Source organism: Aulonocara stuartgranti (assembly GCF_965226115.1).
Source record: "Aulonocara stuartgranti genome assembly, chromosome: 15".
Classification (NCBI taxonomy): domain Eukaryota; kingdom Metazoa; phylum Chordata; class Actinopteri; order Cichliformes; family Cichlidae; genus Aulonocara; species Aulonocara stuartgranti.
In genome coordinates, this window is record NC_138951.1 from 10,673,287 (window position 1) to 10,780,849 (window position 107,563).

The following is a 107,563-nucleotide window of genomic DNA, read 5'->3' on the forward strand; positions in this document are numbered from 1 at the left end:
TTGTTTATGTATCTACAATGTAGAAAGTAGCAAAAATAAAAACAAAACATTGAATGAGAAGGTGTGTCCAAACTTTAGACTGGTAGTGTCAGTGATGTTCCATCAGGACAAGCAAAGCAAGTAGCGTGCCTTGTCAAATCTAAAAATAAACGTGAATTATAACATAGCAAAGTGAAGTGATCCCTCATCATAAAGCTCCTCCTGTCAGTTAATCTGTCCTTTACATTACTGCTATTTTGTGACTGCAGTTGGCTATTGTCGCTGAAAGCTGTGCTTATTTTATCTCACAGAAAAATGTAGCTGTTTCCATCTCTGAAGGCGTGTCTGTCTCCTATTAACAATAACTGGAGCTAGGAGGCCAGCAGTTTGTTTCAGGTGATTTGTGCATGTCCTTTTTGGATAAACCACTGGTCTTTCATGGTAAGCTGAGGGGAGCTTTCATTGCTCTGAGATCAGTAATATGCTTCGTATGGAAACACAACTAGTTGTCTTACTGGCCACCTTGGAGAACATTTGTGATGTAGAAAAGATGGGCAACGAACAAATGATTTTTTTTTCATAGATATGCGGTCCTCACAGGACAGCCACGACAAATGTGTGATTTATAGAATTTGATGCTGAAAATTAAACAGAAATACAGTGTTTAAAATGTGATCAACCTTAAACATATGGAGCAGTGATAAAAAATAATATTTAACACTGATTAGTGACATTTTTCTGCAGAATAGTTTTAGTTTTGATACTTTATACACAATTTTTCAATAATACAGTTTTATGTAAAGTAAGGTTTTTTATTGCTTTTTGGTTTGAAAAGTTCCTCCACCACTTGTCATTGTCAGTTAACAATACAAAAAGTGGGGGGAATATGGTAGATATTTATTTAACTAAGTTATTAGAAATATTTTACATCTCTTCAGCCAGGAAGGAGTGTAGAAACGTGAAGATGTGCAGATGGACAGCACAAATGGCATGTTTTAATCTGATCCAGTTTATCTTGTTAAATTGGTGTTTTTGAAGAAGGTGTGTTTGTTTGTGTGTGTAGTGGGTGTGAGGGGTGACGATTGTCTCTGCTTGCCTTTCTGTAAAAGTCACGGCATGCCACTGATGAATGTGTGTTTGTATATAAAGCAGTTGGAGGGCTCAAGTACAGTGGAAAAACAGAATATAAGAAACAGTTAATAGACACCTAGAGTACCTTTGGCATGTGGTGGAGGAGGAGATTCTCATAATTGATCTTCAGCTGAAAAATCAGCAGCAATGTAATGTAATGATATGATAATAATAATGATATCACATCACCAAGAAGAATTAAGGCAGCCCTGAAGGTAACCCAGTGTTAGCAATGTGTAACTGATGAAGTGGCAGTGTATAGGTAATTGATAATTCTCATAACCAACAGAACAACTAATAAAAGAGTAAGTAGTTTAACATCAATCCATCCGTCCATCCATTCCCTTCCGCTTATCATGGTCGCAGGGGAGTAATTCAAAGACAATATATTCACCCTGGGTTAAAACTTTTAAACTTTAGCAAACATTTCCATTCCACCCACTGTGAGTATACTCATGCAACATTTTACTTGTAAAAACAGTTTTATTTGTGTTTTATGTTTTCAGTAGCAGTAAAACTGGGCAAAAGGTGGTAAAGATATACAAATTATCTAGGAGTACAAAAATTGTAAGTTTTACATATAAAAAACAAAATTAAATGCAAACTTGTAGCAATAGTGAGTTCACATTCACAATCAATAATCACATATTGATGACTATCATTATCAACAGGTAACCTCTACTTTTGGCAACCAACAAGTGGAGGCTTGTACTAAACAGTCAGTCAGGCATTTGGAGAAGTGAAAGGTGTGTCTGCACCAGCTAACTACTTTGTGCCCACTCACATGAACTTATAACGTATATTGTTTGTTTCTTTCTCTGTAAGAAGACAATGAGTGAAACTGAATAGGTGGCAATGCGTTTAACATACTGCGTCAAGCACAGTCTTTCCATTGCTTTCCCCCAGTTCATGTTCAGCCACTGAGCTTCAAAGAATAAAAAAAAACTTGGCTAAAAGACAAAAAGAGAGAGAAAGCAATGAAGAGACAAAGCAGACGGAGCTTGGGAGAGAGATACAACAACAACGGGTCACTGGACATAAGCCGATCAGATTATTAAGCACATTCCCCTAACAGATCTAAGGGAAAGTTTGCGACGAAAATAACCACTTCCTCAAATGTTTTTTCATACATCTGTTAAATATAAGCAGATCTTCCATACGTAAATTTTTTTGTATCAGTTGCTGTGGTTTGCATTTGAGTGTCTGTGGGGTGGCAGATATTACACTTGTTGTGGTGACCTAAATTTATTTACACACATACATGCAAATTTTTTTTTGTATGTGGACAAGGGAACAAATCCTCATGATCTAAATCATTCAAATTTATATATTAAAGCTATCTTTTAACATTAGGATAAGTTATGGTCAGAGTTTGGCAGGCAGTAGTTATGGGTAAACTCAGTAAGTCTCCAGGTTGTGTGTGGGTGTGTGTGTCTTCATGTGTGTTGGTGTGATGGAATGTATACCTTTCACCCCGAGAGAAATGGGAGTGCACATTATTGGATTATAAACTTAAAAGGCAGGTTGTACAAATTCTGATTTAGGGATGCTTTCATGTTTGAGGTGGCCTAAAGGTATTCGCAGAGGAGCAGAATTTATGAGCATCAGTGTGAGACTCCTTTTAATGTTCCTGGGAAGAATCAAAAGGCCATGAGCTGTGAGCCTTTTATCTTAAAATAATAGTACCACTCTTTACAAATAGTACATTTTATAAGTGATCGTATAAAATAATTGCATGTTAATGAATAATAAATAAACACACAAATGTTTTGTAGATGAATTATGTAACATTGATGACAACTCATCAAAAAGCTACAGCTAGAATTGCTGCAGCATTGTTAGACGTTGAGTTATCATTAGCAGGAAGTATGTCATGTTGACAAATTTTGTACATTTTCAAAAGCTTTAAATTATAGTCGCATAAAAATACAGTATAGCTTTTATAAACAATGTAAGTCTATATGACTGTGGGCCATTTACTTTAAAAAGGCTCACAACCAAAATCACTGAACTTAAAAGTATTTTATTTTTATGAAAAAAGAAAATAATCCCAAACTAGTTCATACTAGTATGTTTTTGCTTCATATCACAGCACTTCACTGAATTCTTTTGAATTACTGCTTGCCTTCTTGTATGCATGTTTGACCATATTTAATACAGAAATGTTTTTTTTATAGAGTCTGAATAGAACGCAAAAGTATTATATTAAATAAGCCAGTAATCCTAAAAATGTTGAAGCTGAATAATGTAAATACTTTTTGTTTTTGTATCGCTTTTATGACATTGTATTTTATCTGTTTCCAGTGTAACTGAGATCATAGATGGTCCTGTGCAAGTAAAAAAAAATTAGAAAAAAATAAGAAATCACCCAGTCATCATTTGCTCTCAGAAAAGTCATCAGTAAAGGACACACACACACACACACACACACACACACACACACACACACACACACACACACACACACACACACACATGCAGCATACACAATACATATCCTAAGATTTAGGTACAGTTGGAAAAGTAGGGTATCATTCAGTGTTTTCTAAGGCCAAAAACAAGAAACTACTTCCATCTTTGTCCTCAAAATATAACTTTTATGTAACATCACTTGGTAAAAAGAAAAAGCGCAATCAGTGAAGATCTCGTAACTTTTTTCCAGTGTCACTAGCATTTTTACAGCTGTACAGCCACTTGATAATCCGTGCGTTGCGCTCAATAACTGAGGTCTCTTGACGTATCTTCTCGTGCAGCTTTTCCTCCATGAGCGCATCGCTGTCACTACTGTTCCTGGAAAAGCCATCATCTGACGTGGAAACACTGACACTCCGAACCATTATTGCAATTTCATCTGAGCGAGCCGAGAAGTTGTCCTTCCCCAAAGACTCAATGACCTCACCGTCCAGCCCGCAGTACTTGAAAAAAACATCAAAGTCTGCAAAGTTTTTGGAATACCTGGAGCTGATATCAGAGTGAGAACGACTGACTCCTTTGCCAGACCTCCTTTCAACCTCAGGAACTGTCAGGAGACCACTAGATGCATTTACAACTCCAGCCTTAGGTTTTGTACCAGAGTCACTGTTCTTGATTCTGCACTCTTCTGTCACTCCATTGCTCTCCGGTTTAGAGATAACTACATGTGGATTCCATTCCTTTGCTGTTTCCTTAGGCGTGGTGATTTTTCCCCCGTTGCCCTGAGACTCACATTCCTTATCTGTCCCCTCGGATAATGGGGCATTTTTATTCACAGGGTTGAGCAACAACTTACGGGTTATATGGTGTTTCCGTTCATTTGCTGGCCCTCTCAATAACTCACATTTCTGTCTGTAAATTAAAAGAGAGTCTGGTCGTTTTTTGGCGCTGGAGCGATGTGCCTGCACTGGTGAAGAGATTTGCACAGTGAGTGTATTCCCTGTCAAGTGACTCCCTGTAGGAAGATTCCCATCCCGGTGTGAGCTTCGGTTAGAGGACCCAGTGCTACTCACAGAGGCCGATCCAAGGCTAATCACTGGCTCCTGAGTTGAGTTAACCACCTGTTGGCTTTTGACGTATTTTGGTTTACTTGCGGCGAGCCTCTCCACGGCACTCATGCGTCCTTTTGTCTCACTCTCTAAATCCATTTGTTTACGAAGGTATTCAGGACCTTTCCCCAGGATTTTTGTGGTATCATTAGTTGTCTCCATTGTGGTTTTGACGGGCACTGAAGTCTCGTTGTAGATTTTCAGTGTATAGTTTCCCCAGAGCTACAGGTAAAGGATTCCATTCAAGCCCGATCTTTGCCTGAGCACGTATTGTGACGGGGGACCTTACCTTGTCTGTTTAAACACACACCACATTACCCCACCCATCCTGCGCAAGGGTAGTTTTAGCCAGACACAAGCCTGTTCAAAGTACACCTGATACCATCGCAAGTGAGAACGATGAAAGGTGACACTTCTGCAGAGTGTGTTTCCCAGTCCTTCAGGTGAAAATGTGGATCTTTAGCCTTGTTGCACAAGACAGGATGTTTCATACTGTCAACATTCAGGAAAACTGGCTTCTGAATCATTAACAGTTTATAGTTTTTAATGACTTTAAATCTGAGTCATCATATGGGCTTGGTGCTCATTATAGTGAAAAAGTTGTGCAATAAGTGTTTACCCTCAACTAGTCATCCTTAAATTCTGGAGAATGTGTATGAAATATAACAGTTGGATTGTTGGAGGTAGGTATGAAACAGTGATGCTTTTTTAAAGCATGGTGGCACTAATCCATAAACATAAAAAAATAGTTTGTTGAATGTAAGTTTCAATTTAGAACTTTTTATACTTCGGGGGAAAAAAACTCCATTTCTCCACTGTGTTCAGTGTGGTGACTGTGACTGTGCAATTTGACGAGTGTTGACAAAAAAGAAATTGTGAACAAACTGGTTTCTTTCCTCAGGCTTGAAAAGTGTCTGTTTGCATACGAAGAAATGAACTTTAACACAAAATTCAGGTCTATTTGAAACAGAAGTTGATGTTCTTGCTCTCTCTGCAAGTTTGAGGGCTGTGGTGAAACCAGATGCTGTCTACATATCTGAGAAGATGACCTTGCGTGGGAGATCACCTAAATATAAATGAGGTATTTGAATGACTGATTGATTCCCAAAGTTGATAAAATTATAAACATCCTGTCTCAGAGTGGTGATAAAAACTAGTTCGTGCATTTATTACTTGTAGATTGGACTATTTTGATTCTTTATTATGTGACGGTTCTAAAAATTCCCCATAAAGCCTTAAGTTGAACTAAAACACGGCAGTGAAAGTACTGCCTGGGACAAGAAAGAGAGATCATGTTTCTAACATATTATCTTCTCTTCACTGGCTACCTGCTAGACCCAGAATTTACTTTCCAATTCTTCTCCTCACATACAAGGTCTTGAATAATCAGGCCTCATCATATGTCAGAGACCTCATAGTACCATATTATCCAAACAGTGCACCTCACTCTCAGACTGCTGGTTCCCAGTAGTAAGTATAATGGGAGGGAGAGATTTCAGCTGTCAGACCCCTGTGGAACCAGCTTCCAGACAGACGACCTGTCTCCATTGAGGATTTGACTTTAAACTTTACTTCCAGATAAAGCTTATAGTGTGAGCTAGATCTGGTGATCCTCTGCAATAGGCTCAGGTTGCTGGGGGACTTCCCATGATGCACTGGACTTCTCCACTAACCTCTCTTTACTTACCAGGTGTTTATATACAACTACTATATTCAATTTTGCCTTCTCTCCCATCATTTGTGTCTTGTCTTGCTTTATGGTCTTCTTTATCTATTCTTGAAGAAGGTACAATTAGCAGAAAAAATTATAGATTTTTGGGTGTATATTGGTCTTCATGCAGTTTGTTTTTTTATGTTCCCATTCACTTCTCTCCTGTTGTTCCAAACCCACCATTCCCACCTGCCCTGCTTTCCTTTCAGCTTCTTTGCTCACCTGCATCCACTTCACCAACTGGTCCCCTTAGTCATTACGGCACACGTTCACGGCTGATTTCCACCCCCCTCGGTTGTCTTCCTGTATTAGTCTGTTTTTTCTCTGCCTGCTTTTGAACCCTGCCTGAATCTTTGCCTTCTTTGAAGGTAATATTTTGATATTGGTTCAAGTAAACTTTGATCTTATTTTTACACACCTGCTTTATGTCATGATTTTGGGTTTCTGACACTATATATCTCTGTGTTATGTGCCAGAACTTTTCATCCATGCATTAATGTAGCCAAAAATAAATCACGGAATGTCCACTGAAACATAAGTATTTAAGCAATCATCGAGGCCAGTGTAAAATAGCCAAAATAAAATACATATACATAACAAAGTCATTTAAAAATCAGATTTTTCATTTATGGTGAATCTACACAGCAATTTTGGAAACAGACCTCTTTGCAGGAGTGGAGAAATCAGCAAACCTCTGCTCAGCACTGCAGATTCACACACTTTCCACCAAGTGTTATTAGTCAGTGTATGAGTAAGTGACTGTGTTTGGCAACTTACTGACAGGCTTACAGGCAGCAAAATAAGTGGCACCTAGAGGCAATGGTGCTACTGAAACAAAATGTTCTGAACCATAGTTTGAAGAATAATTGATCAAGTGCCAACCATAGAGCGCTTCTCATTCACTTTTTTATTTTAAAATATGCTGGGGCCATGTCTTGCAAAGGACATGAGAAGATTGTGGCTCAGGGGGTTGGGAAGCGTATCTGTAACCGGAAGGTCGCCGGTTCGATCCCTGGGCTCTCTGTCCTGGTCGTTGTGTCCTTGGGCAAGACACTTTACCCTACTTGCCTACTGGTGCTGGCCAGAGGGGCCGATGGCGCGAAATGGCAGCCTCGCTTCTGTCAGTCTGCCCCAGGGCAGCTGTGGCTACAACCGTAGCTTGCCTCCACCAGTGTATGAATGCGAGAGTGAATGAATAGTGGCATTGTAAAGCGCTTTGGGTGCCTTGAAAAGCGCTATATAAATCCAATCCATCCATTCGCTTCCGCTTATCCTTTTCAGGGTCGCGGGGGGCGCTGGAGCCTATCCCAGCCGTCATAGGGCGAAAGGCAGGTTACACCTTGAACAGGTCGCCAGTCTGTCGCAGGGCCAACACACAGGGACAAACAACCATTTGCACTCACATTCATTCGCACATTCACACCTAGTGACAATTTGGATTATCCAATTAACCTACCCCCACAAGCTGCATGTCTTTGGACGGTGGGACCTAAAATTAAACCTAAAACTGCAGAGAGAAACGAGCTTCGCATCAATCCAATCCATTATTATTATTATTATTATTATTATTATTATTATTATTGTAGACTGTATACAAAAGATGGACACAACCGCATGACATTACCTAGTGATTAGTGAAATTTTGAAATGAGTGAGTGGGTCTGACTAATGAACCGAGGGACTGTACATGCTCATAAAATAGCAGATTGTCAATCACAAAATATGGTGTCCCTAAAGCGTACACTTCTTTATAGTCCTTTTTAAACTATAATGAGTACCATGCTTTACAAAATAAACTTTGTGATGTATTTGGTTATACTGAGCCCGTAAACTCACCTCATTAAAAGTGTTTACTGCAGTCAGATATCAAGTGTACCACGTAGTGCTGTATAACAGGCAGGTTGCAGACCCAAATGCAGAACTTAGGATTGTGAAGTGGAATGAATGAATGAATATTGCTGGCTGTTTAACATGTTCAAAGACAAGCCACTGTAAAACACTAGTGAGCACACAGGCATGACGATAGGACGTGACAATGACCAAAGGGTGACACAGACAATAAATACTCATAAGATGACAAGAGGATGGGCAACAGGTAAGGACACAGCTGACAACAATCAAGGGAGACACGACAAAGGAAGCAAAATAAAAAAGGAATTTACTAAACATGGCATCACGGACAGATAAAAACTAGACAACGCATGGCAACACTGGACAAGCATGATAATTGAAACAAGGGATAGAATAAAAACAAACTTAACTGAGAGCAGAAACCAGATAGGTAAAACTAAGGTGGTCTAAACTAGAAACACTGACGTAAAGAAAACTAAGAATAACAAGAACCAAAGGCTAAACACTGAGGAATTACATTCTCCCTAACATAAGGGACTCACCCAATAAAACAAACTGAAATAAAGAAACCAGGAAACACTAAAAGTTAAAGAAAATCAAAACACTGGGTCCTAAATCCCAAACAAAGTGACTTGTAGAGTTATTTTCTCATAGATTTATATATGTCGGACATCTTTTTCCAACAAGATGCCTCCTGTTGGTCATTTGAAAGATTTGCAGGTTTGTGGCCCTTCTGCATTTACTTTACCTCTTAGACCTGGAAACTATTCCCATTCTTTATATGCAGTCTGTGTGGTAGATATACGTGCTCAGACATGAAAATCTATGCAAGCTGGTTTCTCATCTCTCATATCTGATAAAATTAAACACAACAACACTCAGCTGTCCTCTCTAAGCTTATAATAGCTGCAAGATCAAGTTTTGAACGTATACAGAAACATTGCAATTCTTATTACAAAACCTGGAATGATATCCTACTCCCTGTTTTCTCCTTCCTCATGGAAATGAAAACAGTAATTGAAGTAGAAGGTGAAGCATGCGCCTACAAACTGAACCTGAAAGATAACAGTTCTCCAGGATTATTTGTTCAAAAGGCAGAGGGCAGCACTGGAATGGATAGCATGGAAGCCATTAGCCTCAAGTCTACCACGCAGTTAGCTTAGAAGACTGTATCTGATTCATATCCTCACTTCAAGACTTTCTTTCAAGAGCAAAGACCACATGCAGCATCACTTATTGCATCCATTAAACATCAAAAAGAGGAAGATGCTATTTTACTGCATGTTAGATTGACTAAAGGAAACCAAAGCTGTAATTCAGATAATTTAAACTGACATCTCAATGTTTGTACATAATCTTCATACCACATCTGTTTCCATGTTGACATTTACATTTCTTAGCCATGCAATTTTTAGCTTTGTTTACTTGCATTTTATACTTTCTTGACCCCCGTTTCAAATGAATGTCAACTTCAGAGGTATCCAAGACATGTCATTATGATTAATGACACGATTAACTGGGAGTATGAGGCTAACACACATGTTGCAGAAAGGTTTTGTTTGTATATCATTATCACAGACATGCAGGCTGTAATAAATAGTTTTTATATCAACAATGGCTCTGCCAGTTTATGAGGATACACCTCACTTGTTTCTGTTGTCTCTAAAGCAAAGAAGATGGAAAAGTTGCATATTCTATGGCACATATTCAGTTAGGTGGTGAAGACAAAAAATATAATATTGTGGTTTTGAGCCACTCCTCCTTTCTTCATATTTTGCTTCCAAGGAGCCGTAGATTTCTCATTTTTAAAGCAGTCTCATGCAATAGTTCTCCAGGCTTTCTGAAGGTTTTTCAAAGTTTTTCTTTGGACATTGGCTGCTTTTTCACTCATTTCCAGTCTAGTCCTTTTCATTTAATTATTATTTGTATTTTTTGATGAAGCCACTTAACTTATGAATCATTCAAACAAAAAAGGCACCTAACTCAAAGGATGAACTAATGCTGTGTCTACACATAACGGATAACAATAAACCAGTTGCATCTTTAGGTACCCATTGCAACGTATAACAACACATGATTTAGTCCCATCTTATTCTTTAGTCGAACAAAAAACAAACATAAAATTACATTTTGGCACCAACAAATGATTCCCAAAGAGCTGTTACCTGAAAACATGGCATGTCTTGGCATGGTGAGCATCCATCCATCCATCCATTCGCTTCCGCTTATCCTTTTCAGGGTCGTGGGGGGGCGCTGGAGCCTATCCCATATCCCAGCTGTCATAGGGCGAGAGGCGGGGTACACCCTGGACAGGTCGCCAGTCAGTCGCAGGGCCAACACACAGGGACAGACAACCATTCGCACTCACACTCACTCGCACATTCACACCTAGTGACAATTTGGATTATCCAATTAACCTATCCCCACAAGCTGCATGTCTTTGGACGGTGGGAGGAAGCCGGAGTACCCGGAGGGAACCCACGCAAACACGGGGAGAACATGCAAACTCCACACAGAAAGGCCCCGGCCTGATGTTGGAATTGAACTCAGGACCTTCTTGCTGTACGGCAACAGTGCTAACCACCGTGCCGCCGGCATGGTGAGCAGTGCATCCTTAAATAACTAAAGAAACTAGACTGGTGGGTAACAAAAATGGCAAATTACTCAACAGCTCTACTGAAAATCTGTGGCAACAGGTCTTATGGACTGATGAATACAAATTTGAAATTTTTGAGTTTAACTTTCAGCAGCATGAAGCTGCTGAAAGTTAAACTCAAAAATTTCAAAGGAATTCAGGAGAAACACCCAACAATGAATGCCTATGCCAATCAGAAAACAATCAGGGGCTCTGTTATGGTTTTGGGCTCCATTTCAGTGGTGTTGGGGATCTTGTCAAAAATTGATGGAATTAAAGTACCATCAGGTTTTAATCCACCATGCAATACCCATCTGGAAAGCATCTGATTGGTAACAACTTGCCCTGGCCCTCACTGTAATTGAAGCAGTGTGCGATCATCTTGACAGAGAACATAACAAATGGCAGCTAACATCCAAAGAAGGGCTCTGAGTGTCCTCCAAGAATCCTGGAGAACTACTCCTGAAGACTACTTAAAGAAATGACAAGAAAGCTTGCATAACAGAGTTCAGGTTGTGTTGAAGAATAAAGGTAGTCACACCAAATATTGACTTTCAAGGTCATTAAAATGTTACAAACTCTGTTTCTGTATGCTCTGTATGCTTGATATCCATTTATCCATTTTCCAATAAATTACAACACTTATTTCAGGTTTTTGTGCAAAATATAAAGAAATGGTGCTGCTTGAGACTTTTGCACATCACCTCCACACAAAGCTAATTCATCCTCAGTCAGCCCCCCTGGGGGCACCCTCGATGGTTAGGGTTTAAAGTCTTTGTTGTAAGTCGTTTCCCACCTCTTTTTTCCTCCCTCTCATTTCGTGCCATTTCTCCAATAAACACAAAAAAGGAGGAAAATAGAAAAATGCTTAAAAACTAGCCCTCTTTTGAAGGTTCGGCCAAAGTGACTATCGGCCAAAATGAATTACAAAGACAGATGTTCGTCAGCACATCTGTCCTTTGGCTCAGGGTTGCAAGTGGATGACTTCAAACATATCTGTGTCACATCTTTTGATATAAGGATTAGCGCTAAAACTAATTGCAGGCAACAGTGTTTATGATCATTTAACATATCGTCTGAGTGATTGCTGAAATCTGTTTCTCATTCGAAAAACTGAGGGTGGGATGAAAGGAAGCAAAGTAAACATGAGGACTGACACCATTAGTCACTTCTCCCCCGAGTCCTCTCACATTTATTTAATTCTAAACTTATGCCGCTTGTTGAAAAACCCCCCCACACATTTTGCGTTTTAATGTGACACTGTATCGTCTGCTAAATGTGTTTTTATTAAGCCATTCACAATTACCATCCATCCTGAGACGTGAATGAAACTTGTTGACTCAATTAAAAACGACTCGCAAATTGTCAAATATTATTGCCGCAGCCATCTTTTGCTTGCAGTTCTTGTCAGAGGGTTATGTAAAGTAACTGATAATTGCTAATTATGCATACAGCGCTAATTGTCATCAATATAAGGTCACCTCCCTCTCAATTATTCAGTGTCTGTTAATCAAAGGCTCATCTTACAATTCTTCAGAAAACAACCGTTCAGGGGATTAATGATGCAATGTTTTTTTCCTCATTAAATGATTTCCCCCCCCCTTTTTACCTAATATTTTTTCTTTGGGCTAAGATGAATAACAGACTCGCTTTATGTCTAACAAGGGGTGGAAAATACACTCTCTGGACACATTATTATTAGTTAAACCTGTTCAGCTACTTGTTAGCGGAATATCCAATAAGCTGTTTACATGGCAAGAACCTAATGTATTTAGGCTCGTAGACTAGGTCACGATGACCTTCTAAAGTTCAAACTGAGCACCAGAGAGAGCGAGAAAAGCGACTAAAGTGAGTTTGAATGTGGCATGGCTGTTGGTATCAGAGTATTTCAGAAACTGCTAATCTACTGGGATTTTCATGCACAAACATTTTTAGTGTTTACAGTGAAATAAAGAAAATTATTGAGTTTTTTTGTGTAAAAATGCCTTGCTCGTCAAGCTGCTTTGAACTGATAGATTTAAACTCCAATAACCAATGTATGCAGAACAGTATCTCTGAATGCACAACAAAATACTGTGCAATAGATATTTTGGCTGCTACACTGGTTATTCTTACATGTTGTATTTATAGATGCATGTATATATGTTATATTTATGCTTATATATTGATATTCATTTTTCCCCTTTATTTTTTATTTTAATTTTTTATTACTAGGCAAATTTTTGTCTGTGTTTTGCTACTGGAACCTGAATTTCCTGGACCTACCCGATGGATTACAATTTTTCTCCATTGGTTTGGCTCATTTCTTGAAACAGAAATTACATTCTCAAAATAACATGGGCAAACCTCCAAACCTCTTGGCAAATGTTCACAACAGAATGGCATTTCTCATTCATTTTATCAAATGGTAAATGCCTTAGTACATGTCTCAATTGTCTCAGTGCATCTTTGCAAATGATTAAGTACAAGTAGCCTACAGTTATGCAGTTAGCCCACATTTAGCACATTTTCCAAATGAATAGATCTTGTAGATCTAAACTGATTAGTTGATTCTCAGTCGAATGATCATTCCCTCCAAAACATGTCAGCATGATTTCATTGTATAAGTACTCGCATGCACAACTGTCTGTTCAATTGTCAAAATTGGTCAAGAACATAATACCATGAATACCATATATGAATTTCTTTGAATATTTGATAAATTGATGACAGTCATTGACAGTCAGGTGAAACTAGACTAAGAGGGAGTGTCACACACAGGTGTGTTCCATGATTGTGTGCTGCCAAACACAGATATATAGAGCTTGATCAGGACCAGTCCGATCTCTGAACATGGATAGACAAGGCCAAGCAAACGGACAAGGGGAAGTTCTTCCTCGAGGAGGAGGAGGAGGAGGAGGAGGAGGAGGAGGAGAAGAAGAAGAAGAAGAAGAAGAAGGAGGAGGAGGAGACGACGAAGAAGGAGGAGGAGGAGGAGGAGGAGGAGAAGAAGAAGAAGAAGTGAGAATGCGTGGTGGAGGAATAGGGGGAAGAGGCCGAGGTGCGCGAAGACACTGTGCTGTCCCGAATGAAATTCAGGCCACAATTATAGACCATGTCATAAACCATTGCCTCACAATGGCAGAGGCAGGTCGTCGAGTGCAGCCTAATATGTCTCACTCTTCAGTCTCCTCCATCATCCAAACCTTTCGCAGGGAAAACAGGTATGGACTCCATGTAATCTATGATGGAATTATATGTTGTATAGGACAGGGCACTGTGCGTGAGGCAAAAAATGTATAACTTACTGTAGAGATTTTGTGTGCATCTGCCTACAGTTGTAGGTCTATACTAGCAGGTGGAGAGGACTAGTGGAATGTTTTGATACTAAATATGACAAGAAATGTATTGAACATATTACTGTAAACTATGGAATTACATAATTAGAAAATTAAGTTTAGAGTAGTATTCCAGTCACTGTGCAATGTTGCATTAGGATTGTGGTGAAGTTACTGTGAGTAAAACAATAATACAATTACACTGGTAACTTACTGTATTCTGTTCTTTTTGTAGGATTGGACGACAACCTCATGTGGGTGGCAGAGGAAAACTGCTCAATGAACAACAGGAAAGAGAGATTTGTAACATGGTGATGGCATACCTGCTTGATACCATAGAGGACAGGGCTGTGGCTCCCCACACTCTCTAGCAGATCATTACATGGAGAAACCTTTGGAATGCAAGCATGCTGATCCACACAGGTATGCACACAGGTGTACACATGGGTATTCACAGATGCGGACTACAGCTTTCTTGGCTGCTGCCTCAAAGCACACTGTGCGCTGTCTATCTTGCGTGCTGCACAATATCGTTTATTATTTAGTAACTATTGATATCTATGACTAGCTAGTTTATTGTGATGGTGCTTTTTTTTTTTATTATTATGTTGCTCTTTGTTGTTTGCTGTCTCCCCTGTTTTTTTTGTTTTTCTTTCTCTCCATACAGGTGACCCAGGAGTTTTTTTTTTTTTTGTTTTTTTTTCTCTCTCTTCCCCCCCCTTCTCACTGTCTCTTCTCCCCTTTGGTTTTCTTTCTTCCTCTCCCCCTCTTTCTTTCATTCTTTCCCCCTGTCCTATTAAAAAAAAAAAAAAAAAAAAAAAAAAAAGGATGACAAAGGATGAACTGAAGCTCCGCCATCACGTGATGTCACATGCTGCTGTTTCTGATGTCACTTCCAAAAAGAAAAAAAAACAAAAAACAAAAAAAAAAAACATGGTGATGGCAAATAATGCCATCACATTGAGACAGATCCGTGATGCCATCCTTCAGGACAATCATATATTCCAGAATATAAACACAATAAGCATCTCCACAATAGACCGGGTTTTGAAGAAGCATCAGATGACAATGAAACAAATCTACAGGGTACCGTTTGAGAGGAACTCTGACAGAGTGAAGGAGCTGCGCTACCAGTATGTAAATGTAAGTCAGTTACTGGTTGTCTCTTATTATAACCTTACCTGTAATCACAATAAGCAGTAGTTCTCTTATTTGGTTTCAATACCTCCATTATTCCCACTCCCCTTTCTATCAAATACCCCTGCAGTACTTCCTCATAGGCCTATCACTAGTTTAGAACCACTGGAGTAGTGGCCTGTAGTATATTGAACCTGTGGGGGAGAACAGGTAATTGTCTAACTGTAGTATATGACTCTTCTGTATGACTGATTTCATGTTCTTTACTCTATTTTAGAGAATAATGGTATTGGAAGGACATGAGACCCCTCACATCCTGGTGTTCGTGGATGAAGCTGGCTTCAACCTGGCCAAGGGCCGAAGACGTGGCCATAATATTATTGGCCACCGGGCCACAGTGGATGTCCCAGGTCAGCGAGGGGGCAATATAACTATGTGTGCTGCCATTTCTGAAAATGGTGTGGCCACTCACATCCCCAGTCTTGACCCATACAACACACACAAGCTCCTCATCTTCTTGGATCGCCTTTATACCGATTTTATCCCTGAAAATGAGAGAGGTCTCATAGGGCCTCACCTACCTATTTATGTAATTGTGTGGGACAATGTTAATTTCCACCATAGCCCACTCATTAGGGGCTGGTTTGCAACGCATCCAAGGATGGTCATGGGGTTCCTGCCACCTTACTCTCCTTTCCTCAATCCGATAGAGGAGTTTTTCTCTGCTTGGAGGTGGAGAGTGTATGAGCATCATGCTCAGGATCAGCCGTCCCTGCTCCATGCTATGGACGCAGCGTGTGACGACATTACAGGAGATCAATGCAGGGGATGGTTGCGGCATGCACGCCGTTTTTTCCCTCGTTGCATTGCAAGAGAACTTGGCATGAGAACTTTCTTTCCGTGTGAATAAAAAAAATGGTTATAATTTCCTTGGTAGTGTGAGTGCAATCTGTGATATCAAACCTTGGAGGCTACTCTTTTCTGTTGTATATTGTTGGTCCTCACAGTGTCTGAATTGGGAAAAGGAATTTAATTTCTGGGAAAAATCATTTCCTTTTGGTTTGTATTATGCACATAACAGCAGCTTTTTTAAAATTTCTAGAATCATCTGACACGAACATGTAATTTACACAAAGGATGGATGGGCGGCTCGCTTTGTTGCACCTGTAAGAATCGGTGATGTCACAGTTTGCTGGCAAACCTTGGAGTACTCATACCTGCGTTGTGCTTTCAGACGCCGCAGCTTAGCATGAAACTGTAAAAATAAACAAATCAAAAGGCAAAAAACCCTTATGAAGACAAAACAAATGACATTTATTTGAATGTAGTCATACAGTCTGGTTTAGTCAACACTAGCTAATAATTTTCTAGTCAATTCAAGCCCCCAAACATTGTAAATCCTTCTTTTTTACTTTTGCACATGTGGACTTCTCTTTGAAAAAATGTTAGTGCATTTCTTTCTGCCACATTCATACTGAAGTGATTATGAGCATCAACTGTGACACGAAATTGCAGCACACAAGGGATATAAGCTCGTTACATAACTTTGAAAGTAAATAGTGCCACAGATGGTTTTTGTTTTGTTTTAAAATGAAAATTAGATTTTCATAATGTCTTTATTACGAACACCAATAAAATTTAACATCTTAAATCATGTAGTTAACAAGAAATTAAACTGTAATTGGTAACATATCTCTTGGATCCTAGCTCTTTAGATCTCATAACTGCGAAATGGATTCATACAATTTCTAACATATTCAAGTTTTAATGATTGCCTTAAAGAAAAGCAATAATTACATTGCTAATACACCTCCATTCACATGTAAATATGTTATATAACACATTCTCCTGTAGCTAATGACCGAATACGCTGATAAACCTGTAATAACAATACAATGATGTGCATCCTTTAAATCCCCAGTGTGGAGCAGATGAAAAGCAATATGTTGGATGACAAGTTAAAATGTCAGAAGGCCACATTGTTTTCACTGTGAACAAATATTGAATTTCAGTGTGCACACGGATATTGCACAATGTTTTGTGTTGTTGAAAAAGCAAGAAAAAAAGTCTTCTTTCAACATAGTATATGATGTATACTATATATCATGATCCAGCAGGCCTGCCAGATGCTGCAAACCAAATCATAGTATTTCAGTCAGAATCATTTTAGTCAAGGAAAATTATTTCCATCTGCAGTCATTTATATTTGGCTGTATGGCCCTGCCCTTCTCCCTGCTCTTCAGTGTGTATACATAGAAAGGATAAGGCAGGGAGAGCAGCAACCTAAACTCCATAGGGCACAGAACAGTGCTGGCTTCAGTGACAGCTGATTAAGTCAGGCATAGCTTGAAGAGGATGAGCAGGGGTGGAGGTGGGTTGCAAAGCAGTTTGTAGAGGAAGCAGCTTGCAGCTTGGATTGGCAGGCTAAAGCAGCTTTAATAGGATATATTAGATTTGCCAACTGCATGCTTAGAAGGGCATCAGCTGAGCCATCAGCTGATGTGGGCCGGAAAGAAAATCAGCTGATGCACTGGGAATGTGGGCTGAGTTTTACTTTATGGCCTGCCTAGACTAGCACTTTGAAGCAGTCACGACTGTCTGACTGTCAAAGGAAATCCTTTCTATCTGCAGCATTTTATATAAGGCAGTATAACTCCGTTTTAGGCCAAGCAGAGTGCAACTTTTTCCCCTTCAGTGTGAATACAGTGAAAGCCTGAAGCAGGTAGTATAGCCATAAATCCCCCCCCCCCCCCAAACCAACTACTCTGGGCAAACCTCCATGCCTGCTGGTGTGCACATGTAGAAAACCCAAGGTAGAGAGCGCACATGCAGCAATCGTGGGAAAGGAAAACAGACTTGTATGACGTGTAGTAAGACCAACTGAAGGTTCACAAATTTGCGGCTTTGAGGTAACACAACGAGAGAGTTTATAAACATAACTCAAGAGGTTATATCATAACATGTACATATGAGCCAGCATTGGAGAAAGCATGAATTTGCAAGGATGACAGTTCTTTGGCTGTAGGTCAGCAGAGCACTGATTATTGAAAAAACCCACGTAAAAACCCCTGGAGGCCTCGTCTGTATACTACTTAGAAGCTAATAATCCATTAAAAGAAAGGAGAGTCCCCGCTAGGATTTGGTTTCATGAATTGGAGAAAAAAAAAAACAAAAAAAAAACACTACAGCAGTGGGAGGAAATAAAGTGGAGGCTGGGACTACACTTTTCAGTCATCTCAGCAGGGCTCTGTTGCTATCGACAACATCGAAGAAGGGGCCAGGCCTCGCTAACGAGGAGGAAGAGTGAGAGGAAGACCGGTTGGTGAATAAACCGGACTTTAGGCTTTGGAGTCTGCAATTGACATGACAGACTGGATGTTGGACAAGGCTAACGAGATGGCCGTATCTAGGTCCATGAAAGCTGGCCCCTGAGGTGGGTGTTACTTCTGTTATGGGAGTAGTGTTTCCTTTTCTTTCTGCCAGGTGAGAACTCCCAAATGGCTTCTTCTGCTTTAGCTTATTGATGCTGTAAATCATCATGGATGGGGATCAACACAATAAGGGCCAGGTTTAAGGCCAATCTGAAGTTCTGGTGAGGTTGTTGCTATAGTTTTTAGATATGCAGATAGAAGGATTACAGGAATTTAAGGATATAAGGTGAGTAAAGGCTCAATGTTTACAGTTTATTAGAGATTCTGAACAACAGTGGCTTTCTCTTGAGACATACAGCAGTTATGCAGAAGCAGTAATCCACAAGAACGGGCTAAAACTGACCTTTTATCTGACCTGACCTTTGACCTGAATTGCTAAAACTATAAAAGTGGGAAACTGAAGATTAATTATAGATTAATTATCTCATACACTGATGAAGTGACTTTGCATGATCAGCAGGATGGACTATTATTTTAATTTTAGAAACCAAAAAAGAAGGATGACATTAAGTTTTTGAGGTTTTATCATGTGCATGAATAGACCACAGTTCACTTTCACCACCATAAATTACATTAAGTGAATACCTTATCGTCTCCATCACCTTTAGACACATGCTTTTCAAACACGCTTGAACTCATACATATGCTCATTATCGGATTCTTCATGGCATGTTGAACTACTCACCTTCTCTGGAGATATCTCCTCATGAGTCCACCATAAATCTCACTACACAACAAACTTGTATTTATCTTACTGAAGTGCTTCTTTAGAACTCCATAAAAGAAATGTTTTTATTAATATGTAACTCAAATAATCTGAATAACTATAACTTTCAGCTCAGCAGTATAAATCCTTAAAACATCGTACTTTTTCTTAACTATTTTTCAAATTATCTTTATTCAAGATCTCAATCTGTTGTTATCACACTAGTGTGTTTTGAACTTAATTTTAGATACTCGTTTATTTAAATGTATTTCATAAGATTGTAAATCAAATCAGTATTTAAGAGTATTTGTATATTCTTTGTATCAGTATTTGTAAGAAAACATGAAAATGTTTTCTTACAAATCTTTTTTTCCTTTTCCCCCCTCCCTACCCTATGCATCACATAGACTGTATGTAGAAGATGCACAATGTGATGTTCCACAGGACCATTTCAAAGCCTCAGTTTTAGCAGCATGTACGCTGGCCCTGACAGAACAAATACTGCAACATGGGGGGGGAAAAAAAGAAAAAAAAAAAAGAAAAAAGAAAAAAAAAAAGCTAATAGGATAAACACTGCAAAAGCACTCAAAAAGTGTTTTGGGGAGACAATAAGGTGACGAAACAGATGCAAAAGTGACAAGATAACAGTAAACAGTTAATAGCAAACATTAATATTATATTAACAGCATTACATGCAAGTCATGCGATTAAAACTGTCTCCGTGCAAATCTTCACAAGTTTTGGTTTCTGTAGGATCTGCAGCTGCTTCGTCATGTTAGCATCTGCCCGAAAACACTACTGCTATGGTTTTTGAGATTTTTTTTGTAATTTGTTTGTGTTTTATTCAGCTTCTGTCATATTTTGTGTGATTTTGCAGTTGTTGTTTTGTTTTGTTTTTAAATTTGCTGGTGTATTCTTAACTAAGAGTGCATTTGACCTCTAAAAGGTAACCTTAATTATGGCTGTGACCATTTTGTGAGAAGAACAAGTCATCAAATTTGGATGAGAGGATGGTGTACTAAATTTTCATCAGCCATTATTATTAGCAAGGCGTATCCCTAAACTGTTTGGGTAAATCACTCAGACACAGACCTGATAATTACTGTTAACTAATGTAGAAATAAAATACTCACCAAAATTAAAGCGCAGCCTTTTTACATATCAACCACAGAGCCGAACTTACTATTTGTCAGATCGCTGCTTTAAAATGCTCAAAAAGCACCAACACCTCAAAGGTGTCTGTGAGGTCTAGTTCAGGGACTCAAATTTGCTCACTTTGGTCTAGCACAACATTAAAATTACAGTGTGCAGTGTATAAAATCTCAAATCTCTATAGATGTCAATATAGGGAGTGCAGAATTATTAGGCAAGTTGTATTTTTGAGGAATAGTTTTATTATTGAACAACAACCATGTTCTCAATGAACCCAAAAAACTCATTAATATCAAAGCTGAATGTTTTTGGAAGTAGTTTTTAGTTTGGTTTTAGTTTTAGCTATTTTAGGGGGATATCTGTGTGTGCAGATGACTATTACTGTGCATAATTATTAGGCAACTTAACAAAAAACAAATATATACCCATTTCAATTATTTATTTTTACCAGTGAAACCAATATAACATCTCCACATTCACAAATATACATTTCTGACATTCAAAAACAAAACAAAAACAAATCAGCGACCAATATAGCCACCTTTCTTTGCAAGGACACTCAAAAGCCTGCCATCCATGGATTCTGTCAGTGTTTTGATCTGTTCACCATCAACATTGCGTGCAGCAGCAACCACAGCCTCCCAGACACTGTTCAGAGAGGTGTACTGTTTTCCCTCCTTGTAAATCTCACATTTGATGATGGACCACAGGTTCTCAATGGGGTTCAGATCAGGTGAACAAGGTGGCCATGTCATTAGTTTTTCTTCTTTTATACCCTTTCTTGCCAGCCACGCTGTGGAGTACTTGGACGCGTGTGATGGAGCATTGTCCTGCATGAAAATCATGTTTTTCTTGAAGGATGCAGACTTCTTCCTGTACCACTGCTTGAAGAAGGTGTCTTCCAGAAACTGGCAGTAGGACTGGGAGTTGAGCTTGACTCCATCCTCAACCCGAAAAGGCCCCACAAGCTCATCTTTAATGATACCAGCCCAAACCAGTACTCCACCTCCACCTTGCTGCCGTCTGAGTCGGACTGGAGCTCTCTGCCCTTTACCAATCCAGCCACGGGCCCATCCATCTGGCCCATCAAGACTCACTCTCATTTCATCAGTCCATAAAACCTTAGAAAAACCAGTCTTGAGATATTTCTTGGCCCAGTCTTGACGTTTCAGCTTGTGTGTCTTATTCAGTGGTGGTCGTCTTTCAGCCTTTCTTACCTTGGCCATGTCTCTGAGTATTGCACACCTTGTGCTTTTGGGCACTCCAGTGATGTTGCAGCTCTGAAATATGGTCAAACTGGTGGCAAGTGGCATCTTGGCAGCTGCACGCTTGACTTTTCTCAGTTCATGGGCAGTTATTTTGCGCCTTGGTTTTTCCACACGCTTCTTGCGACCCTGTTGACTATTTTGAATGAAACGCTTGATTGTTCGATGATCACGCTTCAGAAGCTTTGCAATTTTGAGACTGCTGCATCCCTCTGCAAGATATCTCACTATTTTTGACTTTTCTGAGCCTGTCAAGTCCTTCTTTTGACCCATTTTGGCAAAGGAAAGGACGTTGCCTAATAATTATGCACACCTGATATAGGGTGTTGATGTCATTAGACCACACCCCTTCTCATTACATAGATGCACATCATCTAACATGCTTAATTGGTAGTAGGCTTTTGAGCCTATACAGCTTGGAGTAAGACAACATGCATGAAGAGGATGATGTGGACAAAATACTCATTTGCCTAATAATTCTGCACTCCCTGTACATTACAATCAACTGAATACTTTTCTCTTACCGCTCCCATTTCAAGTGTATAATCTAAACTATGATGGCCACCATAGGGCAAGGAAACCTTACTGTTGTTCATTTGTAGTGAGTGTAGGTTGTTAGTCCAATGTTTATCTGAGCAATTAGCATGTGTCTAGAGCTGGGCGATATGAGATTTTTTCATATCACGATATGTTTTTTTCATTTCAGGCGATAACGATATCTATCACGATATAAGCCAAATAACTATATTTGTAAGATTTAAATGTGCCGTTGCTCACAAGTAAAATGTGAAATAATCAGCAGCTTGTTTTTATTTAAATATTTATTTCCCATAATAAGTTCAACAGGGTAGATGTACTTAAGGAACATGAGACTTTTTCAGATAAATAAAGGCAAATATTGCAAACTACACAAAAGGCAGCCGCTAAAGCGTTTAAGTTTCAAAATAGAACAAACGAAACAGACTAAATTGTCAATTCCACTTAGAAACAAAATATTAATTCTAAAAATAAATCTTAGTTTGTTTTACAGAAGAACAGACAAAACTGACTAACTTTTGTCAATATCAAATAAACTGAGAACTAAAAGGAAATTCTCAATCTCTCCTTGTTGTATAGCTGAGCTTTTCAAACAGTTTTAACAGTTACTTTAGTCTGACAAAAGCCGAATGACGAATTAGCGCTTCCATTCAGAGACTGAGGCTACGTCTACACGTACACGGGTATTTTTGAAAACGGAGATTTTCCGTTTTCGTTTTAAAAAATAATCCCGTCCACACATAAAGGGAAAAATGAAGGAAAACGCTGCTATGAACATGCCAAAGCAGCAGGTGGAGCTAGATTCCTAACCGTGCAGAAATGTTGGCCAATCAGAAGTCTAGAAGCCTCGGTGGGAAAAAGTAAACAAAGCTGGGGCATAGAAGCAGAACAGAGTCGTATGTGTGGACGGACAGTAACTGTGTATATGTAAGCATTTAAACACTGCAGAGAGTACAATTAACAGTAACAGTATTGTAGAAATTCATTTCACCGAAACAATAACGTGGCGCACAGTGTGACGCATGCACCAGTTTATTGTATTTCCAGACTTGCTTTCGGCACAATTTACAGTGCACGCTACTCTGTTTTTTGTCAGACTTGAAATAGCCGAAATACCTTCACACTACGGAACTTCTATGGCTCTTCCGTTCGACAATCTCTCCGGCATTGGAACCATCATCTGTTTTCTCTTCGGTCACGCTCGGTTGATTTTTCTAGTCGGCACACTCATTTCCTCCATTACGCGCTGGCTCCATTACCCGCTGGCTGCTTCCCAAACAAACACACGTGCGGCTTGGCACTTGTGCTGTACGTAACAAGTCACGCGACGTGACGCTGCGGCTGTGATTGGTTCGGCTCTGCGCTACTTAATTTGGATTGGCTGACCTTTTTTTTTTTTTTTTTTTTTTTTTTTAAAGAGGACAAGAGCGGCGAGGTCTATCGCGATAGCTTAATTTCTCTATCGAGTAAAAGTTATATCGCGATACATATCGTTATCCTTCTATCGCCCAGCTCTACATGTGTCCATATCAATTTACTCTGGAGGAGTCTGTAAAACTTTGTGAAAGGAGTCTAATGCGAGTCAATAGGTCAGAAAAGCTCACTTCTGTTTGGTGACAGTGAGGTGAGCTGTTGAGGATTTGCTGAATTTTGCTGTTAGTGAGCACTGTTTTTGTTCCTCTTAGCTGCTGTTAGCCACTGTTTTAGATGTTGTTAGGCCCTGTTAGCTGCCATTAGCTGCTGTAAGGCAGCTTTACTGAAACATTCTTTGAAGCATGTATGTGGCCAGTCTATAGCCACATACATAAAATGTAATTAGGCAGCGTTGTAGTGATGTAGATCTTATCCACTGTATTCAAGACTGTGGGGCAAAACATGACAGCTTCCACAAATCTGCTCTTTTGTATGTTAAATGGATTATTTCTAAGTTTATCAGAGTTCATCAATTTATTGGAAGAAGTGATTACACACTAATCAGCTTTAAACTTTCAACTAAAAATAACTATATGATAATAATAATTATTATAATAACCTGTTCACCTGTTGTCACAATGACAGAAATTAGCTATAGAAACTAATACTTTTTACCAGGCTGTGAACCTGTTTTATTTCTGGTGTAAAATCCCAAGAGTTTCTGGTGGGTTAAGAGTTCAATAGTTAAACAAGGATTTGGGTGTAAGCTTTAAAACACTATTACCAACCATAAACCCACTTTAGTATCATGTTCAGTAAATCCAGATGTTAATTTTAAAGTGAGCTAGTAGTATTAAGAACATATTCTGCTGGCTAATGTGAGCAAAAATAATAATTAAGTGTGCATTCAAATTAGTAACAACTAAGGCCATCAGCTGTTTTGCTTGCCAACTTTTTTCTTCATGAGTACAATATGTCACAGCTGCGCTTGAACTGCTCTGTGAGCTTCACAATGACAAAAGTAGTTTTTCTATATTAAATAAATCAGCCTGTGACTACAACCTGGCCACATCTTTCCTTCCACCATAAATCATTCGCCAGTTTAAGTTTCAGTATTCATGTGTGGAATCTCTTTTAATTAAAAGCACCATTGCAATATTTTCTACGCCAAAAATCACAGTTTAGCCCACAAAAAACAATTGCCATCTTGATTAAAGTCTTTAAGAAGGTGATCATGAAAAAGATGGCTGAGTGCGGAAGAGAGTAGACGTGTATTCGTGAGCTCTCGGCGGTAGGCCCAGGAATCTATCTTTATCCTGACTTGCCCTCATATAATTCTGGACCATAGCAAGAGGCAAGGTTACTAAGGAAACTTCTGTATGGCAAGTTATAATTTGCGACACTCAAAACGAAAGAAAACGGCTAAAACTTCAGGACACCTGCACATATTAGCAACAAGAAATATGGCGGATGGGAAGGAGGATTTGCCAATTAGCAAATTACTCAATGCTATCAAGGACACTAAAGAGGACCTCACGAACCAAAAACAAAACAAACAAAAAAACCCCCCAAAAAAACGGCTGACATACAAACAACCCTGACGAAAATTGAATCCTCTCACAATGCGCTTTCAGAGCAGGTTGAGGAGATGGAGGCGTGAGTGAGCGCAAACAAAGACGACATTAAAGATGCACACAACCGTGTCGATAAAATGGAGAAATTGACAACGCAACTCAAAAGACAAAATTGACAACTTGGAGAACCGCAGTAGAAGGTCCAACCTTAGGATACTGAACATCCCTGAGCAAGCAGAAGGCTGCGACGCTGTTGGATTTTTGGAGAAATTTATACCACAAATCCTGGGGAATGATAACTTCACCTCACACATTACCCTTGAAAGAGTACACCGCGTTGGGAAAAAGTCTGACAGACCACGGCCCCTCATTGCTAAGTTTCTGAACTTCAGAGACAAAGAGAAAGTCCTCTGACTGGCTAGAAGTAGGGGAGAGATGACGTATGAGAATAAGAAAATATCTTTTTTCCCGGATTACAGCGCAGACCTGCAATGCAGAAGAGACGAGTTCCGTGACGTGGAACAGAGGCTGCGAGAGAAGGAGATTGAATATGCTCTGATGTACCCAGCGCAACTTCGCATCAGGCACCAGGGATCTATCAAAATTTTCCCCACTCCTGCCGAAGCGCAACGTTACCTGAAAGATCTTCCGAGTGATTAGACTAAAGTGATCTAATGTGATTTCAACAAAGCAATTCGCTCTTATACTCTCAGATGAGAAGGCCTCCACTGTTAACTTTGGGGGTGGGGGCAAAATGAAGGAAGAAAAGACTATAACATCAAGCATTGACATAGAAACTCTCCATCCTCTACTTTTCAGACGAATTGGAGATACGACGTATGGTAATCCGGTATTTGATAACTAATAGAAATAATTGCTCGTTAGTCAGTTAAAATAATGTGTACGAATTCATAAAAGTACAGATTTTGTGTGCATTTATGATCATGATATCAACCCCCTACTGGATGAGTGTGATTACATTTTGATCAACCATTTATTTGTCCCTTATACAGTTATGTTCTATATCTGACTGTAAAATTCAGTACTTTGCTGTAAATATTTCACCAAGAGAAATGCATCTTTGCACCAAACCATGGAAGTCAATAAAAGGATGAAAAGTTACCTGACCATAACAAAGCGTGTATAAAAAGAAAATGGGAGACAGACCTGGGCCATGTCTATGAAGAGGTAGAATGGCACCATTTACTGGAACAGGCACAGACCATGTTAATTTCTACAAAACACAGGCAAATGCAATTTAATATATTTCATAGGATATATTACACCCCTTATAGGTTACATACATTCTTATTGTATTCTAATTTTTGCCTCATAACTTTTGCACTGTCCACTTCCTGCTGTGACAAAACAAATTTCCCACGTGTGGGACTAATAAAGGTTATCTTATCTTATAAAATTGATAATAATTATTCCCCCAAATGTTTGAGATGTAAGGTGACAGATTATGATCTCCTGCACATGCTGTGTCATTGCCCAGTGATAGAAGAGTTCTGGAGACGGGCCATTGAAATAATCTCAAGGGTAATGGGGATCCAAATTGAACTGGACCCAAAACTATAATTCTAGGTGACACAGGTTCTATTAATGTGAATTACCATAAGAGATATTTTATTTTACTTGCGAGTACTGCAGTGAAAAAATGTATTCTGCTATATTCGAAATCTGAAAATTCTCCAACATTGAGACACTGGATTAATGAGCTAGCGTCCTACTGCACACCTGAGAAGATATCGCATAGTGTAAAAGGGAAATATGGAACCTTTGAAGAAATTTGGGGCCCCTTCCTGGCAGTACTACCGTCTTTGGACCTAATAGATCATAGAGATGACGCAAATCCCCCTGGGTCTGCCTTGATTTGATCCCCGGTTAGGCCCTCCTAACTCGATTTCCTGAATGCTGCAGTTTTATCGTGGGGGATGTTGATTCCTGTGCATGAGAGTTTCTATAGAAACTGTCTGGATACACGAATGTGATGAGGTTGAGAGCCATACAGGGGTAAAGGGGTGGGGGGATGGTGGGAGGGGGTTTACATGATGTGTTTTGTGTTTTGCTCACTTTTTTTGAGTTCTTTGTTTCTTTTGTTTGTTTGTTTTTAAAAAAAATTCTGTAATTATCAATGTTGTTATGTTATTATTATTATTATTATTGTCATCATTATTATTATTATGCTTGTATTTTCTGTGTTTGGTTTTCAGATGTCTGAGGTTATCCTTGAAAGGCATAGATACAAGAGTGTGTACCTGGGAGTGCTTCTGTGGTCACAATGGCCTGCCATGTTGTGGTTATTTGTTGATACTTGCTCTGTCCCATAGTTGTGAGTTTTCTGGGGGTTTTTTTGTTGTTGTTGTTGTTGTTGCTTTGTTTGTTTGTGTTTGTTTTCTAATTTAAAAATGAAAATAAAGCTTGGGAAAAAAAGAAAAAGAAGGCGATCATGGTAATGAGCGCATGCTATGACCAATAATGAAAAGCTGCTGTTTTTCAGTCAATTAGGAGCATTTTTTCCAGGAATTCATTCATGCTCTCAGAACAGTTAAGCCAGCCATTAAAATGCATTGAAACCATTCTTCCCCAAACAGCCTTGTTTTGTACTAATGTTCATTTCTTTTGAAATATTTATAATAAATACTGTCTGAACTTGCAGAGTGCTTGCTATTCCATTTTTTTTAATTTAATGTAGTTTTATTGTGTTTTGACATTTGTGCCAAAAAAAAGACTGTTTTGTATTACAGCCTTTAACATGGTTTTAGGAATAATATTTCTTAAGTACAGTGTTTTAAATTTAGTAATGAAGCATATTTAATACAGCGGCAAACCAGAGGAAATGAGCAAACAACATCTATTTCCACAAGGAAGGAACTGTTTTAAAATGTAAATATCATAAAAATGCAATGACTCGAGAATCACTTAAATGCTATAATTATTTGAAACTAGTACACAGAAAGCATGACTGTTATCCTTCTTGAAACATACTTCATGGGCCTATTTTCTTTGGATACTGGCTGAATTTTAAATAATTTTCAGTCCAGTCATTGTACCTGATCATTTTCAGAGGAATGTCTTTTGTCTGTTTGTTTAAGTCACTTAACACTGACCTATAAATAATTCAAGCATACAAAAATTTGTTATCCAGATACATTTGTTTACCTGCTTGAACTTACACAGCTTTGATCCTTCATTATCATATTCGAGTTGGCATTGAAGGGGGGATTAGGCTTGGGGCCAGTGGTGGATATAGATAATACCACCTGCATCTAATTGCTAGGTTTTCCACTTAAAGACATCATTAAAAAAAAGACATTCCTCAAAGGTGAATCACAGGCCTAAACTTGCTTCACTTAATGAAACACTGAAGATTATCTTAAATAGCAACATATTTAAGAAAACCAACTAAAACTAACTTTTTTTTTTGACAATTTCCTGGCAGGTTGCTCTTTAAAATGTTTTTCGAGGTAATATTTTGATCTGTCATTCTACAGTCTATTTACCCATGTCATTTTGAGCTTCTTCTTAGAACTAGTGTGTCCCCTTCAATTAGCAATAGACGTCATCACTGGCTAAGGTGAGGGTAAGAAGCAGAAAAAGAGATTAAAAAGCATGGCACAGCAAATTTTCAGATCTCAGTACATAACACTTAGATTCTTGCCATGTTACATGCTTTTTCACTTTGGTTCCTGCTCTTCTGATTATTCCCTTTTAGTCAGTCTGAAGCTGACGACTTGGGACCAGAATTAAATAGTCTTTTGCAAGTCTTTGCCTCAAATTTATCATTACATTTCTTGCTTCAATTTTTCCTGCAATGTCTAGTTTTTAATTTTGAGGTTTGTCTTTTGCTTGGACTTCTATAACTCTGAATTCTCCACTCCACCTTTAATTGTTTATTTTAACATAAACTATTGACAGGGCCTGATCAACCCTGGCAGGGCCTCCTTGGATGAGGGTGTCTAGCGATAATGGCCGAAACACCCGATGAATCCAAGGTCCACTACTGACGATGTGTCCCAAATTTTAACAATTTAGATCAGATCTCTAATCCCTAAACCTAACTGCGGAAAATGGCAGGTTAGTTTGGGTAAAAGAACTAAAGTTGTGCCACACAACGATGTGGTAAAGTTTCTGGGCTGCTTTTCCTCATAACAACCATCCCTCAAGATTTTCTCCATTAAAAGCAATGCATTGTCTGGGATTGTAACATCTAGTCCTTTACTGACTCATAATGAACCAGCAGAACTAGACATTTGACCTCTGCTTCTTGCTGTTTGAACTTTCCACTTGTCTCACTGTCATCCACATACATATGCTGTTTTACTTCTACTAAGTTTCTTTCCACTTCTCTAAAGAGCACATCTCCACTTCTCCAGGCTCTCTTCCAAATGCTCGTAAACATCATAGTCCATGGAGACTCCTGTCTGACCTTATCTGTCAGCCTGTCCATCACCACTGCAAACAAGAATGGGCTCAAAGCCAGTGTATACCGATATAATCCCAACTTCCACCTCCCTGAACCCATCCATCCCTCCTACTGCACACCTCACCATTGTCTCACTGTGCTCATACATGTCCTTTACCACCCTCACATACTTCTCTGCCACGCCTAACTTCCTCACGCAGTACCACAGTGTTAATCTTTGCTAACACTGCATCTGTAGTGTTCTTTCTCAGCATGAAATCATATTGCTGATTCTCTTCTTGAACTAGCTTCAACGAGTCATGTGGCTGTAGAGCAGGTGGTAGAGCAGGTCCATCAGTTACTCCATCAGTGCTCCTGTCTCTCATTTTCTCCATTTGACTACCTGACAGGCAGATCGCAGTTTGTGAGACTGCAGAGCTGTGTGTCAGAGTCTGAAGAGCAACATAGGAGCACCCCAGTGAACTGTTCTGTCCCCTTTCCTCTTCATCATCTATACAGCCTACTTCAAGTACATCACAGAAATGTGCCTCCTCCAGAAATTCTCTGATGACACGGCCATTATTGGAAGCGTGGAGATGGGAAGGGAAGAGGAGTACAGAGGAATGATTGATGGTTCATGAGGTTGTGTGAGGAGAACCACTTGCAGCTGAATGTGGCCAAAACAAAGGAGCTGGTGGTGGACTTTGGCAGAAACAGATCCCGACCCTCCCCTTGTCTGCATTCGTGGGACTGATGTCAAAATAGTCACATCCTACAAGTATCTGGGAGTTCAACTGGATCACAAGCTGGTGTGGTCTGCCAACACGGATGCTGCCTACAAAAAGGGTTCGAGCCGGCTTTACTTTCTATGAAGGTTCAGATCCTTCAAATTATGCAGCAGGCTGCTCTACATGTTTTATCAGTCTGTTGTTGCGAGCACCATCTTCTTTGCTGTGGCGTGCTGGGGTGCAGGCATCAAAGCAAAGGACGCAAACAGACTGAACAAACTCATCAGGAAGGCAGAGTCTGTTGTTGACATGAAGCTCGCCACCCTGGAGTTGGTCATCAGTGACAGAATGCTGGCAGACTGCTGGGAATCATGGACAATGACTCCCACCCCCTCCATAACACACTGGACAATCTGAAGAGCAGTTTCAGCAACAGGTTCCTTCGCCCTCGCTGTCTGAGAGAACGTTACAGGTGGTCGTTCCTTCCTGCTGCTATCAGACTCTTTAATTCATCCACTTGGGTCAGGTCCACACATGTGGAACAGAATTAATCACACCTCAACGCACCTTGTCACTTTTGTACACTGCAAAATATTTCCACACATACTCGTCCTTTTATATTTATATGTATACCTATATCCATATATTTATCTATTTATTTTAATATTTATCTATTATAACTCTGTTTCTACACTAATCTTATGTGCGTGCTTGTGTTTGTTGTATATTTGCTGCTATGACAACTCAGTTTCCGTCTGGGATTAATAAAGTTTCTCTGATTCTGATTCATCAGCTTCTCAACGCACTCCTATCTTTCAGTCATACTCTCTTCATTCTTCTTCGTTAGTACATTTATAGAACAGCTTCTACCCGTGGGCTGTCAGTACCATAAATGCAAATTAAGAGTGTGAGCAGACAAATAGCAGCTGTTGCTGCTATTTGCTATTGATTATGTTTAAATTTTTTTGTGCAATATTTTGTTCTGTGAATATTTCAGCAGATGTTCAATTTCCATCCCTCAACATATCATCACGTCAAATTGGCAGATTTACACCAGATGGACTTCCTGATACTACTGTCCCCAATTATATGGGCTTAGGACTAACAGTAGGACTACATTGGGTTGTATGTCAACTAAAAACAAAACAAAACACAAACAAACAAAATATATATTCACAGATATCTGGTATCACTTATAATTTCCAATGTAAATGTAAATGAGAGTAATACTCTTTAAATTTAAGGCGCATGTGGTTCATACTTGAACCCTTCAGCACTGTCAGCGTGCTATACTTTTGTTCAGGCAGTACTTGGCCGCCACGTTAGCCGGTGTCGTAGTCGTACAGGACCTTTCAACATGGCGGCGACGGGTACAAAGTCGGTTTTGTTCGTTTGTTTGGGTAAGAGACGTCTTTTAAACCCACAAAACCTCAGTTAAAACTTACACGTGTTACTGCTTAAAAGCAAACATGTCATTCTGTCAGCAGGTCAACTCATCGCATTTTAATAAATGAAATGAGCTTCGTTAGATGTACCTCAGAGTGCTAACTATGTACTAGCTGCCTTACAATGAACGCGAAGCTGCCAAACACACTTTCCACTTAAGGCTCTTAAACTTTTAACTTCCATGTGTGTATGTTTGGTATCTAATCAGCTGTAGCCTTATGTGTAAACGTCAAGCAAGGTGTCCGTGTTTAACTGGAGAGATACGTGTCTAAGCTCAAAGAATCCAAAGTGAAAGCTGTCAGGAACTCACCTCAGCACGGAAACGTCACTGCAGATAATTTGAAGCACATGCGTCCAATTCTGAAATAGTTTTCAAGATGTAGCAGAGTGTAGGTTGGCTCTGTTATTAATTTGAGTGGTAGATTTTTCATTATAATTCGTTTCACATTTCATTAAAGCTTCTACAGAGGATTTTACTTTACCAATGGACTGTTTCCTGAAAAAATACTAAACGTGATCAAACATTTTAGAAACTGCTTGATGCAACTACCAAAACAGTAACTTAAACATTACATGTTAAGACACACATAGATTTTATGTTATATATTTTGGACATTAACAGATTAGTTGTTATTTTAGCCATTTACTAAAGCATCCCGTTTAGGGTTTTTTTTTTTGCATACTTTTACCTCTGGTGCTGTCGACATCCTAATTGGAGGAAGGGTTCAAGTAGTACTGGCCTTCTGTAAAACAGCACAGATAATTAGGCGGGTTAGACAAAAGCTGTGAACATTTTATTTATGGTTTATTCAATTTGACTAATTAAGCCCCTGAAAATATTTTTAATTAATTTGTTTTATGTTAATTGCATTAAATTTAAGCCAAAAGTCTGCTCTTCAATTAGATCTTTTATGAGATTCTAGATTTTGTTTAGGACATTTAAAAGAAAAAAAAAGTCACTGTTCACAAAGTTGCGACTGTATTTCAAATAGGAGTTTTATATAAGCACAGTAAATCCATTGTCTTTGGATGTTGCCAGTAATATGCTGGACTTCTGCATGGGTCTACATGTTAAAATATGAGCTTAAGTTTTAGAAATATTTTTTCAGGTTTTAAAATATTGTAAAGGTTTTGCCCCTTTTTGTCTGTTATGCCTCAGATGCTGTCCCAGGGAGCAATCACAGTGCACAGAATAAGAAAGAAAAAAGCTTAATCAATATCTGGCCTCGACTCAAGATTTTAAGTCATTTTAGTTGTTGACACAGTCCGAAAGTAAAGTCAGTTTCACAATACATTTCTTTTTTGTTTTAGCAGTCGAAATCCATTTACCGTATACAGAAAAGTTTGTATTTTAAAATATCATACATATATCTTTATGATATACTGAAGTTATGTGTATTACCACTGGGATATTGCAGTTTTCTAAATATATCCTTATCCCTTTAATATGGTGATGTTGTTTGTGGTGTTGAACAGGGAATATCTGCCGATCCCCCATTGCTGAAGCAGTCTTCAGGAAGATGGCAACTGATGGTGGCATCGTTGATCAGGTAAAGTCATTGTTGACATATGTTTTCATTTCGTACTACAGATCTGCTGTACACATTTTTTCTGTTTATAACTCCTGCCATTTGATACAACTATGGAAATGACAACAGAAGTGTCAGCCACTCACCTTAAATGTTCTGTTCAGTGTTGCATGTTTGAAGAGCCCTTTACATATTACGTATAACACTACAATATGAATAACATATCAAGAACTAGTCTCAAAAATATTTCCTCTGGCATTAGTGAGGAAAATTATTTCTTCATACTGGTTGGTTGATAATATATATTTTTAATTTGGCAGTATTAACTTCGCAGTTTTAAAGTCCTGGTCTCTGGAGAGAAATTCTATATGAAATTAACTTTTGCTACTAACTGCAGTACATTGATTTAAAATGGAAAAAATGAAAGTTCAAAATTCCTCACTGAATTCAATTTGGATAATAGCGACCTGCTTACAGTCTCTAAAGATGATTAGGAACATTTACCTTCAGTTTAAATGTGGAGTTGCCCTTTATTCTGTACAGAAACTTCTTTCTTTATGAGACTGTAATTCGGTTTTGTTGAGTTTCTGATTCCCGTGCTTTGTTCTGCCTAGTGGAGGATAGACAGTGCTGCCACCTCCACCTATGAGATAGGAAACCCTCCAGACCACCGTGGTCAAGCCTGCATGAAGAGGCATGGCGTGCCCATGAGGCATGTGGCCAGGCAGGTATGATCACCCACCACCTCTCTCAAGACGTAGCTAGCGCCCCCTTTTTGTTCTCTGTTGCAGTGGATCATAGACAGTGGTGCCACATCAGACTGGAATCTAGGCAGCTTACCGGATGCCCGCGGTCTAGCCTGCCTCAGGAAGCATGGCATTGACACGGACCACAGGGCGCGACAGGTACAACCAGACGTCCCACAGCTGCTGTCACTGCAGTGGAAAGTGTGTGTGTGTGCGTGCGTGTGTATGTGAGAATGTAATGCTGCTCAATCACATTTTTAAAAATAAATTGTCACATACTTAAAACAGTGAGTAAGAAGAGTAGGTAGCAGTCTTCTCTCTTAATTACAGGATGATTTTCAGGCATCTTGGCCTCTTGTGGTAGCATGGATGTTGCTCACAGACCAGCTGAGTGTTACTGGTCTACACTCTATGTTTCACTTGGATTTTATTCTTAGTCTGCTCCATCATGCTTTCTTCTGTCTACAGAAGAACTGTTAAATAGCTATTGTGGTTGTTTTTGATGTCAGTCAGCTGCCTACCAGGGAGTCTGTCATCCTAGAAACCTATTCTCCAGGTCTGTGTAGTCAGCTTTCTAATCACAAGAACCAACTTTCCACCTGCTAGAAGTTTTGGTTTGTGCTGTTTGTTCTTCTCTTTGGATCTTTCAATTAGTAGAGAAGGGTGACTGTTGCTAAGACTGCAAGACATTGTGCCCAAACAGCAGCATGAAGGAAGTGAAACACGTGTTTGTACTGCTTGGGGATAGCTGCTTAACTGGTTTTCTTTTGAAAAGGAGACTGTCAGCTAACCTGCTCATGAGTTAACGAGATGCGCTAGAACAGGATCTTCCACAGAACTGTCTGAAGTAAATTTTAAACCTGTTTGGAAAAGGGCCTACATTTTTAAAAAAACATTTTGAGGCACTGGCTATCTAATCCTTTTAAAAAAAGAAAAAAAGTTTGTTTGTATAAACCCAATACACTAATTGCCATATTTGCTAAGCCAAAATGTAATTCATAATAGAACATAAAAACTTGGGAAAATTAACCATTTTAATGTAAATATAAGTTCATTAAGAAATTAATGGCAGCACCATGTCTCAAAAAAACGTTGGGCCAGGGCCGAGAATAATGTTCCTCAACATTAAAGACTTTTAATATCTCATTATCTGCAGTACAAGATATAATCATAATAGATTCAGAGAATCTGGAAAAAACTCTGTGCGCAAGGGACAAAGTTAAAAATCAGTATTTGATGCCTGTGATCTTTGGCCCCTCGGGTTGCACTGCATGAAAAATAGGCATAGATCAGTAAACATAGTTCGTCATGCCATCCACAAATGCAGGTTAAAGCTGAGTCATGCAAAGAAGTAGCCAATCGTGAGCACAATCCAGAACACTACAGTCTTCTCTGGGCCAAAGCAAAGCGGAAAACTGCTCTGTGGTCAGAGAAATTAAAATGTAAAATTCTTCTTAAAAATGCTGCGTCCCTCAGAGTAAAGAGGAGAGGGACGATCCAGCTGGTTATACGTATTCTGTTGAAAAGCCTACAGCTCTGATGGTATAGCAGTGTATTAATGCCTTTGGAATTGATATTTTGCACATCTGGAAAGGCACTAGCAATGCTGAAAGCTATTTTACAGGTTTTAGAATAACATATACTCCCATTCAGATGATGTCTTTTTCTAGGAATGCCTTGCATATTTCAACAAGACCATTCCAAACTGCATACTGCAGCTATTGCAAGAGCATGGCTTCATAGAAGAAGAGCCCAACTGTCCTGCCTGCAGTCCAGACCTTTCACAGACTGAAAACATTTGGCTCATCATGAAACCAAAAATATGACAAAGAACACCCAGGACTGTGGAGCAACTAGAATCTTATACCAGACAAGAAGGAAAGAAAATAATTTACCCAAAGATCAGCAGCCGGTCTCCTCATTTTGCAGTTTTTTATGGACTGTTGTTAAAGGAAGAGGAGCTGTTTCACGGTGGTAAACACGAACTTGTCGCGAGTTTTGAGATGGGTTGCACCATCAATGCAAAATGGCTTAAAATGGCTCATTTTCTCAGCTTAAGGATTTCAGAAAATATTCTGTTTTTATTTACATATCACAAACTGTATAACATTTTTAGGAGTTGGGGTAGTATTTTTGAGTGTAATAAAGAAGCTGATAGCCAGTCCCTGGTCTAGACTAATGTTCAAGTTGATGGCACCTGTGACGTTTGTGAAATATTGATGAAGCCAGTGTAGCAAGCATCACTGCACAGATGTTTCTAATCCTTAAAGAGGCCTGAAATTACACCAAGATGTTTGTCCATGTATGGCTTCAGGCTTTATGCTGCGCTGGCTTCTCCTTACAGTAACTCCTACTCCCCAGTGCCCTTAAACACTGAGAGATCTCCGGTGTTTCACCCTAGACTTGAGATCTCCCATCTCCTTGTTTTGGCTTACTGCAAACCAGTTCTGTCAGACCCTCATCTAATCTCCTCAAAGCAGGGATGGGAAGGCTCAACCCTTGGCTTAAACCCAACCAAATCCACACAATAAGCTTTGACAAGTCTTTGTTTTTTCCTCTTTTTCTTTAGCACTCTTTTCTGCCACGTTTTCTTTTTTAATAACCCACCCTCCAACTTTGCTGAAGGCCTGGCGTGGCCAGTGTCCAAGCAAACTGGCCAGCTGGGAGCTCGTTTAAAGACCTGTGTATCCCCAAATAAACAAAAGTGTGTTTATTTTATAAACACATATTTTTCAAAGTGATCCATAACAAGTAACTTAGGGTAATCAAAAATTTGACATCCAGACATCAGATTTAAGAGAGTTGCAATTTGATTATCGTAAAACCAACACTTGAGGAATGAACACTTTTTGCCAAAATACCATCATCCTGTAGTAATCACATTAATTTCACCTGTCACCAGTTCAGCATTGATGCTGTGCAGATAAGTTTTACAAGCTGAATTCTCGTCCTTTTCCCACCATTACTCAAAAGTGCAAACATAATTAATGAAGAAAAGATCTTAGCTTATCTGTTAATGGTTATTTTTTGGATAATTCCTAAGGAATGCTTCTTCAACACACATTAATGATAGCTGTAAGTAGATATTATGTAGATATTATATTTTATTACTGGCTAGAACTATAATCGACAACACAAGTGAAAGCTGGTGTGCAAACAGATAATTAACTTCAAATGTAGATGTGCCTGCTAGGTAGGGCTGCACGATTTTGCATAAAATGAGAATCACGATTTTTTTGCTTAGAATTGAGATCACGATTCTCTCACGATTTTCTTTTCCAGTATAAATATTTATTGCACTTATTAACTGCACATCAACTTCGTAACAGTTGAGACTGAACATAAAAACAATAAATAAACATAAAAACAACAGATGTCTCACGTTTTGTTGTTGCCGCAAAATGTTGCACTGCTTGAAATTCCGTCTCCACCGTTGCTCGACACTGCGTGTATAGAGCAGGTAGTGCAACAATAGAAAAATAGTTGCTGGACGGCACTGTGTAGCGTTTGTCTAGGGTGTTTATCATTTTCCTAAATCCCTGGTTTTGCACAGTGTTGATGGGAGCCATATCTTTGGTCAGGTGATAAGTAATAGCCTCCGTAATTTCTTTGTGCCTGCGGGAGTTCGACGGGTATAGGGAAGCGCTGTATAAGGTTCCCGTTATTGATGTTTGGGTGGTTGACCGGGACGGATTTTGTCCTGTCACTTTCTCGTCATCTCTGACGCGTTCTCTGTTGTTTTTTCCCTGCTAATTTTAGCATCACACGGCACAGCTTCTGTATCACGTGGTATAAGGCTCCGCCCTTGTCATTCGTTGAGCAGGAAGAGTGAGCGCTTGTTTTCATGCAGATTGCGTCCCGGATCAAAATGCGGTACAATCGTCGTCGTCTTTTTTATTTTTTATTTTTTAAATCGTTGTCATTTGGAAATGAGATCGCACATAAGTATGAATCGAGATCGCGATTTTCTAACGATTAATCGTGCAGCTAGGGCTGCTCGATTATGGCAAAAATGATAATCACGATTATTTTCACTGAAATTGAGATCTCGATTATTTGACGATATTTATTTAACCCTTTAAGACCTACTATAGAACCAAGTCCGCCAGAGCTTATATTATATTTTTACATGTTGTAGTGCCATTTGTGGGAGCATTTCAAGTTGCTATACAACTGTTATAGCCCATATTTTAAATAATATGTATTCATTAAGTCCATAGTAACTACATTAATTGCAAAAAAGTGCAATAAACTACAAAAAAATTGAAAATCGTTTTTGGTTTTTTTTACATATATTTCTACTTGGAGAAATTTAAGGGTTTATCCCTCAAAACTTTAAATACAAAAAAGTTGCAAAAAATAGTTTACAACAACAGGAAATTTATTTTGAGTGTCTTCATAGTTTTATTTTGGAGATACAGCAATTTTTATATACTGCAGGAAAAATGAAAAAACAATCCTATGATGCAAATTTGCAAAGAAAACAGCAGGTGCATCAAAATAAACTATTTCCAGCAGTGCAATTCGAGTTCTAAGCATCACAGAAACTATTCAGAAAGGTCAAACATGACCAGTATAGGCTTTTAAGGCCTACGAGTAAAAAACTACAATTTCCGCGAAAATTACGTCACTTCCGGTTTCGGCCAGGAAATGGCGGATATGCGGTAGTTCGTGCTGACGACTGTTTCAATGTGGGAAGTGTTACGAACAGCTGATCGGATCGGCAAAGCGTGTTTCTGGAATATTGTGTTTTTGTTCCTGCAAGCGCTTTTTATGCAATTTTTGCAAAGCTTTATGTGGAAGGAAACCGTGACCGAGGACAAGCTGATGGCATCAGATGTAAGTACAACTCCTCTGGTTTTATATGCAAAACAAATTATTGCGCTAGCTTACACGGTCCAGGTTCTACAGGGATTTAAAAATAGTTACACAACACGGAGCGTGCTGCTCTGACCGGCTTTAAAGGGTTAACAATGACTTTAAAAAAATTATATAAAATAGTGTGCAACACCACTGAAGTTTTTTTTTTTTTTTTACCTGTCTTTTCAACCAACAGCAGTCACTCTCCTCTCCAAATAACTTCTGCTTAGCTTTCTGAGCTTCCCTCGGGTCCTCTTAATCAGCGGTCTCCACCCTTTTTTGCGCCACAGACGGTTTATGCCCGACAATATTTTCACGGACCGGCCTTTAAGGTGTCGCGGATAAATGAGGGAGGGGCTAATAATCGGCTCAGTCATTTTTAATGATCGTTGAAAGCCCAGATCGTAATCGTGATTAAAATTCGATTAATTGAGCAGCCCTACGTGCAGCCCTACTGCTAGGGCTGTTCGATATAACGATATAGATCGGATGACGATATAAAAACGTTTATCGTTTCATTTTAGCTATTGTTTGTTTCGTGGTGTCGCAAAATAAACTGTTTACGGCAATATTTTTTCATCGTTTTGATGGTCACTGTAGTGGCTATATTAATTTCTTCAAGTTCTCTCTTTCTCTTATATTTAATATAACCACACTACGGACAAGCGCCTGTTTTTATGCGTTGTGGTTAGCAACAACGACGGTAACACCATCGTGTGTCTGCTTGTTTATGTTCCACATAAACCTTTCACAATAAAGCTCAAGATCCTGTTGAGACTTTTCAAAATAAACTGAATCACGTGAAAGAGCAGATTATTTACGGATGAGAAGTAAAAAAGAGCCGCCAGGTGCTAAAAAATAAACCTTAGACTCAAACATTAGAACAGGCTTTTCCCCGCAGCACCCTGTGTAATAAATACTCACAAAGAAAACTGCGGCTGTTACAACTTGTGTCTAAAAATGTATCGTTTCATGCATCTGTTAAAACACTCGACTCCAGCTACATGACGCGCAGCTGGAAACACTTCCCGCAAGTCGAGCTGCCCGAGATTCACAGAATTTACAGAAAATGTTACATTTTTGTGATTTATATCGTTATCGAGATGATAGAATTCTTATATTGGGATATGAGATTTTGGTCCTATCGCACAGCCCTAGTGCCTGCTTACAGCAGTGTTTTAGTGTTTTGTTTTTTTGTGTTTTCTAAGACTGTTTCCCCACAGAGTAGTAAAACAGAACTTAAAATCACTCCGCTACTATTTCTTTATAAGAAATTGAGTTATGTATACTATATATCACACAGATCCATATGATTTTTAGGGCTTTATTATGTGTCGTTTTCATTATTCATTTATATGTATCATTTTAAAGTTTCATTCTATGCATGTTGATTGTTTTTTTTCCTTTTATGCCTCTTAACTACTTCCATCTTTACTTGCTTTTTTCCCCCATTTATTCTTAGTTAATTCATTCCACAAATAGGATCAGTGGTGGCTTTACAGTGTAGTAGTTATCACATTTACCTAACCTGTAAAAGATCCTTAGTTTGAGGCAAGAACACACAAATCCCTGGGACGGTTGCATCGGAAAGGACAGGCATAAGGGCATAAAAATCGGTGCCATACTGGATATACAGAGCTCTTTGCAGTGGCAACCACTTGCGAAAAAACCTTTATGAAATTGGATAAATATTAATAAATGAAATGTTACAATATTTTATAATTTTCCCCATCACCCATAACCTTATATAAAGTGTATAAATATATTAAGTGTCTTCAGACTGTACTCCATATAACCACGAGAGCGTTACTAAACACTTAAATCTACTAACAACTACATTACAGAGTGTCTGTTTTTTGCTCCTTTTATAAACTTAACAAGTTCAGCATATGTTGAAATTTAACTACAACAAGAGGACATGTTTGTTATCACCACAGGCTAAAGACGCAAATGTCTGAAGTGTCACCAAGGAGGCAAATTTCAGTGGCTGACTGGCCAGGCGTGCAAGGTTTTTGTTCCCTCACATAGAAGAACCTTGTTGAATGAAGATATAGGGCAAAATAAATTTACAGCTTTCCTGAATCACATATCAACAAGTACCTCTTTTGTTAAAGTATGACGGTAAACCAACATGCACGGTGACATGTCAAATTCTTCTTTTTTGTTAAAAAGAACCATTAACTTTTAGATTTCCAATCACTTTTCTATGAGTGTCTCCCGACTCTTTCTTTGCTTTCCATAAAAACCTCCTTGCTCATTCTTAGCCAAAGATTTCAGATACCAAACTAAGCTCTCTGTCAACTTTGTGAGGAGGTCTTGCACAAGACTTTTTGATAGAGGATTACCACTGCTTCATTTACACTGTGAAAGAAGCAGGCACTGAGATTATGATCAACACAGATTATCATTGTGTGTGAGAGAGAGGATGTGAAAGTGTGAGAATGGGTGAAATACAGTGATCAGACTGCAGTGGCTGGAGCGTTTCGCTGCGTGAATATAATCGAAAACATTTGTAATGAACATCTTTTTACCCGTCTGCTGTTACAAGCTGTCACTGTTATTGTGTCCATATGTCAACATCTGGAGCTATGCGGGAGTTTTATTCATGCCTCTGTGCTCTCATTTGTTTCTCTCTGCCCTTAGCTTCTCCTTGGCATTCCTATAAATCCACTGTCAAAATACTTTAAAAGTATTCGGGGTGTTGCCTGTTTTTCTTATTTTTTTCTTTTTGTTTTTATTGCTGCTTGTGCCATTAAATCATCACAGAATGCAGTGAAAACTGTATAAACCCCTCCACAGGCATACAGACGTGCTCCTTTCCCTAACTTGGTTTTCCTCTAGGTCAAGAATTCAAGTTGTTATAAACGCGACCTTGTTTTTTTCACGTTAAAATGAGTTAGCCATTGAGCAGGAGAAGGAGGGAGGAGGAATAGATGGGAAAATAAGGCTTGTGTGACTTGTTGAAAATGCAACATTAGTTTATTTATGTTTTAAAAATTCTTTGTGCATGTAACAGCACATGGATGCTGGCCTCCATTACGAACAATGAAACGTAATTAAAAATATTGACATAATATAACTACATCCAAAAGCTATTACTAAAAAGGCAGATGATAAATGAATGATTTAATAAGATCTGAGTTGTCTTATTTTTCTTGTCTTTAGAGGTTTAATGTGTCAGTGAAAAAGCTGCTTTTTTATTTTCTTTTAGCTGCATAACCCATTCAGCCCTCTTTGAAGGACCAGAGGGAGTCTCTGCTGGTCATACTGAATTTCCACACAGAGCCAAAAGTAATATTTGTTTTGTTGTTCTTGCAGGTGACCAAGGAAGATTTCATGAGCTTTGAGCACATTCTGTGCATGGACGAGAGCAATCTGAGGTAGAGTTATTTCAGCCCACAGCAGCAGTGTTTATTTTTTTTCTAAGAGTGTCAATCACGGTTGGATACTTAGACACTGAAAGCGCTGGTGTCATGTGTTAAGTGTCAAAAAACATTTGTCTTGTCACGGTCCAAACTAGTGTGTCCTGCTGTCATGACGTTTATCTGTGCTGTTCTTTCACATGCATACATAAAAATGGTGGGGACATTGAGCTATAAATGCCTTGTAGGAGAATGCCTCCCTTTAATGACCAATATCCTTTCTTAAGCTCTTTGCAGAGGTCAGGGGGAGGGATATTTTTTGCTACTTTGAACGTTTAAGGATCATTTTGAGATCACATGCCCACGGCAGATCTGATCTGTAAGCAGCTTACTGAGTTCTTTGGATGCCTCGTCTTTGCTCTTTGGGGCAGTCTTTTCTTTTCCCCCTGCACACTTTGTTTCCTACAAATTTTAAGTTGGCCAGACTGAGAATTCATTAATTCTTTGACCTACTGCTTTTGTCTGGGATTGACTTAAACATGTTAAGGTGTTACTTTTCATTTATGTACTCTGTATGTTTCCAGACTACACCGTTTTATTATTTATCACTGATTTAAAGTTAATGACATGAATGTAATTATTATTAGAGGAATGCTAGAATAAGAAGCAGACAATAAACACTATACAACAACATTATCTCGAATATTTAGAAGCATGTGACCTCTTTAATCCAGAGGTGCTCAAACCTCCCTTGTTTCGTGCTCTGTTCTTTTGGAGTTACTTGTTTTCTCTCACCTTTGCAGTGACTTGAAACGGAAGTCAAAGTCCGTGAAAGACTACACAGCAAAAATTGAGCTTCTTGGTTCTTATGACCCCCAGAAGCAGCTGATCATCCAAGACCCTTATTATGTAAGTATTCAAACACATCCCTATGTTCAACTTTATTGCTCAAATTTAGAGGATATGTTTAATTTAATGTTGTAGCGAGATGGTCCAGCAAAGAAGCCAAAGCCAGTAAAACTACAAGATGCAACATTTAGAGGCCTTTACTTACATTTAAGGGAGACACAAGAACTCATTTTAAATATCTATACCATTTGGCATGTTAAATTAAGTGCCATGCTAAGGTCTCAACCACAAAGGCCTAGAGACCTCTCTGGCAACCAATGGTTCCAAGGGGAAATGTGCATTCTCTGAAAGGTTGGTGAGTGGCAGCTGGCACTTGCTGTGAAATTGATTGCTAAAGCCCAATTCATGCAGGCGTAAAGACCTGTTAGTTACTCAGTGACGGCAACCTCAGCTTGCTAGGGAAAAGTGCATATTCCTGACTATCTCTATCCACATTCAAATTGGATAATGGTTTTAGGATTTTTAGCTCCTTAACACGTGCTCCATTTTTTTTTTGGAAGGGACCAAAAGTAATTGGACAACTGACTCAAAGGCTAGTTCATGGGGTGGTGTGGGCAGTTACTTCGTTATATCATTATCAATTAAGCAGATAAAAGGCCTGGAAATTATTTGAGGTGTGGTACTTGCATTTGGGAGATTTTCCTGTGAACAGACAACATGGGGTCAAAGCAGCTCTCCATGCAGGTGAAATCCCCCATCCTTAAGCTGCAAAAACAGACAAAAAAAAACATCCAAGAAATTGCAGCAATTTTAGGACTGGCAAAATCTGCGGTTTGGTACATTCTGAGAAAGAAAGAAAGAAAGAAAGAAAGAAAGCACTGTTGAACTCAGCAACGCAAAATGACCTGGACGTCCACAGAAGACAACAGTGGTGGATGATCACAGAATCATTTCCATGGTGGAGAGAAACCCCTTCGCAACAGCCAACCAAGTGAACGTCACTCTCCAGGAGGTAGCTGTATCAATATCCAACTCTACCATAAAGAGAAGACTGCATGAAACAAAAAAAAAAAGCCAGCACAGTTCTGTCAGAAACATTCTTTGGACAGATGAAACCAAGATCAAACTCTACCAGAATGACTGCATGAAAAAAGTATGGAGAGAAGGCGTGGAACAGCTCATGATCCAAAGCATACCGCATCATGTGTAAAACACAGCAGAGGCAGGGTGATGGCTTGGGCATGCATAGCTGCCAGTGGCACTGGGACACTAGTGTTTATTTATGATGTGAAATGGGACAGGCGCAGCCAAATCAATTCTGAGGTGTTCAGAGATATACTGCTCAAATCCAGCTAAAGGCAGTCAAACTGATTTGGCGGCATTTCATAATAAAGATGGGCAAAGACCCAAAACATACAGCCAAAGCAGGACCCAGGAGTTTATTAAAGCAAAGAAGTCAAATATTCTTGAATAGCCAAGTCAGGTGATTCAATTAAAATTCATTCTGGTAATGTACAGAACCAAAATTAGAAAAAAAGTTGTCTCTGTCCAAATATTTATGGACCTAACTGTATACATCAAGTTCGCTTTTCTTCTGTTGAACAGATGATTTGATTAAAAGGTCCTTCCATATTTTTCCTAATATAGGTTTTTATGGCGATTACAGTTACATGGACTGCTGTTTTGAAAAAACATTTTCTTTCACTTAACCTGAGCTCACCATTCAGTAATGGCTCAGCCTTTTTGCTCTTCTCCGTGTGTGCAGACAAACTCCGGCTCCACATTAAACTATGACGTCATCTTGTCTGCTGTGTTTGTGCTATCAGTTATCAGTTTTTATTTAAAAACTGGGGGCTGCATGAGCTTAATGTTGTAATACTTTTTTATTCACATGCGTGGCCCTAGATACATTACTATTGCACATCTATTTTTAGTCTCAAATGCTGGTAAAATTATCACGTTTACATGGTGACAACTGAGCGCTACCGAGCTGTGGATTAAATGAAGCATTGAATTAAAACAATTTGTATTGAGGGTTTTTTTTCCTATAATTGAGTTATTTGAGTGACTCGATGAATTGTTATATCCCTAGTCTAATGTGTGAGTGGGGATCATCTGACCTGCCCTTTAGACTCTCTACCCAGGCAAAAACCCAATCTAGTATTTCTACTAGTGATAAGGTGTCTAAATGAACTCTGTTGTGCACTAAATGTGAAAAGGGGGAACTTTAAGCCAAACATACAAAAAAAATGAAATCTAATATATACAAGAGACAATAAAGCGGGAAGAACTTTTTTTTCATAATAAGAATCCTGATTAAAAGCCCAAAAAAGTATTTCAAAGTAAAACGTCAAACTCTTTCAGTAATTGTAGTAGATACAAAAAAGCTACATTCAGCCCATTCTGTAACATTTGTGTTTCTCTTCAAAGGATCACGTGAGAAAAATTCTATGGACAAGATAAAGGGCAGGAAATGTCACACAGAGCAGTCATTTGAAGTATATTTATGGTTTTGGATGGACCGGATCAGTCTTCAGGTGCAAGTGGAAGAGTTAAGTTGTCTGCAGGGAGAAATCCAGACACAATTGATGCAGTAAAGAGCGCCAAAACAAAATGAACGGTTGCTAGTAAAATAGCTGTGTTTCTCACAAAAAAGTGGTATTCAGCCTTTCCAGACCAACACTCACCATAATATATTAGTTTTACGGAACCATAACAGATGTTTTCTGGTTTCACATTGGTAAGCTTTTCACAGTCCGTGGCTCGGTAGTTCTTTTTGTTCCCTAGATGTTTTGAGTCCTGCCAGATGATTTGGACATGGATTCTTGGCTGGTTTTTATTGTCTTGAGTATTATGAGTGAAAAAGGCAAGAATTGGAAAAGTGCAGGCAGAGACCTTTGGAAGGCTTTGAAAGTTTGAGTGTTGACAATAGACATTTTAAAAAAAAAATAAAAAAATCTTAACCTCCTGTGGCCATTTAAACTTTAATATATTTTTATGGTTGGTTTATTTAAATAAATGGCAAGGGATCTTATAATAAGTAATAATTTTCATATGTGGTCTTTAAGATAAGATAAGATAGAACTTTATTAATCCCTCGGGTGGGTTCCTCTGGGAAATTCGACTTCCAAAAAGCACAGCAACGACCGAAGTTACTTTATGAAAAATGTGTGTGGCTAGAGCTATTTTAGATGAATTATATTGTATAGTTCCTATGTCTTTGATTTTCCCGTAAGAACTTGGACTTTAAATAAAACAGTCATGAATTATTAGTGATGCAGCTGGAAGAAGAAAGAGTGACCACAGTTTATGTGATTGTATTGAGTGTATTGGATTGTGTGATTTTGGCTTTGGACGCTGTATTTCTTTGTGTAATTTTACCAAATCTCATTATAGTCAATGTGGTTTTGGAGGCATGTAAGTACTTGGATTGGTACCTCGCCAGCAACCACATAGCATGACAGCCAAGCGAGCAAAAAAGGGGAGAACAATCGCTGTCCGTGTGTCAGGATAAATAAAGAATTATGTTGTTTTTACACATGAATTCTGGATTGTCCGTAATTGCCCTTTTGCAGATGTTGCACATAATAGGAGAGTGTGCGTGTCAGACGTACCTTTACAAATGGAATTATTAAAATATTTATATTTTAGTAATTTGGAGTATGTGGCATGTGTCACAGGTGTGTAGTTACTCACTCAATCAGTTGAGAATAACAGTTGAATTTAAACCAAGATGAAGTTTTGTGACAAGACTACAAACATGAGTTCATGATGATGTGAACTGAAGAGGAGGAAAGAGACGTGTTAAACGGCCATTGTAAACTTTAAAAATTTAAAATACAGATAACAACGTTTCTCTATTAAATGTTTCTTAGCTCTATTATTATTTTCAATCAGTTGCATTGAGCGATTGTTAATGGAATATTTTAAAATGTAGGTATCGACTTTTCATTTTTTTTATTTCTTGTTTGTTAATTCGTAATTAAACAATAAGAACTTAATTATAGAACAATTTGGATTACTTATAATGGGTTAAATTAACTCAATGTCAAACTTTCTGATTCTTTTATTTTATCAATGTGAAGGTGTTCATCATTCATCTTTCTGCACATAATACACAAGAAATGCTGCTGCTGCTACTCATACAGTGCTGGATCATTGGTATAGGGATGTCATGATACCAGCAATTTAGTAGTTAGTACACAATAGAATTACACGATGCTTAAAAACCCAATTCAGCATCACAACAATCATTGTACTCTACGTACTTAAACATTTTGATGTGATAACAAATCATTTCAAATATTTTTTTTGACAAGGCATAACCTGACATGTTAGGAAGATTACCAAGTAGCCTATGAATTTCACAGTTACTTATTTTATAAGCACTTAATGGTGCCACTGAAAACATTTTAGCCTAGACAGGAAAACAGTGGCCTCTGCAGCTGCTTAGGTCCACATCCACGGTCACAGATACAGCTGAATGTCATCAGAATAGAGTGATACAAAATGTCAGAAAAGGATTTAATGATGCCAGCTAAATGGAATGTAGAAGGAAAATAATTGTGGACCCAGGATCAAACCTTGTGGAACCCCATAAGTTAGGGATGCAATGTGGGAGAAGGACTTGTTTGCCCTAACACAGAAAATTCTATCAGATAATGGGGGGAAAAAACAAATATAAAATATGTTTTATATTTTTATTTTTATAAAATATATAAAAAATAATAAATTATTTTAACAAAATAATAAATAATTTATTAGGGAATCACAAAATTCAATGTAGTTATGTGTTTACAAATTCTTTTTTTAAAAACGTAAATCTCAGCGAGAAATACCACTTTGAATAGTTATGAATAGAATTTCAAAACCCTTTTGGCTTCAGTCTTGACAATTTGGTTCTCGGAATAAGAACATTTCTCAGTTGAGTAACAAACTGTCATTTTTTATAATTTGGGTGTATCCAGCCTGCATCAGAGGGCAGGCCGTACTTCTGTTCCATTCATATAACTGTATATTTTCACTGTGTGCAATAGACAACAAATTCCAGTGATTGCGAGCTATGAATAGTTGGCTAAATCATTTTAATCTCCCCCTCCCTAATTTTGTCTTTTAGGGAAGTGATGAAGACTTTGAAAAGGTCTATGAGCAGTGTGTACGATGCTGCAAAGCTTTCCTGGAGAAGAACTCCTAACATCTACATTGACATGTCTTAGATGTATGAATAAATATGGGTTCTCAATTAAATATACTTACACAAATATATGTATAACTCTGTTGTGAGTAAATACTAAATACCACCAGATTACCTGTTTTGGTGTACGCATAATGTACATTTAGAACAGTATTGTGTGGGCAAGTTAACAGACTGTACATTCAATTGATTAATAAAACAAATAAAGTGAGTGTGACAGTTTAAAGTTCCTTTTGTTATTATTATTATTTTTTACACATTGTCAATTTTTGTTTCCTGAAAATTCTACAAAATTGATAAGATAATATAAGATAACTCTTTGTTGTCATTGCACAGTCATACATATTGCACATTAAATATTATTGCACCTTGTTATAAATATTATTATTGTTATTGTTTTTACCGTTGTTACCTCCCCCCCAAAAAAAGTCCAGGGAGGTAGTCAATCAGGTCAGCTATTTGCATTGATTAGGGCTATTGCTATAGTAGTAATAGAGGTGTATGGGTTAAATGCTGACACTGGGATCAAAGGGAATGCTACCATTAGTGCTTGATGGCTAGGATATTCTCTTGACATATTATTTTTATATACTGGGAGATGTTCGGTTTGTATAAAGAACATGGCATGTATTTGTTTTGTTTTAAAAAACAGCAGTGAAAAAAATTTATTTTTTTAATAGACGCAAAACTTAATCTTCTCAGTACAGCAATCACTTAAGTCAGAAGTGGCGACAGTGTTATAATAAATTTCGTCTCTAAATCACCCACACAAATGACCACTCAGTGCACTTCACAATGGTAGACTAATTTCACCACAGATAGAGATAGATGCAAGGAAAAACGGCTGCAAATCATTACACAAGAGTGGAGTAGAAAGACAAGATGAATCAACTGGTGGCTGGAGGGCTTCCAGTTGGTGATGACTCTAGTTTTAGCGTAGATATAGCTGTGTATCTGTAAACCTTAGGAGCTTTTAACTTTTAAATATGAGAACACAACTTTTTTTTTCCTGACTTAATGATTTTTTTTTCTTCTTTTTCTGGACACAGGCAAGACCAGTCTGTTTTATTTAGCACTGAAATAAAGTATGTTGGGGAAAGTAAGCCAGGGAATTAATTTGCATACTAAATAACTTGTACTGATTTTCTGGCATAGCTTAAAGAGTAGTTTGACATTGTTTTGAAATCATATTTAATAGCTGTCTTACCTAGACGTAAATGGGGAGATTTCCGACATGCTCTCGTCTAAATGCCAGATACAAAGTAACATTCAAAAATTAGTTCACTAGCCCAGTTGAGAGTCAATATAGGGAAGGAGCTGGTTTGTCTAAAGCTAACTTAAGGTTATGTATATAACCCCGGTTCTCTGAGTAGCATGAGCGAGCGTCTCACTATGGGAACGCCTCCTGCTAAGTGACGCCCATGTCAGGAGGGGCTAGTGCCTCCCTATATAATAGGCTGACATAGCGTCAGATGTCATTCAAAACAAGCCCACCTCTTCCTCGCTTCCATAGCAAGGAGGGCGGTCCGATGAGACACTCACTCATGCTACTCAGAGAACCGGGGTTATATACATAACCTTAAGTTCTCTTTCATAGCATTCGTTTCGTGTCTCACTATGGGAGAAATACTGACTCCCAGATTGCCAGACATGCCTGTTAAGAAGACAACTGTCCCCAACAGCACTTCACAGGGGAGAAGGAATAGAAACTCCCCTAAAGAGAGCCCATGAGGTTGCCAAACCTCTAGTGGAATGCGCACGCAAGCCAGCAGGAGGCCGAAGTATAGGCCAGGGAAATTGTTCCTACTATCCAATGGGAGAGGCGCTGTTTAGACACAAGCTTTCCCATATGTGGTTTAGCCCAGGACACGAACAGCTGGTCACTTTGTCTGACACTCTGGGTGTGTGCAGAGCACGGACTGGGCACAAGGTATGCAGCTGCTGTTGCTCCTCTGAGGAGAAAGGTGGTGGGTAAAAAGCCGGCCTTTGGGATAAAGGCAGGGTTGAGCCTCGTATTATCCGAGGAGAACTGAATGCATGACTGATGCACTGAGAGAGCGTGGGTCTCTCCTACACGCTTAGCTGAAGCTAAAGCAATCAATAGAGCCGTCTTCAAGGACAGAAATTTTAACTCAACCTGTTCCAGGGGTTCAAATGGGCAACAGGAGAGCGCAGCTAATACTATGGGAAGGTCCCACGATGGAGCCAACGGCCTAGACACTTATGTTGACTCTCCATATTACTGTGAAGCACTTTCGTGTGCCTTCGGGTTTTTAAATGTGCTATATAAATAAAATTATATTGTATTGTATTCTAGATGTAAGCAATTTACGCCGTGCACCCTTCATGAAACGGCATATTAAGGGATGCTGGCCAACAGTCTTCCCCTCAAAACCAATATGGCAGGCTGAAATTGCTGCCAAATACACCTTGAAGGTGGAGAAGGCTTTACCCTTATCAATCAGGGCCTGAAGAAATGACAGAATCACAGCCACAGAGCACTGAAAAGGGATGGCCTGTGATTCTAAGCACCAGCTTTCAAACACACGCCACTTGTGCTCATATAGCATCCTAGTAGACGATGCTCTAGAACACTGAATAGTGTCGATAACACTATGAGGGAGCCCCACCGTGTTCAGGTTAAACCACTCACGGGCCAATCCCATAGAGCTAGCCTCTCTGGATGGGGGTGGAATATTTCCCCCCGTGCCTGAGACAGAAGATCTCTGAGATCTCTGTAACGGCCGCACAGCTGCTGAAAAATCTCCGCCAGCCAGTGCTTCCCTGGCCAGTGCGGGGCTATCAGGATCATATAGTGCAGGGGTGTCAAACTCAAATACACAGTGGGCCAAAATTCAAAACTAGAACAAAGTCGCGGGCTAACGTTAATATTTATTGAAATATATTTATTCCTCCAAATATAAGAATGAATCTTTTCTTATGGACTCAAACACGTTTTGCTGAAAAACTGAATATGGAACAAGCAAAGCTTAATACTAAACAATATATATATATTAGCTGTATAATACCAGTAGGCCAGCTCTAATAGTAATTTGGTATGGCTTCGCGGGCCAAATGTAATTAGGCTGCGGGCCAGAGTTTGACACCTATGATATAGTGACTTCTCTCCCTCACTCTGGCCAGAGTTGGAGAAATGAGGGCCACTGGGGGAAAAGCATAGAGGAGGGTTCTCGGCCACTCGTGAGCTAGAGCATCCACCCCGAGTGGAGCTTTCTGATCGTGCAGCGAGTAAAACAGGGGACACTGAGCATTCTCCCTGGATGCATAAATGTCCACGGTCGCCTGACCGAATCGCAGCCAGATCTGCTTCACCACCTCTGGGTGAAGCTTCCATTCGCCATACAGCAGATTGCTCCTGGAGAGAAGATCTGCTCCAAAGTTCAAGATTCCCGGCACGTGAGTTGCTCTCAGTGACAGCAGGTGGACACTGCTCCAGACTATCAGTCTGTGTGCTAGTGTGTGTAACTTGGGGGACCCCAGACCCCTTGTCTGTTGATGTAGGCCACAACAGTGGAATTGTCCAACCTCACTAAAACATGATGACCTCTCAGCCAAGGGAGAAAGTGTTTTAGCGACAGGTGAACTGCCAGCAGTTCCAGACAGTTTATGTGGGTGGAGCGCATGTGAGGGCCCCACTCCCCATTCACTGTTCTGCCCTCGTGGGTGGCCCCCCAGCCTGAAAGAGAGGCATCTGTGGAAATCACCTTCCTGGTTGAAACTGCCCCCATGGCAATGCCCTGAGACAAGAAACCTGGCTTCTTCTACTCGCGGACAGCGAGTGAACAGTCTGCAGAGACTCTCACGCAACAGTGGCCGTTTCGGTGAGGGTCCAGTCCCCGCGAGCCCACCCAGCGCTGAAAGCCTCTCATGTGCAGGTGTCCCAGTGTTATCGCCACTAGAGAAGAAGCCATCAGACCGAGGAGCCTCTGGCACTGTTTGAGGGTCACTGTGTTGACTTTGCGAAACAGTGCTAGGGATGACCGTATGGCCGCTGTTCTCTCTGGGGACAGAAAAGCTCTCACCCGGAGGGAGTCTAGGCTGAGCCCTATGAAAGTAGTAATGCATTGAGTTGGCTTCAATGTGCTCTTTTCCACGTTTATCTGGAAACCCAAACTCTCCAGATGGTGTATGAGAGCATTTGTGTGACAAGCCACTTCCTGGCGGGTTGGGGCTGCCACCAGCCAGTCGTCGATGTATGTGGCGACTCGAATGCCCTTTTCCCTGAGCGGGGCCACTGCTGCCTCGGTGCATTTCACAAACACCCTTGGGCTCAGTAAGAGACCATAAGGCAGGACTATAAACTCGTACGCTATCCCCTGGAAAGCAAATCTTAGATACTTTCGGTGTGGGGGATATATGGGGATGTGGAAATAAGCATCCCTCAGGTCGATTGATGTGAACCAGTCGCCTGCATCAACATCCTGAACTTGTATGTCCTTAAATGCCGGTTCAGGGCACGGAGATCCAGGAAGGCTCTCATGCCCCTCCCCCCTTTCTTTGGCACAAGGAAATACCTTGAATAAAATCCGCTGTGCATTTCCTCGGGAGGGACAACTCTTATAGCTCCTTTGTCTCTCAAGGTGGAAATTTCCTCCAGGAGAAAAGTGGCAGATTCGCCCAGAGCACGAGAGTAAACGATTTCTTTGCAATGTGGTGGAGTGACATTGAATTGCAGCCTGTAGCCCTTTTCCAATGACCTCAGCACCCATCTTGACTGAGTGCAGGTAGCCCAGCTCTTTATGTGGAGAGACAGAGGGCTCACTGGCCACTCAACCGAAGATGGCGTTTTGGCACCCCCTTTTGGTTGCAGCGCGAAACATACGCCATTTCGGTGTTCCGTCACCTCTGTCACAGGTGAGTGAGGTGACGGGCTCATCTGCATTATCACAGCCGTGGAAATGAGAGATCTCTTCCCACACTGTGGTATCTGGTTTAGCTGTCATAATAATAATAATGGATTGGATTTATATAGCGCTTTTCAAGGCACCCAAAGCGCTTTACAATACCACTATTCATTCACTCTCACATTCACACACACTGGTGGAGGCAAACTACAGTTGTAGCCACAGCTGCCCTGGGGCAGACTGACAGAAGCGAGGCTGCCATATCGCGCCATCGGCCCCTCTGGCCAACACCAGTAGGCAAGTAGGGTAAAGTGTCTTGCCCAAGGACACAACGACCAGGACAGAGAGCCCAGGGATCGAACCGGCGACCTTCCGGTTACAGATGCGATTCCCAATCCCTGAGCCATGGTCGCCCCGTGCATGTCCTCTTCTAGCTCAGCTTAATGACAGAGCCGCTGCCTTGTAGCACTTATCTGTAAGGCTAGACTGGAAGCGGTCTGTTTTGGAGGGGAGAGATGGGGCCGATGAGGACAGAGACGTCTCGGGTGAAGATGGCTTGCTACCAACGGCTCCACTTGTGGCATCTGGCGGAGGCCGATAGACTCCATCCCCTCACAATCCAGCAGGGAGCTCCCCACGATGGGGTGTTTCTCGCTGTAAGGTTTTGCTTTCCACGTCACCGCTATCTCATCAAGAAGCTCCGAGAAAACAGGCAACACATGCTTCCCCGTCTTTTTCGCCTTTGGCAATTTCTTTCTGTCAAAACGAGACTTTACAATCTCTGTTTGTATCGCGGGCCACAGGATGTTGAGCCTAGCAGCTGCGCGCTTGCACATGTCCTGCATGTCGAGATCCAGTTGCGGCCAAATCATCGGGCATCTCAGTTTCTCCTTGCGCTGCAGCAGCCTCACACAGCAAAGGGTCGCCACCCGACAGGTTAGCCTGGCGAGATAGCCTGCGGCGGAGTAGTTTGCGTGGGAAAGCCGCGCAGTGGATACAGTCGTGTGCAGGTGTCAAGGCAGCCCGAGTGTGAGATAAACCCAGGCATGCCGCACACACAGGGTGTGTATCCCAGGAAGAAATCTTCTTGCCGCTAGGACAGAGTTGTGCAACTTCGTTGACAGTCGTAGCTATGGTTAGCTAGAGGGTTGCACACGTTAGCGAGACTGACACTGAGTGTGGAGAATATTGCTATTCCTCAGCTAACGTGGGGTGAAAAGTAGTGCTACTTTTCTACAGCTATTGCTACCTAATGTGTAAAACCGCTAGCATCGAAGGGTATTGCTACCTGATGGTGAAGCTAGTGGTACCTTTATTAGCAAAGTGTTGCTACTTCGCTTTTGGAAAATACTGCTACTTCCCTGGGTGAAAGTATTGCTACTTGACACCAGCACTAGCTACAGAACAGTATTGTTACTGCTTGTATGCTAGTGGACAACTGAAAAGCTGGGAACAAAGCGCCCGGCGACCGAGTTGTTCACTCGAATCTGTGGACAGTTTAGCTTAGCACCCAATAGCACAGTTGTCTACAGGTTTCTGTGAGAAGCGAGAAGAGGTTTTTGAATGGCATCTGACGCTATGTCAGCCTATTATATAGGGAGGCACTAGCCCCTCCTGACATGGGCGCCCTTACAGGCTGCCCTTACCCAGCCTGTAAGGGCTGGCTAAGGTCACGCAGGAGGTGTTCCAATCCGGTTGTTCAGTGATGACGCGACGAATCCTACTTCCGGGTCTAAAGTAGTCTGCGTTTAATATGGCTTTTGTGTTGTTAACATGTTTAATGTTATGTATTTTCTTCTATTTGATCTCAAAAAGCTCCTAAAACAGTCAGTGATCCCGGTTGACCTCCCTCAGCTTTTATTACCACTAATCATTTATTTAAGCTCAGTTTTTAAAACCTTAGGATGTAACTACAGCCCAGCCCATGCAGCAGTATATGAATGACTAACCTCGTATTGTGGATGGATTATCTCAGTTGTTCTCCTGGCTGAAGTTTGGTCCTTTTACAGCATCCTGCCATGCGATTACATTTGTTCCTGACCACCGAGAACACTCACGTTAACTTTTATCGAGTGGAAAAAAAGTTAGCTTGTTTATATTATGCTAACATAGCTGTGTCGCTAGCGGTCACGTAGCACATCATTATATACCAGCTAGCCCAACTTCAGTAACCTTACAAACGTCACTGCTGTTTAGTTTTCTGTCTTCATTTATGCTGGAAGTGATAACAGAGCTGTACGTTTGAATTTGTTTCCAAAACCCCGCAGTCAGGACATGCTATATTGTATTTAGATAGAAGCTAGCGAGCTAACTTCCTGCTAACTTCTAACTCCGTTAAATGTCATAAATTCCATTTTCATGGATGCCTGGATGTTAAACTCAATTGTTACACCTGGTAGGGCAGAACGCTGATCATTTTATTAAAGATGAAAGACTTTAAACAGTTTTTCAACTCTCAGTAATGCCATAGTGATTGTTTGATATATGGACCTGGAGCGGAGTTTAGACCCAGACACGGCTAGTGACGTCAGACTGAACAATCGGATAGTGAGACGCTCACTCATGCTACTCAGAGAACCAGGGTTATATACATAACCTTAAGTTAGCTTTAGACAAACCAGCTCCTTCCCTATATTGACTCTCAGCTGGGCTAGTGAACTAGTTTTTGAATGTTACTTTGTATCTGGCATTTAGACGAGAGCATGTCGGAAATCTCCCCATTTACGTCTAGGTAAGACAGCTATTAAATATGATTTCAAAACAATGTCAAACTACTCTTTAAGCTATGCCAGAAAATCAGTACAAGTTATTTAGTATGCAAATTAATTCCCTGGCTTACTTTCCCCAGCATACTTTATTTCAGTGCTAAATAAAACAGACTGGTCTTGCCTGTGTCCAAAAAAAGAAGAAAAAAAAAGTATTTGAGCTTCTATTGAGGTCATGCATATATGCACGCAATCATCCCCCCTCCTTTTCCAAACGCCTTTGACGCTTATTCCCTTCCGATGCTGACGGGGATCAAGGAGACCAGCGCACGCAGGCCCGGATGTACTGTCTAATTCGGCTGCCTTTCACCCTTTACCCACCCCTGTTGCTTGTCATGTGTATTAAGAGTTTTTTTATGTGCTATGTGCAGAGGTGTTTTTTTCTGTTCTCAAACTGATCTCCCTGTTGGAGCTCAGTCTGGGGGGAGTTTTTTTTTTCCTTATCTTTCCTCATGTGGTGCATTTTCCATTGTTATACCTCTCTGACCTGTCTTCCCCATGTGATGTTTTGTGTAATGTATGTATGGTCGGAGGGTAAGATGGCACCGCCATTGCGTGCAATAGGTCGGCAGCCTTATGAAATTTCCCCTTGTGGGACTAATAAAGGTATATCAATTCAATTCAATCAATTCAATTCAATTCAATTGCAACTAATTTTTTTATGCCTTAGTAAACATTTTTTGTACAATTTAAAAACTCGTATTCTAAATAGTAAGCTTTAAAGGTTGATGATGAAATAGTTTTTTTGTTGTTGTTTTTTTAAAATTTGGATCTTTTCACCATGGGCTGTAGCTCAGGTGGTAGAGCAGGTCAGCTACTGATTTGAAGGTTGGTGGTTTGATCCCTGGCTCCACCTAGTCTGCATGCCAAATATCTTACTATCTTGCCCCCCAACTGGGGGCAAGATAGTAACCCCCAGTTGCTCTCCCATACATCCATTGGAGTATGAATGTGTGTGAATGTTAGCTAAACAGCACTAAAGTATAGAGGAAAGCGCTTGTATGAATGGGTGTGATTGGGTGAATGAGGCATGTTGTATAGAGCGCTTTGAGTACTGCAGGAGAGTAGAAAAGCGGTATGTAAGAATCAGTCCATTTACCACCATTTATGTTAAGTTAACCAGCTCAAGCCTCTTATTTAGTGTAAAAACAGAAATGGTATCAGCCTTACCTTACTTTACATAAAAAGTGATTATATTATTGTACAAGAGCTCTTCTTAGTCTTTAAGTTGCTCCCCTTTGGGGAGAAAGGAGGTCCTTGGCTTGAATCTTCCAGCTGCTGGGGCCTCTCTGTGGGGTTTGCGTGTACTCTCTGGGTACACTGACGTCCTGCTGTCTTCTAAAAGACATGCATGTTCGGTTAATTAATGATTCTAAATTGGCCATAGGTGTAAATTGTTATCTGTCTCTGTGTAAGTCCTGATACAGACTGGTGATCTATTTAACTCTTGCTGTGTGACAGCAGGGATAGGCTGGAGCCCCACTGTAACCCTGAATTGGAAAAAAAGATCAAGAAAATATATAGATATTTTAGTAGTCTAATTTTTAAAAACATACACGGTGGTCTGTTTTCACAGAGTACCTTGAAATAAACGACTTAATTCCATGAAGGTGCTTTAGCTTCTGCTATAAATGCATACTGGCTAACTGCCTCTGTCTCACTGGGATACTTGAATAGAGCAGAGCCAACTTTAATCTCTTTATGAAGTTCAACTCAAGGTCCTCCAAGCAGTGTGAGTGTTTTCTTGTCTTGGTTAGGATCAAACCCAAACAAATTAAGCTTCCCTCGAAAGTAATTTCTTGCAAAAATATTCAGTCTGCAGCAGTTGCATCTGTACAGGGTTCAAATTTCATGCAAAAGGCTTAAGAGAACTTTATCTTGATGCACTTATTTAAAGGGCCAGTTCACCCAAAAGAACCCGAAAAGTACTCAAGTATTTTGCCATGTTTGAGGTGTATTTTAGATAATCAGTCGTCCATGTAATCTGCATATAGTGGCAGTAAACTTGATCTTTGTCTTTGTAGGGACTATTTTTGCACCAGTTGTGGATTTACAGATAATATAACTGTCAATAGAATTGTATACTTTTTAATTAATTCTGTCTTGTTGTTATTTATCTCCTCCCCTTAATCAGCATAATTGCTAATTGATATTAGTGTGCATTCAATTTCTTTATCACAATTTGGTTTCAGTGAAGCCTGTCAGTTGTTGTGGTCTGTAGCACATCCACAGTAACAATGGTGTTGCTTTTCGTGGGTCCCATTCCTCCTTTAAAATGCTTTAAAAAAACCAACAACAAACAAAAAACATATTGCAGTGCTTAATAAATTTATTCGATTTGCCATAAAAATGAAGAAAACATAGGAGGTTGTTTAAAATTAATAATATATTGTTATTTATTAGGTAAGTAATAAACCGAATTGCATTACTTACAAAAGTAAGTGACAAAATTAAATAAGTTTCTATACCCAAATTTGAGCTAGAGAAGTCATAAATGAATGAAACATAACATTCAACCACTAAAACTATTTTTTCTGTTGTATTTACAGGGATAGCAGTAAATAAATGTAATTTTGAGCATATTAGTAACTCATCCTTTTTGGTAATAACCAGTATTCTTAATTTAGGCCCTACATTAGATATAATAAATTTGTTAAGCACTGTACATTCACCTTTGCTTAAGTGCATTTGCAGGAAACTTCTCAAAACCTGCTCAAATAACAATAAAAGGTTTTGATGAATAGATACCAGTAGAAATATACAGGAAAACCTGAGTGACTCAGCCTTTTAAGAGGAACTCCTTTCTCAATGTGACTGCTGCAAAGCAAGTGAAATCTGCTGACCGCCACATCTGGAAAGTGATCACATAAAAAAAAATCATGTTGCAATAACATGTATTCGAACACTTTGAGCTTTGCCAGTTGATCTTTTTTAACAGTCTGTCTGAAATAGCAGTGGGAAGTTCACAGGATCAGATGTTCCAGGACTCAGTCCAGTCACAGGGTTATTCGAGGATCATTCCTCATTCAAGATGGGAATGCAAAGCAAAATATCGCACAAGAAAAGAAAGGCAATCCATATTTGTACCAATCTCATAATTTATTTAAGTATATTTCATTTTTAAATATAGCTATGGTATATATATATTTATATATATATATATATTGGACACCCCTTTGGGAAATGCCAGTCATGTTAATTTATGGTACATCGGTGGCTTCTTTTTATGTTTCGCTTTACAGCGTGAAGATATTGCTCCTGCTTTTAAAGATGGCCTACATTATGTACAATGTTACCTTTTGATGACTCAAATACATAAATATACTCTGTACTGCACTCTACCAAAATCCAACAACCACTTCTTTTGTTTTATTATTATTATTTTTTATCTTTTTCACAAAGATGCAGAGGAAAATTCATGCAATTAATAATTTAATCACAGTTCTTTCTCAGTATGAGCACAAGTGGCTGAAACTATGCACTGACTGCCAGCTGGAGGTCTGTGAAAACTTGTCTGTGTAGAAGGTAGTAGAGGCAGGGTTGAGCATATTTGGATTTCGCTCTTTTCTTGAGCAAAATAAATGAAGAAAAATATGTTTTTGTTTTGTTTTAGCAACATCTTTTTTGGATCCCAGCATGAAGAGGCCCCAGGTTGGTGTGTCTCAACCGCTTGTTTCTTTATCTTCTCCACTCTTCAGTTTCACTGTCTTTATCCTGGTCTGGGTTTTGTTGCCTGGGTTGCTCCCCCATGCGGTGACAGCTAACCATCAAGGCCCAGCCTGAGTGGTGGGTGGCACCCATCCACGCCTTAGCAGAAGGAGACCTCAGTGAATGACAATACTGTGCCTAGTGTCCGTCGGGGCTGGTCAGATTTAGGCTTCCTTACTGTCCAAGGCACTTTTTTCCCAAGTTTTTTTTTCTTCTGAAGGACTCGTGTGTGACTTTGACCTGTAACAAAGAAGACGTGATATTCAGGACCAACTTGAAAACACCTGAAAAATTCTCCCCTCTTCAGAAACAATCACAAATAATAAGAAATTTGATACTTTGCTCTCGCTGTGCCACTGTTAGGGCGTGTGTGTGTGGACACAGCAAGCATATCACCACGGAGAACAAACGTCTGAGTAGTGCCTCAGAACAACATAACCATTACACTATAACCATAACCGGAGAGGTTTTTGACTCTGAATGACACTGATAATTCATGCAGTGCAAACATTTTATTTATTCTTATTATTCTTACTTAAATACGAATCACACAAAAGTAAAAAAAAAAAAAAGGTAATATCCTGAATCTAGTCTTTTACTTAAGCAAAATTATTCTTAGTACTACTAATGATTTAGTGTAGTGAGAATTTAAGTGCTTGATTACATCATTATTCTCAATTAATTCTATGTAAGCAGTAATTTTATGCTTTAAGTGCTCAATGTAATAATTGAACTCTGCTGCCGAGCTAGAAGAAAACACAGTTAAGTGCTTATAGGAAATAGTAAAAATAGCTTTAAATATAAATACTGTTATAGATTAGTGTATTAATATATTATAGAGCTTGGCTCGAAATACAGATTCATAAAATGGACATTCATTTAACGTTTGAATGCATCATAAAGTACAATATTTGAGTGGAAGTTTAGTTATCTGTGCCACAGAAGTAGAAAGTAACACAGTATGTTTAATGACTGTAAGTTCAGTCAAATTAAGAAGTATTTTGTACTTCTAGCCAACTTTTAAGAGAGAAATGGCACTAGAACTATACCTTTCTTTCTTTCTGCTTTATACGGTAGTTATGTTACCAATCAAATTTACGTTAATGAAAAAAACAAACAAACAAAACAAGCTGTAATGCGTTTGTACAGATTATAACTACAATCCTGTATATAACGTAGTGACAGTTATAGAACTATAAAAGCAAGCTGATACCAAAAAACATGCATGCATTAGCAATGCTACTCTAGTAACAACAAATCAGCTCAGAGCACATGAGTCCACGCTGAAGACTTTTACTTGTGGCTGCAGTTTTACCACATGGCCTTGTTAATTTTGCTCAAGTAAATGACCTTGAAGACTACCTCATACTTCCTCCTTATCACATCCCATTCAACATTAATGACTGTGTTACACCCACACACGGTCTATAATGTGCTCTGAACTCTGTTGTCTACGTTCAACGAGACACATTAACAAGCTGTTCGCCATAAAAAATTCATGTTTGAATCAGAGGAACATGGTACCGTACCTGGTGTGTGCTACCCCTCCGTGCACTGTGGGCTGCCTGCTAGCCGTGTCAGAAGCCGTGCACATCTTTTGAAGTCTGAGGAAAGAAAATAGGATGGACAGATAGTGAGTGGTTTAGTGTGTTGACATTGAACGGACAAGATCTTTACTCAGGGTGTCAAGAGGGCCAGTGTAATGGCAGCTTACATGCAGGTATCGTGCAGTCTCTCGTGTGGTGGTAGAGTTTATACACCGACTTCCTGCACTTGGGGCTGAAGGAGAGCGGACCTGAAACAAGAACAGAGAGGAAGCTTTAAGAACGTTGCCGCAGCAACCTTCAATAACATCTGTTTTGTAGTCATTGTCTGAAGCTGTAATTCACTTTTGTGTGCTATAGCTGACTTCCCTGGCCTGTTTTTGTAGGAATCTTTTTAGCAAACACTTTAAAAGACATAGATTTTGCAGTAATGTCTTACCTGTTAAGTATTTTATGAACTTCTCCTTCTTTCTTAGATCTCTGGGAAATATGACTGTTTAAAGAGAGGAGATAAGGAAAGGGTGTCAAGTTTTAGTCTGTATCATATAGACAGAAGAAAATGGATGGATGGCATATTTTTATCAGGAGGCCTTAAAATATCAGCTCTGGAGTTATCCATCACAACACATAGAACAAGGATGTTTTTATCAAGCAAAATATAGTAAGAGAGCTTTAAAGGGCCAGTTGGCCCAAATGACCCTCAAATAACCGTCAGTACTATCAGTAAGTATAGTGGTTTTATAACCAAATAGTTTTGGTTATATTGCATGCACTTGGTAGCCTTAACGAGAAAATAGAGAGGAAATTGTTCTTCTCTATGAAACTTCCATATCGCAGTATGCTACATCCCTGACTGTACATCCAACTTAAGATTCCTTCCTGGAAGAAAACTCACCGACAGCCTGATTCCCTCTGAATGCTTTGAGGTCCCGAAAATCCTTCTGCTCCATCGGAGAGCTCGTCTCCCGTGAAATTGCCGGCGCTTCTGTTTTGGCACTGTGGCGTCCCCGACTCCCCTCCACCTGCTTCACGATCTCCACCATCCGCCTCAAGTCCTGCTGCTCGTCCATGCCGGCCGATGCGTCCCCTGTTGGGACCGTGGAGGGCGCGCTCTCGCCGCAGTGGTCGGTGAGCGTGCACATCAGTAACACCAGTCCTATAATGAAATGCCTGCGTAGTTCGCTCATAGCTCCCGGGGAGTGAGGGGGAAACAGTGAGGTCGTATTTTCTTTTCTGGGCACCTGCAGGAGAGATTGAGTATGAATGTTAAAAGCCTTTCATTTCCTAATTTCACAAGTCCCAGAATCCCATTAGGCTACACCCCGCCAAGAGCGACTGTAAATGCTGGTTAAAATCCTCCCAACGCCGCAAAACAATAACACAAGAGTTTCTTAATGGGCCACAAAGCGAAAATCACAGTACTGCACGCACCTAATAGTCCACCAAGTTCGGATCATAATTGATTGACCGAAGCTTGATGGACTGTTAAGTAATCTTACCCATGCGCTATTTAACTTTATCTTCAAATACGCTTTCCAAAATATTATGCAAAACTGCTTACCACGTGCTTGTTTTCAAACAGTTACTCTGTTTTTATGTTTTTAATAACTTGAGTGTCTTCATTGTCTAAATGTGGCTGTAGTCTTGTAGCTTAAAAAGTTTTATTTATGTTGATCCAGGCTTCTGTTACCGAGAAGTTACACGACACAGTTAAGTCACCCTCAGACAAAAGGCAACAATGCATCAGTAAGAGAGGAACTAAGAATAAAAACATAACAGTAAAGAAATCTAGATTCTAAAAGTAACAATTTAAAGCTATTTTTACCTTTATAAAGTCTTCAGGCACACAGCAGTAAGAAATGCAAACTGTGCGCAACTTCGGAGTTTGTCCGCCCCAAAATATGTCCTCTTAAAAGCTGCTTTTATTAATGCAAAAACAAAGCTCGTGAAGTCAGGGATCTTCACCGAGCCCCTGTGGTCATCCTTTGAAGACCGGCAGACTGCAGGGAGAGAGCGCACAGAAAAGCTCAAGTGGTCCGGTGCTCCCAGATCCCGTGCGCGTCCTGGCTGAAGTAGCAGATTAGTCGCCAAGAAGTGAGGCTCACTTTTTATTCTGTCTCGCCGACGTGGTGACCTGTCCGCTGTAGGTTACTCCGCAATGTCTGTGAGTGTGCATGGGTTGAGTGACCATCACTTGAATGCTGTGTCAAGTTTTCTGCGCCCCCCTCCTTTGCCTTACTCCATTTATATGTACGATACGCGGTTACAGGAAGCCTTTTTCCTACTAATAGGCTACTTCCACTGAAATTTCCACTCAGCCCAGAATACAGCGCAGATACCGACATCTTAGTGGAAATGCTCCCATATCCTTCTTCTGAGGCTCATAACCTCATTAGAGCCATTGCGCGTTTTACATCCATCATGGAAATTGAAACGCAATTATGCTATGGACAGTTTAAGGATCATTTTGAAAATTAATTACAAACGGGTTTTAATACTTACAAACGGGTTTTAATACTTATTGCCCTATAGTTTCTGGTCAGAACAATTCGGTAAATAGGATTACTGAGGTTTGCAGGTTTCTCCTCTTTGGGGATTAGTCTGTACTACCCTGCCGTAGTTTGAATAGCTTTTTTTTTAAAGGGGGGGGGGGGGGGGGGGGGGGAGAGAGAAAAGTATGGGTATGGGCGTGCAAGTGGCTCCCATTCGCCCCCTCCCAGTCCCCCCGTTTCCCCCACAATATTGTCAAGACACGATAGGGGTGAAGCGTTATGTTTCATACCCCTGAGAATAAAACACTATAAATAAATGTGTGTGTGTGTGTGTGTGTGTGTGTGTGTGTGTGTGTGTGTGTGTGTAATCAAAAACCTAACTTTTCATCTTGGAGTCTTCAGAAAAATACTCTCAGATTTTCCACATAATCTTCTGTCTTTCACAGTTCAATTGTTGCAGGGTATTTATAGTGACCACTCGGTGCTCTCACTGCATGGCTGGGTGAAGCTGTGATCGTGCGTAAAGTGAAACCTTGGTGCTGAAAGGACAGTGCGCGCTGTCACCGAGCTCCGAAACTCCTCCGCCAGCAGGCAGTCCTTTGCTCGTTAGCGGTAATGCCTTCCTGTTTAACGGCAGAAAGATTTCCTTTGAACGAACTATATACTGATTTATAGTAAAATTATGACAAAAGTGGACACTGATTTCCCTTTCATTATGAGGTATCCCATTGTATCTGCAAACGAAAGAGGATGGATGTGCTTCAAAGGCAGTGACAAATCCAATGACGCTGCACAGCTGTTTGGCTTGGGAAAAACAACTCTGTGTGTCTTTATATTCGAAGGAGGATGTGATCACCGATTCTGCTGCTCTAAAGCCAAACTGATTGATCCGTTTAGGAAAGAAGTAAGTTCGATAATCAAAAGAAATGGGGGGAAAGGTGTTTAATTTATGACACGACCATCCACTCTAATGAAGTGCGCTTGAGAGAGAAACCTCTGCACATCTGGAGCAGTGTCCAGCTTTTGATCTCACGAAAACTAAACTGTTTTGCCACATTAAGCAATAAATTTGGGGAACAATATCAAGTGAGCCCAACAGTGATAATAACATTTAATGAAATGCAAAATAAACTAAAACTATTTTTGCCCATATAAGACTATATATGTATGTATATATATATATATATATATATATATATATATATATATATATATATATATATGTGTGTGTGTGTGTGTGTGTGTGTGTGCAAATGTCACTCATATAACAATCATCAGAGCAAATATTAGAATGCATTAAAAAAATAAGTATTTTGTGAGTGAAATGTGAAGAAACGCTTCAGCAGGGGGCATCATTCTGCACAAATAAAATCAGTGTTAAGTTGCTCACATTTGTACTCTTGTTCAGAACAACAAACCCTCAGCCAGCTCCTTGGCTGGGTTTGACACTTGAAGTCTTTCCACGCAAATGGAAAACAAAGTACCACCACGGAACGCAACATGCTCAAAACCACAAAACCCATGTCTGCTGAGCAGATTATCGCCATCAGTCAAATTACATCAAGCTCACTGTACCGCAAAGACTAGGTGAAAATAAGTCCAATATGAAAAATGTTAAAGCTTTTGGTCTTGGTTGGGATATAAATGTCTCTTCAGTTTGGACTGAAAGTAAATAAAAGAAACTGAAACAACTGAGTTTAAATGACTGGTAAGTACAAAGGAAGGTTGATGTTTTATAATAGATCAGTATTCCTGTTAATGGTCTGGCAAGAAGATAAGCACACACAGAAGAAAAGCATAACTGTTTGGCACTTTGATGCTCATTTTAGTCCGTTATTTTTAATTCTTTGGACTGCTGCTAGAAATGTTTTGAAATCATTTCTGCTTAAAGTTCCTGTCAGCGTGTCTTGTGTCACAATTCCGGCGACAGCAGAAATCACAACTTTCTTTGTTTGAATGGCTGTTTAGATAGACGCATAACCTCATTTAACCCACTTTCTATTCTCAGTTGTATGACCTTTCTAACCTCTGGTACGGTCACATGTGAAACTTTGTTGTCCGGTGTGTGTGTGTAAGTCGTTGAGTCAAGTTCATGTGATTTCAAGTAAATGGCATGCCGTAAGCCTCATGTGCAGTGTGGCGGTCGTTGGTTTCAACATACTGATTATTAGGTTTGTTCTCCTTTTCCTTCTAAACTCTTTGTGACACTTCTCTTCTGGAAGGCGATCTGATTAATTAATCAGGGGAGGATATGGTTGTCTTCTCGCAAATGTGCCTCATTCTTCCTGATGTCTGATCCAAGTTGAAAATGTAACTTTCTCAAGGTGTTACTCGAGGGCATTGTCTCAGCCTTGTGAGAGAGAGAGATCTCCTCTGATTCTGACCACCACCACAAAAGAACCCCCTGCCATCATGATGGATGTTGAAAATCTTTTTATTTATGAAGGTCAGATGAACTGAAGCCGGTTACTTGAACTGAATCCTGAGCTAGAAACAACATATTTTTGAATGGTGTGAAAATAGAAAATGTGTAATTCCATTTTGGTGAGATTCACTTCCATTTTTTGGTGTCTCATAAAAAATTGACTACGATTAACATTTGCAGTTAAAGGCCCAGCTTAGAAACTGGTTCTCTTCCTTCTCTTCCATCCATGTGTTTTTGGTTAGAGAAAATCCTCCTAATAGATAAAAAATAGATCCTTCATGAGCCCGAATACTACAGATTCTTGTTCTCTTTATTTCATCATCCTTATCTCTCCCCCTCCACCTTTGTCTTTCAACAGATTGTTGGAATTTACTTTGCTTTAACGTGACGTGAATGCATGCAAATTGTTGTATCATTTCATTGAGTGCATGTATTAAAAGATTCAACCATAACCACAAAATTGCAGTAATAGCAGCGCCTGGAGAAAGCAGGAAAAGATCTCTTAGCAGTGACCCAGCTTCCACACTGTACATATCTGACTGAGCATTTTTGGCATGCACTGAAAAAAAGAGCAATCCACGGAGGCTCCACCCACTGCAACTCACAGATCCCAGAGAATTTGCTGCCAGCAACATGGAGCCAGACGCTATAGGACGCCGCCCAGAGGCCCCATGTGCAGAAGAGTCAGAGCTGTTTTGGCAGTTACTATGGGGTTTAAAATTGTGGCTGATTGGGGTAATAGGACATCTTCGCAGACCACCCTAGTCGGCGAAATTATGTATTGATTTTACAAGTCTTGATGAAGAAATAGCAATGAGCATCAGTCACTGAATAGGAAGTTGATGCCTGTGATCAGCTCTTCCAGATTATTGTCAAAATGTAGCTGTGGACAGTTTGAAAGCAAACTGATGTGTGATATGTCGGTACGCCAAGCTCGAAGATGTTGGATAAATCTTTCTGACTTTGCAACTCGAGATGTTTTGTATTTCTTTGGAGCAACAAAACAGTTTACCAGGGGCGAACAATTAATTTTAGTTAGCTGAGTAACTGTAACATTTACTCTTAGCAGTAATAGTTGATTTCTGTTTACTGGTTTAGAGGTCTCCACAACATTCCCAGTTTTTCATGGAGCCCCTAATGAAAATTAAGCTGTATGCAGTCCAACTTTTTTTTTCACATCTGTACAAGCCTTTCCCAAGACCATGAAAGTCTTCAAAATACTTTGTGAAATCAGTCAAGTTCCTCTTTAATCAAAGTGAACACACAAAAATTTCACGAAAACCACACCTAATGCTAGATGAGGCCGGGGGAAGTGGAGGGTGGTAAATTGCAAGGCGAAGGCAGAGCAGAAACACCGAGGATCAACAGCGTTGAAGGAAGCAGAATGAATGAGACAGAGATGAATGAGCCCACATAAACGAGACGGATCACGAACATAAATGATTGGATGGGACAGGAGACATGTGACTATTAATTGATTTCTGTGCCTGCTTGACTAGAGAAAGACACTAACCATACATTATGAGCACTGAAGAAGGGGCTGATTGTAACATTTTCGTGGTATACGTGCTTTCACTAGAATGAATGGCTTTCCATATTTAGAGACAGTGAGTCATCTTCTGTTTCATTTTGTACATCTGCGGTGTCAAACAATATGGAGGCAGTTGAGCATGAAAGTTCATTTTTGACCATGGAAATGAAAGTTTAACTGAAAATCTTTACTCAAGGTCAAGAAAAACACATTAACAGAGAAGTGTATTCTGATATTACGCAGCCACTTAAATGTGGATGTTAGGAATCACAGTTTAAAAACAGTTATTATGTAAGAGAAGGCATAGAGGTTAGTGTCTGGTTATGGTGAGCACAAACATGACATAGTTAAGTTAGGGAAATATGTTTACAGACTTTATTGAGTTTACTAAAATAATAAGGCTTTTTGGGTAACATTTCATTATAAAATAAATGCCTATTGAACCTATTATTGGCAAGTTTGGTTCCCTTTTAGCATGACTTTCACTTTGCAGCTCTGTCTACCACCACCTGCTGTCCTTGACTACCCAAAATCACTTTTGTTTTTCTGTGCATTGCCATTGGCAGCTTTCCCCAGGTAGCTGAGTAAAAGGTGCACAGCCAAAGAAAAAGAGGCCTTTTGTCCGAAGAGGCAAAGGCTAGCGGTAAAGAGGCAGTTTAAAGGGAGACTGCCAGTTTAATGGCTATGGAAAGAAACAACATTTCTAACTGCTGGTTGGAAATCAGAAATGAACAGTGTTAAAGTTTTATTAACTTTTTTTTTTTAAATATTAACTTTTAACAACCTATTCATCCACCCTAATCTTCTCACACCCAAAGTGTATGTGTTGGGTGTGGTCCTGGACAGCTACTGATGCTCTTGGGCACTGTGTGCTGGCTCAGCAGCTTTTATTGGATTTAACAGCCCATGATGTTTACTATATATAGTTTTATTTAGCTACACGTTATAGTTATTTTTTTTTGTCTTTTTGTCTGTGTAAGTATTAGTTGTCATCATATGATAAGTAATACCTTGGATATCAGTACAGAGCAGAGGGAAAGCTTTGGCCTTGAATTCGTAACCTTCTTCCAACCAATCAATCATAACAAGCTGTTTTCCAGTCAACCCTGTGAATTGTTTTAATCTCGTGTCAACAGACCGCTTCATCTGCTGATTGCTGATGGTTTCCAGTGTTTATTCAATCGTGTTGCATATCCAGTTTAGATATCAATTAAGCATATGGTCAAAGGTCAGCTGTACTGGAAATGAGAAAATGTGTAAAACTATCTTTAACCTTCCAAATGTGTGTTTTCATCTGACGATTTGAAAGAATTGTAATTTTCAGTGGAGCAAGGCGTTATTAAAGTCCTCATACTTCCACAGCAGTGTTTTCAATTACTCTGGCGGATGAGATGACCGTGCAGGTATGTACAGACCACGCTTGACTGACACCTTCTATAAAGATGTAGAGGATGTAAGTTGGGGTTCCAGTAATGGTTATGTAATTGGCCAACTTTAAGTCGGCAAAATGAAACTGACAATACCATCATGCAATATTTTACTCCCAGATGTTGTGAATGCACTTATCATGCAATGGAAAGCAATGCTTTATAAAAAAATTGGCTTTGTCATTTATTTATTTTGCCCTGATTTGCACAAATTCACTCCTCCAGTATGGAACATTAAATTGCAGTTTGTGCAAAAGGGTTTTCAGATTTAACAAACTTTAAATGGTAACTTTATTTCCTTCTCAAAATGAAAAATGACCGCTGTATCCTCATTGCAGGATATAAAAGTTGTTATTATTTACATTTTTTGCTGGGGGGTTGCAGATGTAGACAACTAAACAAATAAGAAATATGTTCCTCACACAGAAGAATAGAGTGTAAACACTCTACACCAAAATGAGGGTGATGCTAGAAACAGGAAAAACTGCACGGAGAAGCAGCTCTTTCTGGATCTGTAAAGTTTAGGAGTATTTTTTTTCTTTTTCTAAATCCATGCAGTCTGAAATGTGGATGGGATTTGTGCTTGTGCAAATATTCAACATGTCTGAAAGGATTAAAGAAAAGAAAAAAATATATAAATGAATAATTTGATATGGAAGGCAGAAATCTCTGCACTTGGTTTTCATTAAGAAAAGTTTTATTAATACACAGTACAGATTAAGTGTTTGATTCTACTGTGATTGATGCTCATCTATTTTATACTATCTCTGTCAAGTCCATAAGTTGCGGGACAGATAGACATTTTTTGTAATTTTGTCATTGTACACCACCACAGTGAATTTTAAATCAAACAACCAATATGTTACTGAAGTGCAGATGTTCAGGTTCACTTCAAGGGGTTTAACAAAACTTTTGCATAAACTTTTTATGAATCACACCAATGATTATACACAACCCCCCATTTAAAGAGGCTTAATTGGACAATTGATTGACAAGCCGCTACATGGCCAGGTGAGGTCTGTTCCCTTGTTATTTCATGGCAAATGAAGCACACATACCTGAAGTTGATTTAAAAGACCTGCATTTGTATTTTCATGATAATTTTAAATGGCGTCCAAAAAGATGTCAGTGTGTGTGGGGGAGGCCATCATTGGGTTGAAAGAAATAAAAATAACCTATCAGAGTGATAGCGAAAACTTTAGGAGTGGCAAAATCAACATTCTTCAAATGAAGGAATGCACTGTCCAGCTCAGCAACCCCGACAGGTCTGAAAGACTACAGAAAACAACTAAAGTGCAGAATTATTTCAATAGTTAGGATAAACAACTTAACAGCATTTAAACAGGTCAAGAACACTCTTGAAATGTAAAGGTAAAGTCCAGGATCTAAAGCATACTACATCTATCAAACAGGAGGTAATGGTATGGCATGAACATGTGCTGTCACAGTCTGGCTGCGAAGCTGACTGTGTCGAGTGAGGAGGTGGACCCAAGTGCAAACACGCAAAATAGCTGTTGAGCGAAACAAAACGAGCCGTTTATTCAATGTCGGTGAAACAGAATAAAATAAAAGGCAAAACCAAACCATAACCTAACCTGGGTGAGCTAAACATAACAAAACACTAGAACATGGACATTTTTTTTGTTTTTTTTGTTTTTTTTGTTTTTTAAATGGTCATGTGTGTAGATGTCCAAATAATGTAAATGTATTATTCATTGTGCTTATTTTAACGTGTTTAGTAATCCCTAAGGAAAATTTCAGGTACTTTAGCTGTCAGATAATCCAAACCATCTTTTTTACTGCATCTGTCTGCAATTTGGTGCCAGACATTTAGTGTGTGAGGAGATGCTGAGCATGTTTTGGGTGCTGTGGAAGTAGTTTTTAAATGTCGAGAGTTGCTGCTGCTGCTCCTCCTACTGCAGGCCACAATTACACCGGTTATTATGCCATGTTTTGAAATCATTATGCACTGTTATTACAATAATTCATGCAGCTGCTGTTTTGTACGCTACAAGATAAAACTTGTGGTGATTGCTCAGCATGAAAAATAAATGTGTCACTCAGGGATTTGTAAAGTCAAATAAAAAAACCATTTAAGCCCTTTTGAAATGCAAGATCTCCCAATTTTATTTTCAGTCTAATAGGGATTCAAAGCCACACACTCCATTTCTTCCCTTTTGACTGGAACAAAATAAGTTATCCTTCATGTATGATACAGATACACATGTTTGCTATTAGATGCCGGAGTCAAGGAAGATGAAGTTTGGGTGAGATCATACTTTTATAGCTAAGGGTTTATGGTGACATAAATTAGCAAAGCTGCCTCCAAAATAATTTCATCCGAATGCAAGCTCTTTACTCTCCTTATATTCCACAAACAGAAAAATGCACGCTCTGAGTTAATGGAAGGACAAATCAGGTGAAGCCCTACCAATATCAAAGTCTTTAGAGCAGCTCTTTCAGTGACTTGAGACGTGTAAATCAAATGGTTCAATCTGCACAGTGACAAGGAGTGAGCATGAATGATGATTTTTGCTTGCAACATGGGAACTATTATTCAAGCCTCAATCCAGACTAGCTCACCTCTCTGGAATGGGACCTAAGGTGTTCATGTAATTAGGATTTGTGCAATGTTTGCAGAGACCTCTGGCAAACAGTTACCACTAGCTGCTGGAGACCACCCTTTCTGACTGATCTGACAGATTTATTGGTTGTTGAAAAGGGGTGGAAGTTGCAGGTCAGTATTGCTTAGTCAACCATGTGACAGACTTGTGCTGAAAATGTTAGGATGCCTGGGTCGTTGACCCAGGGGTTTTGAGTTTATTATATCCTTTATACTTTTTAGTTTTTGGTTTCTTTGAGTTCTGTCTTATGGTTTATGTCTCTGTCTTCTTTAGTTGCTCTGTCTCCCCTATCACCTGTATCCCCTTGTCTAGTTCACGTCTCTGTGTATCCTTAGTTCCTATATCCCCGTGTTCAGTCAGTGTTTGTGTCTGCCCTGGTCCCACGTCTCTGTTCCCTCTGTAGTGCCTGCATGTGAGTCTGTGTTATGTGTTTCCTGTTTTACTTTGTAGGTTTCTGTCTTATCTCAGTGTGTTCAGTTTACGCTTCTTTGGTCTCGTCAGTTCTGATTTGCCCCAGCTGTGTTTCCCTCCTGTTACTCATTCCCTGATTGCTCCCTCTGTGTATTTAAGCCCTGTGTTTCTCTGTGTCCGTGTCGCGATCTACCGTTTTTCTTAGCTGTGTGTTCTGTCATTCCTCCGGTGTAAGTTTATTTTGATTTTTCCAGTTATGTTATATTTGAGTTTAACATTAAAGTTGTTTTGAGTTCACATCTGTTTCCGGAGTCTGCACCTTGGGTCCTATTCCTGCCTGCACACAGCCACACCTAACAGAAGATCGCGACCAGAACATGGACCCCGCAGACTCTTCAGCTTTTGGATTCGACGCTGAGATGGAGCGGTTGATTAAGCTCCTTGACCGCATTGCTCAGGCCAATGATTTGAGGACCATGGCAGTTGGGCTAAGCGCTGTAAATGCCATCATTCGGAGCAACCCTCGGCTTACTCAGCTTTCTATGGACACTGTGCTGGGCAGCTCCATTGCTGCCTGGAGGGAGCAAGTCAGGGCTGGCGAGCTTGCTCTCTCTATCTCCACCTCCACTTCTTTACCACCGCCCCAGGACGACACACACTCACCACCTGCCTCATCACTACCACAGACTGCCTCTCCTTCCTCACACCAGCTGGGACCTTGTTCGCCTGCCCATTCGCCTGCCTTTTTCCTCGCGGCTATGTGGTCGGAGGATGAGGAGGAGGTCTCCATTTCTCCACCGGTTCCTGTTCCCTCATCTAGAAGGAAGCGACGCCACCGTCACTCCTCTCCTCGGTCATCCGTCCAGCAACCTGCCTCCACTAGAGGGTCCGAGGGACCGCTTCAGCCGTCCGTTCCCGCTGGAGGGTCCGAGGGGCCCGTTCAGCCTCCTGTCTCCGCTGGAGGGTCCGAGGGGCCCGTTCAGCCTCCTGTCTCCGCTGGAGGGTCCGAGGGGCCCGTTCAGCCTCCTGTCTCCGCTGGAGGGTCCGAGGGGCCCGTTCAGCCTCCTCTTCCTGCTGGAGGATCCGAGGGGCCAGTTCAGCCATCTGTTTCCGCTGGAGGGTCCGAGGGGCCCGTTCAGCCTCCTGTCTCTGCTGGAGGCTCCAAGGAACCGCTTCAGCCGTCTCTTCCTGCTGGAGGATCCGAGGGGCCCGTTCAGCCACCTGTCTCTGCTGGAGGCTCCGAGGAACCGCTTCAGCCGTCTCTTCCTGCTGGAGGATCCGAGGGGCCCGTTCAGCCACCTGTTTCCACTGGAGGGTCCGAGGGGCCCGTTCAGCCACCTGTCTCCGCTGGAGGGCCCGAGGAGCCCGTTCAGCCTCACGCCACATCAGCTGGAGGGCCCGAGGGGCCCGTTCAGCCACCTGTCTCCGCTGGAGGGTCCGAGGGGCCCGTTCAGCCACCTGTCTCCGCTGGAGGGTCCGAGGGGCCCGTTCAGCCTCGTGCCTCGTCAGCTGGGGGTCCGGGAGGACCCAGCCAGCACGTCCTAGTGTCTGCTGATGGTTCTGGCGAGGCCGTTCAGCCACCACCGGCTCCACCGCCTGGTCCGGCCCCCGAGTCTGCAGCTCCGCCTGGTCCGGCCCCCGAGTCTGCAGCTCCGCCTGGTCCGACCTCCGAGTGTTCAGCTTCGTCTGCTCCTGAGGTCTCCATGCTGTCTGTTCCTGCACGTCCTGTCCGGCCTGCACGTCCTGCACATCCTGTCCGGCCTGCACGTCCTGCACATCTTGTCCGGCCTGCACATCCTGCTCGTCCGGCCCGTCCTGCACGTCCTGCACATCCTGTCCGGCCTGCACGTCCTGCACATCTTGTCCGGCCTGCTCGTCCTGCACGTCCTGCACGTCCTGTCCGGCCGATGACTGGACGTCATTGCCGTCATGGACGGCCCCCTGAACTACGTCGCCGTTGGTGCCTCCCGCCCGGCCGGCCTCCTGATCTGCTCCGTCGCCACCGGTGCCTCCCGCCTGGCCGGCCTCCTGACCTGTTTTCTGGGCTCTTGGACCATCAGCCTCCGGGCCGCCCCCCTGACCTGCCCGGGTTTGGACTGTTGTGCCGTTAGCCTCCGGGCCGGCCCCCCTGGACTTTTTTGAGACTATTGCCTGGGCCTCTGTGCCTTTCGTGAGCTCTTTTGTTTGTTTGCTTTTGGACTATGCCTGGGCCTTGGTGCTGTTGTTTTGGACTTTGTTCCTGTGTTTTGTTCTGTTGCTTTCCAGGCTCCGTTGTTTGTTTGTTTGTTTGTTTGTTTGTTTGTTTGTTTGTTTGTTTTTTTTCTGGCTCCTTGTTTGGTTTGTTTCGAGCCCTCCATCCTGTTTCCCCCGCCGCCCACCCTGGTTGGGTTGTTTTTGGGTTTTTTTGTTTTGGATGTTTTGGTTTGGGCTGTCTGGAAGCCAGCCCTTAAGGGGGGGGGGGGGTACTGTTAGGATGCCTGGGTCGTTGACCCAGGGGTTTTGAGTTTATTATATCATTTATACTTTTTAGTTTTTGGTTTCTTTGAGTTCTGTCTTATGGTTTATGTCTCTGTCTTCTTTAGTTGCTCTGTCTCCCCTATCACCTGTATCCCCTTGTCTAGTTCACGTCTCTGTGTATCCTTAGTTCCTATATCCCCGTGTTCAGTCAGTGTTTGTGTCTGCCCTGGTCCCACGTCTCTGTTCCCTCTGTAGTGCCTGCATGTGAGTCTGTGTTATGTGTTTCCTGTTTTACTTTGTAGGTTTCTGTCTTATCTCAGTGTGTTCAGTTTACGCTTCTTTGGTCTCGTCAGTTCTGATTTGCCCCAGCTGTGTTTCCCTCCTGTTACTCATTCCCTGATTGCTCCCTCTGTGTATTTAAGCCCTGTGTTTCTCTGTGTCCGTGTCGCGATCTACCGTTTTCTTAGCTGTGTGTTCTGTCATTCCTCCGGTGTAAGTTTATTTTGATTTTTCCAGTTATGTTATATTTGAGTTTAACATTAAAGTTGTTTTGAGTTCACATCTGTTTCCGGAGTCTGCACCTTGGGTCCTATTCCTGCCTGCACACAGCCACACCTAACAGAAAAGGCATAAAGATGCAGTTTTATCATCATCTTTCACAGCAATGCATTCTTATACAGGAATAAGTATTACTGGAAAAACAGGTTTCAAATTTTCACCCAATTCACAAATAAAAATAAAAAAATAAAAAAAATAAAATAATAATAATAATAATAAACATTTTAATAAATAACAGAACAAACACTTTTCAAAAAGATTTGTTCAAGCGAGTTTGGAAATGGTGTGTGCCAGCAGACTTGAGAATAAGAGCTCAGGTGTGAATATTAACAAGAGTTTCATTCCCATGTGTAGCTCATTACAAGTAATCCCTGCCACTGGTGAACTTCTATTAAATATGAGATGAAAGGTTTGAAAGTAGTGGAAACAAGGATCTTGCGTGCATAGCTGCCCCTTAAAGTATGTAAACATGACCCCCGTTGTCATGCAATACGTATTTGCAACGTATCTGGCATTTTCCTGTTATTTCAAATTTTTTTCTTGAATAGAAAAAGAACCTGTTGTGCTTACATAAATGAAATCCAATTTCCCAAAAGTGGACCTAAACAATGGATGGTGACCCCTGGCAAGTCTTTATGGGAAAACATGCAAAAATCCAATATAATGTTATGACCACCTGTCTAATGTTATTAGATAATTGTGTCACCCTTTTGCTGCTAAAACAGTTGTAACCCAACAAGGCATGGACTCTATCTATCTATCTAGATAGATAGATAGATAGAAGCCACAGGCTTTGTGATGGCTACCCAAAGCAGCTGTTGTAGGCGTGACTTGACAATTATTAGTGGAGATGTATTTGTATATTTGAGACTCTATGTATAATTTTGAACCAGTGTGGACAAAAAAATCCAATCTTGTGCAATCAATTCTTGTTTTTAGAGTTGTTAAAGTTGTACGCAGTACAATCCACCCCAACACAACAGTTCAAACAAATCATTAACAGTGCAAAACTGCCACGACATTCAAGAAATAACATAATATAATAATATATATAATAATATATACACTTTATAAGATGTATAAATCAAGGATATTGTCCATTGGACCTCGTCCTGTACCCTTAGCAGAAAAACAACCCCAAAGCATAACGTTTCCACCTCCGTGCGAAACTTTGGGGACGGTGTTCTTTGGTTCATATACAGAATTTCTCTTCCTCCAAACACTGCAGGTCAAGCTGATGCCAAAGATCTTGATTTTGGTTTCATCAGCACTTTCTCTCAAGCCTTCTTTGACTCATTTAGATGTTCACTGGAAAGCTTAAGACAGGCCTTTACATGTTCCTTGTGAGCAGGGGGACCTCGCCGGGCTGCAAGATTTTAATTGATTATGGTGTTGTGTGTTATCAGTGGTGTTCGTGGTGACTGTGGTCCCAACTGTCTTCTGATCATCAACAAGCTCCTTCCGTGTAGCTTTGGGCTGATCCACCACGTTTCTCATGATCATCCTCATCTAGTCGTGATTTTTTATTCAACTTAGTAGTATTGTGAAACTTTATTGATTTCATTGTTTTTATCTGTAGCCAACTTTGAAAGAGCTGTTCGTGCTCTAATTTCGTCAGATCCGTGTTATCAAAATTCCTCATGTTCCTGGCCCAGCCAAAAGGCCATCTCCCACTTCTAGACTTTTAACAAGTTCAAAGAGAGTGTCTTATCATTTCTCTTTCAAAACCTTAACCTTTAAAACCTGAGCAGAACTTTACTATTTGTTCCCACACCCTGCCTTATTACAAAATTTTCCTGTTGCAGAGTCCATATATGGATCCAAAATGGCAGCATCAGATTTACCAACAACAACAAAGAGACTTTGGTAGATAAGTCCAGAAAATCCAACAAACTGAAATTCAGTTCAATTCATTTCAATACATATGGCACCACATCAAAACAACAATCATCACAAGGTGCTTGCACGTCCTGCACGTCCTGTCCGGCCTGCACGTCCTGCACATCTTGTCCGGCCTGCTCGTCCTGCTCGTCCTGTCCGGCCGATGACTGGACGTCATTGCCGTCATGGACGGCCCCCTGAACTACGTCGCCGTTGGTGCCTCCCGCCCGGCCGGCCTCCTGATCTGCTCCGTCGCCACCGGTGCCTCCCGCCTGGCCGGCCTCCTGACCTGTTTTCTGGGCTCTTGGACCATCAGCCTCCGGGCCGCCCCCCTGACCTGCCCGGGTTTGGACTGTTGTGCCGTTAGCCTCCGGGCCGGCCCCCCTGGACTTTTTTGAGACTATTGCCTGGGCCTCTGTGCCTTTCGTGAGCTCTTTTGTTTGTTTGCTTTTGGACTATGCCTGGGCCTTGGTGCTGTTGTTTTGGACTTTGTTCCTGTGTTTTGTTCTGTTGCTTTCCAGGCTCCGTTGTTTGTTTGTTTGTTTGTTTTTTTTCTGGCTCCTTGTTTGGTTTGTTACTCATTCCCTGATTGCTCCCTCTGTGTATTTAAGCCCTGTGTTTCTCTGTGTCCGTGTCGCGATCTACCGTTTTCTTAGCTGTGTGTTCTGTCATTCCTCCGGTGTAAGTTTATTTTGATTTTTCCAGTTATGTTATATTTGAGTTTAACATTAAAGTTGTTTTGAGTTCACATCTGTTTCCGGAGTCTGCACCTTGGGTCCTATTCCTGCCTGCACACAGCCACACCTAACAGAAAAGGCATAAAGATGCAGTTTTATCATCATCTTTCACAGCAATGCATTCTTATACAGGAATAAGTATTACTGGAAAAACAGGTTTCAAATTTTCACCCAATTCACAAATAAAAAATAAAAATAAAAAAATAAAAAAATAAAATAATAATAATAATAATAATAAACATTTTAATAAATAACAGAACAAACACTTTTCAAAAAGATTTGTTCAAGCGAGTTTGGAAATGGTGTGTGCCAGCAGACTTGAGAATAAGAGCTCAGGTGTGAATATTAACAAGAGTTTCATTCCCATGTGTAGCTCATTACAAGTAATCCCTGCCACTGGTGAACTTCTATTAAATAAAGAGTTGAAAGTAGTGGAAACAAGGATCTTGCGTGCATAGCTGCCCCTTAAAGTATGTAAACATGACCCCCGTTGTCATGCAATACGTATTTGCAACGTATCTGGTATTTTCCTGTTATTTCAAATTTTTTTCTTGAATAGAAAAAGAACCTGTTGTGCTTACATAAATGAAATCCAATTTCCCAAAAGTGGACCTAAACAATGGATGGTGACCCCTGGCAAGTCTTTATGGGAAAACATGCAAAAATCCAATATAATGTTATGACCACCTGTCTAATGTTATTAGATAATTGTGTCACCCTTTTGCTGCTAAAACAGTTGTAACCCAACAAGGCATGGACTCTATCTATCTATCTATCTATCTAGATAGATAGATAGATAGATAGATAGATAGATAGAAGCCACAGGCTTTGTGATGGCTACCCAAAGCAGCTGTTGTAGGCGTGACTTGACAATTATTAGTGGAGATGTATTTGTATATTTGAGACTCTATGTATAATTTTGAACCAGTGTGGACAAAAAAATCCAATCTTGTGCAATCAATTCTTGTTTTTAGAGTTGTTAAAGTTGTACGCAGTACAATCCACCCCAACACAACAGTTCAAACAAATCATTAACAGTGCAAAACTGCCACGACATTCAAGAAATAACATAATATAATAATATATATAATAATATATACACTTTATAAGATGTATAAATCAAGGATATTGTCCATTGGACCTCGTCCTGTACCCTTAGCAGAAAAACAACCCCAAAGCATAACGTTTCCACCTCCGTGCGAAACTTTGGGGACGGTGTTCTTTGGTTCATATACAGAATTTCTCTTCCTCCAAACACTGCAGGTCAAGCTGATGCCAAAGAGCTTGATTTTGGTTTCATCAGCACTTTCTCTCAAGCCTTCTTTGACTCATTTAGATGTTCACTGGAAAGCTTAAGACAGGCCTTTACATGTTCCTTGTGAGCAGGGGGACCTCGCCGGGCTGCAAGATTTTAATTGATTATGGTGTTGTGTGTTATCAGTGGTGTTCGTGGTGACTGTGGTCCCAACTGTCTTCTGATCATCAACAAGCTCCTTCCGTGTAGCTTTGGGCTGATCCACCACGTTTCTCATGATCATCCTCACCCCAATGATGCAAGATCTTATGTGGAGTTCCAGACCGGGGCAGATTGATGGTCAGTTTATATTTCTGAATCATCACACCAACAGTTGTTATCGTCATCTTTTTATTCTGTGGACAGGGGTGTTTTGTACTTATAACGAACTGAGGTCAGGAGTACCTGTAATTGACTGATGGATTTATTGAGTTTGATTTGTATACCACATGGGAACTCAGCCAATCTGCAGGAGCCAGAATTCTGGCTGGTTTGTACCTGTGTGCCAAGTTTGGTTGCTCAAATCCTGATTGAGTAGGAGGAGTTGGCGGCGAAAGAAAGAGACAGACAGACGGACATGGTATGGTGAGGCTGTTATTCTTTAAATAATGTCAGACAGATCTCAGTGCAAACATTAGACATGATTATTCCCATTTCAATTTTTTCCAGCTACCTGATCTTCCCATCAGCTACCTAAACTATTCAAAAGGTTGTTGTGTCTTCATCTCTGAATGACACCAATAATGAAATACCCAGCTGGTATTGTACCTAACACAAAAACAGCTCTTAACTTACAAATAATTTACTGCTCACTGCTGACTCCAGTCATTTCTCAGTTTTAATTCTCCTACCTTCTACATTTGATATGTATGATATACTTTAAATCTCATTGAACTCTGCACTGGAATCAAGGATAGTTCTCTTGTATGGTGTTACTCCTACCTATCTGACTCATCATTTCTCGTCTTAGTAGGGGATTTTTTCCCCCTTATTCTTCATGCAGTGTTCTCACAAGATTCAATAATAGATCCCAGTTTATTCTCTATTCATATTGTTTCCTTGGATCATGTAACTCATAGAAGAAATATTATTTTCCACTGTTGCACAGATGGCACATAGCTATATGTTCTGCTGACTGACGGATGTTCCCAAACTTCTGTTTAACAAGCCCAGATCTGACGTCTTTTCATTTGTCCTTCCAGAGCTGACCCGTGACTTAAAGAATCTTGGAAACCTGTCCTTCAACGTCAGACATCCTGGCTGCAGTATCATTACTCAGAACTTTGCTTTGACATACAGCTCACCAGGGCAGTCTAGTCGTGATTTTTTATTCAACTTAGTAGTATTGTGAAACTTTATTGATTTCATTGTTTTTATCTGTAGCCAACTTTGAAAGAGCTGTTCGTGCTCTAATTTCGTCAGATCCGTGTTATCAAAATTCCTCATGTTCCTGGCCCAGCCAAAAGGCCATCTCCCACTTCTAGACTTTTAACAAGTTCAAAGAGAGTGTCTTATCATTTCTCTTTCAAAACCTTAACCTTTAAAACCTGAGCAGAACTTTACTATTTGTTCCCACACCCTGCCTTATTACAAAATTTTCCTGTTGCAGAGTCCATATATGGATCCAAAATGGCAGCATCAGATTTACCAACAACAACAAAGAGACTTTGGTAGATAAGTCCAGAAAATCCAACAAACTGAAATTCAGTTCAATTCATTTCAATACATATGGCACCACATCAAAACAACAATCATCACAAGGTGCTTTAAATTGTAACGTAAAGACCTTACAATAATAGAGAGAAGAACTGAGGCATGGAGAAACAGAAGGGGAGTAAGGCAGGTCATTGCTGGATAACATTCAAGTAAACAGGCAAAAATCAAGAGTGGCTACCCACTAAGGGCACACAGAAATAAATGGTGGTGGTGCAATGGAGTGGGGGATATTTTCTTGTCTTGGTACACTTTGGGCTCCTTAGTACCAACTGAGCCTTTTTTTTTTTGAGTATTACTACTGACCATGTTCATCCCTTTGTGACCACAGTGTTCCAATTTTCTGAAGGTTGCTTCCAGCAGGATAACATGTCATGTCACTCTACTCATACAGCCTCCACAGTCACCAGATCTCAGTCCCATATATTACCTTTGGGATGTGCTGTAACAGGAGATTTGCACAATAGTCATACAGACAGCAACTCTGCAGCAACTGTGTGATGCTTTCACATTAATATGGACCAAAGTCTCTTAGGAATGTTTCCAGGACCTTGCTACCACAAGGAATTATTGTAGTTCTGAAGGCAGCGTGCAACTTAATATTATCTTAGTAAGCTCAGTTCCTAGCTGTGAATCACTTCTCAAAACTTCCGTTTACAGGAATCTGTTCCTTTTCTAGATTTTATTCCTCTTTCATCATTTATATTAGGTCAGTGTGCTTCAAGGGTATTTAGCAGTGAAGTACAGCTGAGGGTGGAGGCTGGCTAACATTTTTGTCATTATGTACTGAACAAATTGTTGGCCTTATTACAGGAGTAGATAAGAAAAGGGATAAACAAAGTTAATACAGTCCACTCCAAAGGAACTTGAATTTGCAAACCTTTCAAGTTGTCCAAAGCCTTGTTAGCGAGACATGGCCAGAGTCATTAGGCTTTGTTGTTGGGACTTTAGAGTTTAACACATCAGTTTATTTGCTTTAAGAAGTTTAAGAGTTTCATTTTTGCTTTTAGAAAACAATCTAATTTTACCGTTGCCAAAGTTTGAACACAGCTCACATGGCTACTGTTCAGCTTTATTTAACTGAATGATTTAAGCAATAAATTCGCACCAGTGTCAAAGGGAATTGTGGCAAATTGTTTCAGGGAATAACAAGAACAGGAAGCTGCAAAAATGTAACATGCAGCCAGCTTCCAAAAAAGAAAAAAACCCATCAAGTTTCCCTTTTTGCTCTCTCTTTCTCTGTGTGTTGTTTAAATTAAGCAAAATTGAAATTACATTACTGGAACAGACTAAACTTATACAAGTTCTATGCCTGAAAAACAAATTTATGTCTCTCTCCTTGACATATAACCATTATTTTGAGTCCATTCACCATGTGTGTGAGATTATTCACTACAAATAATATTGTGGTTCTTAACAGCCTGGCTCAAATAGAGATCCTCGGACAAAAAAACATGAAAGATATTGTGTGAACATAAACCATAAAAACTCTAATCGGTTTATCTGGTCCAGTCTGTCTGAAACAGATGCTGAAAAGCATCTGAGCCCAACAGCGTGCATAGCATATTTCTTAGCCACAGTATTGTGTGAATCACCAAAGCCATTTGTAACATATTTGTGACCATTGTGTGGTTTATCCTTCCAAAGGCAACACAATAATAGAGTAAGACCACACTCCTATCTGACATCTGTCAACGTGTTGTGGACCAACCTCAAGCACAAGTTGAAAAAAGCCAGACCACTGTTTTCTAGTTCAGGTCAGCTGCTTTCAGGCATGAGCTGAGAAACTGCACGGTTATAATAGTGTTGGAAAAAATCACAAAGCGGGAATGACAAGACATCAATAAATGTTGTAACTTTAAAAAATGTAAAGAGGAAAATGTGCAGAAAAGGAAGTCTTGACTTAGGATGAGAGGAAAGCTTGAAGGTACTGATATGAACATTTGTTTTTGTGTTGCATATATGCTTCTCATACTATTCTCGATGTTGCCTTCAGCAACATTTTAAAGAAGGAAATAATCTCTGCTTGAGCCAGTTCCCTTCTATTTCTCCACTCGGTTGGCTGCCCTTTTCTTTTGATCTTTTTTTGCTCTTTTACTTTTGTCTGTGCGTAATAACTCCGAATGTGTGTTTGCTATTATCAGATTATTATCCCGCTGAGTGCCTGTGTACGAGTTCTGGGAACCATGCCTGGGTCTGACACCAGGCTCCGGGGCTCTCCTTGAGCCTCCAGACATCACTGTCTTTGGCCGACTCTGAGAAAGAGCATATGTTAACAGCACGCTAGTAACACTGTGGCTTAATTTCAGTATTCTGTCCCTTATTCTGCAAACTCTGGGATGCCTCCCACATCTGCATGAAAAGCAAAGTCAGTAAGGGAGGGATGAATGAAAGCTGTGGAGGATTTTGTTTGTTGGTTTAGTACTGAAATCTCAGAAAACAAATGAGATGACAGTGTGGAGTTTGTTTATTCAGGCAGGATGCTTCACTGTATCCCAATTTTCCATTTCCAGGACTGCAGAATTACCCTTTTTGCTCATTTCACAGCGCTGAAAGGCAGCGATAGGTAAGGACAACAAGACACGAGTAAGCAGATGTATTACCCAGCGCTTCAGAAGTGAAATGAATCTCATACCCTTGAGAGCATCCTGACAGTAGCCCCTGACCTCAGCGCTCTGCTCACTCAGTATCCCTGTCTTCTTTGGTATCCACACACAATTAGTCATGCCTCATCATCTGATCCAACACATTCTGAAGGTCAAGATGACAAACTGGACTTTTATATTCTGCCAAAGCATGCCTGAAAAGCTATACTGCATTTCTGTCTTGTGATTCAGCTGCTGAACTCACGCTGTATATTTGAAGGCAAAAGAGCTCTTCTCAGATGACGTTCCCCATGGGAGCAATTGATACTAACACACTTTTCCTGGAGGGCCCCCCAACTACTCAACATTGCTGACATGGGATCTAAAAGCTTGAGAGAAAAGGATGACACGAGAAGGGGAAGAGAGCCAGAGAGAGACAAGGTTGCATCAGCTCAGTGTTTGTAAATGTTCGAGAGAGTGAGAGCCTTGTAAATGGAATTTCTCCTGGGAGAATAAATGGTATGGTTTTGTATTGAATTACATTAAAAAATGTGCTTTTTTTTCCTAGCATGCATTGATGCAGCATGTCCATGGACTGGGAAAATCAAGCATAAGGAGAACAGGAAAGTTTCTAAATAGAAGAAAAGCATAAATACCCCCAGAGGAATGCATTTAAATTATATTTGTTATTAGAAAAGAGATAATAATTAATTCCAAGAAGACTCTTGCTGGACAACAGTGTATTCCCAAGAAAAGGCCTTACCATCACTGTACGGAAAATGCACTCAGGCATGGATCAGTTACTGTAGCTGAAGACGTTGATTGGGAGCCAGTTCCTCGGAAGAACTGTAGTGCTTATACCATTATCTCTGTCTGCACGATTCCTTGATGACGTTTTCTTTTTTTGTTTGCTTTTTGTAATCCAAACTTGCATATTGTTGTTGTTGTTGTTTTTTAAAAAATCAAACGAAAATATAAAGTCTTCAATTCTGCACTCTCAGAACGCCAAGACAGTTTTATGTCTTTATCTTTATCGCAGATTAAATACTGAAGAACTACAAATCAATCAAAAATTCCAGACTTTACTTACCGGATCAGCGTGATGTAATAACCCTCTGTCATCCTAGAAGGCTCCATGTCATCCTGATGGATTACAACAGAAGCAACTTTGCCAGTTACTTCCAGTAAGGGTTTTTGCTGAAGCAGAAAATTCTTATTTAGCCAATTTACATTTGACCTCTTTACTCTTTGTAGACTGTTTTCATGAGAATTGGTCTATAATATCTTTTGTGCATTTCACAACATGCAGCACTCTGCCCCTAATCCAATTCTAGCCATAAATCTTTTTAAAGTTGCAAATATAAAAATGACTGAGCACAGCAGTTTCCAGTCAAGTTAAAACAAAAAACTGAAACATTCTGGAGCTTGCAGTGCTGTCACTTGGAGAGACATATAAAACTGTGTTTTTTGATTCTTTTTTTAAGTTCATGGACACAAAATTGTAATGATTTCTAAGCATTCCTAACACAGCTACAGTTCGGCAATTCTTACCAGGTTTTTGTTTTATTTCGGTCTGTACTATGCCCAAGGAAAGAATTACTGCACATGCACCATCACCCTGAATTAAAAAGATCTGAGACAATCTTCGGACATCTGTTTTTTAATTTTTCCATCTCTCTGGTCTCATCACTGCTGCCACAGTAACGGGTAGTCTTTACACCAAGCTCACCTTTTAAATTTGTGTTTTGGAAAGGAAGTTTTATGTGTCAGGACATTGCAAGAATTCATTTGGCAATTCTTCTAAACATCAATAGGTAAATGCAGAAGCAGTGGGCAAAAACTAAGTGTACTGTTTGATTCAGTAGCTTGTAGAAAAAAACTTTAGCAGCAATAGCTCGTAGTAATTGCTTTGTGTATGGAGTCATCAGTGTCTCATATTGTTGTGGAGGAATTTTGGCCCACCATTCTTTAGCTGCTTCAGTACATTGAGGTTTGCAGGGATTTATTTATGCACAGCTCTCTTGCCAAAGCATTTTCATCAGGTGTGGGTATTGCAACAACTTTGTTTTGTTTTCAGCCATTCTGTTGTAGATTTTCTGGTATTCCTAGGTTCATTTGACCTAACTTCAGCCAAGCTTTAGCTTTTGGACAGTTCACATTTGACTCTAGAATACTTTGAAATGAAGGAGTTAATGGCTCCAAGGTGCTCAGGTCCTATGGCTGCAAATCAAGCCCAAATCATCACCTCATCCACCACCATGCTTGACAGTTGGTAAGACATGTTTGTACTGATATGCCGTGTCTGGATTTCTTCATAGATGGCTCTGTGCATTATGCACAAGCATCTCCACTTTGCAGGATTGCATGGTCTGCCCTTTGGATAAATTTGTTGGGATGTGCACTCCTGGTAACATCTGCAGTTCTCTTGAATAGTTCCTACTTGTGACTAATTTCTCTCCCTTTAGAATGATGGCCATGGAAACAGGCTTTTGACCCTTTGTAGACTAATTGGTAGAAACAATTGCTTCTCTTGTCTTTCCCCCTTGACATAGTGAATACTCCAGCAAACTACCAAAAAATTTGCTTTTGTAGAGGTGTTTGCACTTGCTGATGATCAATTACTCAAGTGTATTTCATCAGTAGTAGCTGGCTGCTACTTACTCTTGATTCCTATAAAACAGTAGTTTTTAAAAACGCACTTTTTCAGCATCTTAATTTTTGTTTTTATATTACACCATTATCATATATTATATATGATACATTGTAATATATCAACTCATCTTTGGGAAGATTTCAGTCTAAATGGTAGGCAAAGGAATTTGTAGCCCAAATGCTATGTTGAATGTTGTCAGGGCCCAGTAACCTGAACTAGCATCCATGATACTAAAGTAGCAGGCTCCAGCTAGCCTATATGTGACATCATCAAGGGTTGGTAAGGGGTAGTGTGGTCATTTGATTACCTTGTTCAAGTCTTTAGAGTCAACAAATACTCTTAATTTGCCTGCCATTGAATTGACTCAGTGACTTTTGTCATAATCTTTTGTCTCTGCATGTTCTGTACTTCCTCTTGCAGGTGATCACGCAAAGCAAAGAAAATAAAACACAGGCACTGCACTAGGGTCGATGTAAACGGGAAGCAGTCCTACACCTTTAAAACATCGCCAAACTCATCCATTACTGGTGACTAACATGTGCTAGACACAGACAGGGTGTAATGACTCCAAAGTCTAGACATGTTTTTGTCAGGGCTCTGTGTGCGGGCAGGCAGAGATGAGGATCCAAATGCAGGACTCGGAAAACCGTGACAGTTTTTTATCCTAGGTGGTGCTTTTATGTCTGGCATAAAATTTTAATATTAACTGAGTATGACTAGTTGCTCAACACCATAGCCCAAAGTGGGAATGCTGAGGGCTCAAACACACTTTGTATTCCTAGTCCTGTGAAAACATGTGGGAATGACGTTAGCTGAAGATCCAGAGTTATGCTTGCATGTTTGCACATAATTGCTTTGTATTACAGATGTTTTGTTCTTGGGTCACTGTATCAATAAATAAATCCTGACTATCTGCATTTTATTGGGTTTATTTTCAATAACCCAAGTAAGTAAGTAAAATTTTATTTCTATAGCACATTTCTAGATAAAAGATCACAAAGTGCTTCACAAGGTATAAAACAAAAACAGTCAAAAGTTAACAAATGCAATTCTAAAAAGATGTGTTTTTAGTTGTTTTTTAAAAGTGATCACTGAGTCCGCAGATCTTAAGTTCTGAGGAAGAGAGTTCCACAGTCTGGCGGCCACAGTGGCAAAAGCTCTGTCTCCCTTGGTTTTCAGCCTTGTATGCTGGATAACAAGTAGGCCATGATCAGTGTGGACAGTTATTGTTGCATATATGGTTCCATGATGTCATGATCCGGAGATATGATGGGAAATTCCATCAGGCACCTGAGTTCCTTTGGTCTCCGCCCCTGGGCGGATGTCTCCTGCAGTCCTGCACACCTGAAGCTGATTCTGGGTAATCAGGATGAGGTCTTAAGCTCCATGGGGACTCTTCTTTGCCGCCAGTTTGTCAATGACCTCACGTTGGTGTTGGCTCCAAGTTTTCATGCTTTTGTTTTTTTCTGCTTACCTTGTTTTCCTGTGCCACAGTTCACCTGGACCATCCTCGCCACTTACCTTCAGCTTCAGCTTTTCTCAGACTACCTCTCCATTCTGGAAAACTGCTGTTGTGGTCATTCTTGATCAAAACGGCAATAAACAATAAACCACAGTAAACAGAATATTCACTGAATATTCTGAATCAGCAGCTCTGCAGTGTATCGGTAGGTTGGTCCAAATTAAGATTCTTAGTTAAGTCGATGACTGGTTACAATGCTTTATTGAGATTGCAGGCTCGCAGTTAATCTCCTTTATACAATACAGTGCAAAGGGCAACCACATGAGGAATTAGACAGGTTTAAAATGATTTCAGTCTAATCCAGTTGGAAGTTAGTTGGAAGCAAACAGGCTGAATATACCTAATGTGCACATTAAATCCAGTTTTTATATTATTAAACTATGAACATTGCTTAAAATATTTAATATTTAACACAGGCAGAAATTATAGGTCCAGTTTAATTCCAAATGACCTCAACAAGACTGTAAGGAAAAATATGAGAGGCTTTTAAAAGTTTTCTTTATTTTTATTTACTTTTATAAGTTTGTCTAATATGTCTCTTGGAAAATGTGACCTTACACTTAGCCCTCATTCCAGAAAGTTACTGATCCTTTTCTTTATTTGATTGGAGTTTATTTGAGGAGGTACAGTGGGGCAAAAAAGTATTTAGTCAGCCACCGATTGTGCAAGTTCCCCCACCTAAAATGATGACAGAGGTCAGTAATTTGCACCAGAGGTACACTTCAACTGTGAGAGACAGAATGTGAAAAAAAAATCCATGAATCCACATGGTAGGATTTGTAAAGAATTTATTCGTAAATTAGGGTGGAAAATAAGTATTTGGTCAATAACAAAAATACAACTCAATACTTTGTAACATAACCTTTGTTGGCAATAACAGAGGTCAAACGTTTACTATAGGTCTCTACCAGGTTTGCACACACAGTAGCTGGTATTTTGGCCCATTCCTCCATGCAGATCTTCTCGAGAGCAGTGATGTTTTGGGGCTGTCGCCAAGTAACACGGACTTTCAACTCCCGCCACAGATTTTCTATGGGGTTGAGGTCTGGAGACTGGCTAGGCCACTCCAGGACTTTCAAATGCTTCTTACGGAGCCACTCCTTTGTTGCCCGGGCGGTGTGTTTTGGATCATTGTCATGTTGGAAGACCCAGCCTCGTTTCATCTTCAAAGTTCTCACTGATGGAAGGAGGTTTTGGCTCAAAATCTCATGATACATGGCCCCATTCATTCTGTCCTTAACACGGATCAGTCGTCCTGTCCCCTTGGCAGAAAAACAGCCCCATAGCATGATGTTTCCACCCCCATGCTTCACAGTAGGTATGGTGTTCTTGGGATGCAACTCAGTATTCTTCTTCCTCCAAACACGACGAGTTGAGTTTATACCAAAAAGTTCTACTTTGGTTTCATCTGACCACATGACATTCTCCCAATCCTCTGCTGTATCATCCATGTGCTCTCTGGCAAACTTCAGACGGGCCTGGACATGCACTGGCTTCAGCAGCGGAACACGTCTGGCACTGCGGGATTTGATTCCCTGCCGTTGTAGCGTGTTACTGATGGTGACCTTTGTTACTTTGGTCCCAGCTCTCTGCAGGTCATTCACCAGGTCCCCCCGTGTGGTTCTGGGATCTTTGCTCACCGTTCTCATGATCATTTTGACCCCACGGGATGAGATCTTGCGTGGAGCCCCAGATCGAGGGAGATTATCAGTGGTCTTGTATGTCTTCCATTTTCTGATGATTGCTCCCACAGTTGATTTTTTCACACCAAGCTGCTTGCCTATTGTAGATTCACTCTTCCCAGTCTGGTGCAGGTCTACAATACTTTTCCTGGTGTCCTTCGAAAGCTCTTTGGTCTTGGCCATGGCGGAGTTTGGAGTCTGACTGTTTGAGGCTGTGGACAGGTGTCTTTTATACAGATGATGAGTTCAAACAGGTGCCATTCATACAGGTAACGAGTGGGGGACAGAAAAGCTTCTTACAGAAGACGTTACCGGTCTGTGAGAGCCAGAGATTTTCCTTGTTTGAGGTGACCAAATACTTATTTTCCACCCTAATTTACGAATAAATTCTTCACAAATCCTACCATGTGGATTCATGGATTTTTTTTTTCGCATTCTGTCTCTCACAGTTGAAGTGTACCTCTGGTGCAAATTACTGCCCTCTGTCATCATTTTAAGTGGGGGAACTTGCACAATCGGTGGCTGTGCAAGTATATATATATATATATATATATATATATATATATATATATATATATATATATATATATATATTTCGAGATATATATATATATATATATTTCGAGATATATATATATATATATATATATATTTCGAGATATATATATATATATATATTTCGAGATATATAGCATTTGGATAGCGTAGTGGTTAGACTACTCCTGAAAGGTAGGATCATGGCCAAGCTTGAAACCTGGACCCCCCGTAGCCGGTTACCAAGATTACGTGAAGTACCCTCGGAAGGTCTGCTAGATGATGTTAATGCAGCACTACGGACGATACCTACAGCCACGATTACCGACACTAACAAGCTGATCTACAATACGGCAGTGATCAGTGAGATTCTTGGCTACAAGTTGAACAGCCACAAGGGGCAGTACCCTCCATGGAGAAGGAGGCTAGAGGCTAAAATCAAGGTAGGAGGTCAGCCAACTAGCGGAGATGGAGAAAGGCACAATGAAGAAGGTGCCTAAGAAGTACAGGAAGCTGTCCATATCTGAGGCCTTGGAAACTGCCAAGCAACGACTCACAGCCTTGGCCAGCCGCTTGAGGAAGTACACCAGAGAGATAGAAGGCAGGAGAATTAACCGGCTGTTTATTCTCCTGCTGCTAGTTGACGAAGGATCAGGCCGGACAGTCCTGACCCTCAAGGACCCCTAGAAGGGACCGGTCCTCTCCAACTACCGACCAATAACCTGCCTCAGCACCACGTGGAAGCTCCTGTCAGGCATCATAGCGCCTAAGATGGGTCAATATATGAGCGGGGCACAGAAAGGTATGGGCAAGAATACTAGAGGCGCAAAACACCAGCTACTGATAGACCAAGCAGTCAGCAGAGATTGCAAGACCAGACTGACCAACATGTGCGCTGCCTGGATTGATTACAAGAAGGCCTATGACTCAATGCCCCACACCTGGATCCTGCAATGCCTAGAATTGTACAAGATCAACAGGACCCTGAGAGCCTTCATCAGGAACTCAATGGGTATGTGGTGTACAACACTAGAGGCCAACTCCAAGCCCAATTAATTGATCCACACCACCAGAATATACAGCAATGACATCGGAATGTCGTTCGGACTGGAGAAGTGTAGTCAGATGGTAACAAAGAGAGGGAAGGTAGTCAGAACTGAGGGGATTGAACTACCAGAAGGCAACATTGCAGACATAGAGGACAGTTACAAGTACCTGGGGATCCCACAGGCAAATGGGAACCATGAAGAGGCCGCTAGAAAGGCTGCAACCACCAAGTACCTGCAGAGGGTCAGGCAAGTCCTGAGGAGTCAGCTGAATGGTAAGAACAAGATCCGGGCCATCAACACATACGCCCTGCCCGTGATCAGATACCCTGCTGGGGTAATAAGCTGGCCAAAGGAGGAGATAGAAACCACTGACATAAAGACAAGAAAGCTCCTTACCATGCATGGAGGGTTTCACCCCAAGTCCAGCACCCTGAGGCTGTACGATAAGCGGAAGGAAGGGGGCCGGGGACTGGTGAGTGTCAGCACCACAGTCCAGGATGAGACAAGGAACATCCAAGAATACATTGGGAAGATGGCCCCAACTGACCGAGTGCTCAGTGAATACCTCAGGCAGCAGAAACCCAAGAAAGAGGAGGGAGACGAGGAACCATCATGGAAGGACAGGCCCCTTGAGTTGCAGTTTCTGTATAATTTGGTCCACTGATGTTATCAGACATGACAATATTAAACATTTAACAATTTAAAGGCAACTCCTTGATAATATTATGACTGTCAAGCTTTTCATCCATCTATCCACCCATCCATTTTCTGCTACTTATCTGGCTTTTTTACCTGTCTTAATAGAGATCCACAGACCTCCTGGTCTCCACCCTCCTCCTCCAGTTCTGTGAAGGCGACAATGAAGTATCCCCAAGCTGACTTTAGCATGTACTAAGTCTGTCTCAGGGTCTCTTTGGAACACCACACCTGAGAGGCATCAAGAGGGTATCCTGAAAAACAATCAGAATCAGAATCAGAAAGGGTTTTATTGCCAAATGTTGAGCAGGTTTACAACATTAGGAAATTGCTGTGGTACTTAGTGCAAACATACTGTCATATAACGCTTAAATAGACATAAAAATAAGAATTAAAAGTGCTAAGTACATAGATATATACATGAGTGCGTGTGGTGATCAGTGACAAACATGGAATGATGCAGTGAACACAGCGTAGGGTCATGTGTTAGTGGTGGGAACAGTCATATGGTTACTGTTCATGAGGGAAGAAACTGTTCTTATGGCGAGAGGTTCTGGTGCGAATGGACCGGAGCCTCCTGCCTGACGGGAGCAGGTCAAACAGACTGTGTCCAGGGTGAGAAGGGTCAGCTGTGATCCGAGCTGCACGCCCTAGTGTCCTGGAGGTGTACAGGTCCTGCAGAGATGGGAGTCTGCAGCCAATCACCTTCTCAGCAGAGCGCACAACACGCTGCAGTCTCTGTTTGTCCCTGATAGTGGCTCCAGCGTACCACACGGTGATGGAGGAGGTGAGGATGACTCGATGATTGCAGTGTAGAATTGCATCATCGTCCGTGTTGGCAGGTTGAATTTCTTCAGCTGCCTCAGGAAGTACATCCTCTGCTGGGCTTTCTTAATGACGGAGGTGATGGTGGGCTCCCACTTCAGGTCCTGGGTGATGGTGGTACCCAGGAAGCGGAATGAGTCCACAGAGGTGAGGTGACACTTCACCATTATATCACTTTATATATCACATGCACACCGGAGGTTTTGAGATTGATCTTCTAATGGTAAACAGGAAAAAACCTATGAGGTGCCAGATGATTCATTCTTATTTGCTCCTACTTAAAATGTGTAAGATCTGACATAATCTCTACATTCTGGCCAACAATTTACACACTTGTTGGAGTTACACACATGATGTTAATTTATATCCTGTAGGTGTGATATATAACACGGCATGGGTTTTGTCTGTGGCTTCTAAGAATCTAGCCATCGTCACAATGGAGTTTAACGAACATGGACTAAAACTGTTAAAGCTGAGGGGCCAGAAAAACAAACAAAAAAAGCGATCTGACACCTTTAATCATGCTGCTTAGGAAGCTACAGGCAGGTCCTGACGAGACTTTTAAGAATGTTACCAGAATGATGGTGGTGTAGGTGATATATAGGGTTCTCAATCTAGTGAGATCTGCCATTTGTAGAGAATATTTCAATGCTCGGACTTGAAAATCAAGAGAAACCATGGGCAGAAGTCTCAGGGGTCAAGTGCGGGTCCAAGAACCTGGTTTCCACGTCCAAAGAGTGATTTGTTGTAGTTTCTTTATGCATGTATGTGAGCAATGACCAAAGAGAAAAGTGCATTTGTTAAGTATAACCTAATATAATGCTACAGGGTGAGATATGAATATCTGTGAAAACAGATAAAAAGAGGGAGTCAAAAAGGATCCCGACAGCTTGACACGATCTGTAAGACATTTAGTTTTGAAGTTAAACCACTTTTAAATACATAAATGTACAACACTTTGTCCTTTGACAAGAAGAAAATGATAAGAAAAATTCTTATTAAAACTTGCATCTCCTGGTGAGGTACTGACAGCCTCTCCTTTAGTTTATAGCTGACCTCATATCCCCACCATACTACAACATGTAATAAAGCATTACATTTTTGATATTAAGCTGTAATACTTTAAAAAACCTTTCTTGTGCAAAGGCTTTGAAAACTACTTTTTAACTGAGAGCCATGCTAGGCTCAGGGAGACTCTGCTGACCGTCTGTCCCGCGGTCATGCAGGGACTTCATCAAGCTTGGTTGTCTGTTCTTTGTGTGTTTGATCAAAGAATGTTAGCTACCGCTCACCGCTCGTCTGCAGGCTTTATTTAAATGGAAAACTTCCACAATAGGCAAAAAAAAGCTTTTTGCTAAAAAAAAGATTCAGAGCAGAAGTTTTTTGCACTGCATTTTAAAATGAAAACATATTGCATTTATTTACAATTAAAGACACAGAGCAGAAAGTGTGTTACTGTTTTACATCCACAGACACACAAGAAAAGAAGCAGGCAACATGAGGTCAAGTTATGGCAATTTTATTTGTGCATTTCAGTTTTTAAAAAACAACCAAACGTCCCAAGAAGAAGGATGGGGTGAAAGAAAGGTGGAGAGAGGGGGAAGAAACTATTGATGCTGCTGGGTCAGTTCTTTCTCAGCAGTCTGCTCCAGAATCCCCTCCTGTCCTCGGCTTGCTTTTCTTTTTCTTTTGCCTTCAGTTCGTTTAAGGTCTTGTTGAGCTGCTCCTCGGCATCTTTAAATTTTTCTTTCAGCTGCTGTTTGACCAGTTTCCCTTTGTGTTTGAGGAGCTCTTTAGCTTCCTTTTTGTGCTTTCGCATTTCTTTCAGTGCGTCTTTGCAGTCTTTCTTGGTCACCGTCATTTCTTTCTTGAATACCTTCACCTCAATTTTCTCTTCTGCAAGTTCTTCTTGCACTTTCATCAGTTCCTTCTTCATGTTTTCAGTGTGACTCTTTGTATCTTCCATTTCTTTCTTTGCTTCCTGTATTTTAATTTTCTCTTCCTCCAACACTTTTTGAGCTTCCAACAATTCTTTCTTCAAATTTTCAATCTCATTTTCTGCCTCATGTTTACGTCTTTTCTCCTCTTCAAGTTGTTGCTTTACATGCACTAATTCCTTCCTTAGTGTTTCAGCTTCAGCCGTTACATTTGCAGCTTCTTGAGTTGCCAACTGCATTTTCCTTTTTCCCTCTCCAAAAGCTTCCTGCACCTCCTGTAATTCCTGCATCACATTTCCTGCCTCCTTCTTTGCAGTTTGATATTTATTTTTGGCTTCTTGTGCTGTGCTTTTCTCTTCCTCCAATGCTTTTTGAGCTTCCAACAGTTCTTTCTTCATCTTTTCATTCTCCTTTTCTGCCTGTTGTTTTCCCATTTTCTCTCCTTTAAGTTTGAGACCCACATGCAGTAATTCCTGCAATACTACATCAGTTTCAAACTTTGAATCTTTAGCTTCTCCTCTTGATTTTTCTGCCTCTTCTTTTAATTTGATATTTTCAGCCTGTATCATTTGAAGTTCTTCTTGCAGGTTAATCAGCTGTACTGAATTGTGAGGTGAAGCACTCGCCGATCCTCTTCTCGTTCTCCCCTGATTCATTTTGGCCTTTTAAACAAAGGAGCCAACGTTTTGTAGAGGAGTGAAGTGAAGTTTTCGATGTTTCTTCGTCAACTGTCGTTTGTCCTGCACAGAGATGCTGCTGTAGATGTGTCTCTAGCTGTGTCTGGATACAATGAAACATGCTGGAACTAAGTGCTTGTGTTGCACAGTTCTACTGAACATTCCATTTCATGCAAGCTCCGCCCACATGGTCAGGAATGTCAGGTGCTGCATCACCAAATGCTGCTCCCGTTGCCTAGCAATAACAGCTGTTTACTTTTGGGGTCTGGTTCATTATTTAATAAAGAAAATATGTCCAAGTATTGGGTGCTGAGGCTCAGCGCATATTCTAGCCTGCTGTGTGGGTGGGCAGCTAGAAATCACTGGTGGGCAACATGAGTGAGGAGAAAACTGGAGCAGCCAAGCAGGGAGCTGCAGGTTGCTGGTTTGAGTCTCTGTTCAGATGCTGGTGTCTCCTCTCTCTGAGATGTCTGCAAACAGTCCCAGATAAAACAATAAGGATAATAAACAAACACGTGACTAAAATAACAATTATGACTCTGATGTGTTTCATGTGTAGCAGGATGGCCTCTATACAGCAGTCGCTGCAAGCATCCACATCGCCACACTCACTTTTCTTTAAGCAGGCGTGCTGGGCTCCTCCTAAGGAAAGTTTGAAACTTCATTTCCTTCATGCTGGTGAACTTTTTACCAAATATTTCCATCAAAGCTTCTCCATCACTGACAGGGATTGTTTGGATCTTCACACTCATCTCCACCAACCCTAAAAAATGAGTCTCACTTTGCTCATATAATGCCAGGAGTGTCTCCATATTCCACAAAAGTCTGTGCAAACATGTAACAGTATCCCATATTCATATGAATATTATTGATATTATAACAAAAGCTGTCACCAACACAATTGTCCCAAGTGCTTTTTTTATTAGTTATTGCAAATGCTTGATTGCAGTTCTTGCTAGATGACAAAACCACTTATTAGGTTTAGAAGGAAATGACTTTTTCTACATGAGGTAAAGTTGGAGCTGTTTCCCCAAACTAAATGAAATCATCATTTAAAAAACTACAATCTGTATTTACTCTGAACATCTGTGTTAACATTTGAAATTGGAAACATGTAAGTGTAACAAACATGTTAAAACATAAGAAATCAGGAAGGGGCATGTATAGGAATTTCTTTTACTTATGTATTAATCACATTATTTTATTGTATGATACCTTGGTGCCACTGGATTTTAACATGTCTCACACTCATACAGTAAGACAAATGGTGGGGGTGTAGTAAGGAAGTTGGGGGAAGCAGACAACTCCACAGGAAGAGTCTTTTGTCTCTTTGAGGACTCTGGGAGGCAGCAAGGGAGTGTGAACCTTAAGGTGTGAAACAGCTGTGTACTGCCTTTTGTTCCTGGAGATATTTAAACTTAGAACTTACATATTAAAAAATTACATTAAGCTGGAAAAAATTAAATAAAGTAATAAAAATTAAAAAGCAAATATATTTAATTTTCTTTTTACTTTGAATATATTTAGTTACCGCGTACAGATGTTGTGTTGCAGCCTCCAGCCCACTACAGTACTAAAACAAGCGTTTGCATTGTAACAAATGACTTTTGAGAGCTGGATCTCTGTATTTGGATTTTATTACCCCTGAGAACTATATGCGGACCGTTTATGATATTCATCATAATGAATTGTTCAGGAAATGTCACTGGCCTTAAGAGAACAAGTTTGGATGGATTTTCTTTTCACATAAATTTTCAGATCTTATTGCCTTTTAAAAGCTGTATTATGACATTCCCATGGGCTTTCTGTTAGACAGTCTTCCATATTCAGTCCTTTAAATTCTTGGACAATGCACACATTTGCAGGACTGATAACTCTCTTTTGGAGTTATCAAAAGATTTACTTTTCCCCCAAATGATTTTTTTTAAATACACATTATGTATTTTGTGCCAACCATTTTACCTAAAGGTAATACTTTATCAAAGGATTCAAGTATCTCGGGATCATGAGTGAGGAAAGGAGGCGAACAGGAGATTGACAGATGGATTGGGCCTACAGCTGCAGTGATCCAGACACTGTACTGGTCTATCGTGGTGAAGAGCGAGCTGATAAAGTGAAAGTGAAGGCTGTTGATTTAATGGCTGATCTAGGTCCCTATCCTCACTCATAAAATATTAGATACTTTGGTATTATATTTTATTTGCAAATACCTCACACTTCACCATTATATCGCTTTATATAACATGCACACCAGAGGTTTTGAGATTGATCTTCTAATGGCAAACAGGAAAAAACCTATGAGGTGTCAGATGATTCATTCTTATTTGCTCCTACTTAAAATGTCTAAGATCTGACATAATCTCTACACTCTGGCCAACAATTTACATACTTGTTGGAGTTACACACATTTCATATTCTTACCTATGGTCAAAAACTTTGGGTAGTGATTGAAAGAACGAGATCGCTGACACAGAACCGGTGGAAATGAGCTTTGTCCGAGGGTGGCTCGGCTCTCTCTTAGAGGTAGGGTGAAGAGTTCAGCCATCCGAGGGAGGCTCAGAGTAGAGGTGCTACTCCTCCACATCGCAAGGAGCCAGTTGAATTGGTTCAGCCATCTGACTAGGATACCTCCTCGGCGCCTTCTGGATCAGGTTTTCTGAGCATGTCCTACCTGGAGGAGGCCACAGTGACAATTAGTTTGCATGGAAGACACTGACTTTAAGCAAACATTTGCAAACGATTTGCCAAGCATTACTGAAACTGTGAAAAAACATAAATGTAGAATGTTTGCCTTCCAAGTAAAATTTTGAAATATGTTGATTGCAGCCATAGAACCCAGTCTCTTGGTAGGTTGTGATGTAATCTATTTATTAATCAACTGATCCGTGCTGCTACGAGGATATTCATTTCTATTTTACGATTTGACCAAATATATTCAGGAAAAAAATAAATAAATACAAATTATATATATATATACACACACACACACACACACACACACACACACACACACACACACACACACACACACACACAAGCACCACCAGACAATTGCACTAGAACTATATTTAACTGTTGGTATAATGTTCTTTGCATGAAATGCTGCATTAGTTTTACACAAAAAGTTAAACTTTGGTTTTGTCAATATGCAAAAAAATATGAAACCAGAAAGGGGGCAATCTAAGGAGCTTGGAAAGAAAAGCGTCTGGACTTCTTTAAGTTGCTTGAAGACGTTTCACCTCTCATCCGAGAAGCTTCTTCAGTTCAGGTCAGAACTGAAGAAGCTTCAAGGCCTCACAAAACATAACTTAGCAACACATTATATATAGGTCCAATATCTGATTTAAAAATACTAGCGGTTGTTAGTGCTTCCCCTCAGCCTCCGCGTAGATGGCCGTATTGTATCAATTTGAAAATCCTACATTATCTTGTTCTCAAGTTATTGCGTCAGCAAGATTTTTAGAAAACTTGACCTCTGACCTCAGCCTTGGGGTCACTGAGATTCAAACATAGCTGTTATTTTCAGTAGAGGCATTTATTGTATCAATTTGAAAATCCTATGTTGGCTCATACTCGAGTTATCCCATTCACAAACTTTGGTGTCCACACCAGCTGCCTGGTGGGGTGACCACAATACCGCATCAGCTTTTTACAGCTGAGGAGTAAAAACTCTAAAATGAAACACACGCAGGAATTAAATTCCTTGTAAATTTCACTTGCTGAGCAGTCCTTAGCTTTGAATATAGTTTCTTCATGTTTTTTCTCTGCCCGGGAAACTGTACATTTACACTCACAGATAATAGGCAGAAACCTTTTGTGTGTTTGGTGATATTGAGCTGCACCATGAACGTATCAGAGGAATAAAAAGGGAAAATGGGTGTTGAAGGTGCAAGCAGGCCATGGGATGTCATCATTTTATTACCCAGCAACTATCTCCAGGCCGTAATGGAAAGCAAAGCCAAGCTGCATCAAAGAAAAAAATGCATTAACCTCTCTATCACATTTAATTACTCATTGACTCAAGATGCCAGAACATCATTCCAGATTGTTCCAGATCACTTTAACTTCTGGCTGCACACTGCATGTCAATGCTAAACAACATATTATAAATGTATATACTTTGTGTGAGTCATTTGCAGAGATGGGCAGTACGCATTATTGTAATCCGATTACTTTTTTCAAGTAACGAGTAAAGGGATTACTATTGCAAAAACGGTAATTAGATTACCATTACTTTCCCGTGGGAACGCTGCATTACTGCGTTACTAAAACCGTGATTTTTTTGCGAGAATGTCTCATGACAGTGACATAAGCAAGTGCAACGTTCGTGACAACAGCTGTGTGCAGATCAACAATGGATCACATATCGATTGTGGGAGAGAGTATGAGCATGCAGCGTTTAAAGCGTGGAAGTACTGACCTTACTTTAAGTTTGATTCCATAAAAAGTGACGAAAACATTAGTGTCCGTTGTGCGTGGGAAGAAAACTTCTTTTTACAGCGAAAAAACCCCCTAAACTTCCAAGCAAGCGCCAAGTGCGCTACCACGTAATGGGAAATTCACAGAGAAACTCACGGATTCTTCCACTGACCGCTGCGGCACACCTGCACCAGGGTAAACCTCCGCCTACCTCACTCCTGCTTTACAGGTGAAAATAGAGCAACAGGACCGCTGAGTCTTTGACTTTATTTATTTTCTGCTGTGTTTTACTTGCATCTATTTGAAAGAGTGAGTGTAAACACACACAAAAAAATTATTTTATGTTCTGGAATGTGTAGAAAATAGGTTTAAATATTAAACAAATTTCTTCCAGTCAGAGAATGTTGCATATAATTAAAGTTTTGCCTGATGCGTAAAGTTAAAAGATTAAAACTAATAAAACTAGTTTTAAAAAGGGACTTTTCCATTTGATTACATTTTGTATGATGGATTATGTAGAAAAAGTAGAATTAGGCTGAAAGATCTATCGCTTTATCACCTATTCAGGTTGTAAATCGTGTTTTTAAAAAGTAACTAAGTAATTAATTACTTTTGAAAATAAGTAATCAGTAAAGTAACAGGATTACCTTTTGGGGGAAGTAATCAGTAATTAGTTACTGATTACTTTTTTCAAGTAACTTGATCAACACTGGTCATTTGTATCCTACATTAAATTGCGATACACCAAAGACCATAGGCCCTGCAGGTGACTTCCAAGTAGAGGAGTAAAGTAAAGCAAGCAGTGAGTCGATATCTGGCATTGATATACACAGCCTTCTCTGACCTATCCTCTTTCACTTCATTCAAAAGCTAGAGCACACACATGCACGCCCATCCTTAGTAGTTATAAATGTTGTCTCTCAGAGAGGCATGTAGAGGTGCACGGAGTGTAGAGAGTGGGAGGCTTCTCCCTCTCTTTCAAGAAGATTCATGAGTTACAAGTCATGTCGTAAATTTTTGCTGTCTCGCAGCCCTTCTTAGGCTGATTAATTTAAAAAGACATCACTGAGATTTTGTTGTTTCACTTTGCACTTGAAAGACTGAATTGAGACACATTTAAGACAAAATGATGATACAAGGGAGTTCACCGAAGATATCCAATGACATGCAGGAATTTTAAGGAGTAATAGGAATCTTTGTGTTTATATACTTTGGTTGCAAAGGAAGTGATATGAAATTATCTTCTGAAACAGCAGCATCCTTACTCATATCCTATAAGAATTACAATATTTAAATCGTGTGCTCGCATGTTATAATAACAGTTACTGCAATGCTTGGTTCTGGCATAAGTTTCTGCTGTCCTGAAATGCAATCTGGGAGTTACACTCAAACTTGTTTTTAACACTCTGAGAAAATTGTAAATGACAGTTGTTTGCACTGTGCTTATAAACTTGGCTGTCTACTGTGTGCTGCTGGGTAATTTGAGACAGCCATGTTATGAATGTAACGCAGGAACATTGCTCAGTCTGAATTCAGATCTTTCAAACCTGTCATCGCAGCTAGTATTAAGAGTTTGTAGTGTAGCATAGTGTATATGCTAATGCCATAGTTCTGTGGGAAACTATGGTAATTTTGCACAACTAATGCTCCTGGCAAAAGCATTCATCCCTCTCAATTTTGGGCTTTTTGGTTTTATGTCTTCTGTCAAAAAAGTGGAACGATTGTTATTACATTTACAATATACTTTAAGTGCAGATCTTATTATGTACAAATTGAATGTTCAGGTATGATTTCACATAAAATCTTTTTTTAGCTGTTCACATGAACAGTCAGGAGTGATGTGTTTTTGGCTCCACTGTCATGTCATGTCATGTCACTAATTATCTAATTATTCATTGATGAATTGATGACAACTCAAAAATTAAGGAACATTTCAGGAAGTTAGTTAAGAAGGTAAACTATTATGAGAAGCTAAATAACGCAATCAAACAACAAAAAGGGGTAAAAAAAATGTCATTGGCTGAAAGTAAAATATATATAAGTCTTATTTAGACAGTTATCAATTTTGCTCAGTGTTGTCTCCATATTTTATTAAGGGCTGTATTATTTCAGGGCTGATGGGGCATGAGCTCTTTGATGATAAATGTGAAGAATTTCCTCAGTAACTTTATTTATTTTACAGATAAAATAAAAAAGATTTCTGGGTGCTAGGTGCCAAATTTGCTATCTCTTTTCATCTGTTGCCATTTTTGATGCTAACCTATGGCTAAAGCTTATATTGAGCAGAAATAAGAGTGTTTGCTCTTCTCCTACATCCTGGAGATTATTGTCTTTCACTGGCTTAAGATCGTATTTTCCCCAGTTCCATTTTTAATACGTTTGGTTCTGGTTATTAATCAGACTGTTTTAAATATTCCATTATTTATTCATTGCCAAAGAAACCTCATTTGGATCCAATGTCTTTTAATAACGACTCAGTGATCCCTAAACTTTGTACTCTCATACTTCTCCAACAGCTTTTTATGCCTCTGTGAGTGACTCTATTCTTCTACAGCTCTCTCCTAACAGACTAGAAAATCTTAAAACTTGGATCCTTAATAAAAAATAAACCTGAGATGTCCCAAGACTTTTTAAAATGCACAATGTTTGGTCCCCCAGATACCATTAGCATCAGAGTAAAGAGACCCCTCGGAATACTTGGATAATATTTGACTTTGCCTTGATAATCAAGTCAAAAATGTTATGTTTGTTATTATTTACTCCAGCCAAAGATAATCTCTAAAATGATCTTTTGCCAGTTTGGTTATGCAGTGCCAAATTATCTAAATAGCTACAATCTGCAGTCTGTACAATTTTTTTTTTTAAAGAAAAAGCAAATTTTTCAAAGCCAGGACAGCCTCGGTCCTGGACAGATCTCTGATTTATTGACGTGGTATGTGCCCCGTGGACCATTAAGATCTATAGGTGAAGCCCTGGTTATTCTCAGACCACAGTTAGTTAAAGTGATTTTACATTTCCTATCAAAAAATTTCACACCACAGAACTCTCTGCCTACTGAACCCTGATTCTAATGTATACATTAGCTTAAATACATTTGATCATTTTTACTTTTTCTGTAATTATGTCTCTTCTTATCTCTTCTGCTTTGTCTAGTATTAGTTTTTATGGACTTAACATAGTTAAGAAGAATGCTGTATTGGCATCTTACACACCAATAACTTTAACAGTGCAGACCATTTGTTTGCAGTATTCCAGAGTGCAGTAACTTGCCAGACAGACAGGTAACTTGCCAGACAGACAGGCAGATAGATAACTTGCCAGACAGACAGGCAGATAGATTAAGCAGATAGGCCTTTTCATGCATAACTTATATGCTAATTATTAGTGCATTTGCAATATATATTTAATATATGGATAATGCATGTGTTAGTCATTGAGCTTCTTCCTCCGTGATCATAACCTCTTGTAGCTTTTGTGTGTCTGAGTCACCGTATGACGTCACAAGTTTCACAGTATTCATACAACTGCTTCGGCTTATCATATTAGCAATGACATCATTCCTGCTGTGTTCATTCATTTGAGTTTGGAAAGAAAGTTAAGGTCTCTGTTTTCCCACAAATGCTATTATCTTTGAAATTCTATTATAGTAGCAGAGTGGGTAAAGCACACAACCAATATTTTTCTTTGACTAGATGACAAAGAACATCAGGTGCAACATACAAGCCCCAGGAAAGGGCTGACATTACCACTGATCTATTCTGTGTATGTGTGTGGCTTATAAATGGCTAAATTTATCTTTTGAGGAGGGAGACAGCATCTCATCTTTACTCATTATTGAATAAGCAACAAAGTCCTCCTTAAAAGAAAAATGGATCTGGTATTTTGTGTTTGACCTTTGAGGTCCCAGCATCCCTTTCTCATCTTTCTTTTCATCTCCTACTCCAGAGGGTGCACACCCTTTTCCGCTTATAGGAGGTGTTGTAGGTTATGGGTGTTTGCCGTCCGTCTTGTAGTGGGAAATTAACCTGGTGACAGAAATGTCTTTGTAGGGGAGACATCAGGAAGAGAAAGTCTCCTCATCCCAGACGGAAACCTCGGCAAACATGGCTAGTGACGCAAGAGGGGAAGACAGGACATTGCTCTTATTTTCAGACCAAACTTTGAAAGAATCACGTCTTTCGTGCTTTGATGTTAATTTCCTTTACAGATCCCTGCCTCTTCCTAATATGTAATATTGCTGATACAATTGTTTCATCTTTTTTTATCATTACTTGAAAATTTGATTATATATTTTTTATTTTAGTACCAGAACCCCATCTCCCTGGGTGGCCTCAGTTTAATCTCTTAACAATGGCTCTCCCTGTCTCCAGACATACCACAGACATGTGGGTGTGTGAGCTATGTGTCTCTTTCCTGCTGATGGAGTGGCAAAGTGTTCTTAAAGATGGTTGCTCTAACTGAGATTAATGTTTAATCAAGATTAATGAGATTGTGACAGATAAGAAGCAAAGTGAACAACTAGGAGAGACTGACATTGCATAGTATTGACTTAAAAAATAATCTGATCCAAAAATGTATGTTTAGCATGACTATTTATTTAGTTTAGAGTTTAGTTTCACTTTGAAGTGCTTAAAGAAGAAATTAAAACAACATAAAGCTATAGTTTGGGAATACATTCATTATTCAAAGAAAGTACACCCTCTTTAAATGTAAGGGTTTCACATATATGGACATAAAACTAACCTGGTTCTTAGCAGGTCTTAAGATTAGAAAAATACAAACTCAGATGAACAACAAAACACAATATATTACACTGTGTCATTATTTAGTTAACAAATAATAAGCCAAAATAAGAAACAGTATGTATTACTTAACTGAACATCGGTGAGTGTGAGCACCTCCATCAAAGCAGAGGTTTTGGTTGCTGCTGCTTGCTTTTTACAGACACAATTTTGCTACCCATCAATCTGTGAAGGGTTATAAGGTCATTTCCAAACTTTTTGAAATCCATCATTCTCAAGTGAGAGTCATTATTCACAAGTGGAAAACATTAAAGTCACTTGCAGATCTTCCCAGGAGTGGACGTCCCAGCAAATCCACCCCAAAGTTAAATGGGGAATGGTCAGAGAAATCACAAAATCGTGGCTCAAGAGTTGGCAGTTTGTCTTGTAATCGGAAGGTTGCCTTTTCGAGTCCCGGCTTGGACAGTCTCGGTCGTTGTGTCCTTGAGCAAGACACTTCACCCGTTGCCTACTGGTAGGTGGTCAGAGGGCCCGGTGGTGCCAGTGTCCGGCAGCCTTGCCTCTGTCAGTGCGCCCCGGGCGGCTGTGGCTACAATGTAGCTTGCCATTACCAGTGTGTGAATGTGTATGTGAATGGGTGGATGACTGGATGTGTAAAGCACTTTGGGGTCCTTAGGGACCAGTAAAGCGCTATACAAATACAGGCCATGCCAAAAACCCAAGAGCTATAGCTCAGACTCTACAGGCTCAGTTAGTATGTTAAATATTCAAGTTCATGAGAGTACGATTAGAAAAAGACTGAACAAGTATTGCTTGTTGTTGAGGGTTGCCAAAAGAAGGCCTCTCCTTTTAAAAAATAACATGCCAGTACAGCTTTTGTTTGCAAAGCTGGAACTGGACAAGCCACATTACTCTGGAACAATGTCCTTTGGACAGACAAGATCAAAGTGGAGATGTACTACCAAAATGTACAGCACCACATTTGGCAAAAAACAAGCACACCATGTCAGCACAATCTCCTAATACCAACTGTCAACCACGGCAGTGGAGTAAAGATTTTGCTTGTTTTACACCCACAGGACCCGGACACAGTGCAGTCTTTGAGTCGACCATGAGCATCTGTGTATACCAAATGAGAGGTCATCTGTCTGACAGCTAAAGGTTTGCCCAAATTGGCCCATGTTACAGGAAACTGATCCAAGGACAAAAAGAACAAGACAAATCTCTTGAAAAAGAAACGAATCAATGTCTTCCAATGGCTCAGTCAAAGTCCAGAATTCAACCTAATTGAAATGTTATGGTGGGACTCAAACAAATGCCTCAGTGAAACCTCGATGAAATTAAACATTATTGTAATGAAGGTTAGGACAAAATTCCTCCACAACCATGTGCGAGACTGATAAAGTCAAACAGAAAATGATTACTTCAAGTTATTGCTGCTAAAGGTGATTATACAAGCTAATGAATCAGGGGTTGCTTCTACAGATTGGCTTAGTGTTGGGTAAACAAATAATGACAGTGTAATATGTCTTGTGCTGTTGTTCATCTGAGGTTGTATTTAAAAACCTTTAAAACCTGGTAAGGACTGGATAATTATTTTGTTGGCCTGGTATGTAAAATGTGAGAATTGCAAGAGGATGTGCTTTCTTTTTTTACCATGAATGTAGTTTTAGAACAGTTTTCTTGTAAGAAGTTGAAATCAGTACAAACAGACACATAACCCAAATTTACAAGTATGATTCATGAGGTTACAGTTCCAAAAAAAAGGTTTTCTGGCCAAATTTCTTCAGTAGACAAGGTGCAGTCAGAACAGGCAACCAAATACACAAGAGAACACAGGAGACAGAAACCAAGCAAACAAGATGGGATCCAAAAACACTTGGAGACTTAAAGATGAGTGTGGCCATAACATAACAATGTATGAAGACAGTCTGGCTCAAAAAAGACCAGGAGATACAGGCTAAACAAAGAGAAGAGAAGCAATTAGTGACATGTTTGAGGCAGGCAATCAAACCGCCATGAAATGCTAAGGAGCTAAGGAAGTGGGGGCTCTAAGAGACGTGAATACACCAGAATAAAACAGGAAACAGAAAGAAAAGCTAGCAAAAGCAAAAGATGTTTCGTGAACCTCACAGCTGGAGCCAGCAAGTGTTAGTCTGCTCGAAGGATACTCGGGGGGGGGGGGTTTAAAGTAGGTTGTGTTCGCTGTACTTCAGCAACTAGCTAGCTCTTCAGAAGAGATGTAAGCTTGAAGGGAGTGACATTAATTTCATATTTGGTGTTTGTATCAGCTCAGCAAACATCAGCAAACACACAAACTGTTTGTTTGCATTTTATCGCACAGTGTGTTGCTACCTAAAGGTCCAGCTGCCGTAATTCACACGGAGAGAAAAGAAAGAGAGCTAACTTCACTCAGAGATGGAGAAAGATGAAGGAAGACAGACAGGAAAGGAAGAAAACAGGTTAGATTGAAAGATAAGGACTGCTCAGTGGCATGTTGCATGAAAATACTGGGCAGTTTTTTGCAGGATAAACAGGTTAGTTTGCATTAAAGTTCTGTGTTGGACAGATGCACAGTGGCTGTGTGCTCACGGTCAGAGCTAGGTTATATCAAATGTAGCAGAGGTGAATTTGCATTTAAGCTGATGATGGTTAGATCAATTAACTGAATTGCAACTTTATCCTGTCAAGTATAAAGATATTATAAACAGTAGGGGATGTACATCATTAAAGTTAGCTTGTGAAAATGCTTACATACTGTTAGATCCAGTTGTGTAAATCCACAAATAGCAGCAGGTCAGCTGACCGCAGCACATGAACTAAGAAAATCTACTGAAGCTCATATTAGAAATGACTGCGAGTTGTGATTCTTTTGCGTCCACTGTATGTGTCGTACATAACAGATTGAAGCTTTCATGAGATTTAGAATTTAGATTGGAATCATTTTTGTTTTCTCGTGTGCTAATATTATTTTATTATTACATTAATATAGCAAAAGGTTCAGTTACTTTGTACAAAAAAGGTTAGTAGATTTGTTCTTCAAGGAGCTACTTTTTACTTTCTTTGAGTACATTTCAGAGCCTGTACTTTTTCACCTGCAGTTATACTCAAGAAAAGAAAGTCTGTACTTTTGCCGCCTCTGCTGGTAGTTTGATATATCTTTGGATTTTTCTGTTACAAATATTTAAGGTTAAACACAAAAATCCTAGAATGGAAATATTAAATCTTAAATTTTTTTTTTTTTATAAATGTATATATTTTTATATTTAGCAATTTAATTCAGCCCTTCCCCCCAAACCACACACACACACAAGTCACATTTACAAAA

At 40.0% G+C, this 107,563-nt stretch overlaps 4 protein-coding genes and 2 long non-coding RNA genes across 8 annotated transcripts; 2 read left to right on the top strand and 4 right to left on the bottom strand.

Moving 5' to 3' along the window:
- Positions 1-1,573: 1,573 nt before the first annotated feature.
- fam110c (family with sequence similarity 110 member C) lies at positions 1,574-5,180 on the bottom strand. The gene has a single exon (XM_082504864.1). It carries the CDS (start codon positions 4,791-4,793, stop codon positions 3,744-3,746), a length of 1,050 nt encoding a protein of 349 aa, XP_082360990.1. The 5' UTR covers positions 4,794-5,180; the 3' UTR covers positions 1,574-3,743.
- An 8,673-nt stretch (positions 5,181-13,853) lies between these two features.
- LOC309688651 lies at positions 13,854-14,971 on the top strand. The gene is made up of 2 exons (XR_014271139.1): positions 13,854-14,031; positions 14,381-14,971. It is a non-coding gene; the product is annotated as an uncharacterized lncRNA (long non-coding RNA).
- Positions 14,972-31,805: 16,834 nt separating this feature from the next.
- Positions 31,806-48,708, top strand: acp1 (acid phosphatase 1). 3 transcript variants are annotated; one of them, XM_082506590.1, is made up of 7 exons: positions 31,806-31,896; positions 33,419-33,492; positions 34,086-34,199; positions 34,263-34,376; positions 42,396-42,457; positions 43,243-43,348; positions 48,405-48,708. In XM_082506590.1, exons 1-7 carry the CDS (start codon positions 31,854-31,856, stop codon positions 48,480-48,482), a joined length of 591 nt encoding a protein of 196 aa, XP_082362716.1. In that variant the 5' UTR covers positions 31,806-31,853; the 3' UTR covers positions 48,483-48,708. The 3 variants fall into 3 exon arrangements, with proteins under 3 accessions (XP_082362716.1, XP_082362714.1, XP_082362715.1); XM_082506588.1 differs by lacking the exon at positions 34,263-34,376; XM_082506589.1 differs by lacking the exon at positions 34,086-34,199.
- Positions 32,269-34,076, bottom strand: LOC309689902. The gene is made up of 3 exons (XR_014271552.1): positions 33,976-34,076; positions 32,632-32,685; positions 32,269-32,302 (listed from the first exon to the last, which is right to left on the bottom strand). It is a non-coding gene; the product is annotated as an uncharacterized lncRNA (long non-coding RNA).
- Positions 48,709-58,457: 9,749 nt separating the features above from the next.
- alkal2a (ALK and LTK ligand 2a) lies at positions 58,458-63,859 on the bottom strand. The gene is made up of 6 exons (XM_082506255.1): positions 63,190-63,859; positions 62,260-62,605; positions 61,804-61,857; positions 61,535-61,615; positions 61,350-61,424; positions 58,458-60,060 (listed from the first exon to the last, which is right to left on the bottom strand). The coding sequence occupies exons 2-5, from the start codon at positions 62,549-62,551 to the stop codon at positions 61,360-61,362; spliced, it is 492 nt and encodes a 163-aa protein (XP_082362381.1). The 5' UTR covers positions 62,552-62,605; positions 63,190-63,859; the 3' UTR covers positions 58,458-60,060; positions 61,350-61,359.
- Positions 63,860-72,806: 8,947 nt separating this feature from the next.
- LOC309689788 (uncharacterized protein) lies at positions 72,807-77,496 on the bottom strand (the record flags this gene model as incomplete). Its single annotated transcript, XM_082506452.1, has 3 exons — positions 77,460-77,496; positions 73,654-74,407; positions 72,807-73,090 (listed from the first exon to the last, which is right to left on the bottom strand). Exons 1-3 carry the CDS (start codon positions 77,481-77,483, stop codon positions 72,807-72,809), a joined length of 1,062 nt encoding a protein of 353 aa, XP_082362578.1. The 5' UTR covers positions 77,484-77,496.
- Positions 77,497-107,563: the final 30,067 nt, after the last annotated feature.

Bases quoted from the DNA above. Each gene is read 5' to 3' on its own strand.
- alkal2a (XM_082506255.1), bottom strand. From the start codon at position 62,551: ATGAGCGAACTACGCAGGCATTTCATTATAGGACTGGTGTTACTGATG. The intron at 61,858-62,259 runs GTGAGTTTTCTT...CTCTTTAAACAG, and splicing joins CAGAGGGAATCAGGCTGTCG to TCATATTTCCCAGAGATCTA. The intron at 61,616-61,803 runs GTAAGACATTAC...TTCTTGTTTCAG, and splicing joins GTTCATAAAATACTTAACAG to GTCCGCTCTCCTTCAGCCCC.
- fam110c (XM_082504864.1), bottom strand. From the start codon at position 4,793: ATGGAGACAACTAATGATACCACAAAAATCCTGGGGAAAGGTCCTGAA.
- acp1 (XM_082506590.1), top strand. From the start codon at position 31,854: ATGGCGGCGACGGGTACAAAGTCGGTTTTGTTCGTTTGTTTGG. The intron at 31,897-33,418 runs GTAAGAGACGTC...GGTGTTGAACAG, and splicing joins GGTTTTGTTCGTTTGTTTGG to GGAATATCTGCCGATCCCCC. The intron at 34,200-34,262 runs GTATGATCACCC...TCTCTGTTGCAG, and splicing joins TGAGGCATGTGGCCAGGCAG to TGGATCATAGACAGTGGTGC.